This window comes from Hyperolius riggenbachi, chromosome 2 (genome assembly GCF_040937935.1).
Source record: "Hyperolius riggenbachi isolate aHypRig1 chromosome 2, aHypRig1.pri, whole genome shotgun sequence".
Taxonomy (NCBI): Eukaryota; Metazoa; Chordata; class Amphibia; order Anura; family Hyperoliidae; genus Hyperolius; species Hyperolius riggenbachi.
In genome coordinates, this window is record NC_090647.1 from 69,028,688 (window position 1) to 69,137,720 (window position 109,033).

The 109,033-nt window shown below is 43.8% G+C and overlaps 1 protein-coding gene across 4 annotated transcripts; it reads right to left on the bottom strand.

Annotated features, from left to right (window-relative positions):
* Positions 1-40,489: 40,489 nt before the first annotated feature.
* MSANTD4 (Myb/SANT DNA binding domain containing 4 with coiled-coils) lies at positions 40,490-99,525 on the bottom strand. Of its 4 annotated transcripts, none has more exons than XM_068264963.1 (4): positions 99,364-99,525; positions 74,565-75,161; positions 74,209-74,310; positions 40,490-42,917 (listed from the first exon to the last, which is right to left on the bottom strand). In XM_068264963.1, the coding sequence occupies exons 2-4, from the start codon at positions 75,096-75,098 to the stop codon at positions 42,345-42,347; spliced, it is 1,209 nt and encodes a 402-aa protein (XP_068121064.1). In that variant the 5' UTR covers positions 75,099-75,161; positions 99,364-99,525; the 3' UTR covers positions 40,490-42,344. The 4 variants fall into 4 exon arrangements, with proteins under 4 accessions (XP_068121064.1, XP_068121065.1, XP_068121062.1 ...); XM_068264964.1 differs by lacking the exon at positions 99,364-99,525 and adding an exon at positions 99,013-99,351; XM_068264961.1 differs by lacking the exon at positions 99,364-99,525 and adding an exon at positions 98,333-98,497.
* Positions 99,526-109,033: the final 9,508 nt, after the last annotated feature.

Genomic DNA, 109,033 nt, shown 5'->3' on the forward strand with positions numbered 1-109,033 from the left:
TTCGCAGCCTCCCGCGCGAATTCTGTGGCCAGTGTCGGCTGAATCGCTAGGGTAAGTGATTCGGCCGGCGGCGCCATAGTTTCTTATGGCAGAGTTTCCCCGCGCGATTTGCCTGTGGGAAACTCTGTGGATTCTGAGAAGTTTCTGTTTCAGTGGAAACGGGCCCTATATGGGTGAAAAGAGTGCATTATCCTGAATACACGTCAGTACCTCCAGTATAAAAGTCAGGTGTAGGTCTCCCCCCATTGGTAGCCAGGCGTCAGTACCTCCAGTATACTGTAGGTAGTCAGGTGTTGATGCCCTTAGTATATGTAGCCAGGAGTAGGTGCCCTCCCTCAGATAGCCAGCTCTAGGTGCCCCCTTGGAAGCTGGCGCCCTGAGCGACCACTCGGGTCGCTCAGGTCAAAGGCCGGCTATGTTCAGTCAGAGAAGGAGGAGAAGCGAAAAGAGAGCGAGGTGAAGAGGTTTTCATTGCAGAAAAGCGGCTTGTTGTGCTGTGTGAGGAGTCTGACAGTGAGGATGGGGGAAGCAGGAGAGCAGCAGTGTTTCATTTGACTTGTACAGCAGAAGGGAGGAGGTGGCGCTGCTGTCCTGAATAAGGAGGAATGGAGTGGCTGAGGGTGAGCAGTTTGTTTGTCACAGACTCACAGCCAGCCAGTGTGCTATTGTGTTGAGCTGCAGCATGTCATGTGAGAACATTAAATGAATCAGAGTAAATTGTCAGTGCGATCATTCCAAATCGGGGGGGGCATACACACACATAAATATGTACGCGTTGCCATTTGCAATGCGAAAAAAATATACGTGTTAACGTCCGCGATAGCTTCCTGCACCAGCGGAATGGCTGAGTCGGCAAAAACGAAACTAGCTGGTGGCGGGGGACCGGAAAAGCCGCGAGTGACTGTGAGGGCACAGGAGGGCTGCAGGGGGCTGGTAGATGCCCCCTGCAGGTAAGTGAAACTCATTTATTTTTTTAGGGTTAAAGGGGAACTGAAGAGTATATGGAGGCTGCCATGTTTATTTCCTTTTAAGCAATACCAGTTGCCTGGCAGCCCTGCTGATTCTCTGCCTCTAATACTATTAGCCATAGCCCCTGAACAAGCATGCAGCAGATCAGGTGTTTCAGACTGCATGCTTGTTTCTGGTGTTATTCAGATACTACTGCAGAGAAATAGACCAGCAGGGCTGCCAGGCAACTGGTATTGATTAAAAGGAAATAAATATGGCAGCCTCTGTATACCTCTTACTTCAGTTCCCCTATAAGGTTGCTTTTAAGAAGAATTGTATAGATAAGAGAATTCTAAAGGTGGCCATACACTGGTCGATTTGCCATCAGATCGACCAACAGATAGATCCTTCTCTGATCGAATCTGATCAGAGAGGGATCGTATGGCTGCCTTTACTGCTAACAGATTGTGAATGGATTTCAGCATAAAATCGATTCACCATCTGTGAAGCTGCCGCCGCCCCCCCTGCATACATTACCTGATCAGGCCGGCGTGACTCCCCCGGTCTCCGCTGTCTTCTTCTCCGCGCTCGACTCCAGCTTCACTGAACTTCCTGCCGGGGGAAGTTTAAACAGTAGAGGGCACTTCCTGCCGGGACAGGAAGTGAAGCCAGCCAGAACCCGGAGCCCAGCGGAGAAGAAGACAGCGGAGACCAGGGGATTCGCGCCGGCGGAGCAGGTAATGTATTGCCGCTAGCGTCGGTCGTCGGGAATTCGACCGCTGCTATCGACGCACTCCCGACCCGCCGGCGATCGAGCAAAATCTTCCGCATGGACGGCTCGACGGGAATCGATGGGAACAATTGATTTCGGACAGAAATCGATCATTCTGTCAGCGTTTGCACAACGATTTCACAGCAGATTCGATCACAGTGATCGAATCTGCTGTATATCGGCGGGAAAAATCGTTAGGTGTATGGACCCCTTAAGAAGAGTGTCTAGATAAGCATTCCTCAAAACGCAAACCAAAACAAGGCTGGAAAATGAAGAACGCTGGATAAGCAGCACGATACAGGAGGCTTATCCAGCAATCAGCGCAACAACATTTCTGGATATAATGAAAACAATTCATAATGATAATAGGTTATTGAATTTCATTCTGGCCACAAGTAAAGCAATAATCTTCCATTTCTGTGGTGGGGGATATACTTTAATACACTGGTCCCCAACCTATATCCAGGGACACATTTATATGTCATGGCAGCTCAGGTCTTGTGACAATTCTTCCAGCTGCTACATTCTTGTAGATGAATACCGTGATAATGGTATTATTTCTGTTTGTATGATACTATGAGTCATAACCAATCACAGTGTCTCTGGGGTAGGTCAGAGGTCACGACCTAAAAATATTTGGAAAGCGCTTCAGAATCAGAATTGTTTATTTCGCCAAGCATGAGCATTTACAATATACAATGCAAAACAATAATAATAATGACAGTCCATGGAGACTGAACACTAAAAGAGGTAGTGATATAGTAAGCAGTGATGAGCGAAAATGCAAAAATTCTTTTCGCCGAAAAAAGCACTAATTTCTATTCGACAGGCGAATTTTCGATCAAATATTTTTGCGTTAATTTTCGCCTAATGTCCATTATTTTTGCATTAAATTCGTAGTTCATCGTGTACGTATTTCCACGTAGTCGTAGTACCGCTATGCGAAGCATCGCCTGCTACGCGTAGTTGACGTATGTATTGCGAAGTCAACTACGCGTGCGGTAACTGCGTCTATACGGATCATTGCACATGCGCAGAAATATTATTGCCCTTCTATATGTATACAATTCCGCACTGGAAGGTGGAATGTACGCATGTATTAGTTCACGCATGCGCATATTTAGCGGATTATTGCGGAAATGTTTCCGCATAAGGGCATAAGCGTCCGCATACAGCGAAATTTCTTTAATTTTCGCCGCTGGTCGAAAACGCAAATATTTCTGAAGATTTTCATGCAAATTTGCTGAATTTGAAAACGGGATTTTCGATGCGAAAATGACTTGGGCGAAAAGTCGCAAGCAACACTAATAGTAAGGTGCCGTGCAAGTTACAGTGTCTCGCAGACAGATTCACCTTAGTGGCAACTAGTCCGTGAACCTAAAGGAGGGGGAGACCCTAGGTGGGGTGCAGTGCGTGGATGGAGTTTAAGCGGTTGACGGCAGACGGCAAAAAGGAGTTCCCGTGTCTTGCAGTCGTGGTGGAGATGGCCCGAAACCTTCGGCCTGATGTGAGCCAACTAAAGTAGTGGTAGCCTGGGTGAGAGGGATCGTTTGCGATCCTCAGTGCTCTAGAGTGAGGCCGAGGGTTGTAGAGGACATTGTACACGGTTTGTGTTTATCAAGCTTGTGACAATCTCTGGCAGAGGAGCCATCGTAAATTGGAACTAAACTCAGAACTCCCTCTATGCTCTAAAAAATAAGCCATAGCATAGCAACCTTTCTAAAATCTCTCCATTAGAATATCTGCAAATCCTAAAAAAATTTAAGTTTTAATTTGGCTTTACACTCATGGCACAGAAGGGGTTAAGCCTCAGTATTTAATTTTAAGCAGAGAGCCCTGGCAGAACTCACAGCTCTGATTCACAGCTGCAGTAAGGCCCCGTTCACATCACAAACGCGGATGGCTATGCGTGCGGAACGCGTGCGGACTGCAACGCGTACGAACGCACGCCATCCGCGTTTGTGTGCGTTGCGTGGCTGATCCCATCACTGAAAAGTGAATGGGACAGCCATGCGTTTTTGCAAAAAATGCGTGCAGCATGCGTTCCCGGACCGCACAGGTCCGGAACGCATGCAGTGTGAACATCAGACATTGCACTCTATGCAATGTCTGATGTCGTGCGTGTCGGCCACCTGCACGCGTTTCCAAAACGCGGCTGGAAACGCGTGCAGTGTGAACGGGGCCTTAAGATTTAACTGGACACTTTGATCTGCATAAACAAACACAGAAGTGATTTTTTTTTTCAGCAACTATATGTGGAATAAAGACTTTTCATTGTGTGCTGTGCAAGAGTTTGGGTCCATTTTAAACACAGGCTCAATTGGTTATAAAAGGGTTCCTTTTGTGTGTTTAGTTACATGTGCAAATGTACCGCCACTGTAGAGGAATGTTCAATCTACAACCCTGTCACCAGTATAAAACTATATACATTTTTGAAGCGGAAATAAACTTATGAGATAATGAATGTATGTGTAGTATAGCTAAGAAATAGAGCATTAGTAGCAAAGGAAAGAGTCTCATATTTTTATCTTCATTTACTTTATTTGGCACCCTCACAATAATCATCATAGAGAGGACCAGTGTGGTCTGAATTTTAAAGTCTTGTCTTTTGCTTTTGAATTCTTTCTGGTATCAGGGATTTGGGTTGTGGCGGTGACGTGAATAGGGGTGTGGCAGGGGGTGTCTTAAAGGGTCCCTCTTTCTTATCTCAAAATGTTGGGAGGTATGTAGGAGTCATGGCTGGGAGCATTCTGGGCATGTGCGGTTCAGAACCATTTGTCACTGTACATGCCCTGGCCGAGGTTTCAGCACACACAAAGAGAGCGCACGAGTAGACAAAGTATGGATACTTCAGGTAAGGACAGAGGGGTAAAGCACCAAAACAGAGAAGAGGCAGGCAAAGCTGAGGGATCACAGAGATCGAGAACGCATTGGAGAAGGCATACACGAAAGAGCCATGAGGAAATCAGGGGCGTCGGAGAAAAGTCAATAGTAGAATATTGGTATAATTTACCAAAATTATACTATTAACAGTGGTAATTAGGACTACAGCTAAACCTAACCCTACTTTCACACAGAACCCTTGCCCCTCTAATTCCTAACTCTAACCACCCCCCTGCAGATGCCTAATCCAAACAACCCCCCTACCTATGCCTAACCCTCAACCCCCCCTTCTTGACACCAAACCTTAAACCACCATCCCCCAGCCTATCTTTAACCCCCTCCCAACTGACACCTAACCTTAAACCTGTCTTACTGAAGCCTAACCCTAAAGGATACCCAAGGTGACATGTGACATGATGAGATAGACATGTGTATGTACAGTGCCTTGCACACAAATAACTAGGCTGTATTCCTTTTTTTCTTTCTCTGCCTGAACGAGTTAAATATCAGGTATGTAAGTGGCTGGCTCAGTCCTGACTCAGACAGGAAGTGACTACAGTGTGACCCTCACTGATAACAAATTCCAACTATAAAACACTTTCCTAGCAGAAAATGGCTTCTGAGAGCAAGAGAGAGATAAAAAGGGGAATTTCTTATCAGTGAGGGTCACACTGTAGTCACTTCCTGTCTGAGTCAAGACTGAGTCAGCCACTTACATACCTGATACTTAACTCTTTCAGGCAGAGAAAGAAAAACAGGAACAAAGCATAATTATTTGTGTGGTAGGCACTGTACTTACCCATGCCTATCTCATCATGTCACTTTGGGTATCCTTTAAGCGTCCCAGCCCTTCCCTCCCACCCTTCACATCTATTGGGTCTGTTTGGCACCCAATAGATGATATTTGTATTTTTGGCAATAGCGGCACCCAAATTGTTCATTAGCCGCATGTGCCCAAATTTCCTGCTTCCTTGAAGAAGCCCCAGGCAGTTCAGGCATACTTTAATACCCGTAGGCTCCACACAGGAGCATAACTTACACAGCCCGGGACCACCAGCAAAATTTCCCCAGCCTGACTTTCTGACTAGTACAGAGCAGCCGCAGCCGCAGTGGAGCATATACAGTACTTTACCTAATTTTGTCAGGACAGGACCTCTTCACTACTCCAGCCACGGTGTGCAGCCTATTAGCTTTGTATATCATGTGATAGGAAGCCGCAAGCTAATAGGCTGCACAATGGAGTAGTGAAGAAGTCCTGTCCTGCCGGAATAAATAAGGTAAAATATACACTCTGCTGCAGCTGCCGCTGTTCTGCACAATCTCGGAGGTACAGGGAGGAGGAGTTAGGAGTGAGCGCACACAAGGAGCTGCCACTAGCAGACCCCCATGCAATGGTGGTGCTTGCAGGGGCAATTGTTACGCCAGTGACTCCACAGCAACTGCTATATTAATTGCTGCAGTCCAATTAGGGCCGTTTTTCACTGCACAGCTGATGAGCTGAATCGCAAACTCGAAAATCGCTAGGGTTGCTACTTTATCATAGAAATCATGAAAAGTATTTTCCACTATAGTGATTCAATTTGCAAATAGTAAATCGCAATTGCTTTCTGGAGTGACATTAAGAGTGATAGTGCAATGCAAATGAAAAATCGCAATCGAATAACAAAATTAATGAAAAATCGCAATTGTTGGCGTTTGTGATTGCAATTGCTAGTGGAAAAGGGCCATAAGCATGATTATTTGGTAAAATACAACACATTTACTGTTGAGCCTCCACGACTTTATAAAAGATGTACTGTATATAATATCAATAAAGGATTGCTGAGGACATTAAGCAAATGATGCCTGAAATAACACTGAAACATTGTTTGACTTTTCCTGTAATGCATAAAAAGCCTTTAGAAAAGAAAGTTTATTATTTATAAAAGACAGATAATGTCCCTTCCCTCCTGTTGGCAATAACACAAGCAACATGGGTACTGCGGTGCAAAAGTTAAAGTTCTGCCTTGGACAAGCAGTCAACGGATTTAACACGATTAAACCGAATTTTAAGGAAAAAGTAATTTTGCAGCTGAGATATGTAGAGGTCAGAATCATGTCTGTAGTGCAGCAACAGTGCCATCAAGTGGACAAGTGGATTCCTGCATGAAAGCCGAAATGATTTCCCGAGAACCTATAGAGGGATTGCACTGTAAACTATTAGTGTAATTAATTTGTGCACAATGCTTCCTTTATCAACATTTATTGTGCTACTAGATGATTGCACTATGTGTGGAATAATTTATACCTGCTGTAAGGTGCGGCTGTACAGCACAGTCCCCAGTATCCAGCACCAGTGATGTCTGGTAACCTCCCGAGCCTTCAGTGATGTCTGGTAGTCTCCCTGTACCTCCTCACTTGGTCAGACCGGCTTTCCAGTTTCCGGCGTGAATGCAAGACGGTGTGTCACGTGACCTGCATGAGGTCAGGTGACACTCCAGCTTCTATACACAGATGCCGGACACTGCTAGGAGCCCGCGATGATCCAGCACACACAAAAAGCCCCCAATAGAGGTCCCCGTTATCCCTCAGGAATGCCGGTTAGATGAATTCCAGATAACGAGGACTCTGCTGTAATATGAAAAACATATGCAAAACCTAATTAGCCAATTAAAAGCCTAGTTCACTCTCCCAGACAGCTCCCAATTAGGCGGTTCTGCCTTCTCTCAAAGTTGTCATAGCTGAAGCCCCTTTTAGGAAGTAAATGCTCAGCCCTTCTTTTCTCTTATGTACCTCTTTTTGATCTGATGTACAGATGGGGAAAAAAGGTGGAGGGGTTTGTCTCTTTGTTAAGAATTTTTTTACAGCTGTCCTCAACGATGAGATGGAGGAAGATTGCAAAGATGTGGAGTCCGTTTGGGTAAATATTCATGGTGGAAATAAAAGTTGCCAATTGCTTATTGGGGTATGCTACAGGCCACCTCTTATTAATGAAGCTGCAGAACTGCGATTACTACAGCAGATTGAAAAAGCTGCAAGTAAAAATGAGGTCATAGTTATGGGCGACTTCAACTTTCCAGACACTGACTGGAGTATTGAGGCTAGACATTCTGGTAAAAGCAGCAGATTTCTGGCAGCACTACAGGACAATTACAACATGATAACGTTTGATCTGGTGACCGATAGGCCACGGGGCAGCGGGACCACTAAGGCTGGTTTCACACCAGGACATTGCGTTTTAGGGGACGTTATGGTCGCATAACGTGCCCCTAACACAACGCCTGGTGCTCTCTAATGTGGAGGTCAGAGTGAGCCGCGTTGTGCAGCTCACTCTGGCGTCCGTGATGCCGTGATGCGCACTCTTGGACGCATGCGGCATCACGTGGTCCCGCACAGAGCGGCCGCTCCAGGAAGTAAACACTGCACGTCACTGAGTGCAGTGAATATTAATTAGCCATGTGCTTGGCCACTCTCCGCTCCTCCCCAACATTACAGCGCATGTGCAAGCAGTCTAACGCGGCTCTGCCGCTTATAAAGTACTGCATGCAGTACGTTCTGTTATGGCGCAGCGTTACTGAGTAACGCAACGTGGGCACTGTGAACAGCCCATTGATTTTTCATTGCTGTGCGGTGGGCTGCGTTACAGGCTGCTCTAACGTGCGCCTGTAACGTCCCACTGTGAAACCAGCCTTAAACTGTGAATTTTAGAAAAGCAAAGTTCAATCAACTTAAGCGGGCACTAAGTTTGGTGAACTGGGATAATGTACTACAAGGGGAGGATACTGAAGGGAAATGGCAAGCTTTTAAACTTATTCTCAATCAATATTGTAGTATGTATATCCCATATGGAAACAAAATGTCTAGGAATAAAAAAAGGCCTCTATGGATGAATAAAAAAGGTTAGAGATAAAATGAAGAGGAAAAAGAATGCCTATAAGGTTCTAAAACAGGAGGGGACCGAGGCTGCACTAAGCAATTACAAGGAGTGCAATACAAATTGTAAAAAATAAATTAGGCTGGCAAAGATCGAAGCTGAAAATCAAATCGCTAGGGATAAGAAATCTAACCCAAAATAGTTTTACAAGTACATCAACTCTAAAAAAAGAAAGGTTGACTCTATAGGACTCCTAAAGGATGAGGGTGGGAACCCAATGGTGGATGACCAAGGTAAGGCAGAGTTATTAAGGGCTCTTTCACATTAGGGCAGATTTTCTGCGTTTCAACGCAAAGGATAAAGTTTGCGTTACCCAAGGTGAAATGAAAGTCCATAGACTTTCATTTTAGCTTTCACATATAACGCAGCCTTTTTGCTCGTTGCGTTCCACTGCACCCAGGCGCAGTTTTTTGGCCAACGCTAGCTTTATGCGTTACAATGTTAGTCAATGTAAAACGCACACTATGCGCGTTTTTAATCTGTTAACGCAGGCAATCAGTCCCAGAATGCAACAGAGGAACAATGTAGAAAGTTGACAACTAAAAGAAAAAAAAATTACCTGCGTTTTTCTATGTGCAGTAACGCATTGAAAACGGATTAAAAACGCACACTCACTGCAGTGCAACGCTTATCAAAACGCAGTAAAAGGCATACAACAAAACGTATGCTTTGAGCGTTCTCCAACGCAAGCTCTGATGTGAAAGAGCCCTAAATGCTTTCTTTGCTTCTGTCTTCACAAAGGAAACAGCACTGTTGCAAATTACAGATGCAATAAAATAGTAACTCGCGCTAAAATTGAACCTTTTATTGTTCAAAGGAATTCCTAATCAAAGATTCCCAACATACTTTATTCACATAAAAACACACTGCTTCACCATAGACTCCCAACACTCATATCCTTCACAGAAGGGCCCTTCAGAAAAAATGAAAAAAAAACAAAAATCAGACAGAAGAATGCATAAAGCTTGAAATGGCTGTAGTGTTCCTAGATTTCATCAAAACCAATAAAACCGTTAAAATCACTCCAAAAACGGTCCAAAAAAACATGTGCAAAGAAAGGCAGAGTTCGTACTGTTTCCAGCATTAGGTCATATGGGCTAATCAATATTCCAGTTATTCTCAGGCTCCCACAATTGATTATACGGGTATCACTCACGTTTCCGCAGTGCAATCCTTGCCTGGCACCAGTCCTTGCCCGGCTTCTAGTCCGCTTACCGGTAATCTGTTGTACCTAGACGGACCCCTCCTCAGTATTCATGTGCTCGTTACCTCCGCTGTCGGCTTCTATTCGCGGCATACGTCACTTCCGGTTGTAAAGTCCAGAGTTCCGCTCGCCGCACATCCGTTCAGCTGATCTGATACACTTCGGTGACGTCACCTAAGACCTTAGGAACTTTGTATTTCTGGTCGCTGCTGCGCGCTTAGCGGCTAGCCAAGTTCAAGATCTTTGTAGCAGAGTGTTGCAAATTTCAGAGTAAACCTCAACGCGTTTCGACCAACATCGTAATTACAGATGCACAAGAGTCTCGATCTTCCAACTGTAATATTAAATACTTAACGCAGGAAGAAGTGAAGGCAAGACTAAATAAATTAAAAATAGGCAAGGCACCTGGCCAGGATGGCATGCATCCTCGGGTCCTAAGGGAATTAAGTTCAGTTATAGATAAACCCCTTTATCTTATCTTTTGTGACTCTCTTTCAAATGGCAGAGTCCCAGTGGATTGGCGTACAGCCCACGTTTTCCCATTATTTAAGAAGGGCAAAAAATCAGATCCAGGAAATTATAGACCTGTAAGCTTAACATCAGTTGTATGCAAACTATTTGAGGGGTTACTAAGAGATACTATACATGACTTCATAGTAGAAAATAATCTTATTTCTCAGAATCAACATGGGTTTACTAAAGACAGGTCCTGTTTGACTAACATGCTCAGCTTTTATGAGGTAGTGAACGCTAAACAGGATATTGGGAATGCTGTAGATGTGATATACTTGGACTTTGCAAAGGCCTTCGACATTGTTCCACACAAAAGTCTGGTGCAAAAGTTGAGTATGCAAGGACTGGGGAACAGTCTGTGTGCATGGATAGGGAACTGGCTAATGGACCGAAAACAAAGAGTTGTGGTCAATGGATCATACTCAAAATGGGAGACTGTTAGCAGTGGGGTCCCAGAGGAGTCTGTACTGGGTCCAGTGCTCTTCAATTTATTTATTAATGACCTAGTAGATGCAGTAGTATGCAATGTTGCTATTTTTGCAGATGATACAAAATTAGGCAGAATCATCAACTCTCAGGAAGATAGTGTCATATTGCAAGAGGATCTGGATAGGATGGCTATATGGGCACATAAATGGCAGATGAAATTCAAATGTTGAAATGTTGAAAAATGTAAAGTCATGCATTTTGGTCATACCAATGGTCTAGCACCATACAAAATAAATGGGATACAGTTGGGGACATCAAACTTGGAGAAGGACTTAGGAGTACTCATCGACAAGTTAAATAATCGTACTCAATGCCAAGCCGCTGCAGCTAAAGCTAACAAAATTTTGGGACGCATTAAAAGGGAAATAAAAACTCGAGATGCTAGCATAATATTGCCCCTGTTTAACTCTCTAGTAAGGCCACATCTGGAATATGGAATTCAGTTCTGGGCACCACATTACAAAAAAGATATTGCAGTTTTAGAGCAGGTGCAGAGACGAGCAACAAAATTGATACGTGGGCTGCGAAATATGTTGGCGCTTTATAAATACAATAAATAAATAAATAAATAAATAAATGGAAGGTCTCACTTACCAAGAAAAGTTAGATAAACTGGGTTTATTTAGTCTAGAGAAAAGACGCCTTAGAGGGGATCTAATTAACATGTATAAATACATCAGAGGGCAATATAATAGCTTGGCGGATGAGCTTTTTGTCCCTAGGCCTTCTCAGAGGACTAGAGGACATGATCTGCGCATGGAGGAAAAACGTTTTAGCCATTTATTTCGGAAAGGATTCTTTACAGTAAGAGTGATTAAGATGTGGAATGCATTGCCACAGGAAGTCGTTATGGCAAACTCTATACCTGCATTTAAAGGGGGCTTAGATGCTTTCCTTGCGTTGAAAGACATCCATGGCTATAATTACTAGGTAATGCCCAATGATGTTGATCCAGGGATGTTATCTGATTGCCATCTGGAGTCGGGAAGGAATGTTTTTCCCTTTTGGGGCTAAGTGGACCATGCCTTGTAAGGGTTTTTTCGCCTTCCTCTGGATCAACAGGGATATGTGAGGGAGCTGGCTGGTGTTGTACTTTGTTCTCTGGTTGAACTCGATGGACGTATGTCTTTTTTCAACCAAAATAACTATGTAACTATGTAACTATGTGTATAATTGAATGTATTAAAGTAATACAAACAGAAATATGGTCTGCTAAATTGTTGTCCAATCTTGAAATTGTTGCCATAATTTTCTCCAAATGATAATTTAAAGGAAGATTACAGATGGTGGAAAGGACCGGTGTGATTTGATAATGATCATATGTCTTTTGCTTATGACTTCTTCATGGAGTGCCTGACTAGAGGTGTGATGAAGGTGTCACTAGAGGTGTGACTGTAGGTGTAACAGGTGTCATTGGAAGTGTGATGAAGGCATGACTGAAGTTGTAATGAGGGCGCGACTGGAGGTGTGATGAAGGTGTGGCTGGAGGTGTCATTGGAGGTCTGATGAAGATCAATAAAAATTATTGGAACAGGAGGTCTGATAAGGTGTGAGTGGAGGTGTTACGGGTGATGTGACAAACATGCAACTGGAGGTGTGATGATGAAGACTGAAAATGTGATAATGGTGTTGCATGAAATGTGATGATGGCGTGACTGGAGTTGGGATGAAGGTGTAACTAGAGGTGTAATGAAGGTGTGACTTAAGGGGTGATGATGATTTAAAAATTAAAAATTTAACCTTTGAACCGAAGATAAGAATATGTGACACCAGGAAAGTTCTATTTACCCTTGCTACTTCACATACAATAATTATCTCATAAGTTTATATTTAGTTCAGGTTTGCTTTAAGGATTAGTCAGCCAAGGAGAAGACGTGTACAGCAGTTTGTGGACAACAATTACAGGAGGTATCAGACAGCAACAATTTCCAATAACAACCATGGCAGTTACACTGAAATCAGCACAGCCTTGTTTCTGTCACTGGTGTTTAATAGAAAGGCAGAGCTGGTCCCCCGGAATGTTACAGACTCAGTACTTTTGTTTCCCAAATACGATATCTCTGCTTCCTAAATGCAATACCTCTGCTTCCCGAGTCCATTACCTCTACTTCCTAAAGCACATTACCTCTGATTCCTAAATCCAATACCTCTGATTCCCAACCCAATACCTCTGCTTACCAAACCCAATATCTCCACTTTCCGAGCCCAGTGCCTCTACTTTGCAAACCCAATACCTCTGCTTCTTAACCCAACACCACTGCTTCCCAAATCCAATACCTCTGTTTCCCTAGCCCAATACCTTTACTTCCCAAAGTCAATACCTCTGCTCCCTGAACTCAATACCTCTGCTTCCCAAACCCAATACCTCTACTTCCTTAGCCGAATAACTCTACTTCCCAAACCTAATATCTCTTCTTCCTGAACCCAAAACCTCTGCTTCCCAAACCCAATACCTCTACTACCCTAGCCTAATACCTCTACTTCCCAAAGCCAATACCTCTGCTTACAGAACCCAATATCTCTGCTTCCCAAAGCCCCCCCTCATCTGGGTCCCCCGTCCCCACTCCCCCTTCAGCAGTGGAACGCAAAGAAGGAAGGCTTCCCCCGCTCGCTGCCTACATTACATTTTAACACATTTGCGCAAATAGCTAAAGGGAGATCGTGGACGGGGGACCCAGGTGAGAAGGCTGGGACATAGAAAACGGATCCATTTCTGTGTCCAAAGATGCTTATGTAGATTTTCACTACCCTTCCGTGTATCAGGGATCGACCTTTGTTTCCTTTCCACAGTAGCTCTGCTTCCATCACTGCCCACCTAAAGACTTACTGGAAATGTTCCTCAGGCAGCTTGATGTACGTAGATTATCAATTACCATCAATTTACTTCCTATCAGCAAGGGAAAAACTGATTATGCTGGAATAATACGGCAAAAATAAGTTTGTTTATGGAAAACATTATTTTGACTGTTAAGGGCTTTATTAACACCAGGATTAACATAACCACCATTAATCTGTTTACTGAACAGCGTCATTTGTCACGTTATTTGCTTTCCTGAATGGAACATTCTAATAATTTGCATCAAATTAACTGAATACAGTGATAATTAAGCTGCCAGAGACAGATGATTTTTTTCCCTCTAATTTTGTTCGTGTTGGGTAAATGGTTGCAGCAATTAACTAAGCAGAGGAACTGGCCTTTAAATGGGTTCTCAGACACATCATTTTCCACCAACATACATATGCAGAATGTTTTCTTGAGATATACAGAGGCTCGTTGCATTCAGAATGGATGTTTACAGGTGAAATGTGCTGATTTGAGTCATTCACTGGCTTCTTATATTTCTGAGCAGTCCTGTAATGAGTTCACTTCATCAAGAATTGTGATTCTGCTCTTCATGCTATACAGAAGAGCACATGCTGGAAGCAGCTAATTTGGGCAAGATAAAATGGGAACCGGCATAGGCACCAAAATTTGATTTAAACTCTGGACAGCAACTTAAAGTGGAACTGAATACTAAAAAAAAAGTGGTTCACTTACCTGGGGTTTCTGCCAGCCCCTTGAAGCTTTCCAGTCCCGTGCCGGTCCTCCACGATTCTTCGTTCTCCTGCCGCCAGCTATCTTCATTACCGTTGACTTTTAAGTCGACGACAACTGCGTCTGTGCGCCCTGAGCCACACGTATCTTTCCTCGCGTTCCTGCCCGCAATAGGGTTCCGCGCTAATAGCGCAGGACGCTATTGTGGGCAAGAACGCAAAGAAAGATACACGTGGCCTGGGGTGCGCAGGCGCAGTTGCCCTGTCAACGGTAACAAAACCAGCTGGCGGCGGGAGAACTGAGGATCGCGGAGGACCGGTGCAAGACAGGAAGGCTGCAAGGGGCTGGCAGAAGCCCCAGGTAAGGAAAACACTTTGTTTTTGGTTTTTTTAGTATTCAGTTCTGCTTTAAAGAGTACCTCTGACCAAAAAAAAAAGTTTGAATGGTAATACATACAGTGCTGCGCATACTTATTCCTACCCCTGGCAAATTTTGACTCAAAGTTACTTTTATTCAACCAGCAAGTCATTTTTTGACAGGAAATGACACAGGTGTATCCCAAATGGTAATAAGACAATGTACAAGAAGCATTATTGCAGAAAAAAACATTTCTCGACTTTATTTACATTTGAGCAAAAAGTGTCCAGTGCAAAATGATTCATACCCTTCACAAACTGTCACAGTCTGTGGAAAAATCCAAAGTTCTATACCATTCCAAATAGTCCAAGCTGTTCTAAAGTATCCTAATTACCCTGATTAATTGGGAACAGCTATTTTAATCAACTCATTAGGTGAAAAACAGCAGCTCTCTGCAGTTGGTTTCTGGACAGTCATGGCTAAGACAAAGGATCTCAGTAAAGATCTGCGACTGCCCATTGTGGCTGCTCACAAGTCAGGAAGAGGCTACAAGGCCATTTCTAAATGTTTTCAACTTCTAGTGGCTAGAGTGCAAAGTATTATTGAAAAATACATAATGTTCCGCACTGTGGAAAATCTCGTGGTCGGAAGCCAAAAGTGACACCTATGCTGGCCAGGAGGATAGTGTGAGAGGTGAAAAAAGATCACCACCAAGGCCATCCTGGTGAATCTGGGCTCTGCTGGTGGCAATGTCTCAAGGCAGACAATCCAACTCACATTGCAAACTGCTGTGTTATCTGCATGTGCTGCTGATGCTATGCCTTTAACCTCCTTGCCGGTTATCCCGAGCTCAGCTCGAGGTAACCTGCGCAGGAGGATTTCTCAGGCCCCGCTGGGCCAATTTTCACAATTTGTTTTTATTGCACGCAGCTAGCACTTTGCTAGCTGCGTGCATATCTCGATCGCCGCCGCTCGCCACCAATTCGTCGCTACCCGCCGCGACGCCCCCCCCTTCCAGACCCCTTGCGCAGGCTGGCCAATCAGTGCCAGGCAGCGCTGATGGGTGGATCGGGATTCCCTCTGATGGCCCGACGTCAATGATGTCGGTGACGTCATCATGATCATCGCCATGGCGACGGGGGAAGCCGAGCAGGAAATCCCGTTCTGAACAGGATTTCCTGCTTGTAAAGATCGCCGGTGGCGATCGGAGTAGGTAGGGGGATGCCGCTTGTCAACGGCTATCATGTAGCTAGCGCTAGGCTAGCTACATGAATTAAGACAAAAAAATCTTTTTGTAAAAGTGCTGCGCCGCCCCCTTGCCGACATAATTGGAACAGCAAGGGGGTTAATACTTTTAGCCATAGACCCTGAACAAGCATACAGATCAGATGCTTCTGACTGAAAGCAGACCTAATTTCCGAACTTCTCTCTGCTCTAAATGATATGCAACAGCAAAATAACATTTATAGAAAAACATTTCTTTGGTGGTAACATTTCTTCTGCCGGTAATATTCACCCATCCGCGATCCCGCAAGAGTTGCAACTTCAGCAATCAGTGTCACTTGTCGCTATGTTGACGATCGGGTCATGACGTCATCTATGTCATGACGTCATGCAGGGGCGTTGCTAGGAACCTAAGAGATCGGGGGCACTGGGCAGTGGCAAAAATGGGCGTGACCATTCAGGGAGTGGGCGTGGCCATGGGCAGGACCAAATTACATGAACTTAACAGTGGTGTAATCTGATAATAATGGGCCTTCCTACTCAAAATTGTATGTGTGTACAAGGCTTTACAGCTTATACTGTACATACTGGTAGCAGAGATCAGCACACAATGCAGCTAGTTTACAATCAGTGAAGGCACAGAGTAACAGCTTATACTGTACATACTAGAGGTAGCAGAGACCAACACACACTGCAGTTAGTTTACTATCAGTACAGGCACAGAGTAAAATCTTATACTGTGCATACTGGAGGCAGCAGAGATCAACACACACTGCAGCTAGTTTACTATCAGTACAGGCACAGAGTAAAATCTTATACTGTACATACTGGAGGCAGCAGAGATCAGCACACACTGCAGCTAGTTTACTATCAGTACAGGCACAGAGTAAAATCTTATACTGTACATGCTGGAGGCAGCAGAGATCAGCACACACTGCAGCTAGTTTACTGTCAGTACAGGCACAGAGTAAAATCTTATACTGTGCATACTGGAGGCAGCAGAGATCAACACACATTGCAGCTAGTTTACTATCAGTACAGGCCCAGAGTAACAGCTTATAATGAACATACTGGAGGTAGCAGAGATCAGCACACTGCAGCTAGTTTACTATCAGTACAGGCACAGAGTAATAGCTTATACTGTACATACTGGAGGCAGTAGAGATCAGCACACACTGCAGCTAGTTTACTATCAATACAGGTACAGAATAACAGCTTATACTGTACATACTGGGGGTAGCAGAGATCAGCACACACTGCAGCTAGTTTAGTGTCAGTATAGCAACAGAGTAAAAGCTTATACTGTACAGGGGCATGGAGGCCACGATATGTGACACTGGCAATGCCGCTGGATATCTAGCTAGCAGCCAAAGCATGTATATAGTACAATGCACAGTAGTATAGCCTTGCACGCATACATTTATAGCAATAAATATAAGTGTCCTAGCTGACAGCTTAACGAGAACCAGAGACTACGTATAGTGCTGTGTCCCTCGCCGTCCTCCTACGATCTCCTATTCAGCCATCGTGAGCCCCGCAGCTCAGTGACGTCAGCGGTGGACCTTCTGCGCATGCGCAAACGCAGAAGGCCCCGGTTGACGTCACTCAGTCAGACTGAGTCCAACTGAGCCACTTACCGTGAATTGACTGCGGCTGATCGGCAGCACTGAGGACAGCGGGGGACATAGCCATGCTTATGGGGCTGGAAGATTCCCCGGGAAAGTAAAAATACAGCACTATGCTATCTCTGGTTCTCTTTAAGCAACTGTACAACACAGTTTCACAGTTTTCCCACACAGACAATCAGCAGGCTTTAGGGATTTCTATAAACTCCCATAACAAAGTTCAAAAGGACCCATATATTGTTCTGGTGGACTAGCAGTTCACAAGCAGGTCAAAGCTTAGGTCATAGATAAAGTTAGGCACTGCAGCCAAGCTCTACAACTTTTTTTATATTGTCTTGCTGTCAGTCTATTGACTGGCAGCACAAGATTCAGGAGCTCTGTCATGCTAAATTCACCTCAGCCCTGGCTGGTGGCTGGAGGGGGAGAGAGGATGCCTGGGGCTCAGCTGACAGCCCGACTCAGACTGCAGCTGGCATATCTAGCATTTTAGGCCTGCCAGGCTGCCAGGAACTGCTTACCTCCTCGGTCCACGCTCTGAGCCTGCAGTCATCTTCCCTTCCTGTCTTCTCCCTGTAGCGTCTGATTCATTTTCAGACGCTAGAGGGAGAAGCCTGGAGGAGAAGATGTCTGCAGGCTCCGGAGACCAAGACGAAAGGAGGTGAGTTACAGCACTATTCTGGCGGCACCACACAAAGGGTCCGGGGCACGTGCTTCGGATGTTTTGTGCTAGCGACGCCTCTGACGTCATGCGCAGTCCCGATCCTCCCCATAGTGAAGCCTGGAGCTGATTGGGAGGCTGCACCATCGCGGGATCCCTGGGGGGTATGTATTGCGGCTGGGATCGGGGGCGATCGCGGGGGACTGGAGGCACTTGGGAGGGATATTTAGCTAGAGAAGTGCTAGCTAAGGCCCCGTTCACACTGCACGCGTTTCCAGCAGCGTTTTGGAAATGTGTGCAGGTGGCCGACACGCACGACATCAGACATTGCATAGAGTGCAATGTCTGATGTTCACACTGCATGCGTTCCGGACCTGTGCGGTCCGGGAACGCATGCTGCACGCATTTTTTGCAAAAACGCATGGCTGTCCCATTAACTTTACAGTGATGGGATCAGCCACGCAACGCATACAAACGCGGATGGCGTGCGTTCGTACGCGTTGCGTTTCGCGTGCGTGCCCGTCCGCGTTTGTAATGTGAACGAGGCCTTAACCTTTTAAAACAAATTTTATTTTAAGAAACACTCCGGGGGCCATGGATCCTCTCCGGCGGCTAGCCCGAACGAAGGTCGGGCTTACCGCCAGGGAGGTAAATTAGCCTATCTATGTATATAATAGAGTAAGTGCCTCAACCTTCAAGCAAGAAGAAGTAGCGCCCTGCCCCCAGGGCCGGGCCAAGCAAGAAGAAGGGGTCGGTCCAATCAAGAAGAAGAAGAAGTATCGCCCTGCCCCAAGGGGCGGTCCTAGACTTGCCACCGAGCTGGAGGGGGTAGCGGGCAGGAAGGGGGTATTGGGCACAGAGGTGGGGAGGGGGGGGCGGACCTTCTTTAACCAGTTCGGCCTATCTGGACGAACTTACTCATCCAAGTAGGCTCTGCTGCTGCCGCCGCATGGTGTGAGCGATCGGGCGCGCTCCTGCCGCTAGCCCCCCGATCAGTGAATGGGAATATAATTCCCATTCACCAATCTAACTTCCCCGCAGAACAAACGACGCTTTCTATTGAGAGAGCGCGGTATTTCTGCCCCCAGGAAACTTCTCCGTCTTCTTTTAGTTCCTGGATGCGAGATCTTTTTTGACTTTGGCCAGGACTTTTTTGACTTTGGCCATCTTGTGGCCAAATAGTAAACTGCACACACATACATTTTTCATTAAACAATTATATTATTTTACATTTAAAATTAGCTGTTTCCCTCCCACACCAAAAATTACCCACATACATTTTTTATTAAGAAAAAAAAAATACAATAAAAAAACAAAAACATAAATAGTTATCCAAGGGTCTGAACTTTTTAAATATGCATGCCAAGAGAGTATGTTATTATATTATTTTAAATTATAAGCTTATAAGTAGTGATGGACGCAAATTGAAAAAATGCACCTTTATTTCTAAATAAAATATCGGCGCCATAAATTGTGATAGGGACATTATTTAAATGGTGTAATAACCGAGACAGATGGGCAAATAAAATACATGAGTTTTAATTACGGTAGCGTATATTAATTTCAAACTATAATGGCCAAAAACTGAGAAATAATGATTTTTTTCATTTCTTTCTTAATCTTCCTGTTAAAATGGATGTAGAAAAAATTAATTCTTAGCAAAATGTACTACCCAACGAAAGCATAATTAGTGGCGGAAAAAACAAGATATAGATCAATGAATTGTGATAAGTAGCAATAAAGTTATTGGCGAATGAATGGGAGGTGAACGTTGCTCGGATGCATGAGGTTTTCGACACTGCGCTGCTGAACCGGTTAACAGATTAATGTCTGTTAAACAAGGTGTGTATGAGATCTGCAGATATCATAGACTATGAATGCATTTTGCAGGAACGGATCTTTTGCAGGAACAGATCTTTTGCAGGAACAGGTCTTTTGCAGGAACAGATATTTTGCAGGAACGGATCTTTTGCAGGAACAGATCTTTTGCAGGAACAGATCTTTTGCAGCTACTGATCTGTTGAATGTGTACAGCATCTTTGTGTGTAGCATCTTGCAAAGATTTTTATCTGAAGGGGGAGTTCAGCTCAACAGAATAGACTGTGTAGAGTAAAGGCCCATACACACGTCGGATTTTAGCGAACGACCCGTCGTTTGAACGTTCCGTCGTTCGGATGTTTTCGCGTCAAATCCAGACGTGTGTACAGACTATCGTTCGGGTGATAAGACTGGTTACCAGCGATCCGCCCGGCGGATCGTTGGTAACCAGTCTTATCACCCGAACGATAGTCTGTACACACGTCGGATTTGACGCGAAAACGTCCGAACGACGGAACGTTCAAACGACGGGTCGTTCGCTAAAATCCGACGTGTGTATGGGCCTTATGGCTCTCATACTACATGGTAGGGGGTAAAATTGGTCTGTGATCTTTCATTTTATCTGATGTGTGTATTTGTAACTGCCGGGCGGATCATTTAGAAACAGCCTTATCAGTCCACCGACAGACTGTACACACGCTGTACTGTCTGCTGAAAACCCGCCCAGCGGGAGGTGACGACGGACCCGTCGTTGTCTTTGATCAGACGTGTGTACGAGCCTTTAGGGTTACAAAAAGTGGGTGGAGCCGACACCAGCCAAATACATTCCCCGGCAACGCCGGTTCATCAGCTAGTGTCATTATAAAATTCCACTTCTATAAAACTAGCTACAACTTCAGGTCAACCTTCCCTTTTCTTCTGAAGTCTATGCAAACCTCACCTATTCCATACTCTTCAAACAGTGTGAGCTGAAGCCTTACCTGCTATTCTTGCAAGACACCAGAGTCAGGTAGAACTGGGATTTCTCTTTCCAGATTCCCTTTACTTGCACCTACAATTCATTAACTTTTGAGGTTTTCAGTTCAGGTTTGCTTTAAAGGGACTCCGAGCAGTGCAGAAACTATGGAAAGATGCATATCATTTTAAAGCTCTCTTTCTCCTCTTTCCAATGATATCCAAACCGCCGCCCTACGCATTTTAGTTTTCGCTATTGAAATTGCCGCGGCCGCGATTTCTATTGCGAAAATAGAGAAAACTAAAATGCGTAGGGCGACGATTTAGGTGTCACCAGAAAGAGGAGAAAGAGAGCTTTAAAATGATATCCATCTTTCCATAGTTACATTGTATTACACAGGGCGACTTTTTCCTAAAGTCAGCAGCTCCATTCTGCTGAATGGAGCTGCTGACACTGGTGAAAGTGTCGTCCTGTGTAATACAATGTAACTATGGAAAGATGGATATCATTTTAAAGCTCTCTCTCTCCTCTTTCTGGCGACACCTAAATCGTCGCCCTACGCCTTTTAGTTTTCTCTATTTTCGCGATTGAAATCGCGGCCGCGGCAATTTCAATAGCGAAAACTAAAAGGCGTAGGGCGGCGGTTTAGATATCATTGGAAAGAGGAGAAAGAGAGCTTTAAAATGATATGCATCTTTCCATAGTTTCTGCACTGCTCGGAGTCCCTTTAAAGATGGCAGCTCCAGTTTGACCTAGATGGCATCTTCACCCCAATTTTCTCTTATGTCCCAAATGTGTCCCCCCCCCCCCCTATTCTCTACGTTTAGGTAGATTGCAGAGGGGAACTTTAACCAAGGATTGAACTTCATCCCAATCAGTAGCTGATAGACCCTTTCCCACTAGAAATCTGAAGTGGATCACCAGGGGCATCTGTATGTCTGATATTATGATAAACCCCTCCCACAGTGTGATGTCATGACCATGGTTCTGAAAGTTTGCTGCCTGTGTGAACCTTGTTGCATTGTGGGGAATAACAGTTTTTTGCAACTGTCCGCTTTAATGTCTCCAGGTTTATTAGGGACTTATCCCAAATCAGCAGGACAAACACAAAGCTGACATGTTTTGGACCTCGATTGGTCCTTAATCATAGCACATTTCACAGCTTGCACATGAAGTTTAAAATGGAACAAGACAAGGGAGGGGTCCACCCAGAACCAGGGAGCGGAGGGGTGTTACACAATCCTCTGTTGCAAATTCCTCATAAAATACAATCCCACAGTATAAAATATACATGAAAATGTATATATGTACATTAGGTACAACAAATGCACATATATATATGGGGAGGAGAGTGAAAAACAATTAGCTGTGATCAAGGCCAAATCCCATCACCGGCTAGTTGTTTTTCACTCTCCTCCCCATATATATATATATATATTTTTTTTTTCACATTTTCTGTTAAACAGTTACATGTGGTTCCATGCGGTGTCCAGGATGTGTTTTGCTGGTATATTGGCTCCTAAGTTCTGCATATTTTTCATGTACATTTTTTGCAACAGAGGATTGTGTGCCGCCCTGCCCTTCCCTCCTTGGGGTGGTTCAGGGTGGACCCCTCCCTTGTCTTTTTCCTTTTTAACCCAACTTCATGTGCAAGCTGTGAAATGTGCTATGATTAAGGACCAATCGAGGTCCAAAACATGTCAGCTTTGTGTTTGTCCTGCTGATTTGGGATAAGTCCCTAATAAACCATAGAGACAGTGAAGCGGACCTTTACTTTTCTTTTCATATGTTCTGTTTACCGGCCTGGGTTGCCGAGGTCCAGCTCTGTCTACGGTCTGAGTGCAGCGGTATACCCATCCTTTTTCTGAATGTTTGCCACTGCTAAGCAAGCAATATCTCCCTCTGTGCATAGGACTCTCAGTAACCAACATTCCATACAGATCACCTGGCAGAACTAAAGATGTCACCACAGGTGATACACTTCAGAATGTAAATCTGGGTGAGGAAAAATGTTACAATGGACAAACACATGCGCAATAGCGCAAACGCACGGGCACAGGGACAGCGGACGCAGAGACACTTGAGGATTATTATATAGGATGTTATTTACAAAGTTCCTCTTTAACTTACAGGGTTATCCCTCTTATATTGGGCCATGTGATTACTCAGAAATTGTACAAATCTCTGCCGTCCTGCATACACCAAGCTGCTGTGCTTGTGTTTGGAATCTGACAAAATGATAAGTGACATCATTTACATTTTCATAAACAAGCTCATTATTCTGAATTATGGAGCCTAATAGTTCATTCATATTTTAGACATTGTATTCGGTTGAATGTTGGAAGAAAGCCCAACGTTTGCCAGGCAATATTAAAATGTCTGTAAATCAATGCAAGGAACTCATACTTAAAGAGACTCCGTAACAAAAATTGCATCCTGTTTTTTATCATCCTACAAGTTCCAAAAGCTATTCTAATGTGTTCTGGCTTACTGCAGCACGTTCTACTATCACCATCTCTGTAATAAATCAACTTATCTCTCTCTTGTCAGACTTGTCAGGCTGTGTCTGGAAGGCTGCCAAGTTCTTCAGTGTTGTGGTTCTGTGATACATCTCCCCCCTCTAAGCCCCTCTCTGCACACTGCCTGTGTATTATTTAGATTAGGACAGCTTCTCTCTTCTCTCTTATCTTTTACAAGCTGGATAAATTGTCCTCTGAGCTGGCTGGGCTTTCACATACTGAAGAATTACATACAGGCACCGCTGTCTGCACTCTGCAGGAAGAAACAGCCTGACACTTCAGTGGAAGATAGCTGCAGGGGGAAAGAAGCACACAAATGATCTCTTGAGATTAAAAAGGAAGGGTGTATACAGCCTGCTTGTGTATGGATGTATTTTCTATGTGTAGACATGCTGTACATCAACCTACTTCCTGTTTTGGTGGCCATTTTGTTTGTTTATAAACAAACTTTTTAAAACTGTTTTTAACCACTTTTAATGCGGCGGGGAGCGGCGAAATTGTGACAGAGGGTAATAGGAGATGTCCCCTAACGCACTGGTATGTTTACTTTTGTGCGATTTTAACAATACAGATTCTCTTTAAAGAGAAACTGTAGTGAAAATAACATAATGAATACAATTCCTTAGGTTTTTTTTTTTTTTTTTTTTTTACAATATTCACTTATAAATGATTTAGTAATTGTTTTCCCATTGTAAAATCTTGGCAACATCTTTAGCTCTGTACGGGATGTTAGTTACTGAGAGTGCTATGCACAGAGGCAGATACTGCTTGCTTGGCAGTTGGAAACAGCCCCACAATGCAGCAAGGTTCACAGACAGCAAACTGTTAGGGCCATGGTCATGACATCTCACTGTGGGTTTCACCACAATATCAGCCACACAGACAAGTAAATATTTCTCGTGGGAAAGGGGGTATCAGCTACTGAATGGAATGAAGTTCAATCTTTGGTTAAAGTTCCTCTTTAATTGATGCATTGCATACCGTTAAAAGAAAATACCGAGCAGCACACACTTTAAGCACCTTAAAATGGCAGGATATAAGAAAGCATAAGTCATGTCACAAGAGGCATGTTTAGTGAGATTTTTGTCCTGTACACAGTGTTATTGTCCAGCATTTAAAATTTTAACTGCTTAAAGGGACCCTGAGCTGTGAATAAAAAACGAAATTTGGACTTACCTGGGTCTTCCTCCAGCCCCCCATAGCCCGCGAGGTCCTCCGACATCCCTTTCTCCCCTTTCTGCTACAGTAATCGGCGACTTCAGGTGAAGTTGCGTGCGCGTGCGCCCCCACTGCGTGTCGTATCATCAAGCCAGTCACAGTAAGCCTCCTGCGCATGCGGGGTTCTCTTAAGTCCGAGCTTTAATGACGCGACAGGCGCGTGGTGGGGACTTCACCTAAAGTCGCCAGGATGCCGGAGGACCTCGTGGGCTACGGGGGGATGGAGGAATCCCCAGGTAAGTCCAAAGTTCAATTTTATTCACAGCTCAGGTTCCCTTAACTACTTAAAGAGGAACTGTCACGAAAATCTTGAAATTGAAAACACTTACAATTAAAAAGTACATTTCTCCCAGAGTAAAATGAGCCATAAATGATTTTTCTCATATGTTGCTGTCACTTACAGTTGGTAGTAGAAATCTGAGATTACCGACAGATTTTGGACCAGCGCATCTTCTCATAGGGGGGTTCTCAGGGTTTTCTTTATTTTTAAAAGCACTTAGTAAATGGCAGTTGCTCCATCCAACTGCCAAAATAGTGCGCAGCGAGCAAGGAGGCTGGCCAGCATCTTTGTATTAATAATTTTCAGGGAATGTCTGTATAAATAATAAAGGCCATTCTAATAATTCCCTATGGAGAGATGGACTAGCCCAAAACCTGTCAGTTCTGTCAGATTTCTACTACTTAATGTAAGTGACAGCAATATAGGAGAAAAGTAATATATGGCTCATTTTACTCTGGGAGAAATGTACTTCTTATTTGTATGCGTTTTAAATTTTAAGATTTTCGCCACCGTTCCTCTTTAACGACCGCTCCACGCCAATTGGCGTGAAGTCCTGGGGAAGGGTTTTGCAAGAGACAGTTCCGTCATCAGTCTCCCAGTAGCGGTCGGCGCTCGCCGCCTATTTACAATGTACAGCGCTGCTGTAGATCGCAGGGCTGTACAATGTAAATAGACGGCGAGCACAGGTCGGCTGCAGGGGGCTGGCAGACGCCCTAGGTAAGTGAAACTTTTATTTATTTAGGATTCTTCAGTTCCACTTTAATTGCAAATGGCCCTGTGCAGTGTCTCTTCTTCTAGGCCTTTGATGTGAGAGTGGAGTGCGCAGTAAAGCATCATTTAACATTGGATTTGAACTGGAATATTGTGACAGCAAATCCACGGTGATCAATAATCAAACTGTAGTTTGACTAGGTGGCACAGCCCGTTGTTTGAACATTCATCTTTATTATTTGTATACTGAACAATATAACAACGCCTGTTTATCTATGCACACATAATACAAGAGGCAATTCACACACAGACAGTGGTAGAATTATTCATTTATTGGATATTTTGCTCAAATTCACAAACAATACTGTCCAGTCATATTGTCTAATTGATATATTTCATTGCTAAACAGAAGGTGCACAATGTTACTGAACATTCCATGTTAAGTCAGCTTATATCTATCGATCTGTATGTTAATCTACAGATGAGGATATATTCACAGCTTGGAAAGGTGTAATAGCTACAAAACCACAACTTTAAAGTTTTAGTGTTCTAGATAACAAATATATATATATAGATATGTCTATTAATATATCATTTTATTATTCACCACATGGAATACTGCACCCATAACAGCTTATTATTACTGAATGCAAAACACGTATCATGGTGGCGGGGTGTTCTGGTGAAAACATTAATCCATTTAGCGAATAAAACAAACGCACAAAGTGTGATATGGTTTAGCCAATTAAGCTGTTCACTGTTGCAAACGCTAATCTACTTAGCGGTTCCAAGCACTCCCATACAAATTATAGAATGCTTATAAAAAATAAAAGAGAAAAAAAAATAAAGGGAAAAAAAAATAAAGCAAAAATTGAATGAGAAAATAAAAAAACAAAACAAAAAAAGAAAAACGAATTAAAAACCATAAGGCTGAATAGTCATCAATCTTACTTAAAGAGAATCAGAGAAGAAGCACCCTCATGTATTTTACTACATTTATCAGTAGGAACATGACAGTAAACACCCACCCTGCTTTTAGTTTCATTCTTATCTGCTTAATTTGTCTGTTATCAGCTGTGATAAGAATCCCCAACTGAGCCTTCAGTCGAGGTTTGACCTGGAAACATTATAGCTGAGTAACTCTTCTGTTGAGTCAAGCCAAAGCCTGCCCCCTCCTGGCTCAGCTTTCCTGCTTTGCATACTGAGAGCTCTGATGACATGGGAGGGGCTGCTTCTGCTGAGAGAAGTGTGGCTGCAATATGATCTGTGTGCACTCTGTCTGCATAGATAATGATGATGACTGCAGTTTCATTCCTATGAGAGACACTTCCTACAGGCAGCTATACATCATACCAAAATGAAAGCACACAGATAAAAGCGTGCAGCAGCCTTTCTCATATAGCCTGGACAGCACATCCAGAACAACTCATAACCCAGAAGCAGAAGGGATATGAGCTGGCGGCCATATTGGATTTTTCCTGGAGCAATAATGGATAAAAAAAACACTAAAAAAGGCGCACCAGAGCGGCGGAATTATCAGGTAGAGCATTTATTCTTTACAAGCTATCGACTGATATGTTTATTTTGTGTGAAACGTTCATCTCTGGTTCCCTTTAACCATTTGTGTATCTGCTTGGAAAAATAACTACTGTACTCCTTGATCGTTAAAAGGTCCGCTATACCTAAAGGAAGTTATAGAATTTGGCAAAACAGGGCCCTCCCCCATCACCATGTGACTGGGACCCAACCGCTGCATTACTGCATAGGCTTGAGGTTGATTTTATATTACTGCAATTGTTGAGAGTAGGACTACATGCATTGCCCCTAGGATACAGCACCGGTTTAAAGGGTCCCGGGCCAAACTTAAGCGGGGGGCCCAACTGCAGATACTGGAGGCCACGTGCGTGTATATAAAAACAGGACTAAAAGAAGTAATATAAGTATATTGCATTGATGACCATTTTAAAACATCTTAGCCATGCGTAAAGCAAACGTGAAGCAAGGTGACTTATGAGATAATAAATTGTATGTGTAGTACAGCTAAGAAGTAGAACATTAGTAGCAAAGAAGCAAGAAGTTTTGAATCAGGATGATACCATTTATTAGCTAACTTAGAGATGGATAAACAGTGAGCTTTCGACTTATAAAAAGCCTTCGTCGGACTGGTTCCTGACCAAAACTGAAAAACACAGCTTATATACACTGACATACCGAGGAGAAACATTCTTTAGCAAACATAAATGTAATTAGATGCCTTAACTGTTAGGCCCCGTTCACACTTGCGGTTGTTTGCCAAACGGACCGGATGACCTGACCGGATCCGGATCGGAACCGTACGGTTCTGATCCGGATCCGATCCGGATCCGGTCAGGTTGCATCAGGTGTCCATCAGGATGCGATCCGGATCCGTTTGGCAAAAGTAACGTTAAAAACAAAAAAAATGTTGGGGTCTGGGAGGTCAGCAGAAGGGGGACCTGTGGAATCAGGCCCTCTGCTGTTTAGCACTCACCTCCACCTGCGACATGCTGCCAACATCTCCGGATCCGGATCCAGCTGTGCTGCTCCACTCCAAAATGCTTGCCCATGTGTCCCCATCCAATATCGCCGCAACAATCACCATAGGAAGTGGGGTAGAACATCCGGATTTCTCAGCCAGTGTGTTGTGCGCTCTCCGGTTCCCATTGGTTTGTATTGGCCGGATGGTGCAGTCCGGCTCCGCCCCGGATACGGCTGCCAGAGGAGCCGGATGAAAAAATAGCGCATGTTGGAACGGAGGCCGGAGTCCGGATCCGGCCCGGATCCGGTCCGGCTCCGGTTCGGCAGAACGGACGCATGTGAATGGACGCATAGGCTTTCATTGCTATGCCGTGCGTCCGTTCCGTCCGTTCTGCAAGCGGTGCGGCTCCGGCACGGCGATTCCGGAGGGCCACCGCAAGTGTGAACCGGGCCTTACTGAGGAGGCTTTCCCAGGCATCCTGGCTAAATTGATAAGATCAATAGAATCCTCAACATGACATAAAGCAAACTCTGGTGATGGGGAGACATCGTAAATTCCGAATTCAAATGGTAACTGGCCTGGTTACATGCACCATTAATTCTAAGCTTAAGAAAATTGTGGGATTTAAAGCCAGCACATGAAAGCAAATAAAATGAATAGTGACAGTGAATTTCATCTTACACAGCATATGGCACAAAAATGAATGAAAAGATAGAAAAAGATAGAAAAATTAAAAAAAGAATGGTGGCGTAGTGGTTAGCGCTCTTGCCTTGCAGCGCTGGGTCCCTGGTTCGAATCCCAGCCAGGTCAACATCTACAAGGAGTTTGTATGTTCTCCCCGTGTCTGCGTGGGTTTCCTCCGGGTACTCCGGTTTCCTCCCACATCCCAAAAACATACAGAGAAGTTAATTGGCTTCACCCTAAATTGGCCCTAGACTACGATTCATACACTACACAATACATACATAGACATAAGACTATGGTAGGGATTAGATTGTGAGCCCCTGTGAGGGACAGTTAGTGACAAGACAATATATTCTGTACAGTGCTGCGGAAGATGTCGGCGCTATATAAATACTAAATAATAATAATAATAATGTTTCTCCTCTGTATGTCAGTGTATATAAGCTGTGTTTTTTAGTTTTGGTCAGGAACCAGTCCGACGAAGGCTTTTTATAAGCCGAAAGCTCACTGTTTATCCATCTCTAAGTTAGCCAATAAATGGTATCATCCTGATTCAAAACTTCTTGCTTTTACTCATGGCTAACACGGTACAACACTTTACTGCTTCTAGTAGCAAAGAAAAGAGACTCGTATTGTTTTCCAGTACAGGAAGAGTTAATAAAAAAACTTTAGTTATCTATGCAAAAGAGCTTCTTTTGTACCCATTTGGTCGAATACAGTACTGTTTTCTGATGCATTTAAAAAGCCAAAAAACAGTGAGCGACAGCTCGAGATACGTTTTTACTGCAGGAAAGTGCAATGGGTCAATATTTCTGCTTTGTTTTATAGCTTAAAAGAGAGTGTGGTTTTAAAACTGCAACAGTGACAGAATGATGCAATCTTATTAAAAAAAAACAACTATATAACTGAAAATAAAAATATGAGATTCTTCTTTGGTACTTATGTTCTATTCCTTATTCATACTACACATACAATTCAGTATCTCATAAGTTGTTTTTTTTTTGTTTTGTTTTAGGTTTGCTTTAAGTATGAGAACTCCAAACACTTTAAGGGCTGGTTCAGACGGACGTTTGGAGGTGTCGCGTTCGTTGGCGTTGCGGCGGCAATGCGTTTGGGCTTTCAGCAGCGTTCGGATGCGGTCGCGTTTTTTCTTCCCCTAGGGGGACATTACCCGTCACGGTTAACTGCCCCTGGAAGCTACATGTAGCTTCCAGGGGCTCCTTGAAAACCAGGGAAAATCGGGACCCAAACGCTGCGTTCGTGCAAACGCGCGTAAAAGCTTGGTACAAACGCTCCCATTCACTGAATGAGAGCGTTTAACGCCAAGCCCCGAACACTGGCGGTGAACGCTCCGCAAGCGTCCGTCTTAACCAGCCCTAAAGGGTATGTATACCAATTTCCTCTCAAATTTTATTTTGCTATTTTTAATACTGAAACACATTTTTTTTACATACTTTATCTCATTAGAACCATATAAATACTGAATATTAAAATGAGATAATTGAAGCACTACCTACCTGCTTAGTACATTTTTTTCTAAAAAATAAGATAAAAATAAATCCCAAGAGGTTCTTACTTTATTTCAGTGTAATAAATTTGGTACATGGTGAAGCAGTTGCCAGTTCCCCCTACCGTGCTTTGTTACTAAGTTTGTAAAGGTGATATATGGCAGTATGCCACACTCATACAATTTTCACATTTGATGCAGCTGTTCCAAAGAAAATCCCTTTGAAAAAGTCAGTCATGTGACCCAGAGAGCCATGCACAAAGTAGGAAACTGTCAGGAGAGTGGGAGTTTCTTCCTCTGCACAGAGCCCTCACATGACCCCTCCCAGATCCTCTCTCCTGTGAATTGGATAACCTCTACATACACAGGAATAGACTGGCTGATGTCCCCTCCCAGCTCCTCCGTGACTCCCACTTGTCGGGCAGATGAGATAAAGGGAAGAGTTTGGACAGCTCACAGACTGCTATTCAGTCTAACATTACTATATGTACCAGTCACACGGGAATTCAGTATTGTAAACCCAGCCAGCCAGGTTTACAAAATTCTGTGCAATGCAAAATTATTATCTTCTACTTCACAAAACAGGAGTTAAAAAAAAGTCTGAACTAGTGCTTTGAAACAAGACACTTCAGCTAACAGTAAAATCAGCAGGTAGATTTCCAAAACATACAAAACGCACAAACACTTCATTGAAGGGTGCATCTAACATTACACTGAGAATAATCAGAAGGAAGGAGTTTCCCGTAGTTGATCAGCATAAACAAAGTACTCAATTTTTATTATACATATAATTTTTTTTAGAACTAACCATTTCCCTTTCAAAAACTCTAGCAGAATTTTTATTGCTGTCTGTGGAAAAAAAAAGTTATTGAAAGAAAGTTTTAGTGTGCAAAGGTTTGCGTAACATGACTACAGTACGTACCATCTGACTGGGCTACACCATCCCTCAATCTAAAGTCCTTAGCCTAGTTGGTTTGCTTATTATTTAGGAACAATACTGAAGTGTAAGGATATCTATACATTACGGCCCGATAGACCTTCCGATTCAGTAATTTGACCGAATCATAAGAGATTTGGTGCCGCAACATGGTTCATGCTTTGATTGATTTCCAGTTAAAAATCAGTTGAGTGCGTTAATCAGGAGTAGCTAAAAAATCTTGGTCACAAGGACTCAATCAGGTGTGTGACAGTATCAGTGTTCGATATCACCATGACCAACTGTCCTGATGGACCCCCAGCTGGTGTCCTCTCAAAGAGGAGCTGTCAGCCATACTATCTCAGGAAAAAAAAAAAAAATAAGTACTATAGTATATATAATACTTGCTCTACTTACATCACATATGTATTTCACTGTCCACGTTATGATTCCTGTGAATTTTATAAAGGAAAAGTAGAGAATCCTATTCTAGACAGTTTCCATATTTACTGTGGCTATTTTGAAGCCAGTCGTGATGTAATTTTGGCCAATCAGAGAGGAACAGAGGTGTGGGAGGGGAAAACAGAAGGGAAAGAGGCTTCAGCCAATCAGGCTGCATTAGTTAAGTCTGAGGGGAAGTAGAGAAGCAAAAAAAAGACAACCCAGCATGCCCTGCAACTTCCCTTTTGTGTACCAAATTTTCTGTGTACTAAATAAGAGTCATGTAAACTGGGGAATGATAATTTATCAACAAGAAAAGTAATAGTGATTTTAACGTTTGGATTTCCTGATTAGCATCCTTATTACTTGTTTACCAGATAAAAATAATAGATTTTTTATTTTATTCCCAACAGTTACTCTTTAAAGGGACTCCGAGCAGTGCAGAAACTATGGAAAGATGAATATCATTTTAAAGCTCTCTTTCTCCTCTTTCCATTGATATATAAACCGCCGCCCTACGCCTTTTAGTTTTTGCTATTGTCGCGATTGAAGTTGCAGCGGCCGCGATTTCAATCGCGAAGTTGCAGCGGCCGCGATTTCAATCGCGAAAATAGAGAAAACTAAAAGGCGTAGGGTGACTATTTAGGTGTCGCCAGAAAGAGGAGAAAGAGAGTTTTAAAATGATATCCATATTTCCATAGTTATATTGTATTACACAGGGCGACTTTTTCCTAAAGTCAGCAGCTCCATTCTGCTGAAACTGGGGAAAGTGTCGTCCTGTGTAATACAAGTAACTATGGAAAGATGGATATAATTTTAAAGCTCTCTTTCTCCTCTTTCTGGTGACACCTAAATCGTCGCCCTACACCTTTTAGTTTTCTCTATTTTCGCGATTAAAATCGCGGATGCGGCAATTTCAATCGCGAAAATAGCGAAAACTAAAAGGCGTAGGGCTGTTTATATATCATTGGAAAGAGGAGAAAGAGAGCTTTAAAATGATATGCATCTTTCCATAGTTTCTGCACTGCTCGGAGTCCCTTTAAGTGTGATGTCCTCCCCCCACACCGTACCTTGTGCAATGTTTTAGTCTCATTAGGTACCACGTGACACTGGCCTATGTGTCACATGTGCAAGTTTGGAACCACGCATGCCCAGTGAAATCAAGAGCTCATACAAATTTTGTTTTGTGCATAAGCGCTTCCATTTACTAGGCATGCTGGGAACTTGCGCTTTCCAGTTCATATCTGATCTTCCACAGCCATGGGTGCTCCCCAGAGAGGATTAAAGCACGTACTCACTGCTCGATGGATCAGGGAATGCTCAGCGACAGGATCTGACCAACGATCATTCCCAGATCCATCTTTCCACACACGAGAACACGCAACTGCACGTGAAGGGCATGAACAAGAGTTCCAAACATTGCAGCACTTTGCACTGGAGTCATCATGGATCTTAAAGATCTGATCCACCGAGATGGTTGTAATCACTGCGCATCGCAAAGCGCTGTTCGCCTAATTGTGCACATGTACCTTCGTCTCGAGATCCCGGAAATGATCACTCATCGCACACAAAAAAAAGAAATCACCTGTCGCGGGAAAAATCGCAACGGGGGTACATTGCTTTAGATGAATGGGCATGTTGAATATTACATATATAGGTCGGAAACAGAAAATGTGAGGGACCCTAAAGACAACGAACAGCAGGAACAGTTTCAGGAACAATTTATTTAATCCATCGGGTGCTTAATTTGAAATGCTTCAGGTGGATTTTAACAAGTTGGGTGATGTTCCCATACTTACCAGCCAGCTGAAACAGCTCTTGTGGTTTCAGCTTCCAGCAGAAAAAAAAATAAAAAGTACCAAAACATAGGTAAAAAGGTAATATCTTACTTGTTTTACTAGTTTCTTGCTTGTTGGGTACTTAACCACCCTGGCGTTCTATTAAGATCGCCAGGGCGGCTGCGGGAGGGTTTTTTTTTAATAAAAAAAAAACTATTTCATGCAGCCAACTGAAAGTTGGCTGCATGAAAGCCCACTAGAGGGCGCTCCGGAGGCGTTCTTCCGATCGCCTCCGGCGCCCAGAATAAACAAGGAAGGCCGCAATGAGCGGCCTTCCTTGTTTTGCTTAGATCGTCGCCATAGCCTCCGATCCAGCCCTTAGCGCTGGCCAGAACTTTTTGTTCCGGCTACGCTGGGCTCAGGCGGCTGGGGGGACCCTCTTTCGCCGCTACTCGCGGCGGATCGCCGCAGAGCGGCGGCGATCGGGCAGCACACGCGGCTGGCAAAGTGCCGGCTGCGTGTGCTGCACTTTATTTGAACAAAATCGGCCCAGCAGGGCCTGAGCGGCAGCCATCGGCGGTGATGGACGAGCTGAGCTCGTCCATACCGCTAAGATGGTTAAAGTGACACTTAAAGCAGAAAACAATGAGTTTTACTCACCTGGGGCTTCTACCTGCCCCCTGCAGCCATCCTGTGCCCTCGCAGTCTCGATCGGATCCTCCTGTCCCCCGCTGGCAGCTACTTTCGTTTTCGGCGATGTGTACCTGTCCGCAATAGCGCCCTCTATCCTGCTATTGGGGATAGGAATGTGAAGAAGCAGGAGGATCCGAACGAGACTGCAACACCAGGTGAATAAAACTTATTTTTTATTTTTCTGCCTTAAAGCGGATCCGAGATGAAAAACTAACTATAACAAGTAACTTGTCTATATATCTTATGTAAAGTTTTGATGGTTTACACAGCAAATCTAGCTGCAAACAGTTTTAATAGAATATGATTATTTATTCCTGTGATACAATGACAGCGGCCATGTTGTTTGTAAACATTACACAGCGGCAGGCTTATCTGTATCTTCAGCCATCAGCCTAATCCCCTCTCCTCCTCCCTCCTCCCCTCTGCCTCTGAAATCAATGGCTAGTAACACTTCCCCCTCCTCCTGCCCAGACTGAGCTCCTATGAGCCCTTGCTACTGCCTTGGCTCTCTGAAAACCTGTGGGCGTGGCTTTTTTTAGTTTATAGGGAATTAGAGTATTAAAACAAAAACAAAAAAGTATTTGGCTTAAGGAATGCGCTATAAACAATAGGAAAGGAACACAATTATGCAATGTGTAAAAGTTCACCTCGGATCCACTTTAAGTAACCCTTTAACAGGTGTTTTATAGATAAGGTGTGAAAAACATCTCCTGTAAGAAACTGCACAAGGGCCCATGTTGTTCTGATATGACAAACTATCAATGGCTTCTAAAAATGATTGGGCCATGTTATAAAATAAAGGTAAAAAGCATTATAAATACTTGGGGAGTGGTGTGCTCCATAAGAATAGCTCCAAAAAGTACTATAAGGTAATGTAATGTCAGACAATATCTTTATCTAAGATAATATTAAAGTTACCCTTGAAGTGGAGCCATAAGGTGAAACCACAGGTTAAGCCTGAAACAGAGGCCCAAATGCTATTTCTTTACTCTGGATATATTTTGTTTTCTGTTGTAAAGCCAAATCAAAACTGCAGTGAAAGTGAGGCTCAGGTCAGCCTGCTACCTGATCACTACTCTTCCCTTCCGGTGAGTCATGCTGTCTCCTGTAGTGTAGCTGACAGCATGAGTCATCAGATGGGAGGTGTGAAGAGTGATCACGTGGACGAAAGCAGCAGTCAGGCTACACTGAGCTAGGTTATACTATTGTCATTTCTCTGAACTTTTGAAGTGGCTTAAAGACTACATCCAGCCCAAAAAAAAGTTTGCATGGCAATACTGTATATAGTCGAATACAAGTCGACCTCGTGTATAAGTTGACTCCAATATCTGACCCTCTCAAACTGGAATTTTTTATTGACTCAAGTATAAGTCTACCCAGCAAAGTTAATGGCTGCATTTGTGGCCCAGAACAGCTGCACTTGGGGATCAGGAGGGGATAATGATTGCACTGCATACAGTACTGCAGCCATTAACCCCTCTTGTCCCTTAAGTGCAGCTCATAATTCCTCCAGGCCCCCAAGTGCAGCACTTATTCACTCCCCCCTTCCTGCAGCACAGTATCTTTCCCCTCTCGCCTCTTTCCTTGTTAATCGTTGTGGCCAGGACTTTCAGACCTGTGCTTTCTTGGCATTTCCATTATCAAGAATGTGTCACTTACCACTGGGTAAATTGCTGCAAATGGGTATATCACTAATACACACATTGCTCAGTGTGCTCAATGTTGCCGTGACTCGAGTATAAGTCGACCTCTATGTTTTTATTTAGTTAGTCAGACCTAAATTTCTAGACTTATACTCGAGTATATACGGCACATATATATATAGTCTATGCACTGTGTACAGTTAGATGAACATATAAAGTTCACATCTGGTACATCATAGTGTCTAGAACAGACTCACATTTACAGTGCTGCCCATAATTATTCACACCCCGGGCATATTTTGACTTAAAGTTACTTTTATTCAACCAGCAAGTAATTTGTTGATGGGAAATGACATAAGTGTCTCCCAAAAGATAATAAGATGATGTAGAAGAGGCATTATTGTGGGAAAAAAAATATTTCTCAGCTTTTATTTACATTTGAGCAGAAAGTGTCCAGTCCAAAATTATTCAAACCCTTCTCAATAATCAATAGAAAAGCCTTTATTGGCTATTACAGCAATCAAACACTTCCTATAATTGCAGACCAGCTTTTTGCATGTCTCCATTCATCTTTAGCAATGAGCTCTAAATCTTTCAGGTTAGAGGGTCTTCTTGCCAACACCCTGATCTTTAGCTCCCTCCACAAATTCTCAATTGGGTTCAAGTCAGAACTCTGGCTGGGCCACTCCAATACGTTAATGTTGATGTCTGCTAACTATTTCTTCGCCACTTTTGCTGTGTGTTTTGGGTCATTGTCATGCTGAAATGTCCACTGGTGCCCAAGGCCAAGTTTCTCTGCAGACTGCCTGAGGTCATTGAGAATCCTCATGTATTGCTCTTTTTTCATGGTGCTGTTCACTGTGATTAGGTTCCCTGGTGCATTGGCTGGAAAAGCCCCCCAAAGCATTAGGATCCCACCACCATGTTTGACAGAGGACATAGTGTTCTTTGGGTTAAAGGCTTCTCCTTTTTTACGCTAAATGAAGGAAACATCATTGTGACCAATTGTGAAAATTTTTGTTTCATCTGACCCTAACACAGAAGACCAGAAGTCTTCTTCTTTATCCAGATGAGTATTTGCAAAAACCAAGCGAGCTTTAGTGTGCCTTATCTGGAGAAGTGGTGTCCTCCTTGGTGTGCATCCGTGGAACACAGCAGTTTGCAGTGTCCGTTGGATTGTCTGCCTTAAAGACATTGCCAACAGCAGAGCCCAGATTCACCAGGAAGGCCTTTGTGGTGATCCGTGGATTCTTTTTCCCCTCTCTCACTATCCTCCTGGCCAGCACAGGTGTCACATTTGGCTTTCGACCACGTCCTCTGAGATTTCCACAGTGCGGCACATCTTGTATTTCTTAATAATACTTTGCACTGAAGCCACTGGAACTCGAAAACATTTAGAAATGGCCTTGTAGACCTTTCCTGACTTGTGAGCAGCCACAATGCGCAGCCGCAGGTCCTCACTGTGCTCCTTTGTCTTAGCTATGACTGTCCACAAACCAACTGCGGAGAGCTGCTGTTTTTCACCTGTTGAGTTGATTAAAACAGCTGTTCCCAATTAATCAGGGTAATTGGGGTGCTTTAGAACAGCTTGGACTATTTGGATTTTCCCCCAGACTGTGACAGTTTGTGAAAGGTATGAATAATAATTTTGGACTCTTTTTGCTCAAATGTAAATAAAAGCTGAGAAATTTTTTTTTCACAACAATGCCTCTTGTACATTGTTTTATTATCTTTTGGGAGACATCTATGTCATTTCCCGTCAAAAAATTACTTGCTGGTTGAATAAAAGTAACTTTAAGTCAAAAATTGCCAGGGGTATGAATAATTATGGGCAGCACTGTATAGTTGTAGTAGCACCTACAGCTTTCTCCTTATGCTGATGCAAATACACTCTCAGCACTGTATCCTCCCCTCCAGCCTGGTGCCCCACCCCGACCCTCTCTCCTCTTCCTGCCTGGGTCAAATTACATTAATTTTCAGTGTGCAGGAGAGGGAAGACACAGCAGAACAGCTGCAGCCTGTCTTATCATGTCTGTTTGTCATAATTATTATTTTAGATGTCTTGTCTGCCCTACTGGATTAGGTTACATCTCTTTTTTCACAGTGGTTGTGGGCTACAAGCAGGACATGGGGGTGGGGTTAGGACATCAATCCCCCAGCATCCTTTGCACCTATCTTTAGGAGAGGAACAAATTGCCCGGGTCCAATTTCAAACAGGGGGTGGGGATTTTAAGACCATATGTGGAATAAGGACCCTGTGGGTGAGAAAATCATACTTTATTATGTGTGATTTAATATATCTTGCCAACTTATTAGGTTTAAAGCAAACTGTACTTTATAATTTTAGGTACTCTTTAAAGAGACTCTGAAGTCTCCGAAAATTCAGCTTTGTATTGCAAAAACCTGTTCATTATTATTGCCCTCACTAAAACGCAGCATCCCCACAGCTGAAATCTAACTAAATCCCCCCAAACTCCCCAGGGCACACTGCGGGGAGTGCTTCCTGTAGAAGCAGAGCTTTCAGCAGCAGCTCTGCCTCTCCACATGTCTATCAGCGCATATCTCCACCTCTGCCCGCCCCCCTCTCAGTTTTCCTTCACTGAGAGGGGCGGGAGAGAGGCGGAGATACGCGCTGATAAACGCGCATGGAGGCAGAGCTGCTCCTGAAAGCTGCCTTCCGGAGAAGCAAAATCCACGACCAAGAAAGTCGTGCATTTTGCAAGGGGAGTTTGGGGGGATTTAGTTAGATTTCAGCCGCAGGGATGCAGCGTTTTAGTTAGGTCAATAATGTTGAACAGGTTTTTGCAATAAAAAGCTGAATTTTCGGAGACTTCAGAGTCTCTTTAATAGAGGAAAGGAGAGATTATAGGGGTAGGAAACAGTTCATTAAACATGTCTGTTTCCGAGTATAACTGTGGATTCCTATGCATGGGTCTATAGGGTCAAAATAGCACGAAGTTGTACATTTTCAAATCTCTGCACCCCCTGATTATGGTAGAAAAATGGCAGAAAAGTCTATGGTCCTGCAACCAATGGGTGCACTGCAAGTAATCTGTATAACCTCTCTATATAAGTGCACAGGATCAAATCAATAAAAAGTAGTGGATTTGGCAACACAAGCCTTTTGTGGTCTTTTTCACAGCTTTATCTCAAATATGAAATAGAAGTTGTACTTCAGCTTGGCACAACAGCAGATACTAAAACAAAATACAGATTTTGTATACAGCTTCTTAATGTAAAATTATTACTAGAAAATAAAATAAAAAAACTAAACAAAGTAAATCAAGTACCTATCTTCACATGATGCACCCACAAAAATAATTTAAAAAAGTACTAAACAGAAAGTACTCCATACAGACCTTAAAATAAGCCTAAAGTGTTTTGTATAGGTAAAAAAAATAGTGTTGAGTACTACTACCACCAAGTTTTCAAGCTTAATTACTCTATATGGGGGCCTCTTAACCTGTTGAGGTCCCTGACAACTAATGGACTTCCTGGTTTGAAACTTTGAAGTCCAACATTACCTCCTATGTAGTTGATGCTGCAGTTTAATTTTCAGTTGACCATGTGGATCTACCCACATTTATGAAAGCCTCATCTAGGGTAACTTAGTCTGAATGTCAATGGTGAGAAGACTACCTAGTATACAACCTGAACCCCAGTTTTTACATGGAATACTTGTAGAACATTGCCAATACATCCATATTTGTAAAGATGTATATCGGTACTTTGTATTTTCTGTCCACAGCAACAACACATAGCAGTATTTGCTGCTAATGACAGAAAACAGTTCAGGCAAATTCTAAAGTAAATCTTTGACAAGTAGAATTACAAAGTACGAACGTGCAAATGTGCATTATCTCACAGCAACCAATTGGCAACAACCAGTCATCATTCAAAAACGAGATATGCTGAAGGGCCACTTTTTGATTCATGGTTATTGTCCATTTCCACATGCCAATGTTCCATACTTTCTTTTGTTATAGCCCGTTTTAAGGAACTCTAAACAATGAGTACTCTAAAGATTAAGGTTAGCCCCCCAAAAAAGGCTCTTCAAAGCTAACTGCAAAGACTAAGTTCAACCAAAAACGAATAACTCAGTTCAGTGTAGTTCTAATGTTACCTTACCATCTTTTGCGTTTCCCAAGTTGTGGGTCTTCATATACTACCATACCAACAATTTTTGACATATTTAGTTATGTCATAATTTTATGGACTACAGTATGTATGCTACCTACCTCAACTTTGAAGTTCATTCTTCAGCTGTGCTATTAATGCGGACCTCCAAATCTCTTCTCAGTTTCAGATTTCTTTGGCGTTTCACATAGAGCCTAGTTTTCTGGACATCTATCCTCTGAGAGATCCATACTTAAATTAATACAATTATCTAAAAAATAAAAGGCCACCTAGCCCTGTGCTATATATATACAAATATGGTCTGTGGTACTTGTAGTCCTTCATGTTATTTTTCCATCTCTGTAGTCAACACTAAATTCCCCAAAAAGTAGTGTAGGAGCAAGTATTTTAAGCTAAATTACCTGAAAAAAATATTTAAGTTTTTTTTTTTTATAGTCTAGAAATAAACTAAAACCTCCTTTGGGTGCCTATGAGCGAGAACTTCTTTCACACCCTATGAAAACAGATAAATGATGAACTTCACGAGGACTGAAGGAGACAGTAAAAAATAAAACTTTCTTTGTTAAAATAATGTTATCCACACACATATTTTATTACAGTCTTCTTAAAGTATCACATTTAAAATGATTGCTTGAATGTTTTAAGATGATCTTTTCGAGTCAATTAGATCTAACTTTTTGAGCTCTTCCATACAATAGAACTTATTGGCTTTAGAGATCACTGCGCTTTCTTGCACCCTGTAATGAACAATCAAAGATTGCACATAGTACTGCCACAAACAGTTCACAACAGACTCATTCAAGCCCCTGAATGAGTCACGTAGCGTGACGAAACGTGTAGGGCGGAGTCGGAGGCGCGCTGACGTCAAACCAGGAAGCAGGAGAGGCCGGACCGTGCAGCTCGATAGTGTCCGCGGCTGGAGCTGGTACGCCAATCTGCAAGCCTGCCTGCATGTATGAGACTGTTTTATTAAAGTGATTTACTGCTACAGCACGGATTCTGCTGTTATATGCAGTGAGTCAAGATGCACTTTTGGTGAGTGCACCCACAAAGGGTGAAAACTGAGATCTTGTCCCTATAAGGTGGTGACACTACCCTCTGGAGTGCAGCACGGGTTGTCTATTGTGAACGGTTTGTGGCAGCACTGGGCACTATGTGCAATCTTTGATTGTTCATTACAGGGTGCAAGAAAGCGCAGTGATCTCTAAAGCCAATAACTGCTAAAGGTGAAGTGACCTATTTCATTGCTGCGATCCCCTGGTGTTGTTATTCTGCTGGTCTAGTGGAGCACATTGATGAAATTGCTATCAAACCATCACAGCTGAGATGAGTGTCCACAGCATAAGAATACTTGAGAAATCTTTACTGCTGTTGTTCATTTTCCTGTCCATGGGACACCCAAAGCTCCATGGAGGTCCAAGACAGAGGAAGTGAGGGGAACACTTCAGAGTGTCTCTGTCTCCAGTGGAGACACAGACAGATATATTAACCCCCAAAATTTCATAACATATTTTCCACAATATCTGGAACTGAAATGAAAAAAAAAATGGGAGTTGGGCAGAAGAAAAGTCCTCATCAGCTACATCGATACAAGAATAGAATGTACTATCAAGTGTATTTGGGTAATGACCAATGGAACATATTCTAGTGTCCATGAAACACTGATACCCTGGAATCTGACATATCCTGCTAATCAAGTTGACCAAACTTTCTGCTACTGCTCATCTATCTCCTTCATCGGCCACCACAAGCATGTACAATGTCATAACTATTTCATGAGAATCGAGAACTAAAAGAAGTCAGCAGGTGTTTAAACCCTGTTGCCACCCATTTTGGGTAGCTTGGCCTTTACAGTATGTTTCTAAATGTTAGACATTTATTACTATTAAAACAATAGTGGAAGCAGAACAGTCTATTTGTGCAAAAAGTCTAAGGGGCCCATTTATAAACAGTAGAGAACCAAAACAAAAAAGTTTTTGATTCACCACTTTTAAAATCACCGTTTTTATAAAGCCATATTTATTAAACGGCAATCAAATTAATCACAGTGGCAATCAGGGGTCTGATTGTTGTACTGTACTTAACCTAAACTGACCATCTGCAGCTCTAGTCACTTGTATGGATTAGAAGATTGCCGCCCTTGGCCACTGATGTACATATTGCCACCTTAGGAAATAGGCCCCTCATATTTTCACATACGCAGGCACATCATAGAGTTTAAAATCACCATTTGGCTCCACGCTACAGTGTTCAACTTCACCATTTGGCCGAAAGCTAACTTATCTGCCAACAACAGTAAAAGAACATACCTGCATAAGGCCCTGTTGGCTGAGAGAACAAACATGGATGTCTACAGACTAAGCAGCAAAGACAACGCCAGACCAAAGTCACTAGAAAACAAATGGAATTCTAATTATTATTTCGTTTTACTGTAAGTGCCCCTCTCTTTGAATTCGTAGACGTTCCTTCTCAACTTGAAGACGTTCTTTCTCTATATGAAGCTTCTCAGACTCGAATTTTAAGAGCTGGAGCCTCTCCTTTTCTAGCTGTAGGTGTTCTCTTTCCAGTTTTAGTTTTTCTGCTTCTATGTCCAAGGGTTGCAAAACTGTCTTTTCCGCTGGTGCAAAATCATTTTCCATGTTGGCCTTTTCAGCGTGCATTACCTGGAGCCTCAGCTTCTCCCTTTCGATCTGCAGACGTTCTTTCTCCACCTGTAGTCTCTCATGTTCCATGTCTAGGTGTCTTAGGCGTTCTCGTTCAATCTGAAGTCTTTCTTTCTCCACCTGGAGTCTCTCTGCTTCGATGCTCAACCGTTGCCTCTCCAGCTCCAGCTTCTGCTTCTCTAGTGAAATGAGCAAGTGGGAATCCTTGTATGGGATTCTGGCTATAGAGCTCAACGTGCCAAACTCTTCAATTCTAGGAAACTCTTCTGGTAGGTCATTATCTTCTCTAGAGTCAGGTAAGACAGTGGACAACATTTCATCCTCTTCCATCTCAAACTATGGAGCAAAAAAAAAAAAAAAGAGAAGTAGTTCTTTATCAATGCTGAAATTGAAGAGATGATAGCTGAGCTAAATTACTAAGACAGTGGACACATTTTATCCTTTTCTACCTCAATCTATGTTTCAAAAAACAAAGAAACATAAGGTTTGATTCACATAATTCTGGTAATAAACTATGTGCAGAAAGTGCGTGGCAATATTACCATTATTAAAGTGTATGCGAGCAGAAGCTCAGGTAGTAAATAAAATACTTACCTAAAGAGAGGGAACTCTCAGGATCCTATTAAGGCTTCCCTTGATGCTCCGATGTCCCTCATCACTGAGCGTGGCTCCCTGGAAGATTAGCAATAAGGCATTATTGCTAATCATATCAGGGCCACGCAGCTCCCCTTCCTGCAGCGTGTCCTCGCAGTAACTGCGCAAGCCCACCCACGCTTGTCCAGCGACCTGCAGGCTATATGGTATTGCGCAGCCACGCTTCAGGAAGAGGAGCTGCGCAGCTCCTGTGTGGAGGGGGGGGCAAGCACTCAGTGACAGGGACATTGGACTACCGAGAGGAGCCTCAATAGGATCCTGAGGCTCCCCTATTTTATGGTTACTATCTTGAACCTGACCTTTGGCTCAAGGATTGCTTAAAAAACAGCAGTGTATCAGGTGTTGCGCAATAAGCGCAACCCAAAGTACATGGTTAACACCAGCGGTAAGAATGTGCATTACCATAGTAATGCTTGCATTATCCATGTACTGCGGCTCATGTACTGTGCAAAGTGCAATACACTGCTGGCCTTAATACCAGTAATATGGCTATCCTCTGTCTGCGCACGGTTTTATTACTGGCACTACATGAATCCACCCCTTATTAGTTTATCAATACAGAATTTGGAAAGATGATATCATCAAAGATAAATTATTAAAAAAAACTTTGGATAAAACACTAAGGTGTAACATCATGGTGGAACATCATGGTTTTAGGTGGAACCTAAAATGACTTTTTAGTTATTTAATGTAATCTACAGCTTTTCTTGGGACAATTTCAGTCCATTCACCATGGACATGTGTAATGTTAATTCTCTCTGAATTCACTGGGATATGTTATCCTGTGTTAAGAGTGCTTGGAAAGGGGGAACACAGTCTGAAGAAGGCTTATTAGCTGAAAGCTTACTCTTTGTTTTCCTCTAAGTTAGCCAATAAATGGTATCATCCTGAATCAAAACTTATTTTTTACCAGCTGAGATATATTTCTAAATTTGTCACTGACCCTGTTAGAAATTTTGTTGACAATTGTATTTTCAGGGGTTTTGAACTTATGAACTTCAATGCAAGAAGTTGTCACTGACCCTGTTAGCAATTTTGTTGACAATAGTATGTTCAGGGGCTTTTAACTTATGAATTTCAATGCAAGAAGTTTGAATTTTGATCTACTGTGAGTTAAAATAAAAAATTGGATTTCACTGAATTCAGAAATGGTCAGTTCCAACTATCTATACCAAAAACAACAACCCATAAATGAAATCAAACTTGAGTCAGCTAATAAACAGCAAAGAAGATACTGTAGCCCAAAAATGTGCAAGTTAAGTTACATTCAGAATGGCTGAATTATCAGTTTTGAATTACAGCAGTTAAGAATATTTTTCACAACAGGGAGGCAAAGTATTGTTATGCTTTAATGCGCAAAAGCAGCTTTTATGCGCAAAGCAGAATGTTAGCATAGTGCTAACATTGTTGTCTCACTTCACTCGAGTCCTAACTTTGATGCCCAGACAAGACATTATCTACATGAACTTTGTTTATCTACATGGACTTTGTTTATTCCATCCAGGATCTCCGGTATCACAATTAAAAAAACATACTGTTTTTTTTTCCAAAGGAAACAGACCCTAGTCTATGGCAGAGGTTACCAATTTTGACTGGTGCTCTAACACATTGTAGACACGTATGACGGGTGCAGTTTACTGAGCGTGCTTTAAGTATCTACTGCTCTGCACTTAAAATCCTATAAGAGGAAAGGGTTTTACAAATGTTATCTAATTCAATCAGTCATTCCTGGCTGATGCTGTACAGCACATCTTCACAACAACTGCTGGCTGCTGTGAGTTGAACGACGGCTGCTGTCATCTCGTAGTGTTTCCAGGGAAATGTCCATGCTATCCTAGATGGGTTTTCTACAGTGTTTCTCCACAAGATGGCAGACAAAAACAGCAAAACATACTACAGATGGGCCAAATCCATTTCTACAAAACTAACTGTTCTATATTCCATGGAGAGCAACACACAAGCACATTAAAATCCACATAGTACATAATAATTAACCCGGCCTGGGTTTCAGCATTGGATTTTATCACGGTTCTAAAAATTATACCTATATCTACAACTATACGAGGAACTCTGCTATATCCAGGACTACCTCCAAGGCTACTGCTGACATGATAACTATGCTGTTACTTTTATACTACCCTGGTATGAGATTTTGCTTCATTATTAGTCTCTTGAGTCAGACACTTCTTCATCAGTCAGACACATCTTCATCACTATCCACGACTAAGGATCATTTCCTATTTTAGACTCATTTTAAAAGGGAAGCATTTTTTCTAAATTCTTCTGATCATATTTAGATTACAAATAGCACCAGAAGCAAACTCAATTGTTTTTTCCCTCCTCTATCTCCAACAAACACCTGCCACTTTCTGGTCCCATTTCACCCATTCACTTGCTCTCATTTTCTCTCCTTCCCCTGGTTCCTCTTCCCATTCTTATACTATTACCCATAGATAGTCACCCTTCCAAGTCTGCCTAACATTCACAATCCTAGCAACCTCATTAACGTACCCCACATTCATATTCTTCATGCCCTTGAATGTCAGTTTGCAATAAACTCAAATGTTCAGGATCTTTTCATCTCTCAGAACTAAACCAGCTCATGTATGATTTGTCTAAACAATTACTCTACAGAAAATACCATGAGCTCATGAGTTAAAATCCTAATTGTTTGCAAACAATTAAACAATAGAAGGTTTAAGGAGTGAAACTGAAGTAAATGTGGTTAACAATTAACTTGTACAGTCTGTATTGTTGTCGTTTCTTTTCTTTCTTGTTCCTATTGACACAGATGGCCCAGTACTGAAGACAATGAACTCCAAAGGATATCAGCATCTTTGTGTCAATGTACTAATTGTACAGACCTGTGTGTAACTAACTTATGTGTGTGTCCTGAAGTGGGCCTGTATGTTTCTGTATGTGTTTGTTGGTTTGATTAGAAACAACCAAAGGGTTGTAATTTTTTTTTCATTCTCCCTGTTCAGTTTTTGAATAATTTTATAATTTTATTTTCGCAATACATTTTTGTTTTTCAGTTTTGGGGAGTTTTGTTGCTTCCCCAAACACCATTTTTTATTTTGTTTTTATTTATTATTTCTCTTTTGAAGTTTTTCTTTACATAGAAGTATTGATAAAGTGGTACCTATGCTTTGAGGTACCAAAGGGGATATATACAAGATATTGAAGGCAAGAGTAAACACAGCTGTGAGTTTTATTTGCCTATTTATATGTTCATAAAGAGTACTCAAATGCAATTGTACGGTTACGAATAGACCTCTTAAGTTTATAATTTGATCTACAATCAAGGAAAGTAATGGAAAGGGTTGCCATACACTCATCGATTTTCTTAGTTATTTCCTTGCAGATTCAGCTGCTAGGAATCGATTCCCCAAATGTCAGATCGATCAATTTTGGCGAGTGAATAAATCGATCGGACAGGTTGGAAAGTTAAAAACAATCAGGGGCAACAACTTTGGCAAATTAATGGCCAATAACCTTGCACTGCATTGGGCACCGCAACTTTACAATACGATCGATTAGTAATAGATTCCCGGCTGGAATCTATTGGGAATTGATGTGCAGTGGTTGGTAGGAATCAAGTTATTCTGAATCGATTATTTTCCAAAAGGAATTGATAATTTTGGAACATTGGATGGAAATCTATAGGTGCATGGCCAATTTACAGCATTATTTAAGATGAACGATTTTGTTCTCTCAAGGACGTAGTGTCATATGTTATATTTTCCTGAGAGCTCTTGCACACTACATGCAATTCCGACTGGCAATTTTAGACACGATTTTACGTGCGATTGTGAGTTGCAATTTTGAATCTGTAATGCATGCTACGTTTTTTTTTCTTATGCATTTTTCTTCGTATTTCGACAGCGCCCAGGGAAAAATCGGAATTGCAAATCAGATTGGCAGTGTGCAGGGGGCTGCAGAGATATTAGCACACAGCAGTAGTGTACATATTTATTTTCTTTAATTGGGATTTATAAATGACCAAGGAAAGGGGGATGATTTCTACAGTAAAATGCCTTCCCACTTAAGGTGGCCATACACTGGTCGATTTGCCATCAGATTCGACCAACAGATAGATCCCTCTCTGATTAAATCTGATCAGAGAGGGATCGTATGGCCACCTTTACTGCAAACAGATTGTGAACCGATTTCAGCCTGAAACCGTTCACAATCTGTGGTGGTGCTGCCGCCGCTCCCCCCCCCCCGCATACATTACGTGCTCCGCCGCCACGACTCCCCAGGTCTCTGCTGTCTTCTCCGCTCTGGTCTGGTCTCCGGCATGCTTCACTTCTTCCTGCCCGGCTGGAAGTTTAAACAGTAAAGCGCCCTCTACTGTTTAAACTTCCTGCCGGGCAGGAAGAAGTGAAGCATGCCGGAGACCAGAGCAGACCAGAGCGGAGAAGACAGCAGTGACAGCGGGGACTCGCGCCGGCCGGAATGTATTGCCGCTGTATTGCGTCGGTCGTCGGGCATTCGAACGCCGCTATCGACGCACTCCCGACCCGCCGGCGAACGAGAAAAGTCTTCCGCACGGACAGGTCGTCGGGAATCGACGGGAACGATCGATTTCGGACGGAAATCGATCGTTCTGTCAGCGGTGTGCGCGGCGATTTCACAGCCGATTCGATCACTGTGATCGAATCGGCCGTATATTGCCGGGAAAATCGTTAGGTGTATAGGCCCCAATAGTCCCCTCCTAGGTTGGAAGGCTACAGAGAGTATTCTCATTGTTATGTAGGGTGTGGTATAGATTTATTGACACCGATAGATTGTAGAAGGACTCATCAAAGGAAGTGAATAGGTACTTAGCCCACAGGGTGGGGTGAAGTCTACAACCGAATGTATGTAAATTCACACAACTGAATGAATACATAGCAAAATTTTTAAAGAATGTGTCTAAATAACCCCAACAAATGTTTATTAATAATTAGTTAGTCATCCCAGTCATGGGTTTAGTTTAGAAGATAGTTTCTCCCACACAGGGATAGCAGGAAAACTATGCATTACATAGGAGTATAATTAAGCCTGAGCAATATATATATATATATATATATATATATATATATATATATTTATTTATTTTCTTTGTGTAAAACTTTTGTCTAGTTAATTAGATAATTAAGCCCACCCTTTCAACCTACGATGGGGGTGGGTAGTATCTGGTAATGTAATGTCCTGGTACAAATGATATAGAATCAAAGTACTGATAATTGATTAGAAGTTAAGCCTTTTTGTTCCATGTATATATATTTTGTGCCCAATCCACTGAAAACAAGACCTTGGGCTTGATTCACAAAGCGGTGCTAACCTACTTAGCACGTCTAAAGTCTTTAGACGTGCTAACCAGGGTGCTAAGTAGGTTAGCACCAGATTTCTCAATCAGTTTGCGCGCTACGTACTGCACGCAAAGTTTTGCGCGTGCTAAGTCCCATAGGCTTTAATGGGCACTTTGCGCGGAGCGACCTGCGCAGTGCGCGCGCAAGACATTGCGCGTATAACGGTGCGCGCCACGCGTTTCGCGCGCAAATTAGCACACGAAAAGCTCTTTTAGACACGCTAAGGGGCTTTTCACAGGCGTACTAACAGTTTGTGAATCAAGCCCCCTGTATGTAATGAAATGTAAATGTGTTTTGCAGCAAGATTAGTCGAGTACTGACTTAGTTACATGAATACCGCATGACCTACAATGGTACAATAGATAGTTTTCTTTTATTATATTTTCATGTACATAACCTACAAACTCATTGAGAGATATATTAGGTTGCAATGGATAATCCATGGGTATGATGTGTCTGTTATAAAGGTATAAATTGATGCCAATAAACCTGCAGAATAAACTAAGGTTAATTCACATAAGATATTGCGATCTGGTAAATCCAGGTGATGCATATATGGTATGATGTTGTATATTCATGCTTACAGTTAATGTCATGTCAATGTACTGATTAGGTGCGAGTGGGAATGAATGTTGGGTTCTTGCTTGTTGGCCCATGTATCGTGAGGGATCGTGTTTGCAGGAAATGGGGCCCGTTAACCACGGAACTATGTTTTTGTTGCGCTACCCGAGATAGCTGTTTGAGCAAGCGCAGTGGAGGGTCTTAGTCCCTCTGGCAATGTTTTTGGGACTCAATGTAGCTGTACAGCACCTACCGAAGATATAACCCGAATGGTGTCACGACGGTGAGTGTGGTATCATGTAGTCACAAAAGGGAGATATGTTGGAGTTGAAAGTTATTTCAGATGTGCCTACATGGATTGAACTTTGTATGCTATACACAGGGAATCGGTTGATAAGCCTTGGGCGGTAAACAAAGGCCTGTATTTCATACTGTAAAGGACTGTTTACAGCCACACAATAGCTGTATAGGAATGACATCAATGCCCAGCCCCCGACGAGCGGCAATGGATGATTCTGCAGATGACTCCTAGCTTACAGAAGCCGGTTTGTCTGGTTTTGTCAACAATGGTCCATGGGACTAGCTACAACAAGTTCCTTCCCCCCAGCTGCTAAGAACAGGAACTTATGATGTATAACACAGAGGAGGGGTCTCTATACCTGTGGTATCCAGATATAAGACAATGCTTGGGGAGCTCTCTCTCTCTCGGAATACTGACATGGACTGTGGGACAGAATAGGGGCTCAGCTAATGCAAGTGTGTGACTGTGCATAGGGTATATAGAGCCATTATGTGAGGCACATAGTTTGTATGCTCTAACTTGTACATATGTATATTTGTAAATAAAACCTCTTATTTAATCCCTTTGAAACGACCTCAAGTGTCTGGTCATTAAGATAGAAATAAGTATCATAAACTAGAGTATATTCTACAATAAATAATCCTGATTTTCCTCCCTCACAGTCCCATCACCCTGGACATCTATTTAGTTCCCTCCTGTCCTCCTCCTTCATGCTTTCCATAACTTCTCTCTTTAATCTGTGCCTTTCCACTCCTCATTCAAAAGTATGGTTATAAATCCAATTTTCAAGAACACCTCACTGTACTCATCTGTGCTCTCTAACTACCAGCTTTCCTTACTTTGTCTTCCGAACTATTGGAAAGGCGCGTTTATACAGATTTGTTCCAACACTTTCCATTGACACATTGTTTTTTTTTAACCCCAGCCCTAATGTACTCATTGAAACTGTTCTCGTTAGTGACTAATTATTTAATAAGTACTAAATCCAAAAGTTACTGTTCCATACTCCTTCTCCTCAGTCGGCTTTCACCATTCAACATGGCTGCTGTCCTCCCTAGGGCTCCAGGGTCTTGCACTCTTTTGACTTTTCTCCTACCTCTCTGAAGTACACCTTGGACTTCCCACTTCCAAAATCTCTACTTACTTTACTGACTTCCCAGTCAGAGTACTCCAAAGCTCAGTTCTTGATACCCCTCTCTTCTCCATCTACAGACTAAGATTTAGGACCATTAACTAGTTATTATAGATTCTAGTATCTCCTATACACCGATGACATCCAAATCTACCTTCCTGCTCTTGATCTTCTTTCAACAGCTTCTCCTTCTTGTCTATACATTTCCTAAAATCTCACATCGATTAAACTGAACTTGTGATTTTTCCACTTTCTGTACCTATTCCTTTTCATGATACAATAATCCATATTAACAACACACCAATAACCCTGCCTCCTTAGGATCTCTGGCAAGGGTTACCTCTTGATTCAGCTCACTCTTTCACATATCACATTAATACACTAACCACCGCCTGTCAATTCCGATTAATAACCATCTCTCACATTTGCTCTTTTCTTATACATCTCCAATTCACACAACCAATCCAGTTTCAGATGCTAACTTTAACCTATAAATAAACTGCAATACAGCTGCTTCATACATTGCTTAACTAATCACAAGCTACCACTCAAAATATAATCTAAGGAACTCTTTTCATCCAGGCTAACCATCTTTTCCAATGCTCGTATTTGGGGCTTTTCGGGAGCTTCTCCTTCTCCTCTCCTTTGGATCTTCCTTCAACATTCCATTCAGCACTTGCCATGCCTCAAGATTTTCAACTGCAACCCTAAAACTCAACGTTTCAGGAAAGCAAGCCATTGGGGACCTCAAACATGTTCTTGAGTTCCTGGTCTAACTTGGTCTCATCCTACACTCCACACCATAGCTTACAGACTTCCTTCACCTGGTGTTTCATCCCTCAGTTCCGCTACACTGTAAGCTCTTTTGAGCAGAAGCAAATTTCCAAATATGTTGTGGTATTGCTGTTTATTGACTTGTCTTTCTGCTATGTACCCTCTTCTGAGTATACTGTATGACTGTGTATTGTCTGCTGTACCCTGGTTTGTTTCATGTAATTATCGTTATACTTAATTTATACTTAATTGTCTTTATACTTAATGTATACTTAAAAGACAACTTAAAGAGACACTGAAGTGAAAAAAATATATGATATAATGAACTGGTTGTGTACTATGAATAATTACTAGAAGATTAGCAGCAAAGAAAATATTCTCATATTTTTATTTTCAGGTATATGGTGTTTTTCCTAACATTGCATCATTCTCTAACATGTGCAGATTACACAACACTCAGCATTCAAAATGATTCTTTCAGAGCAGTCTGTGAACTAATGACCTCTCCTCTGGCAGAGAAAAAGAAATTTGTTCACTAACAGTTGAGATAATGAAAGTCAGAAGACAGCTCTCTCGACGACTTTAAAGAGAATCTGTATTGTTAAAATCGCTCAAAAGTAAACATACCAGTGCGTTAGGGGACATCTCCTATTACCCTCTGTCACAATTTCGCCGCTCCTCGCCGCATTAAAAGTGGTTAAAAACAGTTTTTAAAAGTTTGTTTGTAAACAAACAAAATGGCCACCAAAACAGGAAGTAGGTTGATGTACAGCAGGGCTGCCCAATAGGTCGATCGCGATCTACCGGTAGATCGCGACCGCCTTCTCGGTAGATCGCGAGAGGCCGCGTCTCGTTAAATGTTGCGGCCAGCAAATGTTGCGGCCAGAAGAGGCGGCGAGGAGAGACTCTGGCTGGCCAATAAGGATGCAGGGGAGGAGAGGCGGCGAGGAGAGAGGGAGGAGAGGCCACTACGTCATGGCTGGGGGCGGCGCCGGGCAGATGGAACGTGCATGCTTGTAACTTGCCCGGTGCCACCCCCAGCCATGATGTAGCGGCCGCGCTGCCTCTCTCCTCCCTCTCTCCTCGCCGACTCTTCTCTCATGCATCCTTATTGGCCTGCCAGAGTCTCTCCTCGCCGCCTCTTCTCCCCTGCATCCTTATTGGCCAGCGGCCTGCCTGCCAGAGCAGTCCAGGAGTCCAGGGGACCTGGCTAACCTATGCTGTAGGTACATATACCTGGCTAACCTACACTGAGGGCCCATATACCTGGCTAACCTACACTGAGGGCCCATATACCTGGCTAACCTACACTGAGGGCCCATATACCTGGCTAACCTACACTGAGGGCCCATATACCTGACTAACCTACACTGAGGGCCCATATACCTGGCTAACCTATACTGAGGGCACGTAACCTATGCTGCAGGCACAAATGCCTGGCTAACCTATGCTGCAGGCACATATACCTGGCTAACCTACGCGGGAGCGGGCGGGGGGGGGGGGGGGGGCGTGCTTAGCATTTAAAAAGTTGGTAGATCTCCTGGCCTCTGCAAATTTTAAAGTAGCTCACGAGCCGAAAAAGTGTGGGCACCCCTGATGTACAGTATGTCCACACATAGAAAATACATCCATACACAAGCAGGCTGTATACAGCCTTCCTTTTGAATCTCAAGAGATCATTTGTGTGTTTCTTTCCCCCATGCACTGAAGTTTCAGGCTGCTCTTTTCTTCCTGCAAATAGCTTTGCCCTTGTTTGTAATTCCTCAGTATGTGAAAGCCCAGCCAGCTCAGAGGAAGATTTATCCAGCTTGTAAAAGATAAGAGAGAGAAGAGAGAAGCTGCTCTAATCCTAAATAACACACAGGCAGTGTGCATAAAGGGGAGTTCATAGCAGAACCACAACACTGAAGAACTTGGCAGCCTTCCAGACACAGGCCGACAAGTCTGACAGGGGAAAGATACATTGATTTATTACAGAGACTGTGTTAGTAGAAAGTGCTGCAGTTAGCCAGAACACATTAGAATAGCTTTTGGAACTTGTAGGATGATAAAAAACAGGATGCAATTTTTGTTACGGAGTCTCTTTAAAAGTCATAGAGCTTAATGGATTTTTTGCATAGAGATAACAACTGGAGTTTCTTAACTCTTCCTGTACTGGAAACAATTAGATTGATGTATCTGATCTTAATGTTTTATTTCTTAGCTGTACTACACATACAAATCATAATATCATAATTTTTTTTTTTTGCTTCAGTGTCTCTTTAATTAGTAAGTGTAACTGTAAAGCATGAAGGAATTTGCAACAGCGGTATAGAGCGACAAAAATATTGTAATAATTCATATATAAAGTCACATAATACCTCACCAATCATATGTGAAATGTTTATTGACATCAGTTTCACAATAAATACTGAGCAGAAATAATAAAATAAAAAATACAATAAAACCAAAAAACGATTACATCGAGTAGGAAATTACTGATCTTAGATCAAGCAAATTATTTGAGCTGCAAACTTTTTAACCTACACATTCTTTGGGTTTCCTTTTAAGACAACCAGTTAATAAAAGGTCTTCCTCTCCAATATTTAGTAAGGGCCTAAGCCCACTAACGTAGTTGTGCGCAGTTGTGTCCGCTTTTCAGCAACACATCAATGTTACAGATGCTGAAAAGCGAATACAGCTGCACACAACTGCGTTAGTGGGCTCAGGCCCTTAGTCTTCACCTCCGTAGAGCTTTAGTCCCTTTTGTTTGTGTATACTTTCTATTTTTAAAGTAGACATGAACAGGGCAGAAGGAAAACATATAAAAATGCACCATGTATGCATTTAGAAAGTATAGTCTGTCTAATTCCACCTCATCTGTGACTAATCACAACTGTAATTTGATCCCTCAGCTATGTCACCTGGCTGCCATGGCATACAGTAGTTTGCAAAAGTATTTGGCCCCCTTGAAGTTTTCCACATTTTGCCATATTACTGCCACAAACATGAATCAATTTTATTGGTATTCCATGTGAAAGACCAATAGAAAGTGGTGTACACATGAGAAGTGGAACGAAAATCATACATCATTCCAAACATTTAAAAAAAAAAAATGTAAAGTGGGGTGTGCATAATTATTCAACACTTTGTAGAAGCACCTTTTGCTGCAATTACAGCTGCCAGTCTTTTAGGGTATGTCTCTACCAGCTTTGCACATCTAGAGACTGAAATCCTTGCCCATTCTTCTTTGCAAAACAGCTCCAGCTCAGTCAGATTAGATGGACAGCGTTTGTGAACAGCAGTTTTCAGATCTTGCCACAGATTCTTGATTGGATTTAGATCTGGACTTTGACTGGGCCATTCTAACACATGGATATGTTTTGTTTTAAACCATTCCATTGTTGCCCTGGCTTTATGTTTAGGGTTGTTGTCATGCTGGAAGGTGAACCTCCGCCCCAGTCTCAAGTCTTTTGCAGACTCCAAGAGGTTTGCTTCCAAGATTGCCCTGTATTTGGCTCCATCCATCTTCCCATCAACTCTGACCAGCTTCCCTGTCCCAGCTGAAGAGAAGCACCCCCAGAGCATAATGCTGCCACCACCATATTTGACAGTAGGGATGGTGTATTTGCAGTGTTAGTTTTCAGCAACACATAGCATTTTGCATTTAGGCCAAAAAGTTCCATTTTGACAAGACAAGACAAGACAAATAACATTTATATCGCGCTTTTCTCCTGGCGGACTCAAAGCGCCAGAGCTGCAGCCACTAGGGCGCGCTCTATAGGCAGTAGCAGTGTTAGGGAGAGTTGCCAAAGGTCTGCTACTGAATAGGTGCTGGCTTACTGAACAGGCAGAGCCGAGATTCGAACCCTGGTCTCCTGCGTCAGAGGCAGAGCCCTTAACCATTACACCATCCAGCCACCATTTTGGTCTCATCTGACCAGAGCACCATCTTCCACAAGTTTGCTGTGTCTCCCACATGACTTGTGGCAAACTGCAAATGGGACTTCTTATGCTTTTCTGTTAACAATGGCTTTCTTTTGGCCACTCTTTCATAAAGGCCAACTTTGTGCAGTGCATGACTAATAGTTGTCCTATGGACAGAGTCTCCCACCTGAGCTGTAGATCTCTGCAGCTCGTTCAGAGTCACCATTGGCCTCTAGACTGCATTTCTGATCAGCGCTCTCCTTGTTCGGCCTGTGAGTTTAGGTGGATGGCCTTGTCTTGGTAGGTTTACAGTTGTGCCATACTCCTTCCATTTCTGAATGATCGCTTGAACAGTGCTCCGTGGGATGATCAAGGCTTTGGAAATCTTTTTAGCCTAAGCCTGCTTTACATTTCTCAATAACTTTATTCCGGACCTGTCTGGTGTGTTCTTTGGACTTCACAGTGTTGTTGCTCCCAATATTCTCTTAGACAACCTCTGAGGCCGTCACAGAGTAGCTGTATTTGTACTGACATTAGATTACACACAGGTGCACTCTATTTAGTCATTAGCACTCATCAGGCAATGTCTATGGGCAACTGACTGCACTCAGATCAAAGGGGGCCGAATAATTATGCACACACCACTTTGCAGTTATTGATTTGTAAAAAAATGTTTGGAATCATGTATGAGATTCGTTCCACTTCTCACGTGTACAGCACTTTGTATTGGTCTTTCATGTGGAGGTCCAATAAAATTGATTCATGTTTGTGGCAGTAATATGACAAAATGTTGAAAACTTCAAGGGGGCCGAATACTTTTGCAACCCACTGTAGATCAAATTGGTAAACACAGGGGCCCACATGCAATTAGCTTTTTCTCCTAGGGGATCATTTTAAACTTGTCAAGAAAATGCCTTTTAAGCCACCAGAAAGCAAGAAAATACTCAAAATAATTTTGATAGTAATTATTTTACCTATTTTCTGGTACTTTTTCAGTTGCAAAGTGCTGAAAATGTATTTTAAATAGAAGATGAAAAAATATCACCTAAGAGAAAATTCAGGAGAAAAAGTAAATTGCATATGGGCCAGGATGTTAAAGGATACCCGAAGTGACATGTGACATGATGAAATAGACATGTGTATGTACAGTACCAAGCACACAAATAACTATGCTATTTTCCTTTTTTTCTTTTTCTGCCTGAAATAGTTAAATATCAGGTATGTAAATGGCTGACTCAGTCCTGACTCAGACAGGAAGTGTCTACAGCGGGACCCTCACTGATAAGAAATTCCAACTATAAAACACTTTCCTAGCAGAAAATGGCTTCTGAGAGCAAGAAAGGAGATAAAAAAGCGGAATTTCTTATTACATACTTTATTAAATACTAGCAGATGACCTGGCGTTGCCCGGGTATGTATTTGGCTGCTATTGGCCCTGCCCACTATTTCAAACCCTAACACAGCTTTGGGGTCCTTGGCATCAATCATTTGTATTTTCCGAGTGAAATGAAACAAATCTGATTGGCTGCTTGTGGCTCCGCCCCTTTTCTGAATTTGAACCTGAGTGACCGAATGACCAACTATACCAGGTTTGAGGTTTGTGCCATTAACAGTGCAAGAAAGGCAGCAATTTAAATATTCCCCTTCAAAATCAACAGGCAAATGTTGATTGGCTTTTTTTAGGCTCCACCCACCTTTCTGAATATTAATCCCAGTCACCCAGTAACCAACTGTGCAAACTTTGAAAACCCTGCCATTAACAGTGAAGAAGGGCTGCAGTTTACATTTTCCCAGGAGAATCTGTTTTTGACTCCACACACTTTTTGTAACCTCGATGACCAAGTTTGTGAGCTTTCCGCATCCTGGCATCAAAATTGTGTGAATGGAAGCAGTTTATCCAGCAAAGAAATCTGATTGGCTGTTTGTACCTCCATCCCTTTAGTGAATTTGAACCCCAGTCACTTAATGACTGTAGCAAGTTTGAGGCCTCTGCCATTAACAGTGTAAGAATGGCAGCAGTTTCAATATTCCCTTTGAAAATCAATAGGTGAGTTTTGATTGGCTTTTGTAGGCTCCACCCACTTTTCTTAATTTTAATCCCAGTCACCCAGTGACCAAGTGTGTCAAGTTTGAGAACCCTGCCATTAACAGTGTAAGAATGGCTGCAGTTTATATTTTCCCATGTAAAAAGTTAGTTGTTTTTGGCTCCGCCCACTCTTTCTAACCTTGACATACAGTCACTTAATGAGCAAGTTTATGAGCTTAGGGGTCCTTGGCATCAATAAGTTGCATTTTTCCATTAAAATTAAACAAATCTGATTGGCTGTTTGTGGCCCGCCCCTTTTCAGAATGTAGATCCCAGTCTCACAGTCACTGACTGTACCAGATTTGAGGCCTCTGACATTGAGAGTGTAAGAATGGCAGCAATTTAAAAATTTCACTTGAAAATCAACAGGCAAATTTTGATTGGCTGTTTTAGGCTCCACACACTTTTCTGAATATTAACCCCAGTCACCCAGTAACCAACTGTGCAAAGTTTGAGAACCCTGTCAGTAACAGTGAAGAAGGGCTGCAGTTTACATTTTCCCAGGGAAATCTGTTTTTGACTCCACCCACTTTTTGTAACCTTGACACACAGTTCCTCAATGATCAAGTTTGTGAGCTTTACGCATCCTGGCATCATAATTGTGTGGATGGAAGCAGTTTATCCAGCAAAGAAATCTGATTGGCTGTTTGTACCTCCATCCCTTTAGCGAATTTGAACCCCCGTCACTTAATGACTGTAGCAAGTTCAAAGTTTAAGTGCTTTGGGGTCCTTGGTATCAATAATTTGTATATTCCCAATCGAAATTAAACAAATCTGATTGGCTGTTTGTGGCTTCGCCCCCTTTCATTAACAGTGTAAGAATGGCTGCAGTTTATATTTGACCAGGGAAATTTGTTTTTGGCTCCGCCCACTTTTTATAACCTTGACACACTGTCACTCAATAACCAAGTTTGTGAGCTTTCAGGTTCCTGGCATCAAAAATGTGTTAATGGAAGCAGTTTATCCAGCAAGGAAATCTGATTGGCTGTTTGTGGCCCCGCCCATTTAGTGAATTTGGACGCCAGTCACCCATTGACCGACTGTAGCAAGTTTGAAGCCTCTGCCATAAACAGTGTAAGAATGGCAGCAGTTTAAATATGAAAAACAATAGGTGAATTATGATTGGCTGTTGTAGGCTCCACCCACTTTGCTGAATCGTAATCCCATTCACTCAGTGACCAAGTGTGGCACGTTTGAGAACCTTGCGATTAACAGTGTAAGGATGGCTGCAGTTTACATTTTACCATTAAAAATGATTGGCTGAAATTTGAGTGGCTGTTTTATGCTCCGCCCATTCTGGCTTGATTACTGTGAGAATGGCAGCCTTTTACATGTTTTCCATTGACATGAATGGGTGAAATCTGATTTTCTGTTTGTAGCTCCGCCCTGATGTGCAGGGGGGACGCAAGACCCCCAGAACATATCCCAGGTAGTAAGGGATCTGTATACCAAGTTTCGTTCAAATCGGTCAAGGCGTTTTCGAGTGATCGTGGCACATACACACATACATCCGATTTTATATATATATATATATATATATAGATAACTCACGTGATTGGCGAGGCAATAAGTGAATAAAAAATATGTTTTGTAGATATTTGTAGATATGGTGGTAAGTGAATTGCTAAGAATTTCAAGATGGACATTTTTATGTTGATTTTATGCAGCTGAACTTGGACTTAACCAAAATCATCAGCTACTGTATTTGTTTTGTCTAATTTCACGCTATGTAAATTTGCATAAAACTTGAAATTAATAGTATCTCATTTACCATATTTGATATGTGGATTAAAACATAACTTTTATACCACAGATACTGGCATTGTGCCAACTGGGTCAAGTTAATCATTACATACTGGCCTCAATTCACTAAGGGCAGTTTGGTAAAATAATTTAGGTCAGTAAAATACCACACTCCGTATTTTATTCTTTTTTGTACAAATTCACTAAGATTTCCCGCATGCGGTAGAAGTTTGGTAATATACCGAAAAACATGCTTCAATTCACTAAGCCCTGCTCCGTAAGTCTCACCAGCTGCTAAGCAGGTCAGGCAGGAAGCTGTGGTCTGCCTACAAGTTGTGTGCATGAGTCAGGTTTTATTTTCTGTCCAGTGCTTCCCGGGCATCGCTTTAGTTGTGCTGCAGCCACTAGAGGGAGCTCTTCCGTATACCAGTATATAGATATGTACATCTAAAGGGATACAGAAAGGTATTTTTAAATGTCTCCTCCTGCTCTGCCGTTCTGAAGTCCTGCCCTCCAAAGTTTCAGATCAAATAGGGTGAGAAGCAGGGCTGTGTGGCTCTCCCTATTGGCTGTCTGGCTCTCCCTATTGGCTGTTTGCTACATCTGTCAATGTTACTGCTTGGAGAGTGTGAGTTACCGACTAGTCATAGCTGGAGGTAAATACAGAACCCTTTAATTTGATTTACTGAATGCTTTATCCTTTATGAATTGCGATTTCTTGACATTTCTTGAGGTATTTATCACACAATTCAGCAATTTACCTCACTAGTCAGTAATTTTACTTTTCAGTGCAGTAATAGGTGTAGTGAATTGGCATTTGGCAAGGTGAATGGTAAAATCAGCTGTTTTCTGCATAACCAAATGTGGTAATGCTTAGTGAAATGAGGTCACTGTGTGGGTGGGTTTTAATGCTCTTGTACAATACTTTGTTGCACGTATAAATAAAAAAAAAAAAGAGTTTTGCAGTGAGAGTTTGGCCAGTGTGCACTATGTTCTCCTGTGGGGGACACAGTATGATCACAGAAGCTGTACTTGTACACAGAGTGGTGGGGATGAGAGGTAGGTGTAGAGACCAGCTTCACAGTGTTGGTCAAGCATAAGCAAGTTACAGGACACAGCATAACAATAGTTTGCCTTGCTGTTGTGAAATAAATTCCTTGCTGCCGCCATTAATGCAAAACTAATAATTCAGTCGTTTTGGAGGTTTTTGAACCTGTAGGATTTGTGCAAGAAAAAAACTGTTATACTTGTGAAACTGCTTCCATTTGCGGAACTGTTGCTTGTAAATAAATAATAAATAATTGTTAGCTGATGCAAGAATCATCTCCTTTACTGCATTCTCTCCAGACCTTATTTGTACTAAAATAATTGTAAAATAGTAACTTTAATGAGAATAGCACACAAAGAACAATTGCTTGTTGATTGATTGCTTCAAGTTTAAAGCAAAACCTGCAAAACCTATGAGAAGAAAAACCCGAGGCGGATTTAGGGGGGCATATGAGACACAGAGACATTTTCCCTGCTCTATGCCATGCCTCTGTGTCCCCTCCATGCTGCTCTCAGCTTCCCCTTATCTGCGTGGCAACCCCCCAAAACTGCTAACATGCAGGCGGGCGGTTCGCTCAGAAACAGCCTTAGCAGTCCGCCGACAGTGCTTACACACACACGCTACTGTCGCTTTAAAGTCCGCCCAGCGGGAGGGTCTGACGGACCTGTCGTTGGTGGCCGTAGTGCGTGTGTACGCACCTTAATGCTAAGCACACACCATACAATTTTCTGGCAGATTTACCTGCCAGATCGATTCTCAAAATGTCCAATATGAATTCCGATCAATTTTTCGATTTTCCGATCTTTTTTTGACTGATTTTCAGAGAACTGAATGAAAATCGATAGAAAAAACGATTAAAGCATTGATCGGAAAAAAAAAAAAATCGATAGAAATTCAGATCGGACATGTTGGAAATAATCGATCTGGCAAGTAAATCGGCCAGAAATTTGTATTGTGCGCGCCTAGATTAACCCTCCTGGCGGTTTGTAAAAATCCGCCAGGGGGCAGCAAATACGTTTTAAAAAAAAAAGGTCTCGCTACATGATAGCCGCTGCTCGGCGGCATCCCCCCCAGGGATCTCTTGGAGGGCTTCCCCCGTCGCCATGGCGACGGGGCAGGATGACGTCACCGACGTCATCGACGTCGTGACGTCAAAGGGGACTCCGATCCACCCCACGGCGCTGCCTGGCACTGATTGGCCAGGCAGCGCACGGGGTCTGGGAGGGGGGGCAGCTGCGGCGACGCGTATAGCGGCGGATCGGCGGCGATCGGACACTGCACGCAGCTAGCAAAGTGCTAGCTGCGTGCAGCAAAAAAAAAATTATGCAAATTCGGCCCAGCGGGGCCTGAGCGGTGCCTCCCGGCGGCATAGCCCGCCAGGGAGGTTAAAGAATACCCGAAGTGACATGTGACATGATGAGATAGGCATGTGTATGTACAGTGCCTAGCACACAAATAAATAGGCTGTGTTCCTTTTTTCCCTTTTCTGCCTGAAAGAGTTAAATATCAGGTATGTAAGTGGCTGACTCTGTCCTGACTCAGAGAAGAAGTGACTACAGTGTGACCCTCACTGATAAGACATTCCAACTATAAAACACTTTCCTAGCAGAAAATGGCCTCTGAAAGCAAGAAAGAGATACAAAGGTGAATTTGTGTGCTAGGCACTGTACATACTCATGTCTATCTCATGTCTATCTCTATGTCACATGTCACTTCAGGTATCCTTTAAATCTCTGAGATCTGTCAGATTATTGCTACCTACTGTAAGTGACAGGGGCATAGGAAGAAAAAAACTATAGTGCATTACAACGTAACATAGATACATTTTATGTGTATGCATTTTAAAATGTTAATGCTACTTTAACAGCTGCGTTCTTACCATACGAACTTATGGATACCTGTAGTATGTTTTGACAACTTGAAAGTTCCTGCTGTACTATTACATCTCTCCAAATGTTACCAGTTAGTACAGCTGTATTATTATTTGTGTCTTGAACTAACTTCTGGGTGGTTGAGGTCTCATTAAATAGAACCGGAGGTGGTTTTTTTTTTGGGGGGGGGGGGGGGGCAGATGGGATACAGAGGCATGTTCTCTGCCTCATAACATGCCTGTGTCCACCCCACCGTCGCTCTCTGCCCCCCACCGCCGCATTATAGCCCCCCCCCCCCCCGAGATTAGTGACAATATTCGTCGCTATCTCGGAGGTAAACACAGGGGAGGGAGAGGGACTCCCTATTTAAAATGTCCGCCGGGGCGTTCCTGCAGGGTCTCCAGAACTACTATTGGGCAGCTCTCTCTCCCTGGCCAGGCCCTTTGCCCAGTCCACCTGAGGCTCTCTTTAATAATTGGTTTTGTATTTTAAGCCCGTTAGCTGGGCGTACTTGTGGAAGAGAGCATTTCGAAAAGCTGTAAAGGGTAATTTCTCTTTAGTTTTTATTTATTTATTTATTTTTTTTAAGAGGTCCTGATAGATTGGTGCTTCAAGAGTATTTTTTTGCAATTTAGGCTCCTTTCATACTTACCGTGTCACACTTTGGCGCAGTACTCGGTGGTGCGACGGACGCGGTGTGGTGCGACAGACGTGCTCTGGCCGTCGCAGAAATAACACAATGGCTGCTGTGCATTACCATCCCAGAAGTGGGCTGTAACGCTAGATGATCGCACAGCTATAGTGTGAAAGGGGCCTTGAAGTTACATCAAAAATGAACTTACCATTTGAACCTGCCACCAGCTAAGAATTTCTGACAGTTTAAAAAGAGTACCTCCGGTATAAAACGACAAACCCTGCAGGATTGGAGAGTCTCAGCATTACTTGGGTGATCTGACGTAAACAAGACTCAGGTGATGCTCCGCCTTCCTCATCAGGAACGCACTCATGGCCATGAGCATCACGGCCACATAGGGGTGGCCAGAGTCTTGGCTGAAATTTGAAAGAAATTTGCCACGCCCGTAATTCTGAAGGGTGGAGGGAGAGATCATCTGCCAGGGTGAAATACTTCTCATCAGGTAATTATTTATAAAGTGTACCTTTAATGAGAAAAAGAGCCCCTGCGGGGGTACTTACCTGAGGAGGGGAAGCTTCTGGATCCTAAAGAGCAGAGGTCACCAAACATTTTGGGTCGAGGGCCTGGTCAACATACTTCAGACTGCTGGGGGGCCGGAATATACATAAAATGATGTCTTTGGGGGCCAGACAGTGAAGCATACCCATGTGACAGACTGAAGTCCAATTGGACTGCAGTGTCACCTGATGTGAAATTTGATTGAAAACCAGCGAATTACTGCTTTCTGGCTACCACGTGGATGGGTGGTGCCAGTACTGCTATTCTATATGCAGACCACCAATATTTAAAGATTAGCTAACCGCATCTATAAGTAATACATTTTGTGTGTGGGGGGCCAGTAAAAAAGCCTCATGGGGCCGCATTCGGCTTGCGGGCCTTAGTTTGAGGACCATTGCTAAAGAGGCTTCCTCCGTCCTCCTCAGAAGAGGGGATCCCGCGCTGATTTCCCCGAAAATCTCCTTGTTGCTGCCTGTCGGCATGCGTGCATGCACAACAACGGCTCCACACTTGGGCTCTGGCAGAAATAGGCAAGCTGTGATGAAACGCGGAAAAGCCGCTGTCTCTCAAGGCGAGGCGGCTGTTTCCGCGTCCAGCATGGCGTCACAACGCGGAAAAAACGCCGCATGCCGCTTAGGCAGAGCGGCGGAATCCGCATCGGAGGCGGCTCCCGCACTCAGTTCACTGGATACATTGCAAGATAGTACTGGTGTGGCTGGGACTGATAGTCCACCAAGATTCAGACTTACACGCGCGCGAGCACAGAGGCAGAGTTTAAATAGCAGTTAGAAGGGTGTCGGCTGACCAGCTGGGTCAGCTGACAAATTCCACTGCTCTCATTGGACCAGCAATTAGGGAGGTCCTGGAAAGGTCCTAGAGTATATATACTGCTGGTTGTTCACTTGCTCTTTTTCTGGCGTGCGATCACATATGTGGAAGCACCCAGATCCGTAGTCAGATCCGCAAGTGTGCCGGGACCAGCTGGAGCTGTAATCCTACACTTAGCTAGATTCTGTTGATAGCTTAAAGTACTAGTTTGATTGTGATTATTTGTTATGACTTTTGCCTGCCTTGACTACCCTTCTGAACTCTGATCTTGTACCTTGATATTTCTGATACCCTGTTGCCGAACCCCGGCTCGTTTCTAGACTCCGCCTCAGCCTCCTGATTCTGTACCTCGATATTTCTGATACCCCGTTACTGAACCCTGCCTGTACTTAGACTCCGCCTTTGCCTCCTGATCTTGTACTTTATCTGTCCGTGTGTGTACGACCTGGCTTGTCCGACCTCGAGAATCGACCTTACAGTTAGAGGCGGTTCCTCGCTCTGTTAGCGACCTTTCCTCCTGAGGGTCACTTCCAGACATCCTTCCTACTGTCAGTCTGACTCCTCCCGTCTTGGAGAGCTCAGGTCTGCAGAAGGAATCTGTGCAGTACTCCTTGCTGCACTGAGGCCTAGTCCTCAAAGTGTTACTGTTACACCAAACACTACACTCTACTCAGGTGAACAGAGGTTAGCTAGTATATCGGATTATCGGTGAGACTGCAGATCACTTATAATCTGGTATATATCTGTATTCCCAGTGATACTGCAGATCACCGGTAATCAGATCCTCTCTGTGCTTCACCGATCGTTACACAAGCCTGATCGGGTCTGCTCTACTGTACAGGCGGCTTGCCTGTGCAGTAGAGCGGACTTGATCAGCCTCAGCTATTTTTGAAATCGCTGCTAGTGCGCCTGCCCACTGTAAATATTATTGCCACTGTTGGCTCGGGGGGTCCCAGTGCTGTCACGAACTGCCAGAAGAGGACGGGGAAAACATTTATTAGGATTCAGAGGCTTTCTCGTCCGGAGGCAAGTACTTTTATTCCCTACACTTTTACCCCCCCCAAGTCCTGTTTCAGTAAGACAGAGCCTTTGTTTCAGCTCTGTGTAAAGCAAGGTTTAATGGTTTAATGGCAAACATTATATCAACTTTTTGTTTTTTTGTGTGAATGCAATCTACAGGCAGTTCTTAATAAGGAACTGTCATGAAAATCTTAAAATTTAAAACACATACAAATAAGTACCGTATTTTTCGGACCATAAGACGCTCCGGACCATAAGACGCAGCTAGATTTAGAGGGCAAAAACCAGGGGAAAAAAATATTTTTAACCTGGTGCGTCTATGGTCCAGGGGCATCTTGTGGATGTTCTCACCCCAATTATTATGGACTTCTTGTACTTCTTGTGCCCCCCCTTGTACCTCTCTTTGTCCTCTTCTTATCCCCCTTGTGACTTCTGAGTCCCCATCTGTCCCCCTTGACCTCCTCAGTTTGTCCCCGTTTGCTCTGCTTGTCCCCCTGTGTGCTCTGCTTGTCCCCCTGTGTGCTCTGCTTGTCCCCCTGTGTGCTCTGCTTGTCCCCCTGTGTCCTCTGCTGGTCCCCCTGTGTCCTCTGCTGGTCCCCGTGTCCTCTGCTGGTCCCCCTGTGTCCTTTGCTGGTCCCCCTGTGTCCTCTGCTGGTCCCCCTGTGTCCTCTGCTGGTCCCCCCTGTGTCCTCTGCTGGTCCCCCCTGTGTCCTCTGCTGGCCTCTGCATGTCCCCCTGTGTCCTCTGCTGGCCCCCCCTGTGTCCTCTGCTGGCCCCCCCTGTGTCCTCTGCTGGCCCCCCCTGTGTCCTCTGCTGGCCCCCCCTGTGTCCTCTGCTGGCCCCCCCTGTGTCCTCTGCTGGTCCCCCTGTGCTGCTGGCCCCCCTGTGTCCTCTGCTGGCCCCCCGTGTCCTCTGCTGGTCCCCCTGTGTCCTCTGCTTGTCCCCTTGTGCTGCTGGTCCCCCCTGTGTCCTCTGCTGGCCCCCCGTGTCCTCTGCTGGCCCCCCTGTGCTGCTGGTCCCCCTTGTGACCTCTGTTGGTCCCCCGTGTCCTCTGCTGGCCCCCCCTGTGTCCTCTGCTGGCCTCCCCTGTGTCCTCTGCTGCCCCCCCCCCCGTGTCCTCTGCTGGCCCCCGTGTCTTCTGCTGGTCCCCCTGTGTCCTCTGCATGTCTCCGCCCCCCCCCCCCGCAGTGTAATTAGCGGCCCCCGCTGTGTAGTTAACGTCAGCAGTGTATAACCCGATAATCCCAGCGTCAGTACAATGACATTGCCCCCCCCCCCCGGCAGTGTAATTAGCGGTATCAATATAATCCAATTAGGCGCCCGCTAGTTAGTGGCAGCCATGTATTACCTGATAGTCCCGCAGTGTATTCGCTGCATTAGCATATTTCATTGTCTCCCGCTGGCGCTGTGTAATTAGCAGCCATCCGATCCTAGAAGTCCGCGCTGCTCAGAGACTTCTCCTATGCGTCATTCTTCCCTCTAGTGCCGGCCGCCTGTAATGATTCAACATGAAAAGCCGGCACTAGAGGCGAATGACGCATAGGAAAAGTCTCTGAGCAGCGCAGACTTCTAGGATCGGATGGCTGCTAATTACACAGCGCCAGCGGGAGACAATGAAATATGCTAATGCGGACTATCAGGTAATACATGGCTGCCACTAACTACAAAGCGGGCGCCTAATTGGATTATATTGATACCGCTAATTACACTACGGGGGGGGCAATGTCATTGTACTGATGCGGGGATTATCGGGTTATACACTGCTGACATTAACTACACAGCGGGGGCCGCTAATTACACTGCGGGGGGGCAGGGACAAGAAGAGGACACAGGAGGACAAAGAGTGGACTGCACAGGGAGTCCCCGACATTGCGGCGCAGCGGCAGTTCGTATCGGCGGGTGTTTGTAAGTCGGGGACTCCCTGTATTCGGACCATAAGACGCAGTGACTTTTCCCCCCCACTTTTGGGGGAGAAAAAGTGCGTCTTATAGTCCGAAAAATACGGTACATTTCTTCCAGAGTAAAATGAGCCATTAATTACTTTCCTCCTATGTTGCTGACACTTACAGTAGGTAGTAGTAATCTGACAGAACCGACAGGTTTTGGGTTAGTTCATCTCTGCATGGGGGATTCTCAGCATGGCCTTTATTCTTTATAAAGACACTCCCTGAAAAGGATTTATACAAAGATGCTGGCCAGCCTTCCTGCTTGCTGCACACTTTTTTGGCAGTTGGACTGAGCAATTGTTATTCACTAAGGCCCGGTTCACATTGGCGGCCGCCGTCCGGAATCGCCGTGCCGGAGCCGGACCGCATGCGGAACGGACACACGGCACAGCAATGAAAGTCTATGCGTCCGTTCACATGCGTCCGTTCCGTCCGGACCGGAGCCGGACTCCGGCGTAAGATCCAACATGCGCTATTTTTTGGTCCGCCTCCTTCGGCAGACGTATCCGGAGCGGAGCCGGACTGTTGCATCCGGCCAATACAAACCAATGAGAACCGGAGAGCGCACAACACACTGGCCGTAAAAAACGGAAGCTCCACCCCACCTCCCATGCTTCCTCCATGCTACAGCGGCCATCCTGGACGGGGACACATGGGCCCAAGCGCCCACAGAGTGGAGCAGCAGCGACCTCACGCTGGAGCTCCCCGGCAGCAACATGTCCGATACGTCTGATAACGAGGAGGTGAGGCCCTACAACGACCCCAGAGCTTCTGCCGACCTCCCAGACCCCAGGTATTATTATACAGCTTGTTATCTCAAACGGATCCGGACCGCAACCGTGTTCATACCGCACGGAAAACGGATGCAAACGGACCGGATCCGGAACAGATCCGGATAGGAACCGTACGGATCAGGTCCGGTCCGGATCCGGTGCGGTCCGGACATCCGTTCCGGTTTTTAAAAAACCGCAAGTGTGAACGGGGCCTAAGTGCTTTTAAAAATAAAGAAAGCTCTGAGAACCCCCTATGAGAAGATGGGCTAGTCCAAAATCTGTTGGTAAAGATTTCGGTCAGATTTCTACTACTTACTGTAGGTGACAGCAACACAGGAGAACAGTAATTTATGGCTCATTTTACTCTGGAAGAAACGTATGTCTTATTTGTATATGTTTACATGTATTTTAAATTTTAAGATTTTCACGACAGAGGTCCTTTAACAGAACCTGACAGACAGGAGCGTCAGTTTTCTGCCAGTTATTGGGCATGATAGAGTGTACCATGTTATCCTTAGATTGTAGCTGAAAGAAGATGGATAGATGTAGCAAGAGAAACCATTTGGCTAACAAAATATACTTACAGATGCACATTTTCACAAAAACTGTACCTCTATTTCATTAGCCAATAAAAGCTACTAGCCTCTATTTAACCTCCTGAGCGGTATGGACGAGCTCAGCTCGTCCATCACCGCCGGAGGCTGCCGCTCAGGCCCTGCTGGGCCGATTTTCTTCAAATAAAGTGCAGCACACGCAGCCGGCACTTTGCCAGCCGCGTGTGCTGCCTGATCGCCGCCGCTCTGTGGCGATCCGCCGCGAGCAGCGGTGAAAGAGGGTCCCCCCAGCCGCTTGAGCCCTGCGCAGCCGGAACGAATAGTTCCGGCCAGCGCTAAGGGCTGGATCGGAGGCGGCTGACGTCAGGACGTCGGCTGACGTCCATGACGTCACTCCGCTCGTCGCCATGGCGACGAAGTAAACAAAACACGGAAGGCCGCTCATTGCGGCCTTCCGTGTCACTTTTGGCCGCCGGAGGCGATCAGAAGAACGCCTCCGGAGCGCCCTCTAGTGGGCTTTCATGCAGCCAACTTTCAGTTGGCTGCATGAAATAGTTTTTTTTTAATTAAAAAAAAACCCTCCCGCAGCCTCCCTGGCGATCTCAATAGAACGCCGGGGAGGTTAATTAACATTGTCGCCTACGTTTTCTCCTAAGGATTATTTTTACACCAATAAAATGCTTTTTTAAACTACCAGCAAGCAATAAGAGATTATATATATATATATATATATATATATATATATATATATATATATATATATATATATATATATATATATATATATAAAATCTGATTGCCCGGCGTTGCCCGGGTATGTATTTGGCTGGTGTTGGCTCCGCCCACTTTTCTAACCCTAACACATGATGGGCCATATGCAATTCACTTTTTCACCTGCGTTTTCTCCTAGGTGATATTTTTTTAAAATTGTCAATAAAATGCTTGCTAAGCCACCAGCAAACAAGAAAATACTAAACATAATTTTGATAATACTTTTGTACTTACTTATCAGTACTTTTTCAGTTGAAAAGTGCTGGAAAGATATTTTAAAAAGAAGATGAAAAATTATCACCTAGGACAGTGATGGCTAACCTTGGCACTCCAGCTGTGGTGGAACTACAAGTCCCATGAGGCATTGCAATACTCTGACAGCTCTAAGCATAACTCGGAGAGGCAGAGGCATGATGGGATTTGTAGTTTTGTCACAGCTGGAGTGCCAAGGTTAGCCATCACTGACCTAGGAGAAAACTCAGGAGAAAAAGTGAATTGCATTTGGGCCAATGACTCAATGACCTAGTTTGTGAGCTTTGCATTGTTTGGCATCAATAATTTGCATTGAAATGAAACAAATCTGATTGGCTGTGGCTCCACCCTCTTTTCTGAATTTGAACCCCAGTCACCAATGACCAACTGTACCAGGTTTTAAGCTTGTGTCCTTAACAGTGCAAGAATGGCAGCAATTGAATATTCCCCTTGAAAAGCAATACATGAATTTGGATTGGCTTTTGTAGGTTCCACCCTCTTTTATGAATATTAATCCCAGTTACCCAGTGACCAACTGTGCAAAGTTTGAGAACCCTACCGTTAACAGTGTAAGAATGGCTGCAGTTTACATTTTCCCAGTGAAATTTGTATTTGTCTCCGCCCACTAATGACCCAGCATTGCCTGGGTATGTATTTGGCTATGCCCACTTTTTGTAACAGTAACAGACAATTACTTAATTACTCAATGACCAAATTTGTGAGCTTTGCAGTCTTTGGCATCAATAATTTGCATTGAAATGAAACAAATCTGATGGGCTGTTTGTGTCTCCACCCCTTTTCTGAATTTGAACCCCAGTCACCCAATAAATAACTGTAACCCAGTTTGGGGCTTGTGCCATTAACAGTGCAAGAATGGCAGTAATGAAATATTTCCCTTGAAAATCAATAGATTAATTTTGATTGGCTTTTGTAGGCTCCATCCACTTTTATGAATAATAGCTGATGAATCGGCATTGCCCGGGTAAGTATTTGGCTGGAGTTAGCTCCGGCCACTTTTTCTAACCCTAACACACAAATACTCAATGACCAAGTTTGTGAGCTTTGGGGTCTTTGTCATCAATAATTTGTATATTCCCATAGAAATTAAACAAATCAGATTGGCTGTTTGTGGCTCTGCCCCTCTCCGGCATTTGAACCCCAGTCACCCAATGACCAACTGTAGCAGGTTTAAGGCATCTGTTATTAACAGAGCAAAAATGGAAGCAATTTAAATATTCCCATTGAAAATCAACAGGTGAATTTTGATTGGCTATTATAGGCTCCACCCACTTCCCATAATATTAATCTCAGTCACCCAGTGACCATCTGGGCAAAGTTTGAGAACCCTTGCCATTAACAGTGTAAGAATGGCTGCAGTTTATATTTTCCTAGTGAAATTTGTTTTTGGCTCTGCTCACTTTTTGTAACCTTGACACACAGTCACTCAATGACCAAGTTTGTGAGCTCTGGGGTCCTTGGCATCAATAATTTGTGAGATGAAACAAATCTGATTGGCTGTTTGTAGCTCCACCCCTTTTCTGAATTTGAACCCCAGTCACCCAATGACCAACTGTACCAGGTTTGAGGCTTGTGCCATTAACAGTGCAAGAATGGCAGCAATTTAAATATTCCCCTTGAAAATCAACAGCTGAATTTTGATTTTCTTTTTAGGCTCCACCCACTTTTCTGAATATTAATCCCAGTCACCCAGTGACCAAGTTTTAAGGTTTTTGGTTTCGGTCATCAAAATTGTGTGAATGGAAGCAGTTTTTACAGTAAAGTAATCTGATTGGCTGTTTGTGGCTCCACCCCTTTAGTGGATTTGAACCCCAGCCACTTCATGACCGACTGTAGCTGGTTTGAGGCTTCTGCCATTATTAGTGTAAGAGTGGCAGCAGTTTCAATATTTCCCTTAAAAATCAATAGGTGAATTTTGATTGGCTGTTGTAGGTTCCACCCACTTTCCTGAATATTAATCCCAGTCATCCATTGACCAACTGTGTCACGTTTAAGAACCCTGTCAATAACAGAATGGCTGAAATCAATCTAACAAATCTGATTAGCTGTTTGTGGCTCTGCCCGTTTTAGTGAATTTGGACCTCGGTCACCTATCAGGTAAGAGGCCTCTGCCATTAACAGTGTAAGAATGATAGCAATGTAAATATTCCCCTTGAAAATCAATAGGTGAAATTTGATTGGCTGTTGTTGGCTCCACCTACATTCCTGAATATTAATCCCAGTCATCCAGTGGCCTAATGTGTCAAGTTTGGGAACCCTGCCATTAACAGTGTAAGAATGGCTGCAGTTTATATTTTCCCCTGGAATAAAATGTAGTTGTTGGCTCTGCCCACTTTTTCTAACCTTAACATACAGTCACTCAATGACCAAGTTTATGAGCTTTGGGCTTTTGGTATCAATAATTTGTACATTCCCATTGAAATTAAACAAATCTGATTGGCTGTTTGTGGCTCCGACCCCTTTCCGAATTTGAACCCCAGTCACCCAGTGACTAACAGCACCAGGTTTGAAGAATCTGCTATTAACAGTGTAAGAATGGCAGCAATGTAAATATTCCCTTTGAAAATCAACAGGTAAATTTTAATTGGCTGCTGGAGGCTCCACCCACTCTCTTGAATATTCATCCCATTCACCCAGTGACCAACTGTGCAAAGTTTGAGAACCCTGCCAGAAACAGTGTAAGAATGGCTGCAGTTTATATTTTCCTAGTTAACTTTATTTTTGGCTCCGTCCACTTTTTGTAACCTTGACCCACAGTCACTCAATGACCAAGTTTGTGAGCTTTCAGGCTCCTGGCATCAAAAATGTGTGAATGGAAGCAGTTTATCAACCAAGAAAGTCTGATTGGCTGTTTGTGGCCCCGCCCCTTTAGTGAATTTGGACCCCAGTCACCCAATGACAGACTGTAGCAAGTTTGAAGCCTCTGCCATTAACAGTGTAAGAATGTCAGCAGTTTTAATATTCCCCTTGAAAATCCATAGGTGACTTTTGATTGGCTGTTGTAGGCTCCACCCACTTTCCTGAATATTAATCTCATTCACCCAGTGACCAAGTTTGCTAAGTTTGAAAACCCTGCGATTAACAGTGTAAGAATGGCTGCAGTTTACATTTTTCCATTTAAAATGAATGTCTGAAATTTCATTGGCTGTTTTATGCTCCACCCACTTTTCCTGGATTTGTAACCTCGGTCACCAAGTGACCAACTGTGCCAAGTGTGGGGACTCTGGCTCAATTACTGTGAGAATAGCAGCCTTTTCCATTTTTTCCATTCACTTGAATGGGTGGAATCTGAGGGGCTGTTTGTAGCTCCACCCAGGTGTGCAGGGGGGACGCGAGACCCCCAGAACATATCATCCCAGGTAGTAAGGGATCTGCATACCAAGTTTCGTTCAAATCGGTCAAGGCGTTTTCGCGTGATCGCGGCACATACTCACACACACACACACACACACACACACACACACACACACACACACACACACACACACACACACGCACGCACGCACACACACACACATACAGTACATACACACACACATATACATCCGATTTTATATATAGAGATATCTATAGTAGTTATTCACCTATTTTTTGGGCATTATAAACTGGTGAGTTCTAAAATCAGGAGATGACATAAGTCCACAGTCTGGACGAATGAGAATCCTTCCTGAGGAGGATCTTTATTGGTCTATTAAACATGACCAATGAAAAACCTCCTCAGGGAGGAGTCTTGTTGGACCGATGGGGAGCCCTGCCAGAGCTTCAAAGACGCTTATCCCTGGTCATAATATTACAAAGTGCTGGCAAAAGGCAGCAGGATAATTGCTGGTGTTGTGGGGTCAGTAGCAACAGGGCTGTGTTGCCTTGTAACTATACAGCTGTTCCAACAATATTTGTAGAAATATCTTTCCAGGCAACAATTATTGAAAGTGTTTATATAACTTTAGAGATAATATCAGGACAGATCAAATTAGGATTCATCTCCCTGTGTGTACCAGCATAGAAAAGATACAGCTTGGATACTTCTATGCAACAGTAATAGTGAGTAGTACAGGGGTGTCAAACTTAAATGCAAAGTGGGCTGAAATTGAACACTGAGCCCAAGTTTTGCGCCAACCTTAATATCTAGTGGCCACCTCCCTCCCTCCCTCCCTCATTCCCTGGTGTCTAATGCCCCTCCACACTCCCCTGTACAGTTTCCTGGTGTCTAGCGGACCCCCTCCCTTCACTATACATTTCCCTGGGGACTAGTAGTTCTCCCTCCCCTACACAGTTCTCAGGTCTTTAGTAGTCCTCTGTCCCTCCCAGGTGTCTAGTAGACCCTCCCTTCCCTATACAGTTTCCTGTTATCTAGTGGTCCCCCTCCCACCCCTAAACAGTTCCCTGGTGTCTAGTAGTGACTCAACTCCCTCCCTTATACAGTTCTCTGGTGTCTAGGTCTTTCTTTCTCTATCCCCCATATGTCTTCTCAAGTGATCTAAAGCTTCACCCACATATAGCTTGCCTGGTGGTCTAGAGTGTGCCAAACATAATGCAAAGTGGCAAAACCACTCAAGGTCCAAATCTGATGGCTCTGCAGGCCAGATTTAGCCCGCGGGCCAAAGTCTGACGTGTATGGAGTATGTAGTTCCACAAAAATGCTTATTTGTTCTTACAGACAAATTTAATCAGCCTTCTACAATGGGTACTTGCTTACTTCAGGTAACAAGACATCCACAATGGGTCACAGATATAGTACTTACAAACTAAGCTTTCACATAATATAAGCCTTGGCTTGGGTTGATCGTACGTAACTAAATAGAAGCTCTCCTTGAGCTCTCTAACATTAAGGGTCACATACCTGCTCATCGCTAGGCGTCTGATTATACACAATTCTATTGTGTCGGGAGTTGAACTGGATTCCCAAGAAAGGATGTGAGATTCTCTTTTTCCAGCTAGTACCCTGTAATGCCAGAAGAGGTCAATGTAGTTTTTTTCCAGATGAACACAGGAGGTCTACAGAAGTGTTAGGACTACAGCTTGGAATTTTCTCTGAAGAGTCCAGGCCAATCATGGCTAATTATCTTACATAACGATCTGACTGTTAGTAAAAAGGGGACTATCAGTGTTAGAAGAAGACAAAACATAAAGAAAAAGTAGAAAGAAAGATAATGTTAAAAGGGAGGTAAGAAAGACACTTAAAATAAATATCCTTACTTCAAAATTTTGAGGTTCTTCTTCCTCTTCAACTTTTATTTCGGCCATTGACTCGGTGGCTTCTCGAACATCTGACACATTTTTCCATTCCAAACTGGAAACACTTGTCAACATACTTGGTTTGTCATCTGTGTCATCGATGATGGAGTCCAGATCAGATAACGGAAGGTGCATTCCAGAACTGCCGAGTTTCACATCGGAGTTTAGGCTTTTTCTTTTTATCAAGGACCTCCAGTCGAGGTATCTTCTCTTGACCTCCGTTCCGGTTCTTTGTTCCCCCTCTCCCAGTGCATTGACACACTCCGCGATCTCTTCCCAGGCTTTCCGCTTCATCTCGTTAATCGTGGTGTTCAGCTGCTTGGAAAATATGACGTCTCGCCTCTTTTTGATTTCCGTAAGTAAGGTCTGCGTTTCCTGCACACTGAAGTTGCTTTTCCTCTTTCTTTTTAATTGCTTTATCATCGATGGTTGTAGGGTCATTTTTTTCTCATCGATAGGAATATCGGGGGTCCTCACTGGAAATAAGTGCGGCATCTGCTTCCTCCTGCTGTATTTTGCCAGGGTTAATGATTATCTATCTGCCTTTCCAGGAGAATTCTGGAGAGAAAGAGAGGAACATCTTGCTGATAATAAGTGATATTCCAAGACTTTATTTTATAGTAGCATATAAACATCAAATGCATGCAGTTATCTATAGCATGAAAAAAAAGCTACAAGAGCTAATAAAAATTAAATACAGTATATTCTGGCGTATAAGACTACTTTTGTAACCCTGGAAAATCTTCTCAAAAGTCGGGTATCGTCTTATATACCGGGTGTCGTCTTATAGGGCGGGTGCTGAAACTTCCGATCCGGACTGGAGAATCTGTGGTTGCCGCATATGGTGGGGGGCTCAAAAACGTCCGTAGCCGCATCCCCATCGTATGCGGTGACCGTATGAAAGCAGCAGGGGCGGTACTGTACAAGTATGGTAGAAGAAAATACACCCACCAGGATTCCTGGAAAGAAGTGACTTAACACAGTCCCGTTGACGAGGTGAGGGGCACCTCACTGGGAAGGCTTTGTATACAACAACCAGCCAATCGTCGGTAAGGTACTTTGCTAGTGATTGGCTGGATACTTCGCTAGTGATTGGCTGGTTGTTGTATACTGGGTATCACATACGGTACAGCACCAGTATCTGTACCTATTTATACAGTATAGCACCAGTACATAAAGTACAGTATACAAATGTCCAAGAGTCAAGAGGGGTAGTCTTATAGGGCAAGTATATCCCAAAATATCCCAAATGTATATTGTAACTGGAAACATTGGACGTCGTCTTATACGCCCAATCGTCTTATACGCTGGAATATACAGTAATTGAAATCCAGCAGAAAGAAAAACCCAACATATTTAATTTTGGCATAGTGTGGTAAAATATTAAAATATCTTTTGAAGTTTTATTGATGTTTTGCACCCTCATTCATGAGAATTCCCGAAGTTTCTTGTCCAAGCAGGAAGTGTAGAAATATTTCTAAAGGTGCCCATTAACGTTACAATTTTTTCTTTCAGATTTGATCTTTCCACATATCAAAGTATAAATAAATATATTATATCCATGGTTCAATCAGAACCGCTTCAATTGTACAAACTGGGTTTAAAGCGCATAAATTAAGAAGGTACTGAAACCTATAGAGACAAAAAATGCTCAATGCACATAGTAAAAAACATTCTTTGCAAAGTAGAAATCACCAAAGACATATAATCGTTAAACATACAACCTATACCCACTAAAGTGCGTATCTGAATGGAACAGCATAGAAATGTACTAGACAGTAGTGCAATGGAGTATGGAATACAGGGATACTACATCGGGTCTGTAGTAAAGTGAATGCCAGGTTTGTAGTCAGCAGCCAGGAGGAGGTCCGGAAAACATTGCCCCAAAAGTCTTGCGAGAGTCCACACCCTTTTTTTCAAGGGCTCAGGACGCTAGGTCGCCTCTATTTAAATGGATATGCTGCCATGTTCCAGCCATCCTCTGGGTCTTATTGCATTTTCTGTTATGAATATTTAAGATATAGGCTTTAAGTACATTTACCGCATCCCAACCACAGGTTTTCTCCCTTTAAAAACCAGAGCGATTTTCACATCACGCTCCTCCCATTCATTCGCCAATAACTTTATTGTTACTTATCATATTATTTTGTTTTAATGGACACAAATTAGGATTTATTTGGGAGGTACTTTTTGCTAAGAATTATTTTATATGCATTCTAAAGGAGATAAGAAAAAATTGGAAAAAAAAAAATCATTATTTCTCAGATATCAGCCATTATAGTTTTAAAATAAAATGTGCTTCGATACATAAAACCCACATAATTTGCCCATTAGCCCCGGCTATTACAACATTTAAATTGTGTCCTTAGTACAATTTATGGCAATAATATTTTATTTGGAAATAAACGAGTATTTTTTCCATCTTGTGATTTTTTAATACTATATCAATAATTATGAGCCTTTATTAAATTAACAGGAATATACGCTGATGACATACATATTAAAAAGTCCATAAAGTAACTAATTATGTATTTGTTTTTAAATGGTGTCTTTTTTTTATTTTACAAGTGTTTCATTTTGGTAACTATAGGGTAAGGGTGTTAGGGGGTTAAAAAATTATAAAAATGTATACATTTCTATATAGAAAGTGTATGTGTGCGTATGTTTGGGTTTACTTTTTAGCCACAAGATGGCACTACACTTAACTTCCGTGTGTTATAAATAATACACGGGAAGTACTGTTTACGTTCTGGCTTTGTGAATGAAAGCCTGTGTCTCCCTGACATCGGGTTCCATTAGGCAAAAGCAATGCGATCGGGTTTAAAGTGAACCAGAGACGAAGCACCCTCATGTATCCTACCATATATATCAGTGGGAACATTAGAGAAAACACCTACCCTGCTCTCTGGTTCATTCTTCACTGCTCAGCTTGCTTCTAATCAGCCCAGATAAAATCCCAGAATGAGCATTCAGTCTGGCTTTGCTCAGGAATCATTATAGCGGAGTCATTATAGCAGAGCCGGAAGGGGGCAGGCTTGGGCATGAAAAGACATCATAGAAGACAGAATCAGCTTTAACCCCCTTGGCGGTATGAAAAATACCGCCAGGGGACAGCGCAGCAGTTTTTTTAAAAAAAAAAAAAATTTTTAAATCATGTAGCGAGCCCAGGGCTCGCTACATGATAGCCGCTGCTCAGCGGCATCCCCCATGGCGACGGGGCGGGATGACGTCAGCGACGTCGGGACGTCATTGGGAGACCCGATTCACCCCTCGGCGCTGCCTGGCACTGATTGGCCAGGCAGCGCACGGGGTCTGGGGGGGCGCGCGCCGCACCGGATAGCGGCGACCGGGCGCGCGGCGGCGGCGATCAGGGTGCTGGCGCAGCTAGCAAAGTGCTAGCTGCGTCCAGCAAAAAAAAAATTATTTAAATCGGCCCAGCAGGGCCTGAGCGGCACACCCTCCGGCGGCTTACCCCGTGTCACACACGGGGTTACCGCTAAGGAGGTTAATGATTCTTGAGCAAAGCCAGACTGAATGCTCAGTCTGGGATTTTATCAGGGCTGGTAACAAGCAAGCTCAGCAGTAAAGAATGAAACAGAGAGCAGGGTAGGTGTTTTCTCTAATGTTCCCACTGATATATATGGTAAAATACATGAGGGTGCTTCATCTCTGGTTCACTTTCAGAACAAGCTATTCACAATCACGGAGTGGCGGGATTGCGGTGGAAACGAGCAAGCGCGACGATTGGGAGTGGCGAGGTAAACAAAGCAGGTCTGTGTATTTATGTCCCCAGTGGGGATGCGTTGTGGGGGGGGGGATGATACACGTACCAGCGGTCAGTACCCGGTTAATAACATAGAAGACAGGCTATGTCACTATGGCTTATCCTCTCCAGTCCACTCCATTGCACAGAGTAGAGGGGTGTGTTCTGCTGCACACTTTTATACTTTACAGCATAAAACCTGGATTGCTACTGTAAGGGGAGGTGTGTCAATACATTAATATGTTTTCCTTTGCAAGGGATTTAAATTTGTCCCCACTTGGTCTAAAAAGGTAAACCGAGCAATATTATTTGATACTGCTGGGCACTTTAGAGTTACTACAGATAAAACATTGCTTTGGTTAGACCATGCAACACATCTCATGCTTACGAGGAGCTAGGAGATACCCCAAGCGAGTATGGTATGGTCCAAAAGAAATGTATATTCAAGACGAATACAGAGGCGCCCAAATATCTTGAATATACTTGTATCCTCTGGTTGGATGGGTGTGATCACCCTTTTCCTATCTACGGAGAGCGACCTCTAAAGGTGGCCACACACGATACAATAAAATGATCCAATTTTACAGTAATTCGATAAAAACGATCGTATCTCTGGAAAAAAAAAATCGAAAGCTTTTTTTTCATTCCACTGAAAAATCTGATTGGATTTCCCGTTTCTTTTCGATTTAAATCGATCCGGAATGCCAGATATTTCTCTTCAATTTCTACTAAAGATTGTATGGTGTGTGTTCGATTGTTAATTTATTAATATACACACCCTAGCAATTTTCTCTGAGTTTCCCATCATTTTTATCATAATTAAGGAAAAAATTTAATATAGGTGTGTGGTACATTGGTCATATTTTTGAAATGTTACAATCAGTCAGAATAATTGATTGCAATTCTTAAATTGAACAGATATTTAAAAAATTGTATGGTGTGTGGCCACCTTTAGCCTGAGTGGGGACAGGCCTAAATTCCTCGTAAGCGAGATCAGTGGTTGCCTAGACTCGGCAGCCCACACTGGTCAGTAGCATTTCTTCATTTTGAAACAGAGACTTAAAAATAACTGTAATACACTATTGGGGCTCTCGTTTTTCTTCCTTTTGTTTCCACAAAAGAACAACTGGTTTGTTTTCTATTGTTTGTCTTAAAGAGTAACTGTCAGGCTGCAAAAGCTAATTTAAACCTCTATTCTCCTGTGTTAAACAGTTTAGAAGGAAGCCAAAAAGGCAATACTGAAGTTAAAAATCTCTCTTACTTTTGATGTGTGCTGACAGCAAGGCTCTGTATTCCCAAGCCCTTAAAAAGGACGAGAGGCCGCATACCATACAGCAAAGCATTCCGGGGCCCTCCCCTCGGCTGCTAGTGAGAAGTTACAGGCTCAAGTTACAACAGCATGTAATGCAGCCCAGCTCACAGCACTGATAAATCTCTGGGCAGAGTACACTGCAGGAGTCCACTATTGTTCCTAGCCACATGGCTAATTAATATTCACTGCACAGTAGTGTTATTCATTACAAGGTTTTTTTGTGAGTGGACTCATCAGGAAGCAGGGAGGATATGACATCACAATTGGCTTCATAGGAGACAGACAAACATGGAACCTGCCATGAGCTCTCAGGAGCATCATTCTCTGCAAATACTATATAAAAATTCTGTGAAGTACAAATGTGGACAGTGAAATGCATATGTAATGTAAGTACAGCCAATATTTAGCTACTGATATATGTGTTTATTTTCTCTGAGACCTTATACCTAACAGCTCCTCTTTAAGGAGAGGCTGGTGATAGGGGAAACCCCCTTCCACTACACCGTTGCATTTACAAACATGCTCAAAGGATACACGAGGTGACATGATGAGATAGACATGTGTATGTACAGTGCAAATCACACAAATAACTAGGCTGTATCTCTTTTTTGATTTCTCTGCCTAGAAGAGTTAAAAATCAGGTATGCAAGTGACAGTTTCCGACCGGGTCTGAACCTGGTCAGACTATAACGTAACCCTCACTTATAAGATATTATTATTATTATTATTATTATTTATTGTATTTATAAAGCGCCAACATATTACGCAGCGCTGAACATTAATTTAGGTTACAGACAATATTTAGGGGTGACATACAGCAATATGACAATACAGGAATACAAGAAAACCAGATCACACAGCACAGTATTAGTACAAGGTAATGCTTAGTCACTGGATGAAGCATGGAGATTAGGCAAGTTAGGTTCACTCAAATGCATGGCATGGGTTCACAGTAATGGAGGTGCCAGATCAGGTAGGACACAAAAGGAGGAGGACCCTGCCCAAAGGCTTACAATCTAGAGGGAGAGGTAAGGACACGAATGGTAGGGGACCAGAGTTCAGCTGTAGGTTTAGAGCACTTGTGAGGGGTAGTAGGCCAGAGTGAAAAGGTGAGTTTTGAGGGCTTTCTTGAAGATGTTGAAGGAGGGGGCTGCCCTAATGGGTGGAGGTAGGGAGTTCCATAGTGTTGGAGCAGCTCTTGAGAAGTCCTGGAGGCGTGCATGGGACTGGGTGATGCGTGGGGTGGTTAGGCGAAGTTCATTGGAAGAGCGGAGTGAGCGGCTAGGTGTGTACCTCTGAGTAAGATCGGAAATGTAGGTTGGACAGGTTTTGTGGACAGATTTGTAGGTCAGACACAGTATCTTGAATCTGATTCTGGACTGGATAGGAAGCCAGTGGAGGGATTCTAGGAGGGGATCTGCCGTGGTGGAGCGGTGGGAGCAGTGGATAATTCTGGCTGCCGCATTCATGATGGACTGCAGTGGGGCTGTTCGGGTCATAGGGAGACCAGACAGCAGGGCATTGCAGTAGTCAAGGCGGGAAATTATGAGGGCATGGATGAGGAGTTTGGTGGTGGCAGAGGTCAGGAAAGGGCGAATCTTACAGATGTTACGAAGGTGGAAGTTGCAGGACTTTGTGAGGTTTTGGATGTGGGAAGTGAAGGAGAGTGTGGAGTCCAGGGTGACACCCAGACAACGGGCTTGAGAGGTAGGGCGAATGGTAGTGTGGTTAACAGTGACATGCACATCTGGGAGGTTCGTGGATGGCCGGGGTGGGAAGATCATAAATTCCGTTTTGTCTAGATTTAGTTTCAGGAACCTAGCAGACATCCAGGTGGAGATGGCAGATATTACAACCATAAAACACTTTCCTAGCAGAAAACGGCTTCTGAGGGCAGGAGAGAGATAAAAAGGGTCAACAGTGAGTCCTATGGGAGAAAAGCGCTTTACAAATGTTATTGTATTCTATTGTAATCGTTCATAGATTTTTGCTCTGGCCATACAGTACATCAATTAATGTGTCATTGAGCAGAGATAATGAAACAGTAAAAACTTAAAAAGGAAATTTAAATATAAACTAAAACAGTGGGTTATCTAAAAAAAAAGGTCATTTTTAGGAGTAGGAGGATAGATACAATTGTGTATCTCATCAGTTTATTTTCGTGTTTCCTTTAAGACAGAGTGTTTTCCTTTAATAACTATATGTGAGAAAGGTATTTTAGTTGCCATGGCTTCAAGGAAGAATAATTCAGCATATCTAAAACCACCACAGCTGGCTGCAAGGTAACCTGGAAAGGAAATTTTTAATAACTTCGCATTTAATATTCCCGAATGATTTGTTTCTCCACAACTTGTGCAGTATAATTTTTGAGGAGAAAAGTGAAGTTAAACATTAACACAAAGCAAATGGCAATTACAATACTGAAAGTGTGGTAACCCAGAACAACCAATGAGATTTCAGTTGAGTGCTGACAAGGTAGTGAACAGAGAGCCCCAGTTGCTCAGGGCTAATTTCTTGCCGCTTATCAAGAAATTTAAAACCTGAACTAAATTGTATGCATTTATTCACTTTTATTTAATGACAAGGGTTAATAAGTCAGTCTTTTAGTCTACGCTAATGTGGCAGTCACATGCAGCCACAGCTCTACTAAACAGAGGCCAAAACACTCCTATTTGGCTGAGGAAACTCTGTTGATAACAGGACAGGACTGAAAAGTTCATAAGGGTATAATTTATTTTGGTTTACAGCTGAATGAAGCAGATTTTATGCCACACCACACTGACATTGCTGTTGTTCACATTTTAGTGTTAAAAAGTCAACCCTTAAAGGGGCACTATGGTGAAAAATTTAAAATGTGTGCAAACAGACAAATAAGAAGTATGTTTTTTTTTTCCAGAGTAAAATTAGCCATAAATTACTTTTCTCCTATGTTGCTGTCACTTACAGTACATAGTATAAATCTGACAGAAGCGACAGGTTTTGGGCTAGTCCATCTCTTCATAGGGGATTCTCAGCATGGCCTTTATTCTTTATAAACATATTCCCTAAAAAAGGATTTAACCTCCCTGGCGGTAAGCCCGAGCTGAGCTCGGGCTATGCCACGCAGGAGGATTTCTCAGGCCCTGCTGGGCCGATTTGCTCACTTTTTTTTTTTGCAACACGCAGCTAGCACTTTGCTAGCTGCGTGTGCATTCTGTCACTTCTGTCAGATTTCTACTACCTACTGTAAGTGACAGCAACATAGGAGAAAAGTAATTTATGGCTCATTTTACTCTGGAAAAAAACGTACTTCTTATTTGTATATGTTTGCACAGATTTAAAATGTTTCGCCATAGTGCCCCTTTAAACTGAAAATAAAAATATGGAGACTCCAGTAAAGTTCTATTTACCATTAGTATTACACATGCACATACACATGCACATGTCTCATAAGTTTATCTTCACCCCAGGTCCGCTTCAACACAGTTTTTTTATGTATTAACATAACAAACACAGATTTTGTTTTTTTAACTACAAAAAAGTCGCCCTCAATCATTTTCCTGTTACTAGACTATGCCCACAGCCACCAATAACACCGCCTTTTCAATAATTTTGACTACTTTTTTTGTCCCTAATTAGATTGGCTTAGACCTAATTTCTTCCCAGAAAGGCAAATATGTCCCCTAAAAGGTGCTTTCATAACTTCAGTGAAAAGATAACATCACAGATTCATCATCATTTAGACCCTTCAGTCCTGGATTTTATACTACAAGGGTCCTTATTCACTGAGGGTGCATAAGGTAGTAAAAAGGACTGTACTGTGCAACAAGTCTGAGAAGGAGAACAGATTCTGAATGAATAAAAAACAACCTTTATACAGCAATAAAACTGCTAAGCATACATATATACTCTGTCCAGCGCTGACGAAGATGTCAGCGCTAAATACATACTGTGTAATAATAATAATAATAAAATGAACATTCATATCACATTGTGTTATTCTTAAAAACTTACTAACAGTGGTCCATTTTCTTTACACACATGTACTTAAAGAGGAACTTTACCAAGGATTGAAGGGGGCTCTGTATGGCTGATATTGTGGTGAAACCCCTCCCACAGTGTGATGTCATGACCATGCTCCTGACAGTTTGCTGAACCACATTGCATTGTGGGAAATAATGGATTTTTCCAACTGCCACGCAAGCAATATCTCCCTCTGTACATAGAAGTTTCAGTATTGAACATTCCGTACAGATCACCTGGCAGGACTAAAGATGTCATCACCTGTGATACATTTCAGAATTTAAATCAAATATTGTACAAAATAAGCGATTTTATTCATTATGTTATTTTCACTACTGTTCCCCTTTGAAGTAAAATCACACTCCAACCAACATAAACAAGTAAACAAGTAATCAGCGTTGCCCGATTCTTTTTTGCAAATTAAAGTGAACTTGAAGAAACCTTAAAAACCCTAATGGCCCATACTCACGGGCTACAAATGTCGCTGCAACACGCGGCGCGCGCGTGTTGCAGCGACAGGTCGCCCGTGAGTATGCGGCGTTGCACTGGCGCGCACCCCGAACCGTCGCTCGTCGCCGGGCGATTGAACCGCTCAATTGCCTGGCGACAGTCGCCACCGCAACTTCGCCAGAACTGTCGCTAGTCCGCGTGAGTACGCGGACTAGCGACAGCAACAAGATAAGAAATGCATTGGGCTTCCGGTGGGGGGAGGAGCAACAGCGACAGCTTCCGCCGCATCAGTTGCCAGGTCCCTCCGCCGTGTGTATGCGGAGGGACCTGGCGACGAGCTGTCGCCGGCCTATCGCGCACACGCTCACGTGTGCTGGCGACAGGCCAAAAAGTTGCCAGTGAGTATGGGGCATTAGATACTCCCCTATGTAGATGGAAGGATCATATACAGCCTTCCCAATCCTCTCTCTGTGCTCTCATTCCACTGCTGTCCCCTCCGTTGACATTTTTTGACCTGCAGGTTGAATAACTCTTCAGGAATTCTCATTCAGTCTTCCGAAGTACTTGCGTCCCCAAAAACAAGGGGATCTGTGCTGAGCGCGCATGGGTCCGGGTGTCCGCATGCGCAGTATGGATGTGCCTGTCTCCAGAAGCACTCAGGGTTATTACCTTAAGCCTCCTTCCAGCAAACAAGGAGCGATTCTCTCCTCTTGCCCTGAGCCCCTTCGCATCCAATCACTATGATCCCTGCACTCTGATTGGTCCAGTAGGCTGCCTGTCACTTGACAAGCAGCCTATTGGGCCAATCAGAGTGTATGAATCACGTCCTTTATAGTGATTGGACACAAAGGAGTGAAGGGCGGGAGGAGAGGAGCGGTCCTTATTTGCTGGAAGTAAATAGCGTTCGCTATGCTACACTACCTGCAGCATAGCGTGCGGTCCTGTGTATACGTGCGCTACACGGCTAATAGCGCACATAGGGCTCGATTCACTAAAGTGCGATAACTGAGTGGTTGATTGACTAAAGGAACTAGCGCGAGTAATCTCCTGTTACTCTCTCTATTTCCACAGCATGCTTTATATGTAATGCGTTGCGCACTATGGGCTCGGTTCTCTAAAGTGCGATAACTGCTATCACGGCAGTTATCACGCGAGATGCCGCAAGCAAAGATTAGCGCGCGAACAGCGGTACTTCACGTGTTAAGCGAAGGTTTGCGCGCGATCACGAGCGCTTTTCACGTGAAAAGCACATGTGATCGCGCACAAACCTTCGCTTTCTCACGCGAAGTAACGCTGTTCGCGCGCTAATCTTTGCGTGCGGCAGCTCGCGTGATAACTGCCGTGATAGCAGTTATCACACTTTAGAGAACCGAGCCCATAGTGCGCAACGCATTACATATAAAGCATGCTGTGGAAATAGAGAGAGTAACAGGAGATTACTCGCGCTAGTTCCTTTAGTCAATCAACCACTCTGTCTTTTGAGCTATAAAACAAAGCAGAAATAGTGACCTGTTGAAATTCCCTGCAGTATCTCACAAGCTGTCGTTCACTGTTTTGGGCTGTTTAAAGCTGGCCACTAACCGTCCAATTTCTAGTGAAAAATCGTTCGAGCGATCAGAAATTCTGATCGGATTGGTTGTAAATAATCTCCATTGGTGGACACAATCGATTATGAACGAGTGAAAAAAATGTCGCCCGAATGAATTTTCGTCGTACGAAAATTTGGATTTTCTTGGTGGTCGTGATAGATCGGAAGTAATGATTGGTTAGTTGATGGTGTAGTGAACAATTTTTCGTCCGATCAGAATTTCTGATCGTTCAAACGATTTTTTGCTAGAAATTGGACCGTTAGTGGCCACCTTAAGTGCTTCAGAAAACAGGATTGCATTTGACCAAGTTGGGTGGAATAGCTCAGAGAAGCTCTTTTGCATAGATAACTGAAGTTTTTTTTAACTCTTCCTGTATTGGAAAACAATATAAGACTTTTTTGTGTGCTACTAATGTTCTATGCTGTGTTCCTTTTTTTTTCCCTCTGCCTGAAAGAGCTAAATATCAGGTATATCCAGTTCGGCCTTTCTGGACGAGCTTTCTCGTCCAGAAAGGCACTGCTGCTTTCCCTGCGTGGTGCGCGCGATCGGGCGCGCGCACCCGCCACCTGCCGCTAGCCCATCGATCAATGAATGGGAATATAATTCCCATTCACAGATCTAACTTCCCCGCAGAAATACCGACGCTTTCTATCCAGAGAGCGTGGTATTTCTGCCCCCAGGAAACATCTCCCCTGCATTTAAAGTGACTCTGTAACAAAAATTAGAACGTTTTTTCTACCATCCTACAAGTTCCTAAACCTATTCTAATCTGTTCTGGCTCACTGCAGCACTTTGTACTATCACCGTCTCTGTAATAAATCAATGTATCTTTCCCCTGTCAGACTTGTCGGCCTGTGTCTGGAAGGCTGCCAACTCTTCTGTGCTGGTCTGTTCCTCTATGCACACTCCAGTGTGTGTTTTATTTACATAAGCCAGCAGCTTCTCTGCTATCTTATCAGTGATAGAAGAGAGCTGGATAAAAATCCTCCTCTGTTAGGCTGTGAAAGTAGCTGGCTGACACATACTGAGGAATTACAAACACAGGCACATTCAAAGCTGTCTGCAGGAAGCCTGTAATGTTCAGTGCATGAGAGAAGAAGGGGACAGAAGGTAAACACACAAATGATCTTTTGAGATTCAAAAGGACAGCTGTATACAGCCTGCTTGTGTATGGATGTATTTTCTATGTGTGGACATATTGTACATCAATCTACTTCCTGTTTTGGTGGCCATTTTGTTTGTTTATAAACAAACTTTTTAAAACTGTTTTTGACTACTTTTAATGCGACGGGGAGCGGCGAAATTGTGACAGAGGGTAATAGGAGATGTCCCCTAACACACTGGTATGTTTACTTTTGTGCGATTTTAACAATACAGATTCTCTTTAAGTTCCTGGATGCGAGATCGTTCGCATCCAGGACTTTTTTCACTTTGGCCATCTTGTGGCCAAATAGTAAACTGCACCAACATACATTTTAAAATAAACAATTATACTATTTTACATTTAAAATAGCCAGTTTCCCTCCCACACCAAAAATTACCCACATACATTTTTTATTTAAAAAAATAAATAAATAAAATACAATAAAAAAACAACAACAACATAAATAGTTACCCAAGGGTCTTAACTTTTTAAATATGTATGTCAAGAGAGTATGTTATTATATTATTTAAAATTATAAGCTTATAAATAGTGATGGACGCAAATTGAAAAAAATGCACCTTTATTTCTAAATGAAATATCGGCACCATAAATTGTGATAGGGACATCGTTTAAACGGTGTAATAATAATCGGGACAGATGACGACAGCAAGGGGGTTGCTGAGCTGGGCTCCTACACCAGGTATTACACCTGGTTTGCCGGTGCACAATCCCTCTGTGAGTCACCACTTCACAATGTAAATATATACTATATTGAATGAAGGAGGCACTCAAATGGCGTATAAACTTGCGTTTATCAAATCAGTAGCAAAACACGACATGTGTCGGGGAAATCCCCTTCCTCAGGTGTAATAATAATCGGGACAGATGGGCAAATAAAATACATAGGTTTTAATTACGGTGGCGTATATTAATTTCAAACTATAATGGCAAAAAACTGAGAAATAATGAATTTTTTTTCATTTCTTTCTTAATCTTCCTGTTAAAATGGATTTAGAAAAAAAAAATACTTAGCAAAATGTACTACCCAAAGAAAGCCTAATTAGTGGCGGAAAAAACAAGATATAGATCAATTCATTGTGATAAGTAGCAATAAAGTTATAGGCGAATGAATGGGAGGTGAACGTTGCTCGGATGCATGAGATTTTCGGCACTGCGATACTGAACCGGATATAAGTGGCTGACTCAGTCCTGACTCAGACAGGAAGTGACTACAGTGTGACCCTCACTGATAAGAAATTCCAAATATAAAACACTTTTCTAGCAGAAAATGGCTTCTGAGAGCGAGAAAGAGATAAAAAGGGGAATTTCTTATTAGTGAGGGTTACACTGTTGTCACTTCCTGTCTGAGTCAGGACTGAGTCAGCCACTTACATACCTGATATTTAACTTTTTCAAGCAGAGAAAGAAAAAAAGGAACACAGCATAGTTATTTGTGTGCTTGGCACTGTACATACCCATGTCTATCTCATCATGTCACATGTCACTTCAGGTATCCTTTAACCTTTCAATATTCCAGTGGTTTCTATATTGTAATGGTTCTAAATGGACATTAGGTAAAATTTGATTGACCCACATTACTAAACTAACATTGCAGTTCTCTGTTGCGTTCAGAAACGAGCAAGAAAAATAAATCTATCAAACACAATTATAATGATTCAAAGGAAACCTGTAATGACTTAAAGAGGAACTCCAGTGAAAATAATGTAATAAAAAAAGTGCTTCATTTTTACCATAATTATGTATAAATGATTTAGTCAGTGTTTGCTCATTGGAAAATCTTTCCTCTCCCAGATTCACATTCTGACATGTATTACATGGTGACATTGTTACTGTGGGCATGTTATGTAGCTGTTTCTAGCTGTTCTGGCTGTTAGAGACAGCTGTAAACAGCTATTTCCTGTCTGTGAACATTGTTACATTGTGGCAGTTTGCCAGGAGTACCGCGGTATTCAGAGCCTCTGGTGGGAGTGGTTTCAGCACAAAATCAGTCACACAGCGCCCCTTGATGGTCTGTTTGTGAAAAGCATTCTATTTCTCATGTAAAAGGGGGTATCAGCTACTGATTGGGATAAAGTTCAATTCTTGGTTGGAGTTTCTCTTTAACCTCCTTGGCGGTAACCCCGTGTGTGACACGGGGTAAGCCGCCGGAGGGTGCCGCTCAGGCCCTGCTGGGCCGATTTTCATAATTTTTGTTTTGCTGGACGCAGCTAGCACTTTGCTAGCTGCGCCAGCACTCTGATCGCCGCCGGCCCCTGCCCGATCGCCGCTATCTGCTGCGGCGCGGGCCCCCCCCCCCCCTCCAGACCCCAGCGCTGCCTGGCCAATCAGTGCCAGGCAGCGCCGAGGGGTGGCCCGGGACTCCCAATGACGTCCCGACGTCAGTGACGTCGGTGACGTCATCCCGCCATGGCGACGGGGGAAGCCCTCCAGGAAATCCCGTTCTATGAACGGGATTTCCTGATCGGAGATCGCCGAAGGCGATCGAAGCGGGCGGGGGGATGCCGCTCAGCAGCGGCTATCATGTAGCGAGCCCTCGGCTCGCTACATGATTAAAATTTTTTTTTTTTTTTTTTAAAACTGCTGCGCTCCCTCCTGGCGGTATTTTTCATACCGCCAAGGAGGTTAAAGAAGAAAAAAAAAAAGAATTTCACTTTCCTGCAGCCAGCCCCCTGCAGCCTCCCTGTGCCCGTGCTGACTCTGAACGATCCTCCTGTCCCCCGCTGTGGCTACGTTTTGTTATCGCCAATTTGCTAAAAGTTGACAGCCACTGTGCCCCCGAAGAGTCCTGTGCAGGCGCAGTATGAGAAAACCTCAGACTGCGCTTGCACAAGCTGCTCCCGGGGAGGGGAACGCGAATGAGGATGTGGATGACCAGAGCTGCACAAGGGCCATCGACTTACGATAATGAAACTTAGACGCAGGCGGGCACCGAAGGATCGTTCAGAGACGGAGCGGGTACAGGGTGGCTGCAGGGGGCTGGCAGAAGCCCCAGGTAAGTGAAACTTTTTTTAAGAAAAAAAACTTTTTTTAAAGTCATTACAGGTTTCTTTTAAAGAACTTATGAGGTGAAAAGTTAAAAAAAAAGTTCAGTACCTCTGTCTAATTTGAATCCACGGAGGACGCCATCCGCACCCTCCGTTTACTTCCGCCGGGTCCCCGCTCTGTTACCGGCCCTCTGTCCTCAAGTAAAATAGCCGTCAGAGCTTGACGCGGCTGCGCAGTCCGCATAGACACGAGTGCGGCTGCGCAGTTCTAGGGCTCCTCCCACCGCGTTCTCGCTACAGGCTGTCTCCTGCGCGTAGATCGGGGGAGGCCCTAGAGCTGCGCAGCCGCACTCGTGTCTATGCAGACTGCGCAGCTGCAGCAAGCTCCAGTGGCTATTTTTCTTGAGGAATGATTGCCCGACCCGGGCTGTGGGGTTGGGAACCCACCGGGAGCAGGTAACAGAGCAGGGACTAGGCGGAAGTAAACGGAGGGCATAGATGGCATCCTCCGTGGATTCAAAATAGACGCAGGTACTGAACTTTTTTTACTTTTCACCTCGTAGGTTTTTTAAAGGACAACCGAGGTGACATGTGACATGATGAGATAGACGTGTATGTACAGTGCAAAGTGCACAAATAACTATGCTGTGTTCCTTTTTTTCTTCCTCTGCTTGAAAGAGTTAAACATTAGGCTTGCAAGTGACAGTTTCAGTCTGGGTCAGGACCAGGTCAGACTATAGCACGACCCTCACTGATAAGTAATTACAGCCATAAAACTCTTTCCTGTTAGTAAATGGCTTCTGAGAGGAGGAAAGAGATAAAAAAAAAGTTAATAGTTCCTAGATCTAAGCTCTGGCATATTGCAATGAAGGTGTCATTGCTCGTAGACAATTAAACCGTAAAAACTAGATTTAAATATAAAATAAAACTGTGAGATATCTAAAAAAAAGTCATTTTTAGGAGAAGGAGGATAGATACGATTGTTTATCTCATCACTTTTTTTTCACTTCAGATGTCCTTTAAACCCGCAGGCAGTGTAGTTCTATGTATCATACAAAACTGCCTGAACTAAAATCTCTAGGCATGGCAGGCTCAATTGCAGAGGCATGGCTTGAGAAGGACAGATGAATGCTGCACTGAGAGCAATTACCTCATCCTGATTCTGTAGATGGCGTACATGTTCTGCATAAATAAGAAGCCGGGTTATGCATACCAACAGCTTAAGTGCCACATACTTGTAAAAATAAGACATAGAATCGAACTCTCGTGTTAGTTATGCAACTACTTGTTGTAGTGATCACAGTTCCAGTAATAGTTAATACAGCATTTCACCAATCTACAAATCTATAGTCTCAATTCCCCCCCTCTCTGCCTGTTTTCTCCATATACGACATTGGTACATTTCAATCTGCATGTTTTAATATTTTATCAGCTTTATTAACATTCAGTCAACTAACAGCAATAATGAGCTCTCAGAGTTTACTAATAATTACAATAATACAGTAATCAAATGTTTTGTTCTTAGATCATTTTTGGAAATCTGGTACAGTAGAAATTATTCAGATAGGCTTCTTGGCAATATTCTTCTGTGGACTATTAAAACACAGAGCAAGTAGAGATGATGTTTGCCTGCTGTGAATGCCTATGTAATGCTAGATTTAGGAAAATGCCAATGATTTCTATAGAGCTACTAAAAGGTAATATTATTATTATTATTTAGTATTTATATAGCGCCAATATCTTCCACAGCGCTGTACAGAGTATATTGTCTTGTCACTTAAAGAGAAACCTTAACCAAAAATTGAACTTCATCCCAATTAGTAGCGGATACCCCCTTTCCCATGAGAAATCTTTTCCTTTTCACAAACGGAGCATCAGGGGGCGCTGTATGGCTGATATTGTGGTGAAACTCCTCTCACAGTGTGATGTCAGGACCATGGTGCTGACATCACACTGTGGGAGCCTTCTTGCATTGTGAGAAATAACAGTTGTTTACAACTGCCAAAAAAGCAAGCAGCATCTCCTTGCACTGACATCACTTGCCAGCAGTAAAAATGTCACCATGCGATAAATGTCAGAATGTAATCAGGGAGAGGAAAGATTTTACAATGGGCAAACACTGACTAAATCATTTATACATCATTATTGTAAAAATGAATCACTTTCTTATTACATTATTTTCACTGGAGTCAGAGGCGGGACAAGGTCCTCCAGCACCCAAGGCTGAGACACCAAAGTGCGCCCCTCCACCCCTCCCACCCCAGCTGTCACTCACTGATTGCTATTAGGCTAAGAGGCGCCACAGGGCCCATAACCTCCCCAACACCTTAATATCTAGTTATTTGGCGTGCAGTCACTGCTATGTATCCCCTTTTCTTATTTCTTTCTGCTTCATACACAATTATGAATGACAGCTGAATGAATTGTGCGCCCCCTCCTACACTGCGCCCTGAGGCTGGAGCCTCTCCAGCCTATGCCTCGGCCCGGCCCTGACTGGAGTTCCTATTTAACTGTTCCTCAGAGGGGCTCACAATCTAATTCCTACCAAAGTCATATGTCTATGTATGTATTGTGCAGTGTATGTATCATAGTCTAGAGCCAATTTTAAGGGGAAGCCAATTAACTTATCTGTATGTTTTTTGGGATTAGGGAGTAAAGTGGAGTGCCCGGAGGAAACCCATGCAGACACGGGGAGAACATACAAACTCTGTGTAGATAGTGCCTTGACTGGGATTTAAACCGGGAACCCAGCGCTGCAAGGAAAAACTGCTAACCACTACGCCACCATGCTACTAATATTCTTTAATTGCTCACAATGATCAGATCTGATTATAAAATAGATACAAAAGAAGAAAAAAGAAAGAAAAAGCAAATAAGGATGGTGCATGCTTGCTGCAAACGACGTTCTGCTCGTTGCCTTAAAGCATTAAGTTAGCAGTCGATTTCTCAATGATCAGAAATCAATCAAGTGGTAATCAATTCTCTATTGGTCTGTTCACTCCAACTTCATTAGACTTCAGTAGAAATGTGTTAACTAATCAGCAACTAAATAGAGTTATCTTGTTTGACATAAGTTCACTGCTTTAGACAGCTGTCAGCAGACCACACTGTGCTGTAAATTCTTGTAATGCTTTGAGCTCTCTCTACTGAGCAGAACATATAAAAAATGAAAGCAGAAGTGCTTATTGTCTCACACTGCCTCCTAGTGACAAATGGCCATAAATACACATTACAGAAGTACTAATTAGAAGCAGGGAAATTGAACACATATAAAAAATGGGGTAAAATAAATTTGCCTGGAGCACTTGCGAGCCTCAAAATAAATTGGCTGCTAAAGGGTTAATGGTAAATTTCAATCGGCAGCGCTGTACCCCCCTCAATGCTGTACAATACTATTCAGATATTGATTATCACCCGCTCCTGCCCCCTGCATGTCCAACACAAATCCAATCACAGTATCCTAAATCGATTAAAAGTTGGCAAATAGGCATGTGCTGGGCAATACAACTCTACTGTAGCAGATTTTATCAAAGTGGTTCGATTGGCTGAAAAAATGGATACATGTATGGCTAACATTGGGCGTTCTTTAAAGCAGCGTTTTTCAACCGCTGTGCCGCGGCACACTAGTGTGCCGCGGCATGTTGCCTGGTGTGCCGTACAGGTCTGGCCTCTCGCCAGACCTGTTCCTACTGTAGGGGCGCAGGAGGGGGGAAGCAGCGCTAGAAGGAGGGGCAGTGGGGCAGCGGTGGGGAGGGGGGAAATACCCCCCCCCTCACTCACCTGGGACCCCTCCTTCTGCCTCTCTCCCCCTCCATTTAGCGGTGGTAAGTGCGGGCTCTGCAGCGGGGAGGCATGCGGAGAATTACTCACCACTTCCGTGTTCCAAGCGCCGGCAGCGTCATGTCGTCAGATCTCCGCCTTCAATGCCGCCCACTGTGCTTCCTGATTAGCGGAAGCACAGTGGGCGGCATTGAAGGCGGAGATCTGTGACGACATGACGCTGCCGGCGCTTGGAACGTGGAAGTGGTGAGTAATTCTGCGCATGTCTCTCTCCTCGCCGCTGAGACCGCACTTACCACCGCTAAATGGAGGGGGAGAGAGGCAGAAGGAGGGGTCCCAGGTGAGGGAGGGGGGGATATTTCCCCCCTCCCCACCGCTGCCTCCACTGCCCCTCATAGCGCTGCTTCCCCCCTCCTGGGCATCTATACTGGGGGGAACTGTACTACCTATAATGGGGGCAACTAAACTAGCTATACTGGGGGCAACTAAACTAGCTATACTGGGGGCAACTAAACTACCTACACTGGGGGCAACTAAACTACCTACACTGGGGGCAACTAAGCTAGCTATACTGGGGGCAACTATACTAGGCACTATACTGGGGCACTACCTACCTATACTGGGCACTATGCTAGCTATACTGGGACACTATACTAGCTATACTGGGCACTATACTAGCTATCTGGGCACTATACTAGCTATCTGGGCACTATACTAGCTATCCTGGGCACTATACTGGCTATACTGGGCACTATACTGGCTATACTGGGGCACTACCTACCCATACTGAGCACTATACAGGGGCACCACCTATCCATACTGGGACTATACTAGCTATACTGGGGCACTATACTGGGGCACTATACTGGGGTAACTATACTAACCATACTGGGGCAACTAAACTCCCTGTACTGGGGCAACTAAACTCCCTATACTGGGGCAACTATGCTAGCTATGCAGCCCCCCCCCCCCCGTTCCCTGGAGAAAAATATGGTCAGAAAGTGTTCCCGGGCCGGAAAAGGTTGGGAACCACTGCTTTAAAGGATACCCAAGGGTGTACTTTAACGAAAAATAAATACATTTATAAATAAAATTAGACTTTGATCAATGATATACTATACTTGAATTACTAAATTCGTTTTTTTTTTCTATAGAATATAGGATTAAGGGCCCTTTTCCACCTGCAATCGCTAGCGTTCATGCTGAACGCTAGCGATTGCTGAATCGCAAAACCGGCGATTCCCCCGACGTTTGCGGCCGCGATTTTGCTATGCTATGCACTGCATAGCAAAATCGCGGCAATTATCGCTCCGCCGCGCGTTCGCGTTCCCGACAAAAGCGAATTGCGGTAGTGGAAATGACCTACCGCGATTCCTATGTTAAAAAGCAAACCGTAGCGATTGTAAAATCGCTAGCGGTTTGCGGTTTTGCGATTCAGCCAGCGCAAACGCGCTGGTGGAAAAGGGCCCTTACTCTGCCAAAAAAGAGACAGGAACAGTCTGTACACTCCCACATAGGGTTTGCAGATAATATCAACACTTCAACAGAAATAGGCTAATGAGTTTAGAATCTGTTTAACTCTGTAGCAGCCGTGGGGAAAGCTTCAAAGAGCATTATTCACGCAGAAATCAGCCCAGCTTACATTTATTATATGCAGAGTATACTGTGTATGTTGGGGGTGACAGGGGTGGGTCATAAGAGGGGAAAAGGAAATACAGTAAGTGCATTTTATTATGGAACAGGGGGCGTTTATAAATGATTTTAAAGGACAGTCCATCTACTCATGGGGGATTCTCAGGGTTTTTATTTGTTATCAAAAGCTTTTCCTGAACAGCAGTTGCAAAGTCTAACTGACAAAACAGTGTGCACGTCAGTAGGGAGGCTGGCTGGTATCTTACTATTATGGCAGCTGAACTGCTGTTCAGGAAATGCTGTTGAAAACAAAGAATACCCTGAGAACCCCCATGAAGAGACGGACTAGTTCAAAGCCTGTTGGCTCTGTCTGATTTCAACTGCCTACTTTTTTAAAGGAGAACTGTAGTGAGAGGTATATGGAGGCTGCCATATTTGTTTCCATTTAAGCAATACCAGTTGCCTGTCAGTAATGCTAATCCTTTACCTCTAATACTTTCAGCCATTGGCCCTGAACAAGCATGTAGCAGATCAGGTGTTTCTGACAATTTTGACAGATATGACAAGATTAGCTGCATGCTTGTTTCTGGTGTGATTCACACTACTGCAGCCAAATAGACCAGCAGGGCTGCCAGGCAAATGGTATTGCTTAAAAGGAATGAAATATGTCTGCCTCCATATACTTCTCACTACAGTTCTCCTTTAAAGGGGAACTGAAGAGAGAGGTATATGGAGGCTGTCATGTTTATTTCTTTTTAATCAATACCAGTTGCCTGGCAGCCCTGCTGGTCTATTTCTCTGCAGTAGTATCTGATTAAAACCAGAAACAAGCATGCAGCTAGTCTTGTCAGATCAGACTTATAAGTCTGAACCACTGAAACACCTGATCTGCTGCATGCTTGTTCAGGGGCTATGGCTAATAGTATTAGAGGCAGAGGATCAGCAGGACTGCCAGGCAACTGGTATTGTCTAAAAGGAAATAAACATGACAGCCTCCATATCTCTCTCTCTTCAGTTCCCCTTTAACTGGAGTGGTCCTTTAAATATATTAAAATTACACTAAGGGCTCATTGTCACTGAAGCATTTCCTGCGCAATTTCTGCTTTCAAACGGCGATCGCTGGTGCATTGAATAAGCACTATTGCAATGTAAAGTGGCAGTGATCTCAATGTAGAAAACACAGTGCATGCATTGCTTTTTAGCGATTGCACAGAAACTGCTTTCAATGTTAAAGAATCACAAAATGCAATCACTCCAAAACCGCTTTCCTATACAATGAAAAATCGAAGGAAAATGGTTTTGCAAGACGCTAGCGATTTTGATAGCATTTTTGCAATTCCCAGTGTGAATGGGCCCAAACATTTTTTAAAAATGGGCACTTTCTATAGTACCAAATAAGAGCCACAAAGACTCACCATAACATCCAAAGATAATCTGCACAGAATGTTTGGCACCTACGGGCAAAGATGTTTGTTTTACTATGTGATCTGCCACACTGTGTAAATCTTGCCATACAATACTCAATGTGGTCAAACGATAGATCTCTCTCAGACCAGAGAGAGATCTTTGCACTATTCGATTCAATGAAAGCGCTATGTGCCGTCAATTGATATCGTCTATCCCATGACCAATTTTGGACAAAAATAGTTCTAACAAGTTGTCATGTAGGGGCATCGAATCAGCCAGAAATCAGCAGGAAAAACAGATAAATGTATGGCCACCTTATCACTTTAAATAATGGGCACTAAGCACAGTGGCCTATAGGAACCATAACGACCATCCACAACATCCAGAGATAATCTGCACAGACTGTATGGCACCTATAGGCAGATGTCCGTTTACTACATGATATGCCACATTACATAAGGCTAGCCATACACTGCTCGATGTGGCCAAACTATAGATTCCCGCCACATCTATCGGTTCGAATCCGTGCACACACTGCACATAGATTTCTAATAGACTTTAGGGTAAAACCTATACAAAAAAAAAATCAATGCACCCCCTGAGATGCACTTGTCAATGCAGGGCTATTGGCCGTTGATCTGGTGGCTGCCGATATCTTCTGTCTGATACGACCGACCAATGCAATCAATTTCGGGCAAAAATCGATCTAATGGGCCAGCAGGTAGGAAATCAAATCGGCCAGCCCATTGTATTGTCAAAGTAGCATACATGTATGCTAGTATAACCTAACCTGTCATTGCTCTCACACAGGACCCTCCTCTGCTGGGCATCTAATAACCCCCTTGGTGAGCAACTAATTACTGCTCAGAGGGAAACTAACCCCCCCTCCCTTGGTGGGCATCTATTGATCAGTAGATGTATGCTGCTCTAATAAGTATGTTACGATGACAGGGAGCTAATAACGCCCCTATAGGGAATTAATAACCCCCCCCCCCCCCTCAAGTGGGCAACTAATCCCCCCCCCCCCCAGGGAACTAATAACCCCCCCTGGAAGGAACTAATACCACCACCTCCGCCTGTGGGCAGCAACTAATAACCTGTAAATGTATGCTGCTTTGGTAAGTATGCTAGGATGTTGGATCACCGGAAATAGACATGAAACAATTGATAAGCGTCTGGCCACCTTATCACTTTAAATTAATAGGCACTTAAATAATGGGCATTATGCAGAGTGGCAAATAAGCACCATAATGACCCAGCACAGCATCCAGGGATAATCTGCACAGACTGTATGGCACCTGTGGGCAGATGCTCACTTTACTATGTGCTCTGTCACACTGTGTAAATCTGAATGGATGGTAATAAGATGGACAAGCAGCCATGGATCCTATGGAAGCTCAGCATGCAATGGGCAGCAGTGGCAGACAGTCCCCTTCCTACATGGAGCATGCCAGGCACAGCTGGGCACGTTGCATGGCACCACCATGCAGTCCCTGCTCTCCCCTACAAGCAGTTGTAGCTGCAGCCAGGATCAGTGAGCAGAGCAGGCAAGATGGCGGTATGGAGCAGAGGGGGAGAGGGGAGGCCAGGATGGGAGCCCAGCAGCAGCAGGTTGCAGCATGCAATAGACGAGCGCGGCTCTTACCTGCTGCACCGGCTGCGCGGCCCCCCTGGAGACGCAGTGCGCTGAGTACAGACAGTCCCTCAGGCACCTGGGGATGCCCAGCCCCAGAGAATGGCAAGGAGGAGGAGGAGGAGGGGGTCTGCTGCTAGCTAGGCACCGGAGCGGGCAGACACGGGGAGGAGGAGGCGGCTGCGCCACTGGGAAGAGGGGAGGGAGGGAGACTGGCTGCTTACATGAGGAGGAGGAAGGGCAGACCTCTCACTACTACAAGGAGGGAGAGGGGAGAGAAGCAGGCTGAGTGTAGGGAAGCCAGACACAATAAAGGAGACAGCTGTGTCCATTGGAGGAGCAGGGGGGGATGCAGACCACCCTGAGCAATAAGCAGGCAATATGTCTCATCCAGGTACACACAGGATACTCAGGGGCTGCTCTGGGGATTTGCTCCTGAATCAGCCTGAGATGGTGCTGTTCTGGAATTTGAGGTTAAAAAAAATAAGATCTACTTATCTGGGGCTTCCTCCAGCCCCTGGCAGCCGATCAGTCCCTCGCAGCAGCTCTGTTGACCCCGCTGTTGCAGATGCCAACCTCACTGTTCAATAAATTGAATTACCAATGCTCTACTCAGTAGCGTAGCTGCAGACCTTCAGGCCCTGATGCGGAATTTGGACCCGCCACCCCTATATTAAATAATTTGCCCTCACCCCAATATAGTAGCCAGATGTGCCCCACTCGGTCACATCCGTATGGTTGCCAGGTGTAGGTGCCTCCAGGTGTTAGGTAGCCAGGAATAGGTGCGCCCGGTATAGGTAGCTAGGAATAGGTGCCCCAGTATAGGTAGCCAGGAATAGGTGCCCCAGTATAGGTAGCCAGGGATAGATGCCCCAGTATAGGGATACAGGCATAGGTGCCCCCAGTATAGCTAGCCAGGTATAGGTGTCCCAGTATAGGTAGCAAGGAATAGGTAGCCAGGCAGAGGGGGTCGCACAAGCTGGGGCTGAAGGGGTAATCAGATGCTTATGCACTGCATGAACTTATGTGGCATAGTCCACTACCCTCTAGTGATGGGAATTCCGGCTCTTCTCGGAGAATCGGCTCTTCTGAATCGGCTCCCATTAAAGAGCCGGCTCTTACGGCTCTGAATAGACTCCACTCAGAATCGGCGTAAAAGCCCTGCCCCCGTCTCCATGACAACTCCAGACTGCTTCTCTGACTGGGGCAATTCCTACTGCTCTGTTCCGCCCCATACACTCCTACAAGCTGCAAGAGGAGGACTACATCTCCCAGCATGCCTCAGCGCCCTTTATTACACAGCAAATCAGAGCTGTGTGGGGCGGCTGAGGCATCGGCTCTTTCAAAACTGAGAACCGGCTCTTGTCGTTCACCGCAAAGAGCCGGCTCTTAGAGCCGGTGTGGTGTCTGATTTAGCTACTTCGTCGCGAACGACCCATCACTACTACCCTCATGGAAGTTCATGGTAAATCTCCCAAGATAGTTACCTCTGACTCGCCCAAATGTATAGGCAGAGGCTCCAGCACAGGGTCAACAGTGTTTACCCACATTTGTTCACTGTCGTGTCATAGCCATTTCTTGCTGCCTGCATCGGTTCCTGTTAGTAGCTCTCTCCTCCAAATATATATATATATATGTTTCCTTCAGAGGTCAGATAGTCCTTCTCTGTGCCTGTTCTGGCATACTTGTAGCTGCTCTTCTTGACCAGATACTTTACATCAGTAACTCTAGGATTTACTATACTGATAAAACAAAATCTGCTACTGGGTATTTAAAGCGGATCCGAGATGAAAAACTAACTATAACAAGTAACTTGTCTATATATCTTATCTAAAGTTTAGATTGTTTACACAGGAAATCTAGCTGCAAACAGCTTTAATAGAAAATGATTATTTCTTCCTGTGATACAATGACAGCAGCCATGTTGTTTGCAAACATTACACAGAGGCAGGCTTATCTGCATCTTGAGCACTCAGCCTGTGAAAAAAAAAACTAATCCCCCTGCTCCTCCCCTCTGCCTCTGAAATATCTGGCTAATAATACCTCCCCCTCCTTCTGCCCAGACTGATCTCCCATGAGCCCTTGCTACTGTCTGAAAATGCCTTGGCTCTCTGAAAACCTGTGGGCATGGCTTGTTTAGTTTATAGGGAATTAGAGTATTAAAACAAAAAAAGTATTTGGCTTGATGAATGCCCTATAAACAATAGGAAAGGAACACAATTATGCAATGAGTAAAAGTTAATCTCGGATTCACTTTAAACAATCCAACAGAGAACAATTTGTTGCATTTTTTTTTCAAATAAAATCCTTTGTGGGTCTTTTGGGACCATCATTCTAACTAAGGGCATGATTCACAACGCTTTGTCACCAGTTTTCCTCTGTTTTCACCTTATCTATGTTACATTTTTATGCCCCAGAAGAGCAAAAATATATCATAATTAAGCAGGGGCAAACGCAGGATTTTTAAAAGGGGGGGGGGGATTCCTGAAAGGTCCAGAAGTCATTTTGTCCTCGAGTGCTTCAGAATACAGGTGGCTCCATACTGCCCATGTACAAAAGTGCGCTGGCGTATTACGGAGCAGCCTATCTTTGGAAGTACTCAGGACACGAGTGTTTCTGAGGGCTTCTGGTAGCAGTTTTCCAAATGGAGAGGAAAAGAAGAAAATACTCCGGGCACCTTCCATCCAGTGCTTTATTTGCAAGTGATAATAGGCAATGTTCAGGGTACCATATCAGGAAGATACCTTCGTCTGGTGATCCTCAATGGTGATGGTGCGGTGGAGGTGGAGGAGCCAGGGCACTAGGTGGGACTGGCGACGGCCGTTTCGCGTCTATCCAGATGCTTGGTCACGCTGCGTATCACAGTGATACGCAGCGTGACCAAGCATCTGGATAGACGCGAAACGGCCGTCGCCAGTCCCACCTAGTGCCCTGGCTCCTCCACCGCACCATCACCATTGAGGATCACCAGACGAAGGTATCTTCCTGATATGGTACCCTGAACATTGTCTATCATCACTTGCAAATAAAGCACTGGATGGAAGGTGCCCGGAGTATTTTCTTCTTTTCCTCTCCATTTGGAAAATTGCATCCACGCTTTCTTCATCCAACCGCAGAGCACATGTCCCAGCAACAGACAAGGGCCACCGCTGATGATATGGTGAGAAGTTAATTGCTTGTTAAAATACACACTGCTTGTAAATATAGAATAGGGAGTGCCACTCTTTCTCTTTTCTTTCTCGGCAAATACGGGCTTCTGGTAACAGCACATTTGAACGGGGGACAGCGCTGGAACAACTCCCCAAGAGAGGAACAGGAGATAGACTTAGTTTGGACAATTCAGTGGAATATGCCACATAGTGTCACATAGCGCAAGCGATAGCCATATGATGCAGGGACATATGCAACTGCGGAAGATGGCGACGCTATATAAATACTAAATAATAATTTGCCTCACCAGGATTGCACTTTTATTTAGCTTTCCTGTATGATGAGAAGACACAGCCAGCACTAGGGGAAGAGGGAAACAAAGGTGAATGAGGGAGGGCTGCTGCACACCAAGAGGGCTTCTGAGCGTTTTTCAGATCTACAGTGATTTGAAAAGCGCTTGGCTAATGTTACCCTATGAGGGTGTTCCCACAGCAGCGTTGTGATTTTTTTCAAAATTGCAGGTATACTGCATGTAGCATTTTTTTTGATTCATTCAAAAATTACTTCACAAAATCGCACTCACAAATCGCTAGCGATTGCTTTTGTGATTTTGGCGTGCACTAGCCCAGAGAGAGGAGGAGTGGAGAGAAATTGAGAATAGCCTGAGATGGAGCAGAGCGCTCATCTGTATTGCATTCTCACATCACACAGAGGCTACTTGCCTGTAATAGGACTCCTGTCCCTGTCAGTCTCTCACACAAGTCAGAAAGCAGCCCTCCTGGAGTCTGTGGAGGATGTGAAGTATGGTCAGCCTCTCACACAAGCTGCAGGCAGACCTCCTGTAGTTTAGGGACTGTCAAAAACTTTTCAACCTGTGAAATGCCTTATGTAGCAGTCTACATGCAGTCTTTACAATAGTGAAAGAGCCGAGTTTTTTTTCCCACAGACCCTGCAGGAGGCAAGCCTCTGTATATTTACCAGCTTGCCCGCTTCAGCGATTTAAGGGAATTAGGAAGGTACAGGAGTCTCAAGGGGGTATTCCATACATCGGTAACCCCCGTCTGAATGCGCCAGTAAATTAAGGTAAGAAAAGTAGGTACTTATCCTTTAGCTGGGCGCATCCGGCAGGTGGCGCTAATTACTATTCCCCCTCCAGGCCGACATGGATAGTAGGGAAAGATGTAACTCTGGTGGAGTTTTGTCGCCACCTGCAGGATGCGCCCGGCTAACGTATAAGTACCGAAAAGTAATTGAAATGAAGTTAAAGGGGAACTGAAGAGAGAGGTCTATTGAGGCTATCATGTTTATTTCCTTTTAGACAATACCAGTTGCCTGGCAGCCCTGCTGATCCTCTGCCTCTAATACTATTAGCCACAGCCCCTGAACAAGCATGCAGCAGATCAGGTGTTTCAGTGGTTCAGACTTATAAGTCTGATCTGACAAGACTAGCTGCATGCTTGTTTCTGGTTTTAATCAGATACTACTGCAGAGAAATAGATCAGCAGGGCTGCCAGGCAACTGGTATTGATTAAAAGGAAATAAACATGACAGCCTCCATATACCTCTCTCTTCAGTTCCCCTTTAATCAGGAATAAATTACTTTGAGTGATTATTTTCTTGGGAGGCTGGGTGCACACATGGCTGTGCGTGAAAGGTCGCATTTTCTGTCATGTGTGTTTTTGTGTTTATAGTGCGTTTTTTGTGCATTTGTGTTTTGGTACTTTTCCGTTAGCTGGGCGCATCCGGCAGGTGGCGCTAATTACATTAAAACGTCACATTAACACAAAAGTGTTAATGTAACCGCTTGTCGGCAGGTGGCACTAATTAAATGAATACTTCACGTAACATAAAATGTTAATGTCACCGAATGTATTGTGTTTGAAGTGGCTGGCTCACTGCGGCCAAATGTATGTTAAAGAGGAACTGTAACGGCAAAACGTCCCCTGGGGGGTACTCACCTCGGGTGGGGGAAGCCTCAGGATCCTAATGAGGCTTCCCACGCCGTCCTCTGTCCCACGGGGGTCTCGCTGCAGCCCTCTGTACAGCCGTGACGTAATATTTACCTTCCTGGCTCCTGCGCAGGCGCTCTGACGGCTGTCGGCTCCGAAGTAGGCGGAAATACCCGATCGCCGTCGGGTCCGCTGTACTGCGCAGGCGCAAGTCTCCGGCGCCTGCGCAGTAGAGCGGACCCGACGTAGATCGGGTATTTCTGTCTATTTCCGAGCCGAAAGCAGCCACAGCGCCCCCGCTGGAGCCAGCAAAGGTAAATATTGAAATTACAGTCGGGCCTGTCGCCGGCTGTTCAGAGGGCTGCAGCGAAACCCCGTGGGACGGAGGACGGTGTGGGAAGCCTCATTAGGATCCGGAAGCTTCCCCCACCCGAGGTGAGTACCCCCCAGGGGATCTTTTTGAAGTTACAGAGTCTCTTTAAAAAGTGAGTGAATGGAATTCAAAATAAGCCGGCGGCAATGTAGCAGATGAAGCCGCCGGCTTCGGCTCTCGCTCTCCTCCCCCTTGCCCTGTCTCTTCTATACAATACTGGCAGCCGGCGGGGACATGCGTGTCCCCCCAGAGTCATTCGTTCTGCCTATTTGGTTCAAGTGACACTTTTCTGCCTCTCTCCTATAGAACACTGGCAGCACTCGTGTCCCCCAGTGTCGTTCGTCACAATAAAACATCCAGGATTCCCTGCCGCGACGAACGACTCTGGGGGGACACGCATGTCCCCTCCGGCTGCCAGTATTGTAGAGAAGAGACAGGGCAAGGGGGAGGAGAGCGAGAGCCGAAGTTCGGGTATCCTTTAATTCAATTCACTCACTTTTTAATATACATTTGGCTGCAGTGAGCCAGACACTTCAAACACAATACATTCGGTGACATTAACATTTTATGTTACATGAAGTATTCATTTAATTAGCGCCACCTGCCGACAAGCGGTTACATTAACACTTTTGTGTTAATGAGAAGTTTTAATGTAATTAGGGCCACCTGCCGGATGCGCCCAGCTAACAGAAAAGTACCTGCGTTTTTTTCCCCATATGCGCTTTTCTAGCGTTTTGTGTGCGTTTTTACGCGTTTGCATATACAAAATGCATATGCGTTTTGTATGCATTTTTCTATTGCGTTTTATGCAAATCACTAGGAAGACAAAAGGAAGCGGAAATACACCAAAAAAACCAAAAAAAAAAGCATATAGAAACACAGGAATAACGCATATAAAATTCAGTACATTGCGTTACCATTGACTTTCATTATGTGCGTTCTTGATGCGTTTTTGAAAATTATGCAACAAAACCAGCAGTTTTAAAAATGCACGTTAGAAAACGCATACAAAACGCATATGCGTTTTTTGATGTGGCCCATTGACTACCAATGCAGGCAAAAACGCTGTGTTTTCCGCAATGCTAGCATTTCTGCTAAGTGTGTTCCCCGCCTGAATGTGCTGAAAGGTTATTTTTATCAATCAGGTGATGAATAAGGTCATTTATGAGAAGTTTTGTAAATTGAGCCCAATGTGTCACTGTGAAGTTAAGTTAAATTGAGTTGTTCAGTACCCTCGTGTACCTGAAACTCAAAACATTAAACAGAGGTTTTAGCCAATAGAAAAATATGACTTCCAGGAAAGTCTTATTCAGGATTACGGCTATAAATATTTGTTTATCTCACCAGTTTATTTTCACCTGAAGTTTGTTTTAAAGGGAACCCGAGGTGAGAGACATATGGATTTATTTTCTCTTAAAGAGACTCTGTCACATTCAAAAGATCCCCTGGGGGGTACTCACCTCGGGTGGGGGAAGCCTCCGGATCCTAATGAGGCTTCCCACGCCGTCCTCTGTCCCACGGGGGTCTCTCCGCAGCCCTCCGAACAGCCGGCGACTGTGCCGACTGTCATTTCAATATTTACCTTTGCTGGCTCCAGCGGGGGCGCTGTGGCGGCTTTCCATTCCGAACTACACGGAAATACCCGATCTCATTCGGGTCCGCTCTACTGCGCAGGCGCAGGAAACTTGCGCCTGCGCAGTAGAGCGGACCCGACGGCGATCGGGTATTTCCGTGTAGTTCGGAGCCGACAGCCGTCAGAGCGCCTGCGCAGGAGCCAGGAAGGTAAATATTGACGTCACCGCTGCCCGGACTCCACGGAGGGCTGCAGCGAGACCCCTGACGGATGGAGGACGGCGTGGGAAGCCTCATTAGGATCCGGAGGCTTCCCCCACCCGAGGTGAGTACCCCCCAGGGGATCTTTTTATGTTACAGTTCCTCTTTAAAGGATAACCGAACTGACATGTGACATGATGAGATAGACATGTGTATGTACAGTGCCTAGCACACAAATAACTATGCTATGTTCCTTTTTTTCTTTCTCTGCCTGAAAGAGTTAAATATCAGGTATGTAAGTGACTGACTTAGGCCTAGTGCACACCGAGCGGTTTTTGGAGCGATCCGCCGGCCGCATCCGCCTGGAAAAACGCTTGGCTAATGTATTGCAATGGGATGGTGCACACCGGCGGTTTGAGGTTTTTGCCAAATCGCAAACGCGCCTCCTGCTGCGCGTTTGCGGTTTTCGGAAACGTTTCGTCCTCAATGTAAAGTATAGGAAAAACGCAAACCGCTCTGAAAAACGCTACTTCAGAGCGGTTTGCCAGGCATTTTTGTTACAGAAGCTGTTCAGTAACAGCTTTTACTGTAACAATATGTGTAATCTGCTACACAAAAACGCACCCAAAACCGCTAGGTATGTTTAGAAAACCTCTCTAAACATACCTAGAATCGCTCTGAAATCAGCTCCCAAAACCGCTAGCGTATTGCGGATCTGCTAGCGGTTTTGGTGTGCACTGGGCCTTAGTCCTGACTCAGACAGGAAGTGACTACAGTGTGACCCTCACTGATAAGAAATTCCCCTTTTTACCTCTTTCTTGCTCTCAGAAGCCATTTTCTGCTAGGAAAGTGTTTTATAGTTTGAATTTCTTATCAGTAAGGGTCACACTGTAGTCACTTACTGTCTGAGTCAGCCACTTAAATACTTGATATTTAACTCTTTCAGGCGGAGAAAGAAAAAAAGGAACACAGCATAGTTATTTGTGTGCTAGGCACTGTACATACACGTCTTTCTCTTCATGTCACATGTCAGTTCGGGTATCCTTTAAATAATGATCATCTGCCTCTAATATTCAGCCACAGACCCTGAACAAGCATGCAGATCAGATGTCTATGTCAAAATCTAACAAGATTAGCTGCATGCTTGTTTCAGGTATGTGATTTAGACCCTACTGACCAGAAAGATCAGCAGCACTGCCAAGCTTCTGGTATTGTTTAAAAGGAAATAAATATGGCAGCCTCCATAGGTCTCACACCTCGGGTTCCTTTTAAATACATGTTCGCTCTAATGTATGTATATTCATTCTATGCTTAGTTGCCATTACCCATGTTTGTTCTCAGCAATACTTTAATTTCATGTTTGTATGTTAATCTTAATAAAACAATATAAAATGTCACCTTTCAATAATATTAAACTGATATATGTTTAAAGTCACATTTTCCTTGTCCATGAAGGTACTCGAAGTGTACCTTAGATAGGACCACAGCAATAAAATATACATACCTGGGGCTTCCTCCAGCCCCCTCCGGCCTGACTGTTCCCATGCCATCCCCTTCTGACTGCCCGTTTGCCCGCAATTGGTCCTGGAAAATCCTTCATTTAGGGCCAGTCGGCGCAGGCACAGTGGGCCCCGGACTGGAGGACTTTCCGGGGTAAATTGCCACGAACAGGCAGTCAGAAGAGGGCGGTGCAGGAACGATCAGGCCGGAGGGGGCTTTGCTGTGGCCCCATCTCAGGTTCCCTTTAAAGTATACTGAGTTCCTGGATGCTCCAAAGTCCTCCGCAGCCCCCTGTCCATATAGAAGACTCCTTCCTCTTTGTTCCTCTGCGCAGATTGAAATTCCTGCAGCGACTTCCTGTGTCCCTGGCAACCACAATGTATGTCGGGGACTATGGCGGGAGATGCAGTTCATTGGTTACATCACCTGGCCGTGAGATGAAATCACATCAATGGGAAATACATCCCCCAGGATGCATTGTGGCTGCCAGGACATTACTGTGTGAACCTGTGGTTCTGCGGCACAATGAGGTAAAAAAATATAGGCCTCCATATAGACAGGGGCTACTGAGCAGCCCCCTGCAGATAAGTAAACACCTGCTGCATCTCAAAAACCCACCACCTAGAGATTTGTTTAAGAAGTTTTTAAAAATTCATGCAGTCCTTTAACCTCTTGAGGACCGCAGTGTTAAACCCCCCTAAAGACCAGGCCAATTTTCAGCACACAAGTGCCCCCCCCCCCTTTTCTCCCCACCAACAGAGCTCTCTGTTGGTGGAGTCTGATCCCTCCCCCCCCATTGTTTATTTTTTTGTTTATAAATATTTATGTTATAGTTTTTTAAATAAAATTTACTATTTACTTCTTTTCTCCCACTTCCTGAAAACCCTCCCTCCCCCCCAGCCAGCTAATGACGCGATTGGCTGTCATAGGCTTCAGCCTATGAGAGCCGATTGCTATCCTGTGTGCCTGGGGGACACGGTTGTCCCCAGTACAGCGCTGCTGCTGATCGCAGCGCTGTACAAACTAAAAAGACAGCGGTTTCGCCGTCTAACATTCTCCCGAGCGGCCGCTTGCAGATTGAAGGCGGGGCGGAACTCTGCCCCCCCTTCCCAAGCAGGAGATGCGTGCGCAGGGTGCAGGGGATCGCCTACAAACTGCAGCCCCAGGACTTGACACCAATTGGCGTTAGGCGGTCCTGGGGCTGCCGCCGTGGCCATGCCCAATGGCGTGGAGCAGTCGCATAGTAGTTAAAGCGAACCTTAAGTCTACAAAAAAAAAAAAAAAAAAGACTTTTACTCACCTGGGGCTTCCCTCAGCCCCCTGCAGCTGATCGGCGCCCTCGCCGTGTCTCTCCGATCCTCCCGTCCCCACCGGCGGCTACTCCCAGTTTCACCGCCAGGACCCGACAGGCTGGGAACGCGAGTGATTCTTCGCGTTCCCAGCCACAATATCTCCCCCTATGCTGCTATTGCGGCCTTCCTTGACGCAATAGCAGTATAGGGGGCGATATTGTGGCTGGGAATGTAGGTGAGTAGCCTAGTGACAGAGCTAATCCCACCAGGCAGAAGAGATGGAGGAGAGCAGAGAGGGAGGGAGGTTTTCCATTGGTGATGGGGTGGGCACCAGGATGTGAAGTCCAAATCAAGCAGGATGGAATATCTCTAGTTGTTGTTTAAACTTTGATCTGCGCCGAATTATCTATCTAACCTTTAAAACCTGACAACCTCTACACTTTGGTCTTTCCTTTTAGTAAATATAAGAACTTACAACCTCGCTCTCATCAACTACTTTTCGTGAAGTACAAATTCTACTGCCTCATGTAGACATCTGGTTTCTATGGAAATGCAGGAATACTGAGAAATATAAACTGGCATCTATTGCTCCTCTTTTGGTCACACCGAGCTGAACCCAGAGAGTAGAGGAAGAAAACTTTAGAGCACATTTCAGCCCTCTGTTCATACATTTTCA

Excerpts from the sequence above, each read along its gene's own strand:
- MSANTD4 (XM_068264963.1), bottom strand. The coding sequence starts at position 75,098 with ATGCCGCACTTATTTCCAGTGAGGACCCCCGATATTCCTATCGATGAG. Across the intron at positions 74,311-74,564 it reads AAGAACCTCAAAATTTTGAA|GGTACTAGCTGGAAAAAGAG; the intron begins GTAAGGATATTT and ends CTGGCATTACAG. Across the intron at positions 42,918-74,208 it reads AGACGCCTAGCGATGAGCAG|TTTGAGATGGAAGAGGATGA; the intron begins GTATGTGACCCT and ends TTTGCTCCATAG.